This window comes from Lynx rufus, unplaced genomic scaffold (genome assembly GCF_022079265.1).
Source record: "Lynx rufus isolate CCGP_SWC_20201006 ecotype Redwood Valley unplaced genomic scaffold, mLynRuf1.p SCAF_2, whole genome shotgun sequence".
Classification (NCBI taxonomy): Eukaryota; Metazoa; Chordata; class Mammalia; order Carnivora; family Felidae; genus Lynx; species Lynx rufus.
In genome coordinates this window covers 26926612-27070790 of record NW_025814834.1, presented here as the reverse complement: position 1 = coordinate 27070790, position 144179 = coordinate 26926612, and the positions used below count along the sequence as shown (strand labels likewise).

The 144179-nt window shown below is 36.8% G+C and overlaps 1 protein-coding gene across 23 annotated transcripts; it reads left to right on the top strand.

The window, feature by feature from the left end:
• Positions 1–59543: 59543 nt before the first annotated feature.
• On the top strand, positions 59544–133220 carry MAP2 (microtubule associated protein 2). 23 transcript variants are annotated; one of them, XM_047084374.1, is made up of 14 exons: positions 59544–59805; positions 83097–83210; positions 85489–85566; positions 97134–100892; positions 101091–101297; positions 101472–101606; positions 104457–104518; positions 108414–108584; positions 109603–109750; positions 114660–115000; positions 126387–126479; positions 128454–128535; positions 132666–132778; positions 133005–133220. In XM_047084374.1, the coding sequence occupies exons 1-14, from the start codon at positions 59544–59546 to the stop codon at positions 133218–133220; spliced, it is 5781 nt and encodes a 1926-aa protein (XP_046940330.1). The 23 variants fall into 23 exon arrangements, with proteins under 23 accessions (XP_046940330.1, XP_046940333.1, XP_046940332.1 ...); XM_047084377.1 differs by lacking the exons at positions 108414–108584; positions 126387–126479 and adding an exon at positions 95108–95350 and having other exon boundaries at positions 97146–100892; positions 101475–101606; XM_047084376.1 differs by lacking the exons at positions 108414–108584; positions 126387–126479 and adding an exon at positions 95105–95350 and having other exon boundaries at positions 97146–100892.
• Positions 133221–144179: the final 10959 nt, after the last annotated feature.

The window sequence follows — 144179 nt, the reverse complement described above, 5'->3', positions numbered from 1 at the left end:
GAAAAAGGAGGGGAGAAAAGTCATGAAAAGCTGCTTGAAACAAGAGGCTGTCTTTCATTTCTGTTGCATCCTAGTCTCTAGCAGACTGTGTAGTATGTAGTATACAGGCAATAAATATTGACTGAATGAGAGAGGGGATAAAAAGAGAAGGAGCAGGTTTAGGCCACGACGGGCTGGATATGCAGGTAGACTGATCTGGTAGTTTGCAGATCACGTAGGGCCAACACTGAGAACAGGAACTGGGGAGACAGGACATGGGTGACATTATCAGGAGAGGAGAGAAGAGGACCCGAGAGAACATTCTTGATAGCACCGACATTTAGGTGGTAGAGTAAGTAACAGGAATTGACAAAGTTAAAGGAAGAAATATTTAAAAAAAAAAAAAAAAAAGGACAGGTGAAGTAATAGAAAACAAGGCTAACACTCAAATTATGCCAAAAAGTTGAAGAATGACAATAGGTAAAAGTCTGTTGCATATATTATTTATTTCAGTAATGTTTTCTGTTATAAAAACAATAAACCCATGTTTTATAAAACTTGTAAAATTTGGAAGAGTGTAAAGGAAGGAAGTAATAGCCATCCATAATTACACTATCCAGAGCCTGTGGTTAATATTCTGTTTAACTTTCTTCCTTTCATCTATTGTGTTTAAATTTATGTAACTGGGATCAGAACAATACAACTTGAATTCTGCCTCTTTTTTTTTTTTTTTTTTTTTTTTTTTTTGCTCAGAGTACTTAAGCATCTCTTACAATATTTTGCCACCTGTGTAATATTCTATCATGAAGACATTGGATATGTTTATTCCCCCGTGTTTCCCAACCTTTCACTACCATCCTAATGCTGCAATGGAATTGTATTTTACTCTCACATGGTATTTCAAATTATTTCCAAGGGATGTTTCTATAACAAAAGCATCAATGTATTTTGTGTTGTGAAACTTCTGGTCAAATATTATTTGATGGCTCAAAACTAGCCTCACTTTTGTTCCAACAACGGGAATCTAGGATGACATTAGCGCCTGCCATGTGCCAGCCTCTGTGACAGGCACTTTAATCATCACAGTGACTTTAGATTCTGTTCTGTCCACGTAAATGGAGGAGCAGAGACTGTGACAGTTGCACAAGTGTCAGGACTAGTTGTGAATCTCGGTATGACTCCAGACCAGTCAAATTGTTCTTGAGGAGTGAATGAGTACATAAGGATATGAAAGTAATAAGAAAACATGTTCAAGAGGTCCAGAACTCAAAGGCAAGAGAAGAGAAAATATATAAGGCAAGGAGGACAGTGACTGCAGTGTGACTTTACTCTTAGTAACCTGGTAAGTCCTAAGCCAAAGGGAGGGCACATAGAGAGAGGGAGGGTGTATATGTAAGCAGAAGAAGGACAAAATTATAGAAAAGGTCCTCAGATAAAGGAGATAAAAAGCACAGACAAGGATTTAGGCTTGGTAAACAAAATTCATGTTCCCTAATAAAAGCAAGAGAAAAGAGAGTGGGACTTTTCTAGTGGTAAAGAAAAGATATTGGGGGCCCTACATATCCCCTAGAATTCACTTCAGACTAGAGGAAGATCCACTTTTAATCATTCATTGAATATTTATTGAACACCAATACCATGCCCTTTTCCTTCCCTAATGGAACTTTATTTCTAGAGGGGGGAAATAATCAGTGGATGTACAAGTAAAATTAAAAGATTTATTCACGCAGTTATGCAGAGAATGGATGATAAGGTGGTAAGAGTAGACCCAGGGAGATCAGCTCCTCAAACTTTAAAGCAGAGAGGAATCCCATTAAAATGCAGATTTGGAATCATTAGGTCTGAGGAGGGACCTGAGAGCCTACGTTTTAACAAGCTCCTGGGTAATGTTGATGCTGCTGGACTGTGTACCATGCGTGGATTGACAAGAGGTTAGGAGGTGAATGTCCAGGCAAGAAAAGTTAGAAATAACTGGAGCAGTTGTTATGAACAAGTCAAATGTGAGCCCTTCTTTTAGTGTGGCAGCACTGCATACTTCCCCACCTCTTTGGTGGTAAGAGAGAATTGTCTCTCTTGGTTTCTGACTCTTTCAATTCCAGCCAGTTGTTTTATGAAAGATCCATTAAACAAACCACAATGAGCTACTGGCATTTCAATCTTTCTGCCCTATGCTCAGTGTTTCTTGTGCCATATAATGAATTCTTATGGCTCAGGTTCAAGGATGTGTTTCCATATAACACTGTGCCAGTTTCTTAACTCCAGTTCTGTTTCCCTATTTCATGATTTCTTTGAACTTCTCACCTCCTCTCTGCCTGGATGTTCACCACAGCACCAGCCCGATAAATTGTCTGGTCCCCTAGCACTTGACATACCTCATGCCCCTCTGTGCTTAGTGGCAAAGCTCCTGGATGTCCACATCTCATCTTCTTGCCAACCACATCCCAATACAAACCTTGTGGGACTCTACTTAAAGCCACAGGGGACTACAGGGTATGGAGAATAGTCTCTGATTTAAGGAATGCATTTTTTCCAACAAAATCATTTATCTTTGGTGGAATGTTTTGGTTGGTGGCAGCAACCTGCATTCCTCTGGAGAAAGGATGTGTTTTTTTGCAGATGATTAGAGTGTTCAAAGAGGCTAAGTGTTCACAAGAAGCCTTGACAGACTCTTGAGGGATGTTATCTTTCTGCCTCCACCATGAGTCTCTTAGTCCTCCTCTATAGCTTCAGGAACTTGTGAACATTTGCCTGTTTGGTTCCTTCCACACTACCCTTTGCAGCAATAAATTATCTAAGAAAACAAGAAATCACATAGAAACACCTTAAGTGCATATTAAACATTTGTGATGTCCTCACACTTATTAGCATTTATCCTTTGTTTAAATGGTTGCTCCCATCTCTAGGCCATATGTGACCAGATCTGTGGTCTTTGTCACTGTAATTTTGACATTTGGTGTTTACTTTAACAAGCAAGTAGATGTGAGCAGTGCCATTAGAAACTTTGAATTAAAAATTTCAGTGAAATGCTAGTTTTCATATGAAGAGAAGTCAACTTAAATTGATATCTCTTCAAGGAAAACATTTAGGAGAGGTATCTAAGGAGCAAAGCCATGTCATGGACATTTTTGCATTCATTATGTTGTCTGCTCAGAAACGTCCTTGATGCATAAGTCAAGATGAAGCTACGAAAATGAGTGTTGGGCATGAGTGTATGTGCGTGCATGTGTGTGTGTGTGTGTGTGTGTGTGTGTGTGTGTGTGTGTGTGTGTAACTAGTCTTCCTATAGTGGACATCACTGGTCTTTGAATAGACAAACTGGAATTGGTAAAATACCCAGAATTTGAATACCATGCCTCTGCCTTTTTGCAATTTTATTCAACAGTTAAGAGTCTCAGAGTAGCACAGGATAATCTCTGGTCTTCCTGAAAAATTCTCCTTTTCTCTCTCAAAAAAAAAAAAAATTGAATCAATCCTCTTTTTTTGTGGATTCCATTTGGGTCTGCCACAGATGGTTTGAATTAACCTTTCTTCAGATTCTCTCTTGGTGTTAATGACTTTGGATTATGACTATTTAAGGCACCAGATGTATATGGGTCCACATCTGGTAATTGTTAAAACAAAGCTACTCTATTTAACACTTACAACCAAAATATATTTCTTTACAATGAATAGGAACTTAAAAGATGATGTTTCTTTTCAGAAAGATCTTATGTTTTATTTCCAATGTGAATAATGTTGCTACTTTCTTTTCCCTAAAAGTATTTTCTTGCTTACTGTAGGATTTTCTCGTGGTAAGATTTCATGGTTATATATACAGAATAAGATACATGTAGGCATTAAGGATTCTCTCAGTGCCTAAGAGCAGCTAATTAGCATGATTTTGAGCATAGCTGCAGGTAAATTTGTGATATTCTAGAATCTTTTTTTTTTTTTAATTTTTTTTTCAACCTTTTTTTTAATTTATTTTCGGGACAGAGAGAGACAGAGCCTGAACGGGCGAGGGGCAGAGAGAGAGGGAGACACAGAATTGGAAACAGGCTCCAGGCTCCAAGCCAACAGCCCAGAGCCTGACGCGGGACTCGAACTCACGGACCGCGAGATCGTGACCTGGTTGAAGTCGGACGCTTAACCGACTGCGCCACCCAGGCGCCCCTGTGATATTCTAGAATCTTAAAAAAGAATAATTAGCCTGCTTTAAGTAGTGGGGACAGAAATCCCTAAAATGATTGACTTTTAAGATTATGTTGGTAGTTGAGGAAATATGACATGTAACATTGAAAAGATTTTAAAATGATACATGAACTCATAGTCCTGAGTAAGTCACATAACTGGTCAGACTTTTCCTCTACAAGATGGGTGGATAGTCCAATAGGTCAAAGGGCAATAATAAATGTAATATATAGTTTAATGTGTACACGCATTTTTAGTTGTTTCTTATGATATGCTCACAAAAAGGTCCAAGACATAGACTTTGGTTTATAAAATTATTGAAATAATACAACCAGTGAGGAAGTAGCATTTAGACTTTGAGAAAGAACTTATTTCTGTACCACTTTTTAAGTGCTAGAAAGCATGTGACCTCCCAAAGCTCACAACAGTCTCTGGAATAGGAATGGCAGATCTTGTTATATTTATTACAGATAGAATATCTGAAGTTTGGAGAGTGCAAATGACCTACCCAAGTCCCTCCACTAGAAAACAGTAGATCTTTGGCCCATAACCTTGCTCTAACTCTAAAGCTTTTACTTTCTACTAAGATGTAGCCAAAGCAGATAAATGAGTATATCATCCCAAATGTGGAATATTTTAATAATGCACTGACTTGACTGCTAAAATAAAGAACACATTTCCAAGGTAGCCCTGGCCTGCATTATTGCTCTGCTCTCCCAAAAGACTCCTGCCCTTTAGAGTACTGGATTAATATGGCATGGAGCTCAGTAAATACTAGTAAAAATAGCAGTTATTACTGAAATGGCTTTATACTTTTCAGTATGAAAAAGAGATCAGACTAAATATATCACAGAAAATGTAATCTTAATGATTTAAAAAGCATTTGCCAGAGGGATGGATTAATAAGAATCCATTGTTTAGTTTCAAGTTTCACAGAATTTTAAGCAAGTGGTAAGTAACTCAGCAAGAATCCCAGATCACAAAGAAAATGATTAAAGCCTCAGAAAATCAGATCTATGGAGAAAGATTTGTAAAAGCAGGCATTTTGATTTGCCTATTTTTAGGACAGTTATGAGAGCTAAGAAAGAAGAAACTGGAAGCAACGATCCCAATTCTGATCTCAGATGTAGAAAGAGGAGGGTAGCATATATAAAGAAAATTATAACCTCAGAGGTCATTGAGTAGGGCTAGGGCTGAGGTTAGGTGTGTTGAGGCAGACAGCAACAGGTACGGGTCCACTGAGGACATTGTCATTGTGGAGACCTAGCTCTCCCCCAAATTCTCCTTTCCACCATCTTCATCCTGGTTCTCATAGCTGTCAGGGTTGCTGAAATGCTTTTATCTTGTCTTCCTGCCCCGAACGCCATCACCCCATTAATCGCCTAAACAAACTGTTAACACAAACTTTTCTTTGGCTCTTGTTTGTTTTCTTGAGTTGTGCTAGCCAATAAGTATGGTGGCAGCTAGCTACTTGCAACTATTTAAATCTAAATTAATTAAAATGAAAATAATTAAAATTTCACTTCCTTAGTCATACTAACCACATTTCAAGTGCTCCATAGCCACATTATTTTTATAGAACATTATCTTCGATAGTACACTTCCCTAATGAGATAACTTTCACTGGAGAGGGCTGATCGGAAGCATAACCCACGCCCCTCACCGAAGCATCCAAAGCCTACATTGACCTCTCCTTATCCCTCACTACCCTTGGCACATACCCTGCACTCCACACATTTTTCTCCTCCTCTTCCTGATCATCATTACTACAATGATAATCAAAATATTAATAGTCCTTATTTATTTAATCTATATTATGTGCTAAGTACATACAGTTCAGAAGACGAAAAGGGGAAGAGGGAGGAGGAGGAAGAGAAGAGGAGGAAGAAGAAAAAGAAGAACCCTGCAGATAGGATTTTTAAATCCCCAATTCACAGAAGAGGTTTAATGAAGTATATTCACCAAAGATAAATTGCTAATGGTTAGTGGAGCTCGAAGGAAACCCAGGTCTGTCTGTTCTCATAGCCAAGTGTTTTACTCTGTACCAATGATTCTTAACCAGAGACAATTTGCCCATGCTGCCGGAGGTCTTTTGGAAATGACCTATTTAAATTAGATCTTTTTAACTCAGAGAAACTTTCCTCTGGCTTCCTTTCTTTTGCTATCCCTGCCTCTGTCCTATATTTAGGAGATTCCTATTGACAAATGTTGGACTTACTGGATTGATCTGTCTTAATTGCCTTTTTTCTTTACATATTTTTAAAATCCCTTTTTCTATATTCGAGACTTTTTTTTTCTTATCAGCTGAATTATTATTTGCCTTTAGCCCTGCCAATTCTATTTTTAATTAATTCATGAACTACTTATTTGGGAAATCACATATTAATTTCCAGAAACTTTTTTCTTACCCTCTATCTGATACTTTTCTAAAATTCATTTTTGGAAGGAAGTTCATTTTTAAAGTGTGCAATATTCTTTCAAATCTCTCTGAGAAAGACAATTGTAAGTTCTCTTGTTTCCTGAATCATCTCTATTTCCTCAGGAGTCATTTCTAAAAATATTTTTCTTGTTCATGCTGCTGGTGTTTCTCAAAGGTCTTGATTTGGAGGACTTTTGTTTGTTTGTTTTTATGTATGAAGAACTAGGCTGAAGATGATAGGTAACTGCTGTAAGTTTCCTCTGCAGTTGTGCAGATATGTACGTCCGCTCACCATGAAAGCTGATTGCAAATGCTGGGTAAATGGGCAGAGTTTGTCAGGAAGCAGGTATCCCAGGAGAAGCACAGAAATGTAACCAGCACATTAGCAGGTTACAATCCCTACAATTGTTCCAGTTCTGCATAGATTTATCTGTATTAGACCTGGTTCTAAAACTGATCACTTGCTTTTATTAAAGGCTAGTTCTTGCTTTCACCATTGGGGGCAAAAGCTTCTCCTATCAGCTAAAAATGTAATAGCAAGGGGAAGAAGAATAAATAGAAAGGGTCCCTATTGTTCTGAATACATTTCTTAATGAAGAGCCATGATTTTAGTCTCACAGCTTCCTAGGACCCTGTATTTGAAGACTCTAAGCTTGGGGTTTCTCCAGGTTCTTCTGTTAACGCAGGGGCTCCTGGAAGCAATTTTTCTCTTTCTTTCTTTATCTTCATTCTAGGGTATCTTCAGAACGGTTTTGCTAGGGCTACATTATTTTCAACATTTTTATTATTTTAATAACAACTAGAGAAAGGAGAAGGGTGTGATAACTCCTCCATTACCGATCATGTTTAATCTTCTTTACCATGTACTTTCATAGCACCAGTCTAAGTTTGTACTCTTTTGCACTTATTATTCCAGTGTTCTATCTTTACTGTTTACTAGCCAGTTGGAAAAAAAATATTTCCCTTTCTTGGGCCTTTCTCTTTCTGTAAAATAAAGATAACATCTTATTTTCTGGGTTGAAATGGAACATATGAATGCATGTTAAAAACTATAATGTAGAATACACATATAAGCTGTCTTTACATAAAAGATTTTGTCATAGGTCCTGAGTAACAAATAATGCAAACTTGAATGGCCATTGTTACAAGAAAACACTTTCCCTATGCAATAGGAATTGCAAGGCGATGCCAGTTTGACACTAGAACTATGCAGTGCAGAAGAAGCAGAAGTTATGCATCGATAGAAATAATTAAATAAGCAGTTGTTTATTGATATATTTTACACCTAAGGGAAAAGCAAAGATAAAAGCAGACCAAGAATGTGGTTGATATACTATAGCTCATTTAAAACAAATTTGAATTTTTGGTTTGGCAAAGAACATATGACTTAATGTTGTGTGATCCCTTTTGATTGGCAAAATTAAGAATGTGAATATTTATGATAATAATGAGTATAATTTAGTGCTGTTAATTAGCTGCCACAAAAATATTACTGACTTAATATGGCTTCAGTTAATTGAGGGTTTCTGCTCTGTCAGTCAAGTTGAGACATGAAGCACCAGTAAAAGGAAAATGAAGAAAATGAGAATAACAGTAAAGTGGCTTACTCGGAAAAGTTGCGGAAATGTTAACAGAAAATTAAATGTAGAAAGAAAGTTAAGAGTCCCAGCAGCCTTTGATTTCAACCTACTGAGAACCATTTGTGGAAAATTGATGAAAGGAGTTTTTTCCTTAAATTATTAAATCCAGCATCTTATTGATAGCTTTTATTCTTAGAAACAAAATGAAAACACATCAAACAGACAAAACAAAATAAATCAATGTGAATGTACGCTGAGTGATGCGTGTATGATTCACTATCTGACAGCTATTTATTCTCATTTTCTGCATGTAGTTATTACATTCTGTAGCTGAATGTCTGTAGAGGATAAGTCACCAGCCATAGTTAAATGTTAATAGATCCAGTGACATAATTTAAATTCAAGGCCTCATCCAAAGGAATGTGAATAAAATGCATTTGTTTGGCTTTTTATGACCACTATTAAAAGTAAAGGAAATGAAACCGTAAACAACTATGCTCAAATATTGGCCTAGCTGAGGCTGTTTTGTAGCAGTATAAAGCCATATTTATTGATGGGGAAGCTCTGTTTAACTTACCTAGTCTATCTAGATTATAATTGAGGTTAAAAAATGTATGTAGCGACGTAGACAAAATGTGGAATACTAATTCAAAATGAGTTCATTCTGATGTGTTTTAATTTTCTGTTGTTGTAAAGGGCAGGTACCATTTGTAAGTGTTATTTGTTCCTACTCCATCTCTAAGGCCTTAGCCCGTAGTTAATGTGATGCAGATTACTTTTGCCCCCAATATTGATTATCTCTTCCTTCCTCAGTAATAATAGGACCCCTGCTATTTGGAGGGTTCGTGGTCACATGGACAGTCAGAATAAGATCCAGAATTCCAGCCTCCCTGACAACAGGTGTAACCATATGACTCAGTTCCAGCCAATAAGATATGAATTCCAATTGTGTGTGAAACTTACATTAAAAGGAAGGAGTGTGCTCTTCATCACTCTTTCTTCCATTCTTATGGTAGGAATTCAGAGGTGATGCCTAGAATTTCTGTAAACATTTTGAATATGAGATAACTTTGTAACGAATTTTTATTGTTTAAGCCACTGTTATTTGGACTTCCTCCATGACTTACCATCATTTGTATGACAATTTTACAACTTAAAGTTACTTTCAAAGGCTCTGAAATGTCATTTTATCAAGTGCCATTGTTATTTATATAAAAACATTTATATTAAAATTGTTAGTTAAAGGGATGCCTAGCTGACTTGTAAGGCATGCCTCTCTTGATTTTGGGTTCGTAAGCTCAAGCCCCACTTTAGATGTAGAGCTTGCTTAAAAAAAAAAATTGTCACCTAAAACATGGTCCAATCTGTTACCAAGTCCTGTCAATTCTACTTCGTAAACATTTTCCAAATCTATCCATTTCATCCATATCCCCAAGGACTACATTAGTTTCCCATTACCCCTGATCTTGACAACGGCGATAGCTGCCTGCATCAATTCTTCCTCCAATAAGCCATTATACATATAGTAACTGGTGCAATCTTTTAAAAATGCAATCTAATCATGATATTCCTGTGTTTAAAGCCGTAAGTATTCATCATAAAGTCAGGAGTCAATAAACTGTGCTATAAGCCTATCCATGATCTGGCTTCTGTCTGACTCTCCAGGACCATCCTGGGTTTATTTCCTTGGGGCTATTGCACATATTTCTATTCTCTTTGCCTGGAACACTCTTCCTATGCTCCTCCTCTCCTGCTTTACTCTCACTTCGTCTACCCCTCTACTTAGATAAGTCCTGTTCACTGGTTAGGTCTGGGATTTCCCAGGTAAGCCTTCTTGCATCCTCTGGCCTAACAGGTCTGCTCATTACATTCTCTATGGCGCTCTGCTTTTCTCTCACTTGTATTCATCCGTTGAATGTATGTCCTCCCCACAAGACTGGAACCTCCATGACTGTATGTCTCATTCCTAACTAGAATCCCAGAATCTGCTGAGAGGACTGATACAGAGTAGGTGTTCAAACAGCAATGCTGACTGACAGAATGATCCTTTATTCTCTTCACTTACCTTGAAAAGTATACCTAATATCTCATCCAAAGTTCCACTTATCAAAATCCCATCCATCTTCTGGATTATTAAAACCATTTATGTGCTCTCTCCTTCTAATTAGATATTTACTTTATTTCCACCCCTTTGCTATGACTTTATATTTTAGAAGCATTTTAAATTTGCAATAAAATTGAAAGTACAGAGGTTTCCCATAAACCCACTTCCCCCACACATGGCCATCCACCCCTATTATCAACATCCCTCACCAGAATGATACATTGTCCACCGACGATGAACATTGGCAGATCATAATTCACCGAAAGTCCATAGCTTACCTTAGGTTTCATTCTTGGTGTTTGACAAAAGTATAATGACATATATCTATGATTATACTATCATACTGTCACTGCCTTAAAACTACTCTGTGCTCAGAGCGCTTGAGTGGCTCAGTCAGTTAAGCGTATGACTCTTGATTTTGGCTCAGGTCATGATCTCGCGGTTTGTGGGATCGAGCCCCACGTTGGGCTCCATGCTGACAGCTCAGAGCCTACTTGGGATTCTTTCTCTCTCTTTCTCTCTCTCTGCCCTGTCCCCTCAGTGCTCTTGCTCTCTCTAAATAAATAAACTTAAAAGGAAAGTCCTCTGTAGTCCATGTCATCATCCTCCCCCTTTCTACCAATATTTACTTTTCTTGTGATCATATGCTAGACTTTAATTACAGGTATTTGTTTACAGAATTCTAAATTTGGGGGGAAACACATTCTAGAAAAATGAAGTCTTTTAGAAAAGTTTTTTTAAAAAAATATTAACAGCCTCAATGTAAAAAGCCCTTTAACAGTGCCTTCATCCCAACAGAACAGGAATTTCTAGAGGCTATGGCTATTAACTGCCTTGCAAGCAGAATGTCTGGCACATTAAAGGCATTTAACAAATGCTGGGTTATAAGGTAGTGAAATAAGTACAGACTTTGAAATTAGATACCCTTGGCTTCAAATCCGGGTTGTGCCCCTCATCAGCTATGAGAAATTGGGAATTTATCAAACCTCAGATGTATAAAACAGGAGTGACAAAAACAACCTTATTACAATATTGCAGGAGTTAATGAAGGTAATTCGCATAGCGGAAGCCCTGTAATTGTTAGTGATTATTATGACTTTCTAAGTTTTTATTTCTCCACCCTCTTCTTAACAGACAAGGTAGATGCTTGGTTCTTCCTTTATGTTGTTTTAAAGCTGAAGGGTAGAAGCTTGATAAAGACAAGGCCCAACATTAAATAAAAGATAAGACCTGTAAAAGAAGTGTTGAGGGTACTTCACAGTTTTGTTTATTGTCGCCCGCTTCTCCCTTCTGCCTGCTCTACTACATAAACCAACCAGCCAACCAACCAACCAACAAACAGGTGAAAAGCAGCAAGGGAAAAGATAAAATTATGTTAAATCACCCAATGTCTCCAGAACGGCCTGGAAATTATATACATTCCAAATTACAACACCTGAGGCCACTCTGCTCTCTGGAGAGAAGCTGGCTTGGGGAGATGTTAAGAGTTCAGCTGTCTCCCATGAGGTTTATCTGCAATGCAGATTTTTCTAAGCCTTTCCTCACTATTTTCAGCCTCCAGACCAACCAGCTGCTCTCAGCTCTCTAGGCTCTGTCTTCTCTACAGCTGGCTTTCAGGATTGTCCACCACCAGAACATGTTCCAGATAAACATTTTCCCCTTAACTGACATCACAATCCCTACCGATCCCCAACGTCACAAGCCTCCATTATTGCTCGACTTCAAGAAAGGTACACTATTGAGAAATTATTTTGCACACTCTGCCTCTTGCTTCACAGATGTTATCTTTTGCAGGAGCTGTCAGTCCCTGTTGCAGAATAAAGAGTGGTATACCTCCTTGTAGGGCTTGTGGAGCCAGGACACTGGCCATGATCTTGGAGGCAGCTGCCTGGAATTTGCAGGCTCCCCTCCCCAGGTGTTAGTGCTTTTCAGCTATCTGATTTCACATGGGCTGCTGTTCCTTCTCTGCAGGACTCAACAAATCAGTTGAGCCAGGATTTTGACCGTACAACCTTTCCTGTAGGCTAAGGTTATGCTTTCTTTACGTGCACAGATTCATTGCTCATGGTTTTATGACTGAGCAAGCATATTGTTGACAGGCTAATAGCGGAGATCAGTGTAGCTTTGGGTTTCTCTGTGTGCTCTGGTCAGTTACTCTGTAGGGAGAGGTTTCTTACCCGTAAGTGTCAATAGTCCTTACTTCGAAATTGTGATAAACAAATATCACATGGATTATGAAGTGCTTAGCAAGATTGTGAAGTACTTAATAAATCTTCATTTTTAAAGACTTACATTTTGTATCTACAAATAAAAATTAGATTGTAAAACAGACTCTACTTAACATTTCTATTGCAATTGGGCACTTAGCAGTGGTGAATCATAGTAGTTGGTATTCAATTATTTTTATTTATATTTAGTGACAAGCACAAGTTATAGGTAGTCAATTAATTTTTTTTCAGTTTATCCTTGTTTTTCTCTTTAGTCATAATGTAGGGTTTAATTTTCAGAACATTTTCATGACGAGGTGTCTCATTCATTTCTACATCTTACATGAAAAAAATAATTTTCCTTTAGGCTTAACTTTAGCCATGTTTTACTTTTATGGAAAATGAATTTTTTTTTGTATCTAGAGGGAAAAATACTTATTTTCATAAGGTATTTAATAATCTTTGCTATTTAAAACATTGCTTTAAAAAAAGGTGAATAGCTGTTCCTTATTTATAAAGAAAACTCATGAATTATGTCTGAAATGCAATGAGCTTGGAAGTCAATATGCTATTAAGGTAATGCTCCTGGGAGTTTTTATTTCTTTAATGTTTGCTCCCCTTGTGTCACTAATGACTTACCAAGTGTGTAAATGAGAAGACCACTGTTTGATTCTGGTTTCATCAATAATGATTCTTGCATCTGCTACAAATCAATTCTAGGAAGGTCAAACTACATTTGGCTGGCAATGTAGTTTTCTGCTATAGAGGACCTACAGATAAGAAAGAATAAACAGTATTCAGCATCTTAGTCTTCTTTGAAGGAGTACTAATATTTTATAAAATAAATCTTAATCTATAAAGATGTACACATTGCATCTACAAAACTGAAAGTAAATTGTAAAACTGACTGACAACATTTGGGAAAGGAGGTTGTTTACTTGTGTGATGTGCATTAATTCTCCTAAACTTTAGGGTTCAACTTCATAAATTCCTTTCTTCACAGACATGTGGTGTGACAAATCTCCCAAACGAACGTATACAACATCTGACTCAAAGGCATATAATGTGGTGGTTGTTTTTCTAAACTAGTTGTTCATCTTTTGAATTTTATCTGGTTAAAAAAAGGAAATTGACCAATATGCCTTACCTTCAGTTCAGCTCAAACAAGGCTCAACTATTTATTTGCCTTCTGTTTTCCCTTAACATGAAACAAATCCAGTCTCAGTTAAAAAGAAAAAAGTTGGTAGATTTTGCTTACCGTTGGGGTTAAAAATGTAATTGACTTTTATTTTTTATTTATTTATTTATTTTAAATGTTTTTATTTATTTTTGAGACACAGAGAGACAGAACATGAGCAGGGGAGCGGCAGACAGAGAGGGAGACACAGAATCGGAAGCAGGCGCCAGGCTCTGAGCTGTCAGCACAGAGCCCGACGCGGGGCTTGAACTCACGGAGTGTGAGATCATGACCTGAGCTGAAGTCGGACGCTTAACCAACTGAGCCACCCAGGCACCCCTGTAATTGACTTTTAAAGCAAATGTAAAAACTATTAGGAATATTTTTTTCCCTCAAATACATTTAGGTAGAATTAGCAAAGGATACAGAGAGGCAGTCAGTTACCCGTTCAGTGACGAACTAAGTGTGGCTGAGCTCTCTGCATGCTCTTCTTCAGCCAGACGCAGAGCCATCATGGCATCCCCTTTGCTGTCAGAAGGATTGAGCTTTCAGTAAGCTCACTGGATCAGAATCCCAGCACTTTGAAGAGTTAGTGTAAATAGGAAGATGAATACAGAAATAAACTCTATCTTTACTCAGATTGATAATTAATACCCTCTCCCAATAAAAGTGCACATTTGCCCTGGGAATCTCTTTTAATCAGCTCATTGAATAAGAAACAGCTCTCCTGATAACTGAAAGAGACAAAGAAGACTCAGGTTCTTGTAAAAACCTTAGTGTGAGGGGCGCCTGGGTGGCGCAGTCGGTTAAGCGTCCGACTTCAGCCAGGTCACGATCTCGCGGTCCGTGAGTTCGAGCCCCGCGTCGGGCTCTGGGCTGACGGCTCAGAGCCTGGAGCCTGTTTCCGATTCTGTGTCTCCCTCTCTCTCTGCCCCTCCCCCGTTCATGCTCTGTCTCTCTCTGTCCCCAAAATAAATAAACGTGGAAAAAAAAAAATTAAAAAAAAAAAACCTTAGTGTGGATTTTGAGCACACCAAAACGGGACTAATTCTCCAACAGGATCTTTGTAAACGTGAAGTGCTTCCTACGGGACTTGGTGCCACTTTTCTGAAAATCAATATTACACGTTGGAAATTCTCTACCAGATTTTAAAATGGCTTCATGACTTGCCTTGTTTTCTGGAAATAGGAATCAGACTGGCAAGAGATATTCTGGCGACCGACCCCACTCTCTGACAGCCCTAGGAGGGAGGCTAATGACTCAGGCAGAGACATCTTAAGTTCAAAAATCAAGGGCTTGAACTGAGCCCATTTACAACAGAAACTGTTTAACCTTAAATATCAAAGAAAGATAAAATATCCTTAAGAAAGAGGATCACGGGCTGCGCATAGCCACTCTTCATTCAACTCCAGGCAGGAGTCAAACTGGCTTCCAACGTGGGCATGATAGTTGGTTGAATAGGATTGGCTGTCCAAATAGACCTGAGGCCAAGAAATGTCTGGGAAAAAGAAACCCTTTACTCTATTTAAGGTCAAAGTACAATGTGGAAACTATAATATGGCATGGGTATTATTTTTTTTTTCTACCTAGGATGTTGCCCATGACTGATGCCTAGGAAGACCATAATACTAATAAATAATCAATAGAGAGAGCTTTATCATCTCCAATGTGCCTTCATAGTTATTGTCTCATTTGATGTAGAAACTTGAAAGTGGGGCTTAACCTACTAGTACATGAACAGTACCTTCCCGAATGATGTTCTGTTGACCTTTGATATGTAGACACAGAGAAAACATTTAAGGGTAAGTTTTCAAAGCTTTTCTGCTTGATGGTGGGAAGTTCCTTTTGCTCACTGTTAATAGCTAAGTGGGGAGAGGGGTCACTCACACTCTGTCATCCATGTTTAACCTTTGCTCATTTCTTTGTGTCCTCCATTTTTGGCTAAATAACACGATAGCTATTGTTTTGCCCATTTATGGCAGAATCTCAATTTTCTGAATAAATGTAATGCTATATAGGAGGACCCTTCTTTTCAGTACTGTTCTGATCTTTTCATCAGTGGGACAACGCACAAGCACTGTTACTGGCTTCAAAGTTGATCTAACAGTCTACAGGATGTGTGTGCTCAGGTGGCAAAATCAGATTTGGAGAAGTTTATATAATGCCAAGGTAAAGCCACAGATGTCCTGCTTTTGCTGGACATAGGAATGTGCAATTGCCTTGGGGGAACATGTTACACATTCCAGTGAGCTAAGGGTTCTGCCTTGCTGAGTGGTGGCAGGTCCCGTGGTCTGTTGGAGGATTTCATTTTGCATAGTGTGTGCATTCACTAGTTTGCATTAATCTACCTCTGAGATTCACTGGGTCTCTCCAGCATTAAGGAGAGGTACCAAAAAGAAAGCCGTAGATTAGGGTAGGGACCAAGAAAGACGAACAGACTTTTACTCTTAGAATGATTACATTTGTTTAATCATAGCTTCAATTTAGCATTCCCAGTAGATACCAAGGTACTCATTAAGTCTGTGACCAGTGCCCTTGAAACAAGAATGCTGTACAAATCCTATCTTAATCTGCCCTAATCCAGATGAGCTAATTTGGTAGTTTGGCCTTTGCATTAAGTAAAATGACTGTCACATAGGGAGTTCAATGCCCTTTCTGCATAATCATAAATTGTAGCAAAAAGGATTTTGCTCCTGGTCTTAAGAATCTTACCAACATCATTTTAGTGATACATTTGTTGTCTGGTATGAATATCAGTATTTTAATTAAAATATAATTAAACTAAATATAAAACTAAAACATAAAGGAGATCTTCTTAATGTGACTCTCTTGCTTTCTCTTGGAAGATTTTTGTGAAGGATTTCTATAAAATTATCATTGGCATTTTTGCTGGAGTAACTGAAAATGGCAGTCTGTTTTATGGAGAGCAATTGGGATTTTTCCATATTATGTAGACTGGCAGGCCAATAACCCTGTGCATTTGAGTCTTGTTTGTGGGGAGAACACTGTTCAGTTTTTTTTTATTGCTTAAGTAAAAATAACAAATAATTATCCTTCTGTAAAAGAAAACACTGATAATTATAATTTGTCAGGCATGTTGCATAAGGGGACAGGAAATACAAAGTGTTAGTGTCGGCAAATCCCAAAACAATGCCCTGCAGACTGAAATAAACTCCCACGCCTAACAGCCTCCCCACAGAAATCCTAAAAACTTCAAGGGCTGAACAAGAGTATATAGTTATGATATATTATGCATAATCAGAGAGACAGGGATTTTAAACATAGTCCAGAATTTCCCACTTTATTTTAGTTGGTGTGGCAGAAATATACTGAGAGAAAGTGATTGAGAGAGAGAATGCAGAAGTGAGTAAATAGCCCTGAAAGGAAAATATTTAGATAGAAGCTGCTGGACTATTGTAAGAAACAATTTTAAAAATTCAGATTCTTCTGGCTCTATTCATCAGTAGTTTCCACTAAAATATTTTGGTTAGACTCAAGTCCATATCTTAAGAAGTTTTGTATGGCTTTTAGACAGCAAATCTATGAAAATAGATTTATTCAAAATGAGATCTTTTGCATTGAACATGTACAAGATAGCTTCATTATCTGACAATAATTGGCATCAGAAAAAGACATTTAACATGAATCTTCCTCAAACACCAATCAAATTCCATTAAAACATAGTGGAAAAAAGTGTGAGGCAAGCTTTAGTTTAAAAAAGTACAATTAGACATTATGAAATAAATTTATTAATACTGTACATAGACATTTTTACATTATAATTGCACCTATATGCTAATTCTAAGAAACAGCTAGTGTTAACCAAAGGATAGATGGATGTGCAGATTGATGCTCAGTTTGTCAGTGATCTGTATTCACATTATGCTGAGAGGACCCCATAGAAAAGAAATTTTCCAAATTTGCAGAATGGTCTCCCTCACTTAAAATCATATATCAAGGTTTCTCTTTAAGAACTAACTCATTTACAGGGTGCCTGGGTGGCTCTGTAGGTTGAACATCTGACTCTTGATTTCAGCTCAGGTCATGATCCCAGAGATAGAGCCCCGCATCAGGCTCCATGCTGAGCATGAAGCCTGCTTGAGAGTCTCTCCCTCTCTCTCCCACTCTGTCTCTGTCTCTGTCTCTGTCTCTCTCTCTCTCTCCCCTTCTGCCCCTCTCCCCTGCTTATGCTCTCTCTCTGTCAAATAAATAAATAAATAAATAAATAAATAAATAAATAAATAAAATTACCCATTTACTTGACATGACCACAGAGAGCTATTATCGATAAGTTGTTTAGTCATTTTGATTTCTGGCTCTTTCAGAAAATAACTTGAAGTCTATTTCTAAATATATGTCCATGGGTAAAAAATATATAAGAAATGCAGAGTTGCCAGGGATGACTACACATGTTTTGTTTTCAGGCAGAGTAAAGGAGCAGGTTGTGTTTCTGGATATTAACATGTGAAAAAGAAATGAGGACATTGGTGTTAAAGTTACAGGAGATTCACTTTGCGGATCCAATTTAATCAGAAACCAGTTAATTAGCATCGATTTCTATTAAGTTGGGCATATAAGCTTTGGAAAAATCTGTACAAATCCCTCCCTTTGTTTTGATGATATCGTTTTGAATGTAATAAATAATTATGACATTTGATAGTTGAGATCATGTCTGTGAGTCATTTGCTTTTCATCTATCTGTGAGGCTGTCTTTCCTTTCTGGAGCTGAGTAATTGCATAATTAAATTGTCATTTAAAGAAACAATAACAATCACAGAATGTCACATGCTAACTCCAGTGACACATGATAAAGAAGATCTCATATTCATATTTGAAGAGGACTCCACAGTTACCTTATAGCATTAATGATATTAAATATATTATTTGCTATTGTGTTCCTATTAAACTCCATCAGAAATATTAATTAACCTTAAATGTATTTTTCAGTGACTTTATTTTTAATGATTAGAAAAACTAATAGCATCTGCAGTGGTATAATAAAATAATAGCAAATTCATTCAATCACCAATACTATATATATTACACGATATATATTCAAGGTACATTTCCAAGTAGGAGGTATTCTACTTTCAAATAGAGCTGGGAACAATATAAATATTGGATACAATTTATCATTTGAAACATTTTCAAAAGTTGAGGGATGCTCTGAGTATTTAATTTTTTTTTCCCTTCTACTAAATTAAGAGGTATATACTTAAATACTGGGAGAAACAACTATTCTGTTGACTAAGATGAATTAGTGAAGAAATCGCATAAAATTTGATCCAGGGTCAGTCCATACCAAACACATTTTGAGATATAATAAATTATTCTCCCACCCCCTTTCAGGAGCCTTCAGTGTAATATCATGTGACTGCCTTACCCCTGTTGACTCTGGTCCATTGCTAGATCCTGACAAGTCTGGTAACTTTTTACAACAGAATCCTCATTGTGAAAATCCCAGGCTAAAAGCTTATTGCTTACATGATTTCCAGCTACCATCTTCTTATTCCCCTTGTTCTGCAAACTCCTCTAACATATCTACTCCTCTTACTGTCTCATTTCCCATTTGTCCTATTGTCTTAGCATTTTGCTAGATGTTTTCTTTCACTCTACTACTTACTGAAAACATTTTTGAGAGATCTCCTGTGTTGATCGTATTTTAAAAATTGAATGGTTGCCTCCCAGCCTTTAGACTGAATGCCCTCTCTTGCCACAGCAATAATGCAGTGGAAAGAAAACTGAAAACCTGATTTCAGTCGACTTTGCCTCCTACCACTGACTCTGAGACCTCAGACAAATTATAAACTATCCAAAGACTGTCCAGGATTAAATATGGCGCACATGCATAAAATATATTATTAGTAGCCACCCATTTCTCTTTGAGATCTCTTTTTCATTAGGTTTTGCAGTACTGACTTGTCTTGTTTCTTCATTATTGTCTTTGCTAGCTTTTCCTCATCCTGCCACCCTATTGATGATCTATCCCATGACTATTGGTCTATGCCAAAACACTTGTTCTACATATAATTGATCAGCTCGTCCAAGTCCAGTCAATTCAAGATTAATCTTCCTAAAAGTCAACTGATTCATAAAATCTAAACTATCTAAAACCTCCAAGGAATCCGTTACTATAGAATAAATATCCATTCTCCCAATTAAGATTCTAAGCTCTCTCTCATATGACCCCAACCTACATTTCCAATTCCCCCAAAATTCCCTGTGTACCAGTTACTTGTAATTTTCATTGCCTGCTTCTCTTCTTTTGCTTCTACTATTTTCTCAATTTCTTCTCTTCTTTTTTTAATTTTTTTTAATGTTTATTCATTTTTGAGAGATGGAAAGAGACAGAGGATGAGTCAGGGAGTGGCAGAGAGAGACAGGGAGACACAGAATCCAAAGCAGGATCCAGGCTCTGAGTTGTCAGCACAGAGCGCCACACGGGGCTTGAATTCACGAACCATGAGATCATGACCTGAGCCATCAATTTCTTCTCTTCTATCCCTCTTCCTTCCTTGTCCAAATCATATGTAACTATAAAGTTTGTCTTAAATACCATGCTGTCCTGAATAATTGAAATTCAACATAATCTCTCCTTGGGCTCCAGGTAGGCCCTGATTTGTACAGTTTCATCTGTATTCTCACCCTGTGCTTTGTGTTGTAGATAATTACCATCTCAGGTATGATTGTATAAGCTCCTTGCAATCAGGGAGGGTGTTTCATGCATTTTTAAAAACAGTCTAAGTAGGTATAACTTAGTGTTTAATGTATAGTAACCAGTGAAGTACTCTGAATGAATATTCTGAATATTTTGTTCCACTATGGGAAGATTTCCTACTCCTTGGGCTTAAACTTCTTGGAAACTTTAACTTCTAAAAAGATGAATGTTTATTGAATTATTTAGATTAGACATATTATGAATTAACATAGGCAATGAGTCATTGATTTTTTTGGTAATAACTATATTGAGATATAATTCACAAGCAAAAATTCAGCCTTTTAAATTGTACAATTCAGTGATTTTTAGTATATTCAGAGTTATGTAGCTGTCTTCACTACCTAATTTTAGTACATTTCCATCCCCTCCCTAAAAGAATACCCATAATTATTAGCAGTCCCTCCCCATTTCCACCTCATTTATACTCTAGGCAACTGCTAATCTAGTTTCTGTCTCTGTGGATTTTCCTTTTCTTCTGAACATTTCCTGTAAGTGAAGTAATACAACATGTGGTCTTTTGAGAGAGGATTCTTTCACTCAGCGTAATATTTCAAGGATTCATTCATGTTGTGGCAAGAATCAGTACTTCATTGTTTTTTTATGCCTAAATAATGTTCCACCAATGAATATGCCACATTTTTTAATCCATTTATCAATTGATGGACATTTGAGTTGTGGAGTCACTGACTTTTAAAACTGAAAACGAACCCAGTGATTATTTACTCAAAAGCCCTCATTTTGTGCATGAGAAACTGAAGTCCAAAGAGGTATTCCTAGACTTTTAGCTGGTTATTGGGTTTTGTATTATTTTAGATGCTAGGTAGGTAACAATATGATGAAAGCATTTTTTTTTATTCATTATCGACCACCAAGTCTTTATGGTCTGGGTAGCAAAAAACAGCTGTGGTCTTCGTCCCTGTGAAGCTTAAAGTCTAGTGGGGAAAAAGCTTTAGGTCAAATAATTACATCAATAAGGGATAAATTAGAACTATAAAAAGTGCTATGAAGGAGAGATTCATGAATTGACCTTGTCAGGGAGGATAATTTAGTAATGATCTATGAATACCTAATACTTAACTAGGCAAAGAAGGTAGAAAAGAGCATTTTAGATAGACCAAAAGCACATGCAAGAGCCTTGTGACTACAGAAGCATGGCATATAAGGGGGAATGCCAGGAGGCTGGTATAATAGGAGACCAGGGAGTTGGGGGCGGGGGGGGGAGGGCAAAGCATAGAATGAGGCGGGAGAGATAAATAAGTCCAAGTGAGGCAAGTTATTCCAGAACAAGGTAATGTTTTAGTCTTTTTCCCAAGAGCATTGGGCCATTGAAGCATTTTCGTCTTAGAACAATGTAAGCAAAAAGGAAATGTACATTGCCTTACATCTCTCTCCCAGGACTTAGATGCAATAAGAAAGGTAAAACTTGCTGGGCAATACATATCTGTTTTACAAAAACTTGTGGTAGAATCTGTGGCATTTAAAGTTTGTTTTTACTGAATTCCTTGTTATCCAAAGTAGAAACTTGTGTTATTTTAACAGAATAAACAGCCTCCTTCTTAGAATTCTCCAATTCAATTTTGTAAAGAGCTATTCTTTCCAAACCTCCTACAGAATAAGCAATCAAAGCTACTTGAGAATAAATAGATATATAAAGGTCACATTTTTTCCACTGCACAATAATCATGTTTTAGACCTGTGATATCTAAAGAGTACAGAAATAAACTGCAAATGGTTAATACCTAATTCTTTAGTCCAACTGCTTTTAACGTGAGGTTTGTTAGATCCCAGCTAGTATATGAATGGGACCCAGGAAGCTTTTGTACAAATAAAGGTCATGCCACACGGGTGTTGATCCAAAGCTTCCACTGAATTTTATAAAGAGTCTATCACACACAAAAAGCTAAACTCAGATTTTTTTGAGAAGATAAATAACCCATAAATTACTAGGAAAAATATTTGGGATTATTTTAGATCGCTTATAGAAGGCTAAGCCTATACAATTAAAAATAATAAAAATTAACAGCTATTGCTAAGCTAGTATCTTGAGAACAATATCCTCCTTTTCTTAATTGATATAGTCACAGTAAAAAACTCATGATTATTTTAATAGTATTAGTTATATATTATATACCAGTTATTTCTCAAATTGGGATCCCCAGATCACCCTCTTAGAGATCGTATTAAGTAGCTGTGAGAGATATAGATTCCTATACCCACTCCAGACCTCTGGGATCAGAATCCCTGAAATGAAATTCAGGACTCTGAATTTTTAAGCAGGATCCCAGGAGATTGTGATGTCTGGCCATGTTGAAAGTTCTAAAATGCATGATAAATAGCAACACTTTTTCTTTTCACTGTTTTGACAAATAGTCCTACCCAATTCATTGAGTTGTGTCATAACACCAGTACCACGTATTGGTGAATATACGTCAGACCCTATACAAAAAGCTTTCCCTAGCCTGTTCCTAGTCCTTAGAATCTTTCTACAGGAGAGTAGATATTACTATTTACAATTTATAGATGAAGAAATTATGGCCAGATGAAATTGAGTAACTTGCTACATAGAGGTCTGGCTGGCTCTAAAGCTTCTCTTTCCACTCTATTAAGTAGACTCTTGCTGTAACCATTATGCCAGTGACCCACTGCAGGAAGTATCCAGGAAAAAGAAAGTGAATGGAGTTATGTGTGAGTCTAACAGCTCTGGTCAGCATCCACTGAAATCCACAGTCATCAACAAAATTACAGATTATAATGAACAAAGTATAACACATGAGCCCCTCTTGCTAAGCACAACTGTCTGACACATTTCTAAAATAGGTTCCAGAGATAACACTTTATAGGCAGGAATAGTGTGAATATGAGAAAATTGCTTCCAGTTTTTACAATTTAACAAGGAGAAAATATAAAGGAAAATCAAATATTCTATCATGCAAAGTGACTCTAAAATCACTACCAAAAAAGAAAAGGAAAAAAGCTCTGTGTAACTCGATAAAGGAACTGGAAGACAGTCTGTTGGGCCTCTTTAAAATATGAGCTTTTATAATATTCCTGCCTAAGAGAGATGGCTCTGTGATATGTGTGTGCTATATCACTTAATTATGCCTTATCTCACTCAACGCCTTTTTTGGGCACTAATTATTCACTTTAAAAAACTGACAACCATCTCTATTTTATAGGCATTTACTTGAAAAGAGTTCAAACTTCTTTGCCAAAATTATAGATATAATATAATCGATTCTTGCAATTTTGAGAATGACAAAAAACAAATTACTCTAGTTATCGTTTAAAACTATGCTCGCATTGGGACGCCTGGGTGGCTCAGTTGGTTGAGTGTCCAACTTCAGCTCACATTTCATGAGTTCGAGCCCCGCGTCGGGCTCTGCTCTCTCTCTCAAAAATAAATAAACATTAAAAAAATATGTTTGCATTTTAGTTATGAAGTCATCATATGAAGAATTTTAATTTGATTTGTATGGAAACTTTATTACAGTAACAATGATTTCTTTTAAAATATCTTCACAGATAATTTCTTTTCAAGGAAAAAGATTTTAATTGTTTAATTAATTATTTGGGAGCAACGGCTGTTGGTTTGTAACATACTCAAAACCAATTCTCTGGTAAACTGGAAACCCAAAATTTCCCCTGGGTCTGTTGTGACTGGGTTATGTCACCTGCCATAAAAGGCTATTATTCCTTGTGGTTCCTGCTAGAAACTGATGGTGCTATTCAGCAGCTGTAGCGAGTAATTTGTTAAATGAATGGGAAAACTATTAAATAAACCTTTTTTTTTTTTACACTGAAACTTCAGAGGCTGTTAGATGATGCCACATGCTAATACAATATGCAAGAACATGGTGAGAAATGAATGGTAGATGACTTTTGTGATAGTGCATGGACCCCTTTAACACACAATTTCGTATTAGAACACATTGCAAAGGGAATCTTATTCAAGGACAGACAAGCTTATAACATTCTTCTGACACAGAAAGGTCTTTATATTTTGGTCAAGGAGTGGAATTAGATAGAACATGTTTTCTTACAAACAATTTAGTAGAAATCTGAGTTTCAGATTTTATTGCTATTTTGTTTATTTATTTTTAATAATTTTTTTAACATTTATTTTATTTTTGAGAGAGAGAGACAGAGCGTGAGCATGGGAGGGGCAGAGAGAGAGGGAGAGAATCAGAAGCAGGCTCCAGGCTCCGAGCTGTCAGCAGAGAGCCCAATACGGGGCTTGAACTCGTAATCAGTGAGATCATGACCTGAGCCGAAGTTGGACGCTCAACTGACTGAGCCACCCAAGTGCCCCAATTTTATTGTTATTTTAAAATTATGTCAGTATCTAATGTGTCCTCACCCTTTCATGTCTATGCTCTACTGTAATGGCTTTCAGGGAATTTCTGGAAGCAATTGATTAGATTACCTTCTATTAAACCAGGGTCTATTCCCCTCTGTGGTCACCAGATCTCCAAAGAAACTGAGAGAGCAGTGGAGGAGGTTGTGCATAGATAAAACATTTCAGTCCATGCTCACTAGATAGAGCCACCAAAAACATGAGGCAAAAAGGAAGTAAGGAATGGCTTGCAGCCTTAGTTTTAACTGTTTTCTCCCTTTTCTTTAGCTGCGTGAGTTTTCTTTGAGCTGAATGACTTCCAGGGTGCAGGGGGACTCACAGAGCAGGTGGCTGGCCCTCACAGTGCAGAGAAGATCCTGGAGAGATGGGGGCAGTCAGTGGGAGTCGGGCAGGGTCCTGCACGTGCAGTTAGAAGACTCTGAGACTTTCCTGATGTAACAGTTGGGAACCACAGTTGTTAAATATTATAATACAGTTTTAAAGTCTCAATAATTTTGTTTAAAGACTGTTGGTTCTTCTTTGGCTCTAGCGTAGCTCTAAAAGCCATTCTCAGATTGAGAGCATGGAACCTTACCTCTGAAGCAAACTTTGGTGCCTGCAGATACCAAAAGGGGCTGATGGAGTCCCAGAAGAACCCAGGAGAACCCTAGCTAGGCATCAGCAGCCTTCACATTTCCTTTGAAACAACAGTAATTAGAGCAGCTGGAATATTTGCAACCTCATTGGTTCGCTTGCTGGGTTTTTTTAAAGCTTAGACTTTAATCTTATTTTCATATGTTTTTATATAAATCAGACCCATGTTGCTTGATTATAGATGTTAAGTGGCCACTGGGAGCTGTAGATAAAAGCGTTTCTGGAGAAGGCAGGGCTTGAGGTTCTCTGATATCTGGTTACAGTCCCTGTCTCTCTGTGCCCCTCCTCCTGTGTTAATTTCCTAATGCCTCCTTCCTCCATTCCAACTGCCCTTCTTCTCAGTGGTGTCTATTTACTTAAATCTAAGCCAATTAAATAAAGCATAATAATAGAACACCCTTCTGAAAAGAGCACAAAGGAGAGGAATTGCATGGCCACTGACAGAATAATAGAGGAGGGGAAAAACATTTTAAAAAGCTCCCCAGCAGACGATCTGCCTCCTCCTTTGCCTCCTATTTATAGTGAGGCAAACACTTTTGTTACCAGCATCTCTGTGTCAAGCCCTCCCCTTTTGTTTGGTGAAATCTTAATGATATATCCTTATGTGTTTTAATATTTCTAAGTTTACTGATGGGAGAATTGTTGTATCATGCATGCCTTAATATTGTTATTGAATTTCAAAAGCACCTGGGAGTGCTAATGTAGTTCATTCAGGTATATTTTAAGGGAAACTTTTATTTTGATGTATTTTCTCAACCAGTAAGTAATATTCTCACTCAATTAAGAAATCTTCACTTTTTAAAATGGGTCATTACTGAAAATTTCTTTAGTAATAAAATGTTGGTTGCCACTGTTAATAACTTAGGGGGGAGAGAAGTTATTTCAAATTAGCATTACAGAAGGGGAGGGGTAGGTGCCTACTTCATCCCCACTGTGCTGATTAAGTTATCACACATTGCCTCTTAAACAGTATGCAGCAGGAGATGAAGGGCCTGAATCAGCTGGAGATCACCCTTAATTGTAAATGCTTCTCCAAGACTTCAGTGAGTTGGTGAAATCCCTCAGCTTCTAGAGCTTTTAGGTCTTTGGGCTAGAAGTAGAGTTACCAGAATTTCATCTTTCCCATCAGATGACTACAGCACAGCAAGTATTTTCCTCTCTTTGGTGGAGCCCCCTTTCCTAAATACATGACTTTTCAAATTCTCCAGCAGTCAGGACGTCGCCCTCAGAGAGTGCAGGACCTCTGGCAAAGAACATCATCACTCAGCTGAAATCTGACTTTTTTAGACTACAGCTGGAATTTGCATGCTCACAGTGGCCTCAGAAATAGCCTGGTGCCTTGTCACTGGGGTTCAACCAGATGCCTCCTCTGCTTCCCCAGTGAAATCTCTCTTCGCTCCTGCAGGTTGACAGATGGCTCCCAGCAGGTGACCTTGGGCTATTAGTAAATGAGTTGCTTTCTTTCTCTGGCACAATCCTTCTCAAAGACACTCTCTGTCCTAAGAATTTACAAAAGGCATTTGGCTGCTAAGCAAAACTAAAGAGAAGAGGTAAAGCTAGAAACCATGTATTTGCATGAATTTTGCTCAAGTTAATGCATCCTCTCTTCATAAGGGATATAGTAGTGCTAAATGGTGAAGATATATCATCTGAGACCTTACCATTTTCCACAATTGTCAAACCACTTTTCTACAAATGATTTTCTTTAATTCTTGTATCAACTCTATAAGGGAAATCTCATTAATAATCTCCATTTTATTGATAAAACTAAGGTTCCAAAAACTTAGAAGATGTGCCCAGTCTTATGCAGCCAGTAGGTGATAGGCCAGTGTTCCAACACCCATATCCAAAGTTTGTGTTATTTTTTATTTTAAAAGTCTAACTTAATCAAATCCTAGTCAGAATAGTTAGAAAAATAAACTGTTATCATTCTTATAATTATTCACTCATTCAGCTTTTGCCAATCACCCACTGTCAAATCAGGGAAGCAGTAAGCCAGTTAGATAAGGAGATATTGGTTAGAACAGACAAGTTCACATATACAGAATTAAAGCATCAACACACCTTTCTATCTTTTTTACAGTACATGACTCAATTTTAATTCATTTGTTAAATAGTTATTGAGCAAGTACTTGCTACCAGACAGGGAAGGGTCATAGTAAATATGAAAAAAATGGCCCCTGCCCTCTAGAGCTTGCAGATTCCTTGGAGTGGGATGGGGTGGGGTAGAGCAGATATTAAACAAATAAATAACACACAGTGCTGCTAATGGTGTAGGGAAATAGACGGTGGTAGAGGTGTAAATTGCTAATACTTCTTGAGACAATTTAATAATATGGTACCCTTATTTGAAGTGCATTGTATACTCTTATGTGTCTTCATATTTTTTTGTTCTTCATTTGTATTCATTTTGGATTCAGAATACTATGAGAAAAAGGAATTCATATATTTGATAGAAACCAATAGCTTCTAGTATTGAAATAAGCAGAAAAAGGATGGGGCTGTGAATTTGTTTCAATTTCAATAAGTTTCATTCACAGCATTCATATGAATGTCAAGTAGGTGATAAAAACAAGCAACATGCACCTGGAAGTCGTTGGGGAGACCTCACAGAGAACAGGGCTCCCATTCAAGGAGGAGTTGACAGACATGGAGGAGGGAGGAGACAGGGAGAGAGGAAGAGAAGAAAAAGAGAAAGAAGATGACTTTGTAGAGGGAAAGAAGAAAAATGCAAAACTGGAAAGAAGAGGGCAATTAATAGGCTGATAAAGGAGCTAGAGTGAGACAATATGAATCTTTGTGATGGTAGAAAGTTGGGGATGAAATTGAACAAGTTGAGCATAGGCACGGTGTAGAACCTTTTGAGACCAGTTCTAGAAATTTGGTTTTTATCATGTTGACAGAAGAGTTTTTAACATGATAGTGAAATCACTAAGAGGCATCCTCATCAGATAATGTTATGGCAGCCTGCTGTTTCCTTTGTGTCTCTCCTCAGTTCTTTCTTCTTGTACCGCATGAACCTGCAAATCTGCACTAACTTATTCTACCATTTTAAAAATGGTTAGTGTTTGTATGAAAATGAGAAACAAATGAACAGATGGCTTTCTGTCAAGCAAAGAAGTGTTAGTTCTTCAGATATATTCTGACTCTGAGCAGAAAACAGCAATGTAACATATAAATACGTGAAAACACTGACACGTGCCCCGTTGCTGTCCAAGGTTCTCTATATTGCAATGCCTCTTGTATTTTATCTATAAAATAAGATATTTATTTATATCCAGTCAGAGTCAGCATATGTTAACAATTTAGCAAAATAAGTTTTTCACTGATACCACCGACCATTTCTTTTCAACCCTTTCCAACCAAGAAGGAATCTAAACCTGACCCTAAAGTAGCTACTGGACATCTCATCATGCTTCCTTCACTCTTGCAATGGAGACATTTACTACTCGCCAGATCTCCATGTATTTATTTATTTTTTAAAATAATCTCTATGCCCAACATCGAGCTTGAATTCAAACCCCAAGATCAAGAGTCACATGCTCCACTAAATGTGAGGCAGCGACGTTCCCCCAGAGTTCCATTTATCCTCCATGTTTCTCAACCCCTTAAGTAGGCAGAGCCATAGTGGTTAGTTCAGTCCATTGAGTGGTAAGAGGAGGTAATAATGTGTGTCACTTCTGTGTTAAAGCATTTAAAAGCTGTGGGCAACCCTCTCATAACTTCTTCCCTGCTACTGTAATCTTGGAGGCCATGAGTTGAGCCACAAAAAGGTGTACTCTGATCATGAGAGAGAGCTGTCCTGGAGCATTACCTTACCCACATCAGGATTTGTATGAGCAGGATATAAACCTTTATTGTGCAAAGTCTCTGAGACTTAAGCTTGACTTTTCTGACTAATCCAATCCTTTATCCTTCACCTGCTTGTATCCTATTTTTATGGCCTTGAATTAGGTTGAGGTGCTTTGGACAAGACTAGCTAATTTCTACTCAACTGGATTAACCTAGTCTGCTACTCCTTAGCAATAGCCTGGAGTATATCAGGTTTGGGAATCAAAGTGGAAAATTCTTACCGTCTACCTTACCTAGATATGGAGACCATATGTTTTGAGTAGGGCTTTTGTTAACTCTCCTTAATTCATATATTTCGAGGTATGTTTCCTTTGCAAGAAACATAATGTTCTCCAAAAAAGAACTTTGGCAAAAGCCCCAAGAAAGGAAGATCTCTCTCTGATCTGTTTAACTATCAGTGACTTTGGTTCACCATGACTTTTGGCTACTTACAAATAAGTAGTGATAATGAACTGCTTCTAAACCTATTAGGGAATAGAAATGGTTTAATAGCCTATCAGACTAAATGATTTTATGTTGGCAGCTTCTCTCCTGTTTAAAGACTGCTTGGATAGTGGATCCTTTCCCAATAGTACTGGCAATTTTGAACGTCCTCAGTAGTTGAAATCTTGTTATCCTTCACAAGTGATCTGAATTACATGAACTGTTCAAAATCGCATAGAGCATATTCATAGAGGAGGCAGAGAACAATGTTACTATTGTTTATTTGAGAGCTAACTGAATAAGCTAATGATAGCCAGTGAGTTTAAGGTTAGCCTTCTGAAATGCTGTTTAGGATTTCAACTTCAAGCATCTCACGGTTTCACTTATCTGACAAAGTCTATCAAAACAGGAAAAATAATCAAATGGTATTTATACTAGAATGTGTTTCAAAGGTTAATGAAAAGTGTATCCTGGCCTAATAATCTAAGGAAGATTTTATCTTGACTTTGTTGCTTAATGAAACATTGGTTCTTATATCACTTGAGAAAACCACATGTTGGTATTAATTTCTTCCTGAGATTTTAAGTCTGCATGAATTCATCATTCTAACTTCAGTGCTAGGGGTACAACACAACTTGCATATAAATATGTCAACAGCCAGACATGTATTATATGCAGACTAAGTGCATTGTATGTACATCCTATTTATCTGGGTAATAAACTGGTAAAAGCTGTTTTTGTCTATAGCTGAACATTTGTCTATCTTGGCTTTCTCAATAGGTAATCTACTCAGCTTATTTTGTGATGCCAATGTACACTCTATTCTCTATTATATATAGGCCCCTGAATATAGTGGTTAAGTAAATTAACTTTGTCAGGTGTTGCCAGCCATGATTCTCAGGATTTCACACCCAACTCTAATAGATTCTGGAACGTGGCTTAACCAAACCTGATAGAAATAATGGAGTAGAGAACAGAGGCAAAACTGCAGTTGAGTACATTTCAATTTGGTAAAAAAGCTGAATATACTGAATAAAATATATGTTTAGTAGGTGTTTCTAGTAAATTGAAGGTTGCCATTGGTGAAATACCACTTCTCAAGGGCCCACAAAAGCCTTTGTGCTTGAAATTGTCTTTCCCCAGAGTTGGAAACCTTAACACCAATTCTCAGGGTCCATAAGGAGTTGGTGTACGGTTGAAAAGTCTTGTCCACCTCCTAGCTATGTGATGCTGGGAAGGGCACTTAAAGTCTGTTGGCCTCAGTTTTCTCATCTTTAAGTAGAGATAACAATAGTTACCTGTCATAGAGAGTAATCGTGAGGACTAAGTGAATTAATATATATGAAGTACTTGGAACATTGTGTGGCACAAAATAAATGCTGCATAAATGTTTGCTAATATTATTTTATGGATTTGTAGCCAGTATGTGTAAGATATCAAATACTGAGACTGTGTCAAATAATATTCTTAACAAAAACTGTTAAAGTATTTTAATCTTTTGATATGGAATAAAATGATCACTTCTAGCTGCACTGTGTTACTTTAAAATGACTATTCAATTTTATGTGCCTAGTGGAACAGGCCACAAGTTGCTTTTAAAAAACAAATCCCAGATGGCATTTATCTCTTTTTCATAAAATAAAGTCTAGAAAGAAGCACAGCCATTTTAATTTTATAACAAACAAAAAAACCACAAAAGTCAGGATGATGGGTAAATGGGACATTATTTTTATGACTAAAATTGTTATGACTGAGTAACCTCAATTTTCTAGTAATGATCTCATCTTTTGGCCAATAATTTCCCAATTCTGTTGGAATTAAATTAGTTTTTAAGTGTTTAGGGCTGTAATTTCACTTTCATTCATATATAACTATTGAGTTAATATTTGGGAAGACTATAAAAGACAGGATATTAGTTTCTTAATATTGCTTTTGGTATTCCTCAAATGATGAACATGTTCTTTGATAACAGGTGTGAGCAAATGTTTTTGGTAAAGAGACAGATAGTAAACATTTGGGTCATGTATAAATACATGAAAGGCCATACAGTTTCTGTCACAGCTTCTCGACTGTGGCATTGAAGCATGAAAGCAGTCATAGACAGCAAAGAAATGAATGAACATGGCTGGATGCCAATAACACTGTATTTGGAAAAACAGGCAACAGGACAGATGCAGTCCATGGACCACAGTTTGCTGATCCTTGTTCTATGGAATTCTTTCTTGCTTTTAAAAAGGTTCACTAGGGTCCAAGAGACATGCATACATATATAATATGTACTTGCACATTATACACACACATGGACATGTACTTCAAAATCATGAAGATGTAGTGTAAAACATATGCACATGAAGGAATTTAAGGAAAATAGGGAATTTAAAGAGGAAACAAAGCATGATATTTTATTCAGCATTCATTAATTAAATACATGAGGACCCTTTCTCTCTGAACAAGGTCCAGAGCTCCTCTACCATTCTCTTTTTGCTCTAAAATCAACCTACAACATTTGATATGCTTTTAATCAAAGTTACTCTTAAAAATTTTTAAGTAGTCTTAAGTTATTGTGTATAGAACTCTGTATAATAATGTTATATATATATATATATATATATTCCAAATTTGAAAAACACTGAGCTGAAATAGAGGGGGAAAAAACTGTTCAGACGTGTGGGCAGTGAAAACTTTTTTTCTCCTAAGATAACTGCCAAGTTATTTGAGAGATGGGAGAATTCTATTGTGTTTCTTCTTGCCTGCAGAATTTTATTTTTTTTAATGTTAAGACTTTCTAACTTTAATATGCAGTAATAGACTTATTTGCTGCTGCATATGGAACATGGCCCAGTCATTGTTTGTTACTTTTGAATCAAACCCTGTCTGCTCATATCTCTATACGCATTGTTCTCTGAAGGGTGATAGAGAAGAAATGAGCCACCACTTCTTATCTTTCCAAGTTCATTTCCATTTCCTACTGGGTCTCAAAGAAGAGTTAATAGCTATCACACTTTGAGTCTTAGGGCCCTTTACTTATAGAATGGCATCTTCCTTGAGGGTATATAATGGGATCCATCCACTCTACCAGGTGTGAAATCACACAGGGCCTGGTGATAACACATAGAGATGGATAGATTTAGATACCTGTTGTAAAACAGCAAGATTTCAAAGTGATTTCTGCCCTTGTTGTAAGTAAACACAAATCACTTATGTGTTGAGAATGGCTTAATGAGGTACAAAACCTAGTGCCTTCTAGTAATTGGGTTTATTTTCACATACCACTCCAGTAAGAAGTGTCCTGTATTGTTCTAGTGAAATTTCTAAGCAGAATTACTAATCCAGTATGACTTTTAGGATTATGAATGTCAAAGTAAGTTTCATACTGTATAGGGAAAATTTAATTAGTTGTTAAAAAATTCCTCTCCATCCTGTGTTGGAGGGAATCAGTGCAGCTGGGCTAGAGGCCCAGTCCTTTAAAGATATAATTAACAATTTACTAGGATGAATATATTCTCTTGTGAGAGAATACAGTTGCCTGCTATTTATTAGCTGAAAACATTCAAACAATTAAAAATTTTATTTTTCCTTGGATATAATACTTAGGAAACTTCACTAGAGTGAAGCTAAAAAGTGAGGAAAAAGTGTGCATCTGTTAACATTTTCATTTCTCTGTTCCAAACAAATGAAAGGGCACTTAGCTGGTTGTAAATGCTCAGTGTATGACCGTAGAAGAAACCATCATTAAATCCATCTTGCAGCCTCCTAGTTACCCAACAGAGCAAGAGAAAGCCACAAGTTGATCTACACGATGTAATAGATTTTTATATGGATCATAGATTATATTAATAATTTCCTAAATTCTTTTTTTTTACAGAAAGAAGCCAGAACATATTATTAACCCTTTGAGAATACAACATAACGAATTTTACCATTTTACTACTTCCTTGAGTAGGTAAGACCCTATCCTCTCTACAATAAAAGACTTATCCACGGTTTTGAAAAATAACTTGTTGTCAACCACATTTTTAAATGTTTATTTTTGAGAGAGAGAGAGAGAGAGAGAGAGAGAGAGAGAGAGCAAGTGGGGGAGGGGCAGAGAGAGAGACACACACACACACACACACAGAATCCGAAGCAGGCTCTAAGTTGTCAGCACAGAGCCTGACACGGGACTCGAACTCATGAAGAGTGAGATCATGACCTGAGCCAAAGTCGGAGGCTTAACCAACTGAGCCATCTAGGTGCCCATGTCAGCCACATTAAAAAAAAAAAAAAAAAAAAAAAAAACTTTACTAAATAAATATCAATTTGTTTTGATAAGGGAGAAATACACATGAATTCTACAGCTAATAGATTTAGGTTTATTAAATTAGCACTTCAAAATGTTTTGAATGATTTAATAGTAAAAGAGTTGAAAAGATCTTTTTCTAAAATGAGGACCGAACTAAGCCTGTTTCTCCTGCTATGGGTAAAAACACCAGTGGTATTTTCTCAACACTTATTATGTGCCAGATGTGACCTGTATGACTTACTTCATATAACTAACCCCTGTGTTCCTTACAACAACTCTGTGAGTAGATGCAGGGATCATCCCCATTATACAGACTCAGGGTTTGACGCAGAGGGAGAGGAGGCAAGTAGATGTAAGGACTTCACTCAGGTTTTATATATATGTCTGGGAAGAGCAGGCACTGGGAGAACGCCAGCCCCAGCTAGTATTGTGAGAATAATTTCATGTTGTGGTGTAAATGCCTAGCCATCAGATTCTCCTATGTTTTGAATTGGTTCTATCCAAATTTCAAGAAGAAAAAAAAATGTGTTTACCAAAAGAGTCATGGCAGGCAACATTTACTTTATATTTGCACTTGTTAGTTTATAATAGTTGCATGAGTAAAAAAAAAAGAATATATAAACTTTAGCTCAGTTTACAAGCAGAAAGAATTTTTCTTTTGTTTTACACCTTTCTTTAAACTCAAAATTCCTATGTTAAAGCAGAATAATATGATAGAAAGAATACAAATGAATGACTTTTTATTCTAGGAAATGGAGAATGTATTTTACTGTAACTAGTTACCCAATTTTAAATTGGGCACAACAATGTATGCTTTACTGTTTTCATGAATTCTTCATCACTTTATTTTTAATCAAGAAACTTTACAAAATTTTCAAATCAAAATACAGAAAACATATAACAATTACCTAAGTATCAGCCACATGGATTAAACAAGTGCTAATATTCAACTTTGTTCAGATCTTTTCTGATGAAATAAATCGTTACAGAGAGAACAAATGCTAACCCTGCTCCTTTTCCTTTTTTTCTGTAAGGTGTCATAATCCCAAAGATGATATATCCTTCCTATATGTGTTCTAAAACTTGAATGGTGTGTGTGAAACAATATGCCATATAATTATTTACATTTTAAAAGTTTACATAAATGGCATCATACTGTAGACTTCTTTTGCCTTCACCCAACATTATATTTAGAGATTCAGCCATATTGAAACATGAAGATCTGGTTGACTCATTTTGTCATAAAGTTGACTTGTTGTAATGTTTCAATCTTATGGTATTTAGTATTATAAATTACTGCTTCCAAATAACTTTTAACATTTTGAAGATTTAATGCCAAGATGGTTTAAGCATGGCTTTCAAGGTATCTTTGGCATTTGTATATAAGAATCCAAAGTTCTTAATATGTGATACTATGCTAATTCTATTTATATTTTAGTTTTTTTTTCCTAGTAGAAAATCATCCCTTTTACTGACTGTAAGAATCTTGCTAATTAATAGACTCATGTTTTGGTTGTTTTATAATGTTTTTGCCATAATATAATAATTGAAATGTTTTATTTACCCATGGATGAAACACCGACTATTCCCAAATACAATGTAAATATTGCCTCCAAAATTTAAAAGATATTTAAAAACTCTCTCAATTGGCCTACATTAATTGCTTATATTTCCTTCAAAAATCATGAGGGAAACTAAAAAAAAAAGGGACTTTTTCTCTAATTTTCTCTAACATTAAAGTTAATTCTAGCATTTGTTTAAGGTAAAAGAGATATCAATATGCATTAGTAAGATTTATAGACATAGAAGCTTTCATAACTTAATTTCTGGAGGGAGTAGATGAGTACCCTGGCTGTGTTGGGGAAGAAAGTAGAAATGAACTTACCTTTTCTGGGCGTATATGAGTAAATGCAAGACTGTGTATGCACCCAGATCAGAAGTGCAATGCAAATCTGCAGATGGGGAAATTGAAGTCCATATATGTCAGGCAACTTAATCAAGATCATACAGTGATTGCAGAGCTAGATTCAAATTAATTTTTCTCAGACTCTAAAACTATACTGTCTACCAGAAAAAGAAAACCTACCTAACCTATTTGACACAGAAATAGCAGTTTCCTTTATTTCACTAATATTTATTGGGATCTTTTTATATGACTTGAAGACACTGATGTTAGAAAGGCAAGAAAGCCACAAGATCTACCCAGAGAGACAAAACAGGCTATTTAGGAGTGGCAAAGTTTCCTTCGGTAAGACCATAAAAGTGACTATTTCATTAGATATCTCTATTTTGCTATGCTATGTTAACATCGTTTACCAGGTAAATTACCTTCCTGGTCACCTAACCATGCCAATTAGATTAAATTGAATGAGATAACAAGAGTAAAAATGCTTTGTAAATGACATAATCTTTATAATCAATTGCCATTATTACTAAATATAAATTTAGAATAAAGTATTTCAAACATAATACATGTAATTCAGACATAATACATGTAATTCAGATTCAGATTCAGAATACATAATACATGTAATTCAGATACCATGTAGAGCTTGGTATCTGTCTCTGAAGTTTAATAAGGGTCTTACTACTTCATGTAATAGCATCTCTTTGACACAAAAGCCCCATGTAAAGATTACAGTGTAATAAACAACCCTGACGATTGGTTTATTTTCAGCCTTTACTACCTATTAGAAGCATCTTGTTTAACTCCCTTAAGCTTCACAGCAGATAATAACGGTACCAAGCTGGTGTCCATCCAGAATGTGATCATTTCTCATTCTCTCTTCTTGTACCATTGGAATCCACTCTCTCTCATCTTGACCACTGCAGTAGCCTCCTGTGCTCAGTCTTGCTCTCCTATAGTCTGTTCTTCACATAATGTGATCTTTTATAAATCTTAATTGATATGACTTTTTTGTTCAAAATCCACCAGTGGCTGCCCCAAATCCACCAATAGTCAGAATAAAGCCCACGCTCCTCCTGTGGCCAGCAAAGTGCTATACGAACTGGCATCTTCTACCTCTATGGCATCATCTCAACCTCCTTTTCCCCCACCAAGGGGACTGTGTGACATTCTGAGCTGTGTCTAGAACAGTGTCTCTATCTTGGTGGATTCTCACTTGCTAAGGGGACTGAATAGGTATGTAAAGGGTACTGTGGAATACACACTATGTCTTTAATACACACATCAGTGATGGTTGTTGCCCTTTTCAGGATTCTTTCAGTTTGTTTTAATTGAGGCAATTGCTTCTGGGATGCTGGGGAGCTTTTGTGCACGATTTGACGCACAACTTTATAACATTATGATAAAACTTTACTGATAAATAATCTTGAATCTTAATTTACAGTCCTAAAACCACAGAGAGAAATTAAACACAAATCAGCTGGGTAGATATGACAAATCCATTTTAAGAGCAGAAAATATTTATTTTATAATTACATGCCATCCTTTAAATAAAAATATTAAGACTTGGTACAACATGACATTGCTTAGATTTTGCTTTATCTTTAGAATAGATGGGTATCTTTTCATCACTCATAGATGGGTGAATTTTAGCCCTTAAGACAATTTTCTGTAAAACAGGCTGACTTTTTTTCTTTTACTTTTACAATATTCCTTAGGAACAGCACTTGATGCGTATTTACATTGCTGAGAACATCTGGCAAGAGAAAGACAAACAATAGGACCGCAATGTCCCCAACAGTTAGGGAAAAGAGAAGGAAAACCTGGTATTTTCACTATCCTCTCTGAAAATAAGTACCTTGTCTTACACTGGTTACTATCTTATCAGCACTCAGCTTTGACCCATGGCTCTCTATGTGAATAATTTTAAAGGCAGATTAAACATCCTAAAAATAAACTCAATTGGTAAATTAGGATATCAGATATCTCCTTTATGAAAGCCTCTTCTAATCTGTACTATCAGCTTGCAGTTATACACAGACCCCAAATTGTTCTGGCTCTTACTGAGCAAGAACCTATTCCAGGGGTGAGGTTTTGAAGAAAGATGTCTTATGGTTAACTAGAGACAGAAAAAGGGAGAATTGCCCACATACTCTGGCAGGAGTTAAAATAACAATAACAGTCCTCCTACTTAACAGGCTGAGTCATAAGCACATTCTACTGATTTCTCAGCAATTCCGAGCAGATTGTTTGGGCTGCAATTCTGTAGGCAGAGGTGGGCACCACCTGCTGCAAAAGGCTCGGGTTCTTGTCAGGGCGATGCTGTCAGCAAGTCTTGCCTTTTAACAGTTTGGCCAAATGGAGGTAGGAAAACACAACAATTTGGTGCCGATGAGCACTTTTTCTAATGCATAGAGTATACGAATGATTATTATGCATTGAGTTCTTTTGCTCGCCATGAGTATAACTGACTTAAAGAAGGAGGCTTGGGGCGCCTGTTGGTTGGCTCAGTCGGTTAAGCGTCCAACTTTGGCTCGGGTCATGATCTCGCGGTCCGTGGGTTTGAGCCTCACATCGGGCTCTGTGCTGACAGCTCAGAGCCTGGATTCTGCTTTGGATTCTGTGTCTCCTCTCTCTCTGCACCTCCCCCGCTCGCACTCTGTCTCTCTCTCTCAAAAATAAATAAACATTATTATTATTTTTTTTTTAAAGAAGGAGGCTTACTGTGGGAGGTCTTAAAAATCAACTCTTGTTGGATGTTTGCCTTCAGAAAATTCTTGACCAGTTGCAGGGCCCTTGTCTCAGTCAATTCGGGAAAGGAATGAAAGCCAATGGAAATCTACATTTTTGCTTAAAGAAAGTGGGAAAATTATGTGGTTACTGAGGTACTTCATAATCCAAGGACTGGATACTCTTGCTCCCTCAGTTCAGCCTCCAGTACCTTTACCTGAACCTTTCAGTGACCTTCAGAGTTGCCCTTTTCCTGACTCTTTTACAACCCGACTCTCCTGCATGCAGGCACCACATGATTTTTTTTCTTGTGCATCAGATCATTTCTTTTTCCTACTTAAAATTTGCCAATAATATAAAGTATCAAACTCAGTAAACACCCTTCAAAACTGGGCTCCCAGGGGCCATTTCTGGACAACCTCTAATCCGTCTGTCTACTCAGCTGCCTTTCCTTCATTCCAACCATGGCAGACAACTTGTTGCTTCTTCTTCAACTTAATTAATTCTCTTTGTAAGCCATGTTTTTCTCTCACGTTACACTTGTCTTTGTTATTTCCGCAACTCCTGCCTAAATACCTAGATTCCCCTTGTCTGCCTTAGAAAAGCTATGTGTTTTCAATCCATATGTCATAGCATTAGGAGGGCTAATTGCACACACAAATAGATCCAGAAATGTATTATCACATTATTTCTTGCTCACTTAACAGTCCTGCATGAGTGTTTGGATTGGGAGCTTATCTGTCTTTTTTACAGATTTGTGGGATTCCTTTTAGACAAAGGGATCTTTCCATTCATGGCTTTACTTTGTCATTGTCTCCATCCAGCTGCTAGAGGGGCAAAGACCAGGGAGGAGTACATAGGCGTTGTATATGAGCCAAACTTCCATTGGCTAGAGCTGAATTATATGACTACACCTAACTATAAGGATGGTTAGGAAATACATTCCTGCTATGTGCTCCAGAAAAAGAAGAAAGAGATTCTGATAAACTGTTAGCTGACTCTGTGATACCAAAGGAAAAATCTGTCTCCAGTATAAATATATTTGAACATTTGGATCAAAAACTCAAACCCTGGTGAAAAGAGATGCCAATCATACCATGGGAACAAAACTATGAATCATTATTTCAGTAACATGTTAAAACAGTAAATGTATTTAATATATCAGCTTATCGATGCTGATTTTTAAAATAGTACACAAATAAGATATTTTTTAAAACCTTCTTTATAGAAATAAGCATTGTGTCCAAGAAGATAATGGCTAAGAATAGCATAGTGCCTAATACCTTTAGTTTTTTAATAACTTCTTGCTAAGTGAATCAATTGATTAATTAATAGATGAAGAAAGCTTAATTGAGGGGCAAAATGAATATTTGTACTTTGACAAATTTCTAAAATTCATTATAAAAAGACATGACTGAAGTGGTCAAAACCCATTTTGAACTGAAGAAGGATGTGTCCTTTTAAAATTTTTTTTTTTCAACGTTTATTTATTTTTGGGACAGAGAGAGACAGAGCATGAACGGGGGAGGGGCAGAGAGAGAGAGGGAGACACAGAATTGGAAACAGGCTCCAGGCTCCGAGCCATCAGCCCAGAGCCCGACGCGGGGCTCGAACTCACGGACCGCGAGATCGTGACCTGGCTGAAGTCGGACGCTTAACCGACTGCGCCACCCAGGCGCCCCGGATGTGTCCTTTTAAAGAAAAATAACGAGTAAAGATAAAATATTGAGGGGAAAAACCCGGTTTGTACTTTTGCAAAAAATTTTTCAAGAACTTTTATGTTTTGATGAACTCACAAATAATCATAACAGACTTCACAGTATATTTTGTGTTTGTTCCATGTATTTATTTGGAGTAAATATTGCTATTTGTATGAAGGGTAGCAGTCCATCTATTTTTATGAATGGAATATCATGTCACAGTGTTGCAGAAAAGCCATTCCGTCAGCTAAATATTCCATAAAATCAACTTATCTGCTAAATAATTCTGTCATGGAGTTTCAGTTTCCTGTGACTGTGGAATACTTGGGTGAGTGACTATATTGCATTACAGAAATGTATGATCACTGGTTTTTCCTGGAAGGTTAATATTCCTTTACCCTTTGAGAATAGGTAGCAATTTAATAAAGTTCTCATGGCATCGGAGAAAAACTGCCTTTTCTACAAGCACAGAAGGAAGGGAAGTCTGATGCTTTAGCCTGTGCGGGAAGAATGGGAGGTGATGAACAAAAATCCAACATGGCTGATCCTGGAATCCTGGAGGCTGATTCCTTCCATATCTCTGTCAGATCCTTCTTCCTGAGAAGTAGAATGATTTACTTAAACCTTCTAATTTCTTGTGATTAATTTTTTTTTTTTACTCTCCACCCCTGCACTTTTTTTTTTTTAAATGAATGTCAAGGACTCCAGTTGTACGATGTGCTCAGTAATTACTACAGGAAGCAGTTTGATTGTGACACAGTTGTAGTCTCTGTGAGAGAAATTTAGAATTCACTAAAGCAATACTTTAGTGAGGGGGTGCCAAAGCTTGAATCATTTAAAACCACTGTGATCAGAACTCTAGGAAAAATACGGTAGTAATCAATGCCAAATAAAGAGCAAAGGACCAAAACAATCAAATAGACCTTTTTCTAAGGCAGACTGCTGTGGTTGGGAAGCAGTGTGCACACCTTTTTGTTTTTAGTTTTCATTTTCTAGCATATGTTTCTTTTCAAAGTTGGTCTTGTTTTTGAAACCTAAGAAATCTAAAGGAAACTTTGTTTTAAAAAAGGTGTTTAAGGACCACCCGCCACAGTATTTGTGTTTCCTCTGAGTTCATCTCATCAGAGATGCTTCTCTGACTATCCTATCGGAAAAAAAAAATGACTTCTTGCCTTGCTATCTTCTTCTCATTTTTGATTTTATATTAAATATATTAAATGATAAATTTAGTAATTTAATATTAAAAGGAAGTTCATATTCTCATATGAAATATTACAGTTTACATTTTAATTAGGGTGTTGGTTACTGTATGATCACCTCATTAAAATGTCACTTTCATTAGGATAGGAAGTTTGTACGACCTGGGGCATTTTGAGAGACCTCCCTGTGTCTCAGTCTAAATGTCTTATATCTTCCCCCATCTCCAGTCCCACTGCTATCTTCATTCAAACTCAATGTTGCTCTCTCATTGATTATTACATTATTGGCCCTCTATCTACTTTTCCTGTTTCTGATCATAACCTGCAACTCTTTCTCTGGCTCATCTCATCAGCATATATTCAAAGTTTCTCAGTGATAGGCTGTTAAAGATGATACAAGTTATACTTCACAGCCTGACAAGCAGAGTGCTTTATCATCTAGATGCTTGCCTCTCTTGGCAGCATCTTCTGCTACACTGGTTCCTGGCATTCCAAAACATCCCTTGACGTTTTCTAGCACATTTCCAGTTCTCTCTCTGCATGTCTTTGTATTGCCGTTTTTGTGTATAGAATTGTGCCCCTGTCCACCATGAATACCCTTCAACACTGAAAGCAAGTGTGTCATTCTGAAGTCTCCCATGGCTTTCTGATTTCTTGGGAACTTCCATTGACTCATTTAATACCTCTCTTAAAGCATTTGTCATATTGTTACTTAAATATGTGTTAAAGTGTTAGTTTCTCTCAGTAGCTCCTGAAGGCCAAAAGTGAGTCTTGACAGTATTTTCATAACCTCAGCATCTAGAACCATGCCTGTGACAGAATAGGTATTTAATAAATATTGTTAAATTTCACCATCAGAGGAGAAAATTTTCTGATCTCATATTTCTCTCTTTTACTGCCTATGCTTAATGCACCTGCCTCACTTTTTATTTTCTTGTAGATAAGGATGAGTGAGGTAGTCTCTGTCTTATATGTAAATTATTCCTGAAAAGACTTTTATACTTTCTAAGAAATGTTGGTTTCCTTTATGTTTCAGGTCTATGGTTTCTCAAAGGAGATGTGACTATGTATTGTAATTTATATTATCCTGAGCTTACCAAGAAAATATTTATGTTTACTGAAATGTTTGTTTCCTTTTGTCTCAATGATTAAAATTCCAGACATGGAATATAGTTTTAGTTAAAATATTTAATTCTAATTTATTTTTTAAGTTAAAGAGAGAAAAAGGTGGAAAAGATGAAATTAAATCTCGATGCTTAGAAATTCTCAACCAAAGTTTCCCCTGGAAATATGGATCCCAGGTCAAGGTAAAGAACAGTTGTTTATAGCCATTTTCTTGGGAAAAACAAAACAAAACAAAACAAAACAAAACAAAACAGTTATCTAGAGCATTCTTATATCACTGAGTTTCTTGATTCCATCTTGAGTTCACATTTTTTACATAGCTTAACTCTGAAATTCCTAACTTAACTTTGGAGAGTTTTCTCTCCTCTATTTACCTCCTATTTTAGCTATTAATAAAATATTTTGAAAAAGTCAAAGAAGCAAAGTCTTTTGATCCCACACTTTGTTGGGTAAAGATACTGCTTTTTCCATCTATTTCAGTCAAACCCTTTTCAATAGGACCAGTTCTCCTAAGTGTAGACGAGGAGTCTATTAGTACTTGGTTTGGCCAAATGGAGATCTATGAGCCATGTTCTGAAAGTCCCATACCCATGTCCTCTAATCTGATGCTATATCCTGACATCTCTCTTTTTTAATAGTACATCACTTTTTTTTTTAGATGTTCATTTATTTATTTTGGAGAGAGAGACAGAGAGCACGAGCGAGGGAAGGGCAGAGAGAGAGAGAGAGGGAGAGAGAATCGGAAGCAGGCTCATACTGAAAGAGCAGAGCCTGATGCAAGGCTCGAACTGAACAAACATGAGATCATGACCTGAGCCGAAGTCGGAAGCTAACCAACTGAGCCACCCAGGTACCCCAGTACATCACTTCTTTATAGGCTTTCAGAAATAGTAAGAAAAACATTTTTCATTTTAATTATCAATGTTAAGGATTTTGAGGAACCTCAGGTCAATTTGTGATTTTTTTTCCTTTGTTTTGAAAGCCTTTCTTTGAAAGGCTCTATCTATAGCCTTTAAAAAGAACACCATGTGGAAATACTATGCTCTCCCATTGTTGAGAAGCCATTTCTTAGTCTATATATTTATTTCTGGTGCCCAAGTTCTTCAGTGTGGAATTGAAAAGAATTTCAAAAAAATGTTTTAGAGATTCACAGTAGAGACAGGAAGATTTTCCAGACTGTTCTATTCATTGCTTTGAAAAAAATATTAAGGTGGATTCTTGGATTTTTTAGGTTAAAAATCCAAAAATCACAAAGTGCCAAACAAAAGCTCAGACAGTATCTACCTAAATGATGCAGATTTACAGTGGTCATGCTTTTCTGGTTTCAGTTCATCTGGAAACCAAGGAAGGTGAGGAGCAGTCCACAGTGACCCTGTCTTTTTCAGAGATGTTACCACCAGTAACACCTCTAACCTGTGCAGAGACTTCTCAGCAGCCCTATCTGACCCCTTTTCTGCCCTTCTCCTGTTGCCATTAAAAAAGCATAAAGTTCCTATCCTTTATTAATTCAGTGGCTATGATGAAGTGTTAAAAATGTATTGGGTTTAAATTAAAAGTAAGCACTTCACAATGAATATATTTAAAAAATTAATATGCTTCCTCAATTTTTTTGTGACTTTCCTATACATGTATTTCATTTTAAAATTAATTTAACATTTCTTACATTCCAAATCATGTTTTTATTTGCTCTTGGCCACTGTTAAGTCTGTTATTTGCCTGACTTGACCATGGTAAGTCTACTCTTATATCAAAATATTTTACCTATGAACCTACCATCTAATATTGCCACATCTGTGCCTACACTAAGACTTTCACACATAAGACTGGAATATATTATAGAAAAATTTACCATTGTGGCTATTTGTTTACTTGAATATTTTTTCCAGTCCAGTTTTTTACCTTCTCATAAACATAGACAAATTACATACATTTCAGTCCTGGAGGATTTAGCAAATTTATGTCCTATCATATCACTCCAGAAGTCTGGCAGAATACAAATAACAAGCCATGAAAATTGACTTGATTTCTCGAATTCACTCCAGGGCACACGAAGATATGTCTGCTCAGAGAGATACGTCAAGCAGTATATGAAGACAATTGAATCAGACCTGAGTTATGAGGGAAATCCAAATGATAAGGCCCAACTCAGCTGATGGAGTGAGCAAGGCTACTTTCTACTTAGAATTCCCCTGAGTCACCATTACAGCCAGCTGTACCACAGCACAACGTAGCACACAGACTGCCCTAAATCCAAAGAAAAAAAAAGAAAGAAAGGAGAAATTGATCTACTGTATATGACTCATACTTTACTCTTATATGACTCATATTTTACTTTTCTCTAGAAGACAATTAGAACTAGATTTGGGGTTCTCCGTGGATGTAAAATTTTGGTGTATTTAAAAATGCATGTAATGCAAACATTTTGCATTCTTCCTTTTTTCTTTTTAAATACGTATGACTCAGAAGGCTTATATTCATTTAGCACCTGCTTTGTCCTCTTTCATTGCATTTACTGTGATATATTGTACCCTACATTTTTCAAACGTATCTGCTTTCCTCTATATAGTGTGAGCTGTTTATGGTCAGAATCTGTATCTTAACCACATCATAAGATGTGATCATCCATTTTCATTCTTCCTAGAAAAACTCCCCTCCTTTCTTTGGCTAGTTCCTACTTGTTCTTTAAACTCAGGTCAGGGGTTACTTCCTCCTGGGAGTACTGGTTGACTGACTTCCCAGTGTGGTAGGAGCTGTTCATGTGCCTCTACAACTTCCTGACTGCGTGTACCATGCTGTATTTTTGTTATTGGGTTGTCTGTGAGACCCTTTAGCAAAAGGGCTACACATTTTTCTTATATCCCCAACGTATCTTTTCCCTATTGCCTGATACATGAAGCCTTTCCATTAATGTTTTAGAGACAGTTTTCAAACAATTATTTGTTTAATGAATTAAGATTTGTAATCTTAGAATTGGAAGGCATTTTGGCAGTCATATAAGCCATTGCTCCATCAGTCAAAACCACAATTGATTCTATAACATTCATCACAGGGTGGACATTTGGCTTTTGCTTAAATACATCCACTGTCAAGGAGTGCATTAAGTTCAAAGAAATACATATAACAAATGCTATGACATTGTATGGTAAGTCCATGTACTTACTGTATTTGGAAAAAGATTTTAAAACATGTTAGAGACAGCATCACATGGCTTGCAACTGTGGAAGGAGAATTGTTCACCAAAAGATAAAGTTACTGAGGAGATCAGATAAAGTACGAGGAAACAGAATAAATGGAATCTTGCTTATCATTCCCCAGGTCTTCACTCTTCCTTCTGTCTTAAATAGCTAATAGCAGGTTCCTTTCATGGAAAACCATAAGTCATTAATTTTTGAATATATGGTTCTACACATCCTTCACTTCCAATTCTCCATTCTTCTTTTATTTTCTTTTCATGACTGTCATTTCCTTCTCCAGCTTTTTGGCTTTTGTTTGGTTGGTTTTTGTTTTTAATTCTAGTATCTTATTTTGTGGTATATGACACAGCCTTCAAGTTTACCCAAGTCATGGCTCTATTCCCATCTCCTATAAAGAAATCTCTGAAGCATCTTTTCCTCAAGTAATGATTGTTGTTTTTAGATCATAACCACTTGAACATCCAGCCAGTGCCTTTCCTATTATGGATCTTAGGTGTCCAGAACTAAAGGATCTTCACTTGGTGGTGGTGCAAGTAAATACTTGTGACCTTGTGACCTAATTTTTCCTTGGGGATGTCTGCTATTCCATAGAATATTCTTTAAATTGATACCCAAAAGAGATTTACAATGTTTTGTTATATGACACTGGACGAAGTCTGATACATCTAAAATCAGATTTCAACTGGAAAAAGTTTAAAACAAAATCATTAATTGTCCCAAATCCAAATTACAATTTCCCTGATGCTCAAATTTATGCTTATTTAAAGAAAACGTTAGTGCAATTATTATGATTGAATTTCTCCTTGTTTGGAAAAGAAAAATATTGATGTAAGGGTCAAAATGTATTTGTTGAATGCTTCAGTAGTTTGTTTCATGTTTATGAAATTAATACTCAGGTTTAGTGTCATATGTAAGTTTACAAACCTAGTAAGTGAGAGAGCCAGGATTCAGGCCTAATTTTCTGGTTGTAAATCTATTATTTATTCTACCGTATCTTAGTACCTAAGTGCTGGTCCTTAATAAATATCATGAGTAGAAGCTAAAGCTTTAGAGCATTTTATAATATTTATTTCTGAAATGTATATAAGGTATTTATTAGTCGTCTTAGTGGGAAAGAGGAATCAGAAATAATGTAGAGCTGGGAAGTATAGCTTGTACACTAGTCACATAAAGTGTCTTACCCAGCTCAGTATGGTAGGTTGTTATCAACGGAGCAGTCTTGTGAAGTTAGTGTTATCTGGATTGGCCTTTCTAGTTCCAACCCCATTCCACTATCTCACTATTTGGTGAAAGAGCAAACAATGATATGGATATTAGTAGATTTGGCTCCTCATTCTAGATTTTACTAGAAGTGTCTAATTTGGTGAAACAATTTACTCTCTCTGGCCTCAGTTTTTTAATTTGGGATAAACCATGTATGGATGCTATTGCTAAAAATGTTCAAAAGGCATAAGTAATAACAAATAATAGGTAGGGTTTATTGAGCACTTCCAACTTGCATGGGATTATGCTTTATTTCTAATAGCTTATATAATTCCTCACACTGGGTTTGGTACTTTGTACCAATAACCTCACACTGGGTTTTGTACTTTGAGTTCATCATCATCAGAAATAATTATGCACCCATCAACTCTCTTCATACAAATTGTTTATTAGTCATGGTGTGTAATGAAGAATGAATCATCCTTATAGGTATTTTACAGTCATCCTGAAAAAGAACAGAGAAGGCATGAAACAAATATCTGGATTCTCAACTTAAGTTTCTCATGTCAGCATGAACTTTTCCCTCAGTTTTGCATAGAAGACAAAGAGAAGGAATAGAGGGTTATAGTCATTTCATCAACAACTGTTTAAGCTTTGAACTCAGCATTTATAAGCAAAGATGTGCGTTCTACATAAATTTCTAATACTCTTAGGGACCAAAACAAAAGTTTCTGTTTTGTAGTACTGGTATGGATAGTAATAGTATAAAGCATAATTGAGCCTACATGGAAAAGGGAAACAGCATTCATTAATTGCATTATATAACTGGTTGTTTTATTCTTTTGTTCATTCTTGGATATGCAGCAGTACAAAATTACAATCCCAGTGTTTTTATTGAATTGGTACATTACATGATGACAGGGCAGAACATATCATAGAAAACATTCTAGAACTGTCCATGCCAAGAGCATTATAAAAATGGAGTCCTGCCTATCTGGCACACAGTGTATTTTTCCTTTAGATTTTCCAAGCTCTCATTGTTTCTCTTTTTGCCATTTTTTGAGAGTATTTAATGTTGCCTGGTAATAACTATAATCAGTGACTATTTCTGTGCTTTGTGATCTTTCTAATACTGTAATCCGAAGAAAAACAGTGAGGTTTGTGGTTATATGGGAATCCTGAGAGAAAAAGTTATACTCTACTAAATGATATTTTCAGCATGCATCTAAATTATCAAGATAGTAAAACATTCAGTTACTACTTTGAGAGCTTTGCTAGTTCAGATTATCACATATTCACACCATGTTTATTACCCTACATCCATTTCTAAAATGATCTAATGGATAAAGAGAATTATAACTGGATTTGAGATATTTTAAGCAAATGCACTTTTGTCCTTAACCATTAATGAATGTCAGGGAGTATCTAGAATAAATATTCTAAAGACAATTTGAAGATGTGGATAGACTGACTAAGGACAAGTTACTGCTCTCAAAATGTGAAGTAGATTTTACCACAAACAATGGGTAATTCTAAACATTCTTCTGAAACATTTCTACCTCCTTCAAGTAGGATTAGACACAGCAGCAAACTGGCATGCTCCCAGGAATCTGACTAAAAGAAGCTGGTCCTGTGATTGGACTAGGTTGCTTCATCATAAATGTACTAGACTGAGGAAGTAAAAGCTTCAGCCTATATTTGTGAGAATGATCATGTGACCTATCAAGATTATTGTCTTAACCTTTTACTCCACTTATTCTACAAGGTGTTTGTGTGTGTGTGTGTTTCTATCTTCCCTGTTCTTTTCTGAAGTCCTATGTAGCAGGCTTTCCTGAAAGCATGAGTCTTCCAATTTTCGTATATCAGAATCACCTGTTGGTCTTGTTAAACTACCAATCAATTTCCAAGCCCCATGCCCAGAAATTCTAATTTATCAGATCAATACTGGAGGTAATTGGTTGAAAACACTTTTAAGGTACATTGGAATGGATGAATGCCAAAGAATGTGTCAGTTTCATGATTTTAGTACCTTTTCTGAAACGAGATAAAAGAGTTTATCTTAAAGGTATTTCTTTTTTTTTTTTTTTTTAATTTTTTTTTCAATGTTTTTATTTATTTTTGGGACAGAGAGAGACAGAGCATGAACGGGGGAGGGGCAGAGAGAGAGGGAGACACAGAATCGGAAACAGGCTCCAGGCTCTGAGCCATCAGCCCAGAGCCTGATGCGGGGCTCGAACTCACGGACCGCGAGATCGTGACCTGGCTGAAGTCGGACGCTTAACCGACTGCGCCACCCAGGCGCCCCTATCTTAAAGGTATTTCTAAACCGACATTCACATGGTCTCTGTTATGTATACTAGGTCTTACCCAGGTGTAGTTACTCTTTGCACTTGGTGTCATTTTTTACATGTTCTCCAATGGACTTAGAACTTGAGAGAATGCCAAATCCTAACCATTAGACCACCAGGGAGCATCTGGAGTTAGGACTTGAGTCCAAATCTACTGTGCCTGAAAAATTAGGTTCAAAAAGATTCTCTTCTCACCCAGTGAGCTAGTGTTGGCCAAACATCCCATAGCTGACAGAACCTTTTTCTATGTGTTTATCTTGAGGTTGGGGATTGATGAATAATTCATTCAACATTTAACAAATATTTGAAACCCAACTGAAGACTAAATGGCATTTTGGACAGTTTGTATATTACCATCATGTTTTCTTTGTGTGCATCTTACTTTTGCATGACCCCTTTCAGACTTTGAAAGAAAAATATGAAAACCTCCCTAGGTAGGCAGAAAATTAAAAAATGGTTTCTTTTCAGTGCAATGTGTCTCTGATTTGCATCTTTAGCCCTGAGAAAAGAAATTCACTTGGTACTTCAGGAAGACAATAGAGCTGTAAGGGACATTTTATTCTTGGCGTTTCTACTTAGTTTTTATTTCTTCCCTTGAAATAGTGGAGAAAATGTGACAGTCGTATCTTATTTTCTTGTATCTTCAATTTTTTTTTTTTCAACGTTTTTTATTTATTTTGGGACAGAGAGAGACAGAGCATGAACGGGGGAGGGGCAGAGAGAGAGGGAGACACAGAATCGGAAACAGGCTCCAGGCTCCGAGCCATCAGCCCAGAGCCTGACGCGGGGCTCGAACTCACGGACCGCGAGATCGTGACCTGGCTGAAGTCGGACGCTTAACCGACTGCGCCACCCAGGCGCCCCTCTTGTATCTTCAAGTGTTCAGGGCATATGTTCCTAGAAACTTTTGTTTGGTGCACTTAAATAAATGTATCTATTTGCTCCTTGTTGTAAAGAACAGGAAGTATAGGAACTATCAGAGCTTATCAAACTATTTTTTTGCTAGTACAGGATTCAGGTAGTCCAATGATAGATGGAGGTCTAAATGAAAATGCTTCTCTTTTCAAACTGGGCTTAAAATGCATTAAGTTTTAATGTGCATATATTAAACCTTTAGGGAGAACCAACAAAAATGTGTTTTTTGGACATCATCAATATAAGTCACTTCTCATTTTAAAGTTATCATTCACTTACTACCAACATTTGCTAGAATAGTAATTAAAAGAGTACTCTACGGAAGATAGCTAAAAGAGAAATACTGGTTTTAGAAAACTAAGTAATGTTAGGGGCGTCTGAGTGACTCGATCAGTTAAGCGTCCGACTCTTGATTTCAGATCAGGTCATGACCTCAGGGTTCTTGAGCTGGAACCCTGAGTCAGGCTCTGTGCTGCTACCATAAAGCCTGGTTGGGATTCTCTCTCTCTTCCTCTCTCTGCCCCTCCCCCACTCATGTGTGTGTGAGTGTGCTCTCTCTCACTCTAAAAAAAATAATAAAACAAAAATAAACAAAAAAACTAAGTAATGTTAGTTTTTGCAAGAACTCATATTTGTCATGTGACTTTGTTAACCTATAACCTATCTGAAAGATCTAGAACATTAAGGCCTTATAAATGTTCTCTGTGGAAAAAATTTAAGTCTTTTTGTATTTTATTCATTTTATATACATGAGGGATAATATGAGAGCTACTGTGTGCTAAATAATATTATATAATTAAAAAAAATTTTTTTTTAACATTTATTTTTGAGACAGAGAGAGACAGAGCATGAACAGGGGAGGGGCAGAGAGAGAGGGAGACACAGAATCTGAAACAGGCTCCAGGCTCTGAGCTGTCAGCACAGATCCCGACACGGGGCTCGAACTCACGGAGTGTGAGATCATGACCTGAGCCAAAGTCGGACGCTTAACCGACCGAGGAACCGAGGCACCCCTATATAATTTTCTCAAAAGAGTGATACCTTAAAGTAAATTGTTAGAAGGCGATAGGCATGGTCATTATTTATTTATAATATATAGTTTGCCTGATTTTAGAAAAGATTTGACAAGTTTTACAATTAAAAACAGAACATAGTACCACAGTCTTAGGCTGGGAAATACTGTAGTGAAGCATTAAAGTTCCTAGTAATTAAAGAAAGATATCAAAAGTGATACATTACTTGATTGTCTAGGAAATGTCAAAAATCAGCAAAATAAATATATTTGAAATTCCAATATAAATTACTTTATTGTGTATATTCTTGTGCAAGGGACAATCATATCACAAAAGGCAATGTTTTCAAGAATGGCTTTATACAATTAGAAGCGGACTTTCAGGTTGCCTGTAGGCCAGTGCAAATTTTTTTCACACACACAAAAAGCAGTGCCCATAGATATATATGAATTCATGTAAGTATCTAGATAGATACTCAGATAAAATCCGGAGTTTTGAAACATAGACCATTACAGTCTTAGACCTCGGCAATTTGAAAAGCAGATGTATTTAAATATAGTAGAATCTTAATATAGGAGAAATATAATTATTGATATTATAATAAATATTCCAGTAATCTGATAAATAATAGTGGTGCTGACTGGTACACCTATCCATAGGCTACAAAATGTATCTCCAGGAACCTAAATTAGTTATAATATTGATATATTTATTTATTTATTTATTAAGTAATTAAAAATTGGAATTTATCTGTCCCAAGCTATCGATTGAATTTTGCCATACAGACATGTTTTATGTTAAGTTAGGCATTTAATTTTGTTGTTGTTGTTGTTGTTCCTTGTGTATCTTACTTGTATAGCTCTTCTCTTTATTGGGATTTCTTAACTACAATTATCTAGATTTGACTACTTATAAGGCTCCTGATTCATGGTACTAAAACCTTCTACCCAATATGTGAAAAAGTACTTATTTTACTTAGCAGCATTAAACATATATGCATCAACTGTATCTAAAAACAAAATTGAATGATTTTACATAAACAAATAGACAAGGAATTAATCCATATGCCATTTCAACTTGGAATTTAATCTGTAGAAAAACTGTATTCATTCTGGTTTTAATATACGGTGGTATACATTGAATCTTTAAGAGGTTGGAAATCTGATCAATGCCAAGTCATATCATTTGGCCCATATCCCTAGAATCAAAAGTTAATGACAGATTGCCACATGGTAATGAATCTTACATTTTTTAAGTAATTAGTCATCAAAGAAATGACTTAGAGTGTAGCAGTGATCAAGGATTCAACAGCTGAGATAAGAGCATGCATTGTTGAGGGGGAAAAGCTACAATTTTTTTTTCTGAAGTTAGTTAATATACTGTGTAGTCTCGGCTTCAGGAGTAGAATCCGGTGATTCATCACTTACATATAACACCCAGTGCTCGTCCCAACAAGTGCCCTCCTTAATGCCCATCACCCATTTTCCCCACCCCCATAACCCTCAGTTTGTTGTTCTCTGTATTTAAGAGTCTCTTATGGTTTGCCTCCCTCTCTGTTTGTATCTAATTTTTCCCTCTCTTCCCCTATGTTAATCTGTTATGTTTCTTAAATTCCACATATGAGTGAAATCATATATCTATCTTTCTCTGACGGATTTATTTTGCTTACCATAATACCCTCCAGTTCCATCCACATTGTTGCGAATGGCAAGATTTCATTTTTGTTGTTGTTGTTACCTAGTAGTATTCCATTGTATATACATACACCACATCTTTTTTTTTTTTAATTTTTTTTTTCAACGTTTATTTATTTTTGGGACAGAGAGAGACAGAGCATGAACGGGGGAGGGGCAGAGAGAGAGGGAGACACAGAATCGGAAACAGGTCCAGGCTCCGAGCCATCAGCCCAGAGCCTGATGCGGGGCTCGAACTCACGGACCGTGAGATCGTGACCTGGCTGAAGTCGGACGCTTAACCGACTGCGCCACCCAGGCTCCCACATACACCACATCTTAACCCATTCATCAGTTTATGGACATTTGGGCTCTTTCCATACTTTGGCTATTGTCGATAGTGCTGCTGTAAACATTGGGGTGCATGTGTCCCTTCGAATCTGCACTCCTGTGTCCTTTGGATAAATTCCTAGTAGTGCTATTGCTGGGTGATAGGGTAATTCTATTTTTAATTTTTTTGAGGAACCTCCATACTGTTTTCCAGAGTGGCTGTACCAGTTTGCATTCCTACCCAACAGAGGGTTGCCCTTTCTCCACATCCTCACCAACATCTGTTGTTTCCTGAGTTGTTAATTTTAGCTACTCTGACTGGTGTGAGGTGGTATCTCATTGTGGTTTTGATTTGTATTTCCCTGATGATGAGTGACGTTGAGCATCTTTTCATGTGGCTGTTAGCCATCTGGATGCCTTCTTTGGAGAAGTGCCTATTTATGTCTTCTGCCCATTTCTTCACTGGAATACTTGTTTTTTGGGTGTGGAGTGTGGTAAGTTATTTATAGATGTTCTATACTAACCCTTTATCTGATATGTCATTTGTAAGTATCTACTCCCATTCTGCTGGTTATCTTTTCATTTTGTTGATTGTTTCCTTTGGCAGAAGCAAAAAGCTAGAATTTTAAGAACTGGAATTTTAAAGGCTAGAATTTTGATGAAAGAAGAAAGAACTCTGTTCTTAGAGAAGTCTCAAATATCAGCAGGAAATTGTTAAATGAAAAAAATGGTAGCAAAGATTGAAACTTATCACTCAAGTCCATGACTGACATTTTTGGTGGCACAAGATCTTCTCTCAGCTTTCTTTCCAACTGTGTATCTTAATTGAGATGAATACTGGGGCCTGCAATATGCAGCATAATAGCAATGTAATGATAAAGTCAAGTGAAATATCTCATTCTGATATAAAGAGAAATTTGAACCCTTAAGATCTCCTTTTAAAAAATCCATTTTACAGGGTGCCAGGGTGGCTCAGTCGGTTGAGCGTCCAACTCTTGATCATAGCTTAGGTCTTAATCTCAGGGTCATGAGTTCAAGTCCTGCATTGGGCTCTGTGCTGAGCATGGAGCCTACTTAAAAATAATAATAAAAATTAAAAAAATAAAAATCCATATTACAAGTAGCTGTATCCTCACTGATATTGGCACCTGTGTTTAGCCCTAGCAGGTAAGATTCCCATTGCAAATTTGTTGTACATTGGAAGTCAATGTCTCGGACTTAGTACAGTTCTTTTTAACTTAATAATTTCCTTGCCCACATTATCAAGCTAGGCTTTTGGAAGAGAGGGATGAGGGGAAGAATTCAGGTAGCTTTTCAGTTTAATTCTCAAGTAAGATGATTGTGTGGCAGATTCCCAGCTGCTCAGTTGTTCAGAGCAGTTAGGATCTGTGATCTTTTGCGATATGGAAAATAGAGTCTTTCTCATTACACAGTAGGAATGGATGTTACAATTTCTAGTACCTCACAAGTTTCCTTCTATATTTTGGAGGGGATTGGAGTTTATCTCAGCTTTCTTATCTTTTTTAATACTACATTCACGGTTTTCAGAGAGATTCAGGTAAAGGAAGACTATACATCAGGAAGAAGAAATGAAAGGAAGCTGTGGTCACTTTTAACTATATTGTAAAACCATTTTGAGGAGTGGAAATAATCTACGACCCTAAAACACTGATTAGGAATTTAAGTGAAGTTTACCATGAATGTGTGGGATTTTCATAATACCATGTTGTGATTATAAGTTAGTATGGCCAAATAGTGTGTCCTTTGATTCCAGCAACTTTTCAGTACAGCAGAAGAAAATCTTTCCAAATCATATTTCCTGTCAAAGTAGTTTTGTCAGAGCAATGCTGATTGTAGCTTGAAATCTCCTGAAATGATTTTCACTTAATAGATGGTTAGACTATGTACATTTCAAATACCTAACAAATTAGAAAGTGGCATCTGATTCGTCTGCAAGTGTTTTAAAGTGTATTATCTGAATAGTCTTATCAGGAAGTCAAATAATGCATTTTAGGTAACTAATTCCCTGTATTTATGCCTCTGATATTAATTGGAGCAGCATGACCAGACAGCTCTTTCTTTTTCCAAAATTAGCTTTTATTGATTAATTGAAAAAAAAAAAAAAAAAAAAGAATCCAAAGCTCTAAAGCTTTGAACATTAAGGAGTTTGTTTACTTTGTAAATGCCTGGTTTCTTTAAAACAAAGTATCTTAACATTTTAAGGTAATTAATTTTAAGATAATTAATTGATACTGTCCCCAATAAGGCATTGGTTTTTTAGGTTCAAGATGAAGATTTTTGGTCACTGACAAATCTTCCTCAGAGAGCCTTGGGGAAAAAACTGCCAGTTTTAGCTAGGAGTTTGGGTTCTTATATTGTTTTATTTACTTGGACTATCTGTGGCTAGGACTCTTGGTGTTAAACAAGGGCTAAAATGCAAACCTAAGAATTTCCCAAATCCTTTTGGACATGTTAATAAACATGGCATCAAAAAAAGTTTTCTATGCTGAACTGGTTGGAATGCTTTGGACATCATGCCCATCCCTAAGATTCACAAGTCCAGTAGCTTATCAAAAACTCTTAAAAACCTCAAGTTATATACATGCCTCTGTAGCTCAGCATTTCTCAAGCTTATTTGAGCACTTTACCACTGTCTTCTTCCCCAAAACACATAACCCAAGACTAATCATGAAAAAAATCAGACAAATTTCAATAGAGGAATTATCTATACCTGACCAGTATTTTTCAAAGTCATCAAAAGCAAGGAAAGTCTGAGAAATTCTAACAGCCAAGAGGAACCTGAAGAGACATGGCAATGAAATGTAATGTATCCTGGATGGAATTTTAGAACAACAACAACAAAAGGACATTAGCTAAAACTAAGATAATCTAAATGAACTATGGACTTTAGTTAATAATAATATATTAATATTTTATAATTAATTATAACAAATATACCATACTAAGGTAAGATGTTAGTGATAGAAAATTGTGTACAGGGGTGCATGGGAACTTCTTGTACAATCTGGTTAATATTTCTATAAATCTAAAACTGTTCTAAAATTATAAAGCCTATTAATTTTTTTAAAGTGGCATTAACAAGGCATGTACTTGTTTTGGGGGAAACTTGCTACTTACAAGTATTTACTCAGCATGCAAACTAGATTGGATAATGTAGGAATATGGAAATTTAAATTAAACTATTTTAGTAAAGAAAAGTAAAGAAATCAAGGCATATAAAGAAAGGATGCTGAGCCAAGGGTCTCAAATTCAAAGGTGACAATTTGAATCCACATAATTTCTTCAGCCCATTGGACATAGAAGATGCTGCAACAACTGAGAAAAAATATAATCTGTATATACCTAAATGAGGTCCTTTGATTTTTGACTGGAAGACAATGACAGAATGGATTCTAGAACAGTGCAGAATCATCTTTATAAAAGATGTAGGGAAGATTTCAGATGTGTACCTGGAGTGCTTAATTCTGACGGTGCACCCCTTCTATCAGGTTTCCATGTCTCAGACATTTCCCATGTCTGCCTTGGAACATTCTTTCAGTCCCATATAATATCCAGAGACAGATTTGCAAGTAACTCTTGTTATTGTACCAAGTTTTCAGACTCTTGTTCCTGTGGCAATAATTCCAGAAAACTACTTAAAATATTTTATATATAAGGACTTGTAGTATAATGGCTAGTAGTATAATTCTAACAACAATAACAGAGATTGTAACTGTTAATTATTGGACATGACTGGGACTGTGCTGAGCCCTGTATATTTTTCTTTTTTTCTTTTAATTTTTTTCAAGGTTTATTCATTTTTCAGAGACAGAGAGACAGAGCGTGAGCGGGGGAGGGGCAGAGAGAGAGGGAGACACAGAATCTGAGCTGTCAGCACAGAGCCTGACGCGGGGCCCGAACTCACGGACAGTGAGATCATGACCTGAGCTGAAGTTGGACACCCAGCCGACTGAGCCACCCAAGGCACCCTGCCCTGTATATTTTTCTGTTCAAACTTTACAATAATAAACTAGGCATCATTGTCCTCGCTTTACAGATGAAGAGACACTTCTGGGGATAAAGTTCTTTACACATTGTCGGTGATATAGGGATATTCCTTGGTTTATTCACAAGCCCTTCAATCAATGCTTTGAAAGCTAAATTCATATCACATTTTAAATATGTTCTTAAGGACAATAAATAGAACCCTTATGGGAAGCAGTTTGGGGGTAGGTTTGGTATTGTAGTCAAATTAGTTTAAATGAGTTAACTCATCTAGCTCTTCCAGCTATGAATAGAAAACTAGAATGAGAACCTGAAGAACACATTGAAATTTGGGGGGGAAAAAAAGACAAATGCTTGTTAGGAATTTGGTGGGAAAGCTTACTTTCTTTACAACTTAGTTTACTTGTGATGTCTCTAAACAGAGCTTAGTAACAGGAAGATTTGTTTTAATACAATTTTGTTTGCTTGTTTGGATGTTTTTACTTGAGTTACTGTTTTGAAAACAGGAAAGTAAAAAAAAAAAAAAGGAAAGAAAAAGAAAATGGGAAAGTGTTCTTAGTTTCCATCAGAGACAGTCATGGCCTATGTCTCTATCCTCAGTCTGGGAACAGTAGGCCATGAATAAGACTACATTGCTGGCAACAGCTTTCTAGAAGTGAGTAATGAATCATCTGTTATCAACTACATGTCTAAACCTAGTGACATCAGTGTGTAAGTGAAGGCCATGCAATGTCTGTCACTGACTTAATGTGTACAAAACACCTACTCCATGACTTTTTCAAACTTTATTACAATTCACAGTTACTGATACATGTCAGTAATTTAACTTTTCCAGATCTGATTTGACTTAGTTGTGAAATAACATTATAAGGTAGGATGTAGGTCTAATATAGTATTTTTTTATCTTTTCTCTATGTAAGATATACTAAGACAAAATCTTAATATATCTATATATACTCTTAATCCATAGATAGGGTTTAGGAAAATTTGCTGAGAAACTAAGCCAAAACTCTCTTTTAATATACAGTATCCAAGAAAACATATCCATCTCTGGTTTGAATTGAACACCTTTGAAATGGAAAAAGCTAATGTGGGGGCACCTGCGTGGCTCAGTTGGTTAAGCATCTCACTTCAGCTCAGGTCATGATCTCACTGTCATGGGTTCAAGCCCTCATCAGGCTCTATGCTGATAGCTCAGAGCCTGGAGCCGGCTTCACATTCTGTGTCTCCCTCTCTCTCTTCCCCTCCCCAACTTGTGCTCGCTCTCTCTCTCGCTCTCTCTCTGTCTCTCTCTCTCAAAAATAAATAAACATTAAAAAAAATTTTTTAGGGGCGCCTGGGTGGCGCAGTCGGTTAAGCGTCCGACTTCAGCCAGGTCACGATCTCGCGGTCCGTGAGTTCGAGCCCCGCGTCGGGCTCTGGGCTGATGGCTCAGAGCCTGGAGCCTGTTTCCGATTCTGTGTCTCCCTCTCTCTGCCCCTCCCTCGTTCATGCTCTGTCTCTCTCTGTCCCAAAAATAAATAAACGTTGAAAAAAAAAATTAAAAAAAAAATTTTTTTTAAAAGACTAATGTGTTAGCCGTTGTCTTTTCTAGGGTTCAGGGAGAATTGTGTTTTTAAATATTTTTTAAAATTTTTTAAAATGTTTATTTTCGAGAGAGAGAGACAGAACATGAGTGGGGGGAGGGGCAGAGAGAGAGGGTGACACAAAATCTGAAACAGGCTCCGGGCTCTGAGCTGTCAGTGCAGAGGCCGACTTGGGGCTCCAACTCACAAACCGTGAGATCATGACCTGAGCCAAAGTTGGATGCTTAACCAACTGAGGCACCCAGGCATCCCTAAGAATTGCTTTTAAAAGAGTACTTCGAGTAGTTTCCCCCAATTCATAATTTCCCCCTCAGCCATTTGTTTTCTCACATACTTCTACCCAATTTTCTCATACTACAAATTTTCCCTATCCTGAAGGATTCCTTGACTCTACTGTATAGTCAATATCATGTATCAATGAAAGTTAGATATCTCCTTAAATGCCAAATACTAGTGTAAAAAATATATATGTAAATTAATGGTGATCCTGTATTAAAAGAACTGATACGCCAGAAGAGATCTGTAAAAACGAAGGTATTAACAACAGCTGTTTTCTTGATATTAACAGTCGATTATTGAGCATGTTTTTTGACCATAGCTAACTATTGAGTTTGCTATAAGTGTGCCCTATCTTAGTAATATTAGATCGTAGTTCCCCACAGTGATGGCCGCTATTGTTTTTATTCCAATCCCAGAAGAGGTCACAAGGTGTAGAAGAATGGCAGATGATCGGAAAGATGAAGCAAAGGCGCCTCACTGGACCTCAGCTCAACTAACAGAAGCATCTGCACACTCACATCCACCTGAGATTAAGGACCAAGGCGGGGCAGGGGAAGGACTTGTCAGAAGCGCCAATGGATTCCCATACAGGGAGGATGAAGAGGGCGCCTTTGGAGAACATGGGTCACAGAGCACCTATTCAGATACCAAAGAGAATGGCATCAATGGAGAGCTGACCTCAGCTGACAGAGAAACAGCAGGTAACCAAGGGCTCCTCTGTCACCAGTGCTGGCTTTGTGCTTTGAAGTCTGTTTAGTCTGAAACTGAATTAATTTACCATGATGACCTTCTTTCACCAGCACAAGGTCTAAAATTCCAGTCCGTCAGGGAAAATAGACACCAAGAAAAAAGAAAAATCTGGAGGAGGAGCCTAACATTCCCCCAAATTAGTTGTATTCTTAATCTCATCTCCCTATTTAGTTTTACCACTTTAACTTTAATGGACAGATGGCTCAGTGTGTGTGTGCTTTTGCTGGTTAACTCTCAGCCTTTGTAACTCATTGAAAGAAAACTTCACAAATGCTTTGAATGTTGTTGGACCTAAATCTGATTGACTGATTAGAAGTATATGTACATTTTAGGTCAGAAAGCCGTATAGAGCCTATCTCCCAGCCTTTTAAAAAAGAGACAGAGAGATTGGGGCGCCTGGCTTGCTCAGTTGGTGGAACGTGCGATTCTTGATCTTGGGGTTGTGAGTTCAAGGCCCAAGTTGAGTATAGATATTACTTTAAAAAAATAAAATCTTAAAATAAAAAGAGAGAGAGAGAGAGAATAGGGAAGGGAGGGGAGGGAAGGGAAGGAAACACATACATGGGAACCATTTCATACTTCCTCAGAGAGCTTTTTAAGAACTAATATTACAGATGCTTGAAAGAGAACTTAATTTGGCTTACTCCTAAGTACTTCCTTTCAAAGTGCAATTTCTACCAATAGTCCTCTTTACTCTCATTTATAATAGCTTCCTTGATGGCGTAGTCATTATAAAGCATTAACAGCATAGAGAAACACTTGCTTTCACTATATTCTTCACCATTACTTTCCGATTTTTCTGTCATAAGAATTTAATGTGTTTGTACACAATAACTTGCTGGCATGCTACTCCAAAAAGAGTAGGTAAACTATAAGTAATAAGAAAGGTAATGCCTCCTTCAGAGTCATCCCTTGCTTATTCAAAGACCGATTTTCTGCATTCTGTCAGTCAGCAGCACTTATCAACTGTACGCTTTGTTCAAAAAAATACTTAAAATTAATGGGGGTAATATTAAAGGCTTCTCAAATAACTGAAGAGAAATTACATAAGGACATGCTGTAATTTTTTTAATCCACTCATTTGATAAACTACTGTTGAGCATTTTCTATATGCAAGGTATATTAGCTTCTGTGCCAGGGCACTTGCAAGGAGTGGTCTCTGAACTTCACAGAGCAGAGGATGCAGTAGCAGACATGAGGCCTGTGCACACAATTCAAATGCAAAACACAATGTATTGTGTGCCAAATGAGCCGTATAGAAAGGCAAAGTTGAAGAGAGATCATTATTACTTGGGACCAAAGTTCCCAAATTGCGTACAGAAGCATCTTGATGAGTCGCAGCAAACTCAGGGGTGTGGCAGAATATTTTAAATGCTCAAAGGAAACACAGAGATACTCAACATCTGTTAAGCACTACATGACCTCAAGATAGTCCACAGTTGCAACATTCGATTACAGTATAAAATATAAATATAAATATAAAATCCTTTTCAAGATTTATCTTTATGAAGTCAGGTTTTCAGCTGTGATAAGAAGCAAGTACCCTGCAGAAAGTCATGTGGAACAGGAGAAGAGAGTGGCAGTGTCCAATCTAATTTAAGTATTTGAGCAGCTGCACAGTGCTCAACAGACACATATGCCCCATTAGTAAGGAATTGTGGATACAAGAGAAGTAAAAATGTTATTTTTGCCTTTCGTGGCCACAATGAGGATTAAATGAGATAGTAAAGTGTACAAAGTCAATGAATCAAGAAATAGTATCTATTAATTGCCATTAGTATTATTGGTGGTGGTAGTAGTGGTGTAAATATGGACGATAGGGCACTCTTGATCAAGGAATATTTTTCTAAAGTTGAGTATAATACAACTTGAACAGGGCAGGACCTGAGTGTCAGGAGCACTAACTAGGAACATTTTGAAGAAACTGAAGCATGAAGAGACGAGGACATGAGGAGCAAAATTGTTGTGGGGAAAGCAAGAGATCATGTGATAGACCAACATTTTTCTCATCGTCATATCTTGCAACACCTGACATTACACTTCAAGGACTCACTAAATGTGTGTTGAATGAGTGAGTGAATGAATGCAAAAGAAGAAAGAAAGTCCTACTTAAATTAATGGTGAATGAAAACTCTTGAAAGTCTTGCTTTGTCTCTTGGGCTCTCACCAGCTGAATCTTACTGATGATGATAGAGGCTTGAAATATACTAAGGAAAAAAATCCCTGTAGCGTGTTTGGTCAAGGAAGAACCAATATCACTTACTATTTCATTTTTTCAGTGGTCTTAATTAAATATTTAAGAGCATCAGAAAAATCTCTTTGCCAGGTCAGTATGTCCTTGCCAGCTTCTTTGAGAAAATAATATAAATTAAAAAGAGATTAACAGATGTTTCTTTTAATTTATGGGTTCAGGACCATCCAGAGTTAATTTTGAATTCAACTCAACATATATCACACGAATCTTGTGCTGCCTTTGAGAAACTGATTCTGAAAGTTCTATATGTGTGTTCATAGTGAAAAAAAGTTGTAAACAGCCGGTTGTGGGTCACCAGAGTGAAGTGTGCAATCCAAACTATGATGTTTCTTAAGTTAAACTTCCTCCAGAAATAACAGGCCATTTTTAAGTCCATAAAATATCCATATGTAGAAAGCTGTGGGAAAGGAAAAATGTGAGATATTGTCTCATATCTACAGAAGATGTTCTAGTGATAATTCAATGTGCAGTTAGATTTTTCTCCAAACTTTTGCTTAATAAAATAATGCATTTTATTATTGATGGTTTATATATAACTGTTTCACAAAGATCATTCCCAATAAAAAGAAGTGTCCTTAAATCTCAAAGATAGTCTTTAGAAATGCTAACCATTGATAATAGGCATCACTAATGTGAGCTGGGCTTGTATTTCAAGGTGATTAAAGAGGACCAGAGGAGCTATATTCTGGCCTCCTCTTTTATCATTTACATGTAATCTATCACTATATTGCATTTTTTCCCTTACAAAAGATACTTCTCCGGGCACTTTTAACATGACACATTTCCTAGGAACATCAGGTCTTCAGCTACATGTTGTGGTGTCCAAGCCACTACTGGTTGAATCCAGAGATCTTTCTTCTTTCCTTCTTTGCTATAGTCCTCTCTTAATTTTTAGAAACAAATTTTTCCTCAAGGTTGTTTATTTTTATTCATCTCTAAAAACAAGATCCCATAATAAATGAAACCATCACTGCATCACTTTCTTCCTTCCTTTTGTCATCAGGTGGGCTTACTTGAACCAGAGATCTTACCTCATTCTCTCTTACCTATGCTTTTCAATGTTCACCTTCATTTCTGGGCCATAATAACTCTTAATTTTTAGATGTGCAAACCCATAGTCAGCTTATCTTTGATCTTATGTGCTGAGGCTGGGAAAGGGGGAGAAGGGAATTCTAGAAGGCAATAATATTTTAAATTATATATATTTTTTTTACAGATTATTCTTCTAGATCTTGGCTCTTTTCTTACAATTGAAAGCTAATCCATAGAAAAGTAGATAGATTTACTTGCTTATTGTATCATAACTTTTAATTACTTTAAGGATTATTCCTGTATTCACTAAAGTAACCTTTTTAGAAGCCATGACATAAAAGTCCCCCCCACCCCCCACCCCACAAAAGGAGAAACCATTGAGAATCTAGTCATTTAGGAAAGCTGCTATTATAATGAAACTAAAACCATCATTTTTTTAAATTTATTTTTTTATTGAAATATAGTTGACACATAAAGTTACTTTAGTTTCAGGTATACAACATAGTGATTCAACTTCTCTACACATTATGATACACTCCCCACAAATATAGCTGCCATCTGTCACCATACAACACTATTACAGTACCACTGACTGTATTCCCTATGCTGTACCTTTTAGCCCCATGACCTACTCATTCCATAACTGGAAGCCTGTACCTTCCTCTCCACGCTCATCTTGCCCTGCCCCCTCACCCCATTCCTTCTGGCAACTATCGGTTAATTCTCTTTATTTAGGAGTCTCTTTCTGCTTTTTGTTTGTTTTAAAACAGTCATTTTAAATCATCTTCCAAAGCATGAATCATAAAAGGCTTGTAATAAACCTTTCCTCTCTTTTCTGTCTCATCTTTATTGAAGAAAGCAAGAGGACTGCATTTGGTACCCCTAGAGTTCCAATCCTGACTGAAAATTAGTAGCCGCATCTTTTTTTATTTAGAAAAAAAATTTTTTTGTTAAGTTTATTTATTTATTTATTTATTTATTTATTTATTTATTTATTGAGAGAGAGAGAGAGAGAGAGAGAGAGCAAGCAAGCGAGTATGAGCAGGGGAGGGGCAGAGAGAGAGAGGGAGAGAGAGAGAACCTCAGGCAGGCTCCACACCATCAATACAGAGCCCAATGTGGGGCTTGAACCCACAAACCATGAGATCATGACCTGAGCCGAAACCAAAAGTCAGATGCTTAACTGACTGAGCCACTCAGGCGCCCCTAAGAGCCGTATCTTTAAGTTTCTTATCTCTCTTATCATATTAGCATTCATATCAAGATCACTGGAAGAGACAGGTAAGACCACCTTTCAGTCCTCCTCTTTACTGGTGTAGTCACCCATCTGAGATCCCATGACCACAGCCAGACTGCAGGTCTCCAGCTGCATAGACCTGTGCGCTTCCCACACCCCACTCTGCCAGATTCAGAGCAGCACGGCCAGCTGCAGCTGTTACCAATTATAGCCTTCTTCTATTACAGAACGGCCACATCCCTGTACCTTTCAGCATGACAGAAAATCCTAACTTTAGTCTTGATTTTAGCATGAATGGAGCAAGAAAGGGGGCAATTCTCAGAAGTTTATAGATGCCACAACATTGAAGTATTTAAAATCATGCTTTTGTGGAGCACCTGGGTAGTTCAGTCTGTTAAGCATCCGACTCTTGATTTTAGCTCAGGTCATGAACTCATCGTTTGTGAGTTCGAGCCCTGCATGGGGCTTTGCTCTGGCAGTGCAGAGCCCGCTTGGGATTCTCTCTCTCTCAAAACAAATAAATAAACGTAAAAAAAAAAAAATCATGCTTTCATGATTTTGACTCTCCTAAGGTGCAATGCTTTCAACACAAGTAAGAAAGACCAGTCAGGGGGTAAAGGCCTTTGTGATCATCAAAAGTCGGTATCAGCCATCTCTTGGAGTAAATTTAAAGATTAAAGGACATTTCTCCAGTTACCCCCATTCCAGTTCTCCAGAGCTGCTTTGTTTTCCCAACATCCTGGGGATCCTATTCAGGTCTCCTTCCTGCTGCAGCCGTGAGATCTGTAAAAGCTGTTCCAGGTGACACACTATTGCTTTTTCAGAGCTTACCAATGGAGCTGTGCCTTTGAAAGCCTTGACCTGCACTTTAACCTCCCCAAAGCTTAGACAGCCAGGTGATCAACAGACTGAGATACGCAAGTTTATTGTTGCTGGAATTAGAAGCTGAGGCTTAAAAATACATAAAGGAGGAAAAGTTTGTCATCATTCACATGCAAAAAGTTGAATATACCTTTAAGCTTCTCTTTCCCTTTTTCATCTTAGGAAATGTGAACCTGCCTTTTTCTTACCTCTCTCATTTTTCCTGCCTCCATTCCTAGATTTGAGACTTACTGGCAGGAGTCACCATCCCATTTAAAATATGGCATATTGTATATGATATTTTATTAATGTACGCAGGGCCAAAAAAAGTACAGAACCATGTCTCTCGTGAGACGACTAAAGCCATCTGCACCACCCCACAAGGCAAGTAAACACGCTGGCCTAACAATACAAGAGGTTGCAGATTTTCCTTGTTGCCACGGCAACCACTCATTGCTCTAGCTGCCATTTCCCTGAGCTGCGCAGAGAGAGGAGTGTGCAGAGCACAGTTATTTAGCATTCAAGGCTGGATCTGCAGAAAAGCACCAGGGCCTCACTGCGAAGCGTCTGGGCCTGGAGGCACCGATAGATGAGTACACAAAATGGGGATCTCGTCCGTGGTTTCCTTTGAATGGTTAGGCATCTGGGGCTGGAAAGAGTAAGAAAGACAGGATTGATTGAAAAAAAAAAGAAAGGCAATTCCACAAGGTTTGTATTTGTCATGTTTGCTTTGTCCTTATGTGGTCTCTATACCATTTGAGGCAGATTTGGGCATTAACTTCAATCATAAAATGTGGCTTGTCTTGTTGGTAAATAGAAGGGTCTGAACCTGATGGAGAGCTTGCTTACATGGACGTTGTAACAATGAACTGTATCTCCTACTCTTGGTAAGATATGAGCTTGTATATAGATATGAGCTTGTATATAGATATTGATAGCTAGAGCTTAAAATGTTTGCACAAAGTGGAGGAAAAGACAGGCACCAGATAACGTTGTTTACTTAAATGCGCAGTTAGGGGTGGTTCTTCCTGTAAAAATTGACTTCACATCTCTCTTTGCTCTTCAGCGGAAGTCTTAAAGTAGAATGAGATTGTCTTAAGTCAGTAATTCTGAATCAAAATATAAGGAAACATGATTTCTCTAGACTTATTTTAATTAAACCCAGTGATGTAACAAATTAAAATATGATTTTGTTCCTTGGAATTTTAATTGCCTACAAACATTTCCAGTTGTGAGGAGCAAGGCTCTAACACAATATAATAAGATATTTGAAAACTAATATTAATTTGCATACACATTTACTCCCATGTATATTCTTCCACAAAATGCCTCCCATGCACTTGGTGAAAATTAGTCCCATTTCTTTACATCTTGTTTTATACTAAATGTCAGAACCACAATCCCAATCACTAAAAAAAAATATTGTTTATCATTCTCTTTGGGCACTGACACTGAAAAATTATTTTGTTGAATTTGAATCTTAATGACTGCAACAGATTTGAGCTAAGAAAAATTAAGACCTACTTGTAAAATTATTCTGTCTGGCTTTTTTTTTTAATGTAAATATAATTTAATTATCACTGTGTTTTCTTACTTGACCCTCTCCCCTGATCCTGTATTTTCCAAGACATTATCACATTTCCTCCTCTCTAATTTGCTATCATGTTTTGTCATCATATTTTTTAAGGTATTTTTGAGGTTTTTAAAATCTCCACTTAGGGAAGAATTCTACATGCCCCATAAAATCCATTTGCAGTGAGCAGATGAAAATAATCAGTCATGGAAGCAAGTCTTCCTGGATTTGTTTTTGGACAATGTAAGCCTTTGTTTTTTGATTAGCCTTATGCATAGCCTTTATCTGTCTCTTGTTCCATTTCTTTTTTTTTTTTTAAGTTTATTTATTTACTTTGATGGGGGAGGGGCAGAGAGAGGGAGAGATAAAGAATCCCAAGCAGGCTGCATGCTGTTAGTGCAAAGCCTGATGCAGGGTTTGAACTCATGGACCATAAGATAATGACCTAAGCTGAAATCAAGAGTCAGATGCTCAACTGACTGTCTCTTGTTCTATTACTAAGAATTCTGTCCTCACAGGGGGCGCCTGAGTGGCTCAGTTGGTTAAACACCCAACTTCGCCTCAGGTCATTATCTCACAGTTTGTGGGTTCGAGCCCCGCTTCAGGCTCTGTGCTACAGCTCAGAGCGTGGAGCCTGCTTCACATTCTGTGTCTCCCTCTCTCTCTGCTCCTCCCCCACTTGTGTTCTCTCTCTCTCTCTCAAAAATAAATAAACATTAAAAAAAAAAAAAGAATTCTCTCCTCACAAAAAAAAAGAGAACAACTTTAATAGTAATTTGCAACAAATAAATTCCTCTGATATCTTGAGAATATATTAATCATTGATCAACAATGTATTTTTTAAGTGTAACATATATAAATTAACTATATTGCTTGTATGTGCCTGAGAAAAATATCTGTCCCTATTACCAAATACCACCTCAAGGGCTGGCTCTGGTTTTGATGTTACTGTTGCTAAGCGGTTAGTAGACCAGGGAGTATCTCACGGTCATCGGTCATCGCTCCTCCTGTCCTTCCTCCCCTTGCGACTCTTTCTGCTTCAGGGTACCAAGCCTTTTCCTCTCATTCCCTCACACTTCACTGCTCCTTAGCACATTACATAAAGCACGTGCTTTGACTGTCAGGGGAGTCTGGAAATTCATTTCAGGAGCAGATGAACAGAACAACTGGTGCTGCCTTGCAGATCTGATAGTGAAAGCATGATCTGACTTGGCATCGTGAGTCCTGAGGGGAAAAGGACACTGAGCCGCTTGCTGCCTGCTCACGGTGCGGCTCATCTCACAGAATGAGTCACCATTCGGCAACACTCATAGAAAATACAATTCAAAACCCAGCCAAACTGATGACATATGTCTTAGGCTCTCATTGCAACTTTTAATAAATATGCAAATGCTAGGTGGTTATTAGAACACAGAAATGAGAACAAAATGTCTGTTTGTACAACTTATTTCGAAAGTTCAAACCTTAAGACGTTAGGCAAAATGACTAATAACAGAGGAATCAAGATTCAGAGAAAAATCATCTTTAATAGTATGATTCAGCTTCAGCAGCCTGAAAGCTAGATTCAAGATTTTCTGTCCAAATTTTTTATTTGGAAAGACAGATCGAGACAGTGTTGGGATATGAGCATCTCTGATTCTTCCATAAGTGACTCCAGCATGAAGGGTCAACTCCCCTAAGTGAACTAACAACCTTCTCTTTTGCAAAACAAGTTACATTTGCCCAACTAATCGGTGGTTTTATTCGTGTTCTGCATTGAACCAGTGATGGCAAAATGTTTTGAAAAGGTGCATATCCCACAGGAGAGGTTTTCAGAGTCCACGGTCCAAGATCCAGAACTGATGTTGATTTTATTCTTTCCAAGGAATCTCTTCTTCTGAACACCTGCATGTAACATGTTCGTATCTTGCTAATAGCACTCATCATATGGATCATGTTACTGGGCTTCTTACCTGTTTTAATATGCAGCCCTAGGTTGTTAGTGTTTCGAGGTAGAAGCTGTGCTTCATTCATCATTTCACGTCCCTTTCGGTACGTGATGCAATGATTGTTTCCTATAGTAAGTACTAATAAATATTTTTGAATTGATATAAAGAAGAGAAAGAGTTCATATCCATGCTAGGTTTTGAGATCAGGAATCTCATAAGCAAAACAGGGCTCCAAAAATCATTTCACGGTATGAGCAACGCACTTGAGAGAATGATTGTATTGAGAGAAATGCTGGATATAAAGAAGCAAAAGGAGAAACTGAGAGAGGAAGCTAGAATCAAAGTGAGGACTATCGAACTGTTGGCTGGAACAGAAAGGAATTAAGTAGGAACTCAGAAATACTGTAGTGAAAAGAAAGTCAAGAAAGGATATAGCGGAAGATGGCATGGTCTAAAAATGAGAGTGTAAGTTTGGAGTAAAGAAAATATACCTTTGACTTAATTAAGGTAGCAGTATGACACCTGATTAGAAATATTTTCTTGATTGTAAAAATTAATGAACTGGAAAGAGTATGGAAACTCAGGGTAAATGACCTAAGAGACATCTATAGCAGCTAAGAAACACATGGACAGTGAATAAATTCTCATGCTCATTCCTGCAAAATTGAGCCCGATATAACAGTTGGCTCCACTTGAAAGGCACTGAAATATCCTGCAAACAGCTTTACAGTTCTTATCCCTGTTGATCCTCTGGTGTAATGTGTAAGGATCGCCTCACTGTTCTAGGTCAGGAGCTCATATTAGTTTCATTTCTGACAAATGGACAATCTGAATCTTAAAGCAAATGAATATTCTAAGTCATAGATTTAATTATCCTTCTTTAAAGGAATATACCAGTTTTGTCTTGGAGAGATGAATCTTATTTTTGAAGGTCAGCCTGAATAAAAGTATCACCAATGTCCTTTTTCTCTCTACCTCATCTTTGAGTCTGTAAAATGATTTGCAAAGATAAGTTCTTCGGTAATAAACAGCATTTCTCTACTGAATAACAGGGATATTTATTTGTTAACTTTAGGAAAAATGTTTGATTTCAATTGGATATGCTTCTCTAGTTTCATTATTTTAAAAAATGATAAGAGTTTTTTGTAACCCATTTTTTTTCCTTTTTGGTATATTAAAATGAAAGATGCTCCCATTTGTGTTTTCTGATTCTAATCATTAAGTATTTTAGTATTTATAAGACTGTTTTTCTTCTCCATAAGAGAAAATCATCATCATCATTTACTATTGCTTTTATAAGCAGTTTTAAAAATGAAATTTTTAGATACTTTTTGCATTTTGCATGTTGCTATCCTTTATCTTAAAGCCTATGTACATTTTCTTTCTTAAAAAATTGTTTATTGTTTTTCCTCATCAGCTTAGAAACTAGAGATTTGTGCCTAAAGCATTGGAAAGATTGGAATAAATCTGCTTTACTCAAAGTTTTACCAGAACAAAAATGCTAACCTAGGGAAAACTGCTTTTTTTCCCAAAAAAAAAAAAAAAAAAAAAAAAAAAAAGCTTGACCTAGGTGACAAAGCATGGAAGATATTCCTCCAGATCAGTTCTCACCCAGTTCTTAAAAGTCTTGATTTCAATCAGAAAACAAAGAACTGAGTTTGAAGCATATACAGATTGTACTCTCCTAAAAAGTCACATTTTAGGAGGGGAAGTTCATGTATTTGGGGTAATAATGATCCCTGTGATCCCTGTCCTCATGACATATCTGCCATCCAGCCTATGAAAATTATAGTGCTTGAAATGCCCTGTGGACCACACCGAACTTAACACATGATCTGAATGAAGCATTAAAAATACTGCTCAAGATGGGGTGCCTGGGTGGCTCAGTCGGTTAAGCATCTGACTTCAACTCATGTTATGATCTCATGGTTCATGGGTTCGAGCCCCACGTAGGGCTCTGTACTGACATCTCGGAGCCTGGAGCCCGCTTCAGAATCTGTGTTTCCCTGTTTCTCTGCCTCTCCCCCACTCACGTTCTCTCTCTCTCTCTCTTTCTCTCTCTCTCTCTCTTTCTCTCTCTCTCTCTCTTTCTCTCTCTCTTTCTCTCTCTCAAAAATAAATAAACATTAAAATAAATTTTTTTAAATACTCTCAAGAACTTGGATGTTTTGGTGACACAGATTTCCTTTCTAGTTGGATTTCATTGTTTAAGGTGGAGTAAATTGAAGCTACCCTCACTGATAATTTAATATCTTAGGACTGGATTCACCAGATGAGATTGAATTTGTTTTTTGGGTTTTTTTTTTTTTTAGTGTGAAAAATTATAAACTTCCCAAATTATGTTTAACTTTTTAAAGTAAATTTTTAAAGTGATGAGCATTTCTTCAATTCTAATTGGAAATGCTTGAGTCTCCTGTGCCCCAAATAATGCTGAGTTTCACCTCTGCCTTATGCTCTGTGATGCAATTGGATATGAAAAAACTATATAAATACAAAGTATTTTTCTTCACCTGGTCTGTAGAGAAGTGAAAATTACCACATATGCTTTTTAGAAAATATTTTGGAAAATCTGTTTGATTAAAATATTGAGGTGGTTCTTTTATTTTGTCCTATAAAATTTTAAGTATGATGCTTTAATTCATATGGTTGCATTAAGACCATACTTCTCTTCCTATAGCTTTTGATTACCTTTTTCCTATCAGACCACGTTATTCATGCCTCTGCATTTCATGTTGCATGTCAGAATTAGCCAAAAAACAAAAAAAAAGAGCAGAAATAACAAAGTTCCCTGATTTCATGAAAGTTTTTCCTTTTATAGCAAACTTTTCTTCAGGAAAACAAAACCCCAAAATAAGCCCAAATAAAACATTATTGAGGGGTAGAGGATATCTCTAAAAGTTGGGAAGAAAGTCTTGGTAAACTTTCAAGGGAAATAGAAATGAACCAGAAATATTTTCAGGCTTCTTCTTAGAACCAGGAATTGGGCAACTTGTTTGTGATCTACCGTGTACAAAATAACAAAATTATAATTTAATTTTGAAAAAATAAAAGCTACAAGTCCAGATATACAAATTTTTCTTACATCTCAGGAAGAAAATAATATACCTTTTCATGTTTTTTATAGTAAATTGGATTTTACTGCCATGAAATGAAATGAAGGTTTATGAAATCTGATTTACCTTAGCATGAAGTAACCCCATCTATCCCTTCCATGGGATTGTGGTTTTCATGCCAAATGAAACTCTCTGTTTTTAAACATAGTACAGCTTATAGTTACGGTAGCATCTGCCTACCTGGGGCCTGCCCTAAGCAAAATTATGAAGAAAATAAAACTTACCTTGAACACCTTTGGCTTTGGTTCCTGAATCTCCATTTCTTCGTTTTCTTCAGATTGTCTGTATGCATCTGAAGCTACCTCATGTGGTCAGGATCCCCCCCTCAACCCCATGCAAATCCCTTGCTTGATGTCAGCCTACCCACCTAGATAACATCTGGTCCTTACTTTTTTTTTTTTTTTTCAATTCTGCCACTCCATCAAAATCAATCTATTTTTCTCTTTCTGCTGGGCTTCTACAATAGAACAACCAGAACTGTTACCATAATCAGTTACAGCTTTATGCTTTCTAGATGTTGTTTACGTTCTGATATAAAGCTTCAATGTCTTTGGCTGATTGAAGCATGATATAGATGGCACCCACAATTTGCAAGTATTTCTAGAAGTATACTTTGTAACAATGATACCAATACACAGAGAAGAGATAGAGATTGACATGGTAAATAACACTGAAGCAAAATCATCAATGTAAAATTTTATTTCAACAGATCTCTAAGAGGTATTTTCTAAAGTAGAATGTGTATGTTATTTGCAAATTTCTGAAGAAAACTTTGAAGTTACTATTGTTCTTGTTTGTTATACATAATGAAACTTTTGAATCTGTGGATGGAGAGAAATTCATTTAATAACATTTTTTTTTTAATTTTTTTTAACGTTTATTTATTTTTGAGACAGAGAGAGACAGAGCATGAACGGGGGAGGGTCACAGAGAGAGGGAGACACAGAATCTGAAACAGGCTCTAGGCTCTGAGCGGTCAGCACAGAGCCCGACGTGGGGCTCGAACCCACCGACCGTGAGATCATGACCTGAGCCGAAGTCGGACGCTTAACCGACCAAGCCACCCAGGCGCCCCCATTTAATAACATTTTCTATGGGATGCATTAATCAATCCAGAATACAAAAGTAGTCATCTTTATTCTAGAATAATTCTTGTCATGAAGAAATTAAAAATTCTATTGAAGTCTTTCCTCTTTCCTATCATAATGTGACCAAATTACAAATATAACTTTGGACTTGACACTTATTTTCTTACTTAAAGGATCTTGCAAAGTCTCTTGATTTTGTTACTTAGAGGTCCTAGAAAAAAGTCTTTAGGGGCGCCTGGGTGGCTCAGTTGGTTAAGTGTCCGACTTCAGCTCAGGTCACGATCTCACGGACCGTGAGTTCCAGCCCCGAGTCGGGCTCTGGGCTGATGGCTTAGAGCCTGGAGCCTACTTCCGGTTCTGTGTCTCCCCCTCTCTCTGCCCCTCCCCCATTCATGCTCTGTCCCTCTCTGTCTCAAAAATAAATAAACGTTAAAAAAAATTAAAAAAAGAAAAAAGTCTTTAACTATTATTAATTTTACTTGTTTGGAACTTTTCCAGAGAATGTGCCACACTTATCTTGTGTTGTGGCTGAGCTTTTATTTAACAAAAATTATTAATGAATAATAGAGGGATAGCTCAAAACTCTATCTTCTTATTTTTCTTTTTGTTTTATTTTCATGGCATTTTAGTTTTCAGAATTTCATAATGTAATTAATTCTATTGTACCTTTGCCCACAGATTATTGAATTACGGTTCTCTGGTATATGTATATTCATTTATAATTTGAAATTTATAAAGAATTACCGTATACACTTATTAGTGACTTGAAATCTGCCAAGTGGTTTTAGGGCTTGTGTAAAGAGAATATTTGTGGATGATATTTTATATAGCTATAATGGCAAAAATAAAACAGGCAGTTATAGAAGATGGAGAATCACTTAAAACATTCATAGTTCATGAGAGACTTGATAAGAAGAAAGCACATAAGGTTGATGTATATGCTGCTATTTGCACATTCATTCTTAGAAACATGGTGGGACTGGAGGCTTAAGCAAACTATAATTACATAAAAACCATGTTGGTCTCTCTATGTGCTGATTGTACCCTACGATGTGTTGTGAACAAAGTGATTTTCCTATCACACAGTTCCTAAATTCCATATGCTTCTAGGTCACAAGGCCTCCGAAGGCCTTACATACAAAGCATGTAAGTTATACTATGATGGGGATGAGATAGAAGCAGTGAACAAAAGGTGATTTCTGCCATTTTATCATAACAAACACTTTCTCCTAGAAGAAATAACTAAGTTTATAGAAGTAACTAGTAAAAACTATTCCTGGTATATAGACAACTTACATTTCGAAAGTTTACTCCAATGACTTTTTTTGGAACCTGGAATACTTTTCCATTTTTCCATCATATCCTCTGTCTGAAGCATTCCTAAGTTTTGAAACTATAGGAACATAGGGGTACCTGGGTGCTCAGTCGGTTGAGCGTCTGACTTTGGCTCAGGTCATGATCTCACGGTTTGTGACTTCGAGCCCCATGTCGGTCTCTGTGCTGACAGCTCAGAGCCTGGAGCCTGCTTCAGATTCTGTGTCTCCCTCTCTCTCTATGTGCCTTCCCCACTCACACTCTGTCTCTCGCGCACGCACTCTCAAAAATAAACATTTAAAAAAATTTTTTGAAACTTTAGGAACATTGATTCACCCAAATCCTAGCCTCACTCTAGGTGGTCAAAGTCTTTGAGGTACCCAAGTACAAGTGGAACTTTAAAAACATGGAGATACTTTTATGTATATGAGTGCTGGCGCACGCGCGCGCACACACACACACACACACACACACACACACACTACTGCATTTCTACACAAACGTTTAAATTTTGTTTATCCCACAGTTACTCTAAGTGTGAATTTATTTAAGGGCTCTTAGTTTTATTGATATTTCATCTTCCCATTAATGTTATTAATGATGTCTCATTGGACTTAATGCAGAAATGTTATTAATGTTATTAATAATGTCTCAAGACTTAATTTACCTCAAATGCATTTCTCCCCCATAAACTAAATTGATCTTTGTTTTAATCAGTAAGTCTTTAGAAGAAACCTTTCGAAGAAAGGTATGCAAAGACCTACAGCTGCAACATTGGCAAGGGTGACCCTTTAAGATCAGAGTCTGACTAAGGAAGGATATGCCAGTGCTGGCCTCTTTAATTAATGCTGAGGTGCCAAGGAAACAAACAAACAAAAACCAACAATCTGCTCTTTTAATTTCCTTCTTCACCAGTTGATTGCAGGAAATAGTTTCAGAGGAACCATTTGCTCTCCAAATTAAGCAAGGAACTTTTCTTCTTTCCCTGTTTTTATGAATTTATCAAGGGTATTTGTCTAGCACAGTGCTTCCAACTACACAGTGCTTTCCTTGTTGACTAGCTTCCATCAGCAGCAGCAATTAGCACCCGTTTCCTAGGCAACCATTCTGTACCCTACTGAGAAAAACCTTTCCTTGTCAGGAGCATTCTGTCTAAAATTGTTTTGTTTTCCTTCTTTCACAAGTGTACGGTAGGCTTACTTGTCATTTCTTTTAACACGGCATTATTATGTCCATTATTCTTAAAAGCAGAAACATTTACTGGCTTTTATATTCCATATGGTTGAGTTTATTGTTAGTGTCTCTTACTTCTCCCTTAACAACCTGAAAGAAATCAACAAAAATATGTTCTCAAGCATATGCCAACTTGTTTTGGATTTTTTGTCCACAGTCTAATTGGTGAGCCTTTGCATGTTCAAGTAATCACAGCTGGTCCTGATGAAAACTCAAAGAGTACACGTTCAAAATCAAACTTCTGTGTCTACCAACAATGTCGTGTTGCTCAGAGGCAAGTTGAAGTTTCCGGGACCACTGAGAAAGTTTTAACTCCATTGCTTTTGTTATGAATCAGCCAAGCAATATCAATAGATTAACATAACAAAATAACTAAACTAGAAATATGTGCCAAAAAACAGGGCCTTGGGACTGTGTTAAAAATTTGACGTGATAAAATACCAGAGGAACATAGCAACGGTATAGCATGAATCAGCACTTGGAATAAGCCAGAAGGTTATAACAGCTATACATGCTGAATAGTATTGCATACTACTGAATGATACTATAGGTAGAGTAAAATTTAGTTTATCATTTTAGTTTAATGGCAGGCACCTGACATATTGTGTGTTAGGCAGTGGTTCAGCATTTAGGCAAGGAGGTGCTCATGGGGGAAAATGACAGAATTATCTCTGTATGTGGCAAAAACTTTCGTATCTTTATATATTGTCAAATGATGATTATAGACTTCTATGACCGCAAGACAGCAAGAGTGATTAAACCAGTGATACAGAATTTAAATGAGCAACTGATATATATATCATTGCATTTAATTGCCACAACACACCAAAAGGTGAACACCAGTTTAATTCCCACTTTACAGATGGGGAATCTGAAGGTTAGAGAGATTGTCACTCACTTGCAGCTAGTAAGAGATACAGGCAGAATTTTCTGACACCACAATCTACTACTCTAAAATATTTGAACTACACCAATATAATTCAAAGTGTTGTCTAAATGGGACCGTAAGTTACCTTTATCCATTATTTTGCCAGTTTTCCCATCGAGAAAATGTATTATTGTGTGGATTCAATATGTTGATGAGAAATAAAAGTGCCTGGGGTAGCAACTTATAAATTTGTATCACAATATGATGTTTATTCATTATTTAGGTGAAATATAAGTAGCTTAGCATGATATCTTTTGAGGATTATCAGGTAGGTTTCTGTAGACGCAAGCATGTCTTAATTAGTGTCTTATCCCTATTTGCCTCCTATATGTATTTCTACCAGTTTATTTCCCCAATACCAACAAAAAATATTCTTTCTTTCCAGAATTCATTTTATCTACCAAGGGCTTCCTTGATAGTGTTTTTTGAATACTGGCCCCATCTCCATTGCCCAGAATAAGTTTTTAGGACAGACTTCACTTTTTACTTAAAGGTGTTTATCTATATAGTGATGATCTGTTATCACCCATGGCTCTGTCACCTGGGTTGTATCTTTAAATCTCTTATTTTGTATCAGCCTATCATTTTAATAGACAAATGTGTTTTAAATAAGTTGATTTTAATGTTTTCCTTCAAACTGATTTAGGGTCGCATTACTTACCAAATTAGATCCCAGTTGTCATTCATTTTATTTAGATATGATATGACTTAGAACCATGTCATGAAATATTTTTGTAGGGGCGCCTGGGTGGCGCAGTCGGTTAAGCGTCCGACTTCAGCCAGGTCACGATCTCGCGGCCCGTGAGTTCGAGCCCCGCATCGGGCTCTGGGCTGATGGCTCAGAGCCTGGAGCCTGTTTCTGATTCTGTGTCTCCCTCTCTCTCTGCCCCTCCCCCGTTCATGCTCTGTCTCTCTCTGTCCCAAAAATAAATAAACGTTGAAAAAAAAAAATTTAAAAAAAAAAGAAATATTTTTGTAATACTTACAGAAACTGTCTCACTAACTGTAATGACACTATTAAAAAATCATAATATTCAAATACTGGTTCTCACTTCAATGCAAAAACTACCATTAGTTATTTACATTGAGAACATGACATTAACAAGAGTGAAAATAAAATACAAATTATATACACTCCTTAACTAAGGCAATTTTTAACATAAACTAAAAAATATCCACTACCAGAAAACTTTAGATGTTCAAAAGAAAGATAACTGAGTCCCTAATAATTTCTGCTTATGCTAAGAAGTATAACGTTTTCAGCTGTGAAGATCAATGTTACCTTTCAGTTATGTATAATAATTTCCCAGTTTATGTGTAATCTAGATTCATCTTTAATCTTATGAACAACTAAGTCCTATTTATAGTTTTATACATATAATGTGTCAAAGAAAAAATAACCAAAAAATAGAGTATAAAGTAGGATAGGGAATAAAGAAGTAGAAAAAATAAACAATGAAAAATTAAAATGTAGCTCTTACCTGAAAAAAGATTTTTTCATGTTGCTAATAGTTCTCAGGAGAAGACAGGGGTTATCAGGCCTCTTGGAGTGCTGTCCAGAAGATGGTCCTAAATTGGGACGCTAGCAGAAATCTAGAGCAGGTCATAGCCCAGGACCTCTGCAGCCAGGAAAATGGCTATAAAGCCAGAAAATAAATAACAAAGAAAGTTTTTACTTCCCTCTAGCTTTGTCTAGGAAAGTCAAAGCAAAACCAAAAAACACTGTCCCTGAAATTAACATGTATGATTGCAGATTAACTCTATTATCTGATGTTCATAATAGTAATAGGCTAGTTGGTCTGGACCTTTAGTTGCTCTTCCTTTGAAGCAGAAATACCATAAGACCCAGAAGAATGTATGACTGGGGGAAATAAAGACAACTTGGTGAAGAACTCCTTGGAAGTCTCAAGTTCCTTGATGTTCCAGGCCTGTTCTATAATTATGCAATTGAGTCTGCACAGCAACTTGTGAGACAAGTGCTATTAGTATTTCCATTTCATGGATGAGGGATTGAAACCCAATTAGTCCGAGTAAATTTCATATTTTTTAAATTTTTTTATTGTGTTTCTCTTTTTTTTAAGAGAGAGAGAAAATGTGAGGTGGGTAGGGGCAGAGAGAGACAGAGACACAGAATCTGAAGCAGACTCCAGGCTCCAAGCTGTCAGCACAGAGCCTGACGTGGGGCTCGATCTAATGAACCACAAGATCATGACCTGAGCTGAAGTTGGACACTTAACCGACTGACCCACCCAGGCACTCCATTCCAAGTAAATTTCTTAGTATGAAATAACTAGAAAGTAGCAATGTTAGGGTTTGTGCCCACATTTCTCAGAATTAAAGTCCATGTGACTTCCTTTAATCTACAATATAAAAGGGAATGATCTCCCAGATAGAAAGATTTGTTGGATAGATGGATGGTTTGATGGATGGATAAGTGGATAGAGTCATTTAATAGATATTTGTAGAATGAATGAGTAAATTATATATAGATACAGATTATAGATATAGATAGATATATAGATACATCATACACACATCATAACTCTTATATTTTTATCTTTGTAGGTCTGATTTTGTGACTCTCTTCTTTGTCTTCTGTGTTTGTTTGGCATGTTTACCGTTAATTTTCTCTGAACTTTCCTCAAACCTTGAGTGAATTTTCTTCTGTCCCAGGAGCCAGGCTTTAAGGGTAAAACTCACCCGGAGATCTGCTGATTAGGTTTCTGTTGGGAAAAGGCCATCTGTCCTTGGGGGGAGGAAGCTACCTCCCTGCACTGACAGCAGCCCTTGCTTAGAGGAAGATTTTAAAGTGACTGGACCAATTGAAACCCTCAGGATAATCCTATGCTCATGTTTTATTGCACTGGGAAAATAATATGAGACAATGTGATATTTCCTGTTTGAAAAGTTTTAGCAATATTACGCTTTCAAAAAAAATGAAGATAATATGTCATTATATTGGCTCCCACACAGCCTGTTTGCTTATTCTAAAATAGCATTTCTTAAAGTCAGTTAAGTTCTTTTAAGGAAAAATAGATAATTAATTCTCCCACGACTGAGTTAAATTATTTTCTTACACATTTTGCTTAAATATATACAAATGTAAAATTACCTTATTCATAAGCTCTTATTCAACTGTGAAACTCAAACACATTTATAAGTCAATTTTATCTGAAACAACAAAGCCAACAAAATTCAAATGTTCCACTACTTATTATGTAAAATAAACTATTGCTTTACTGAAACTAAACTATTGCTCACAAGAAATGGGGTAATGGGTGATAACAGTGCATTTTTATTTAGGTTGGGCATGTCCACACTAACTGGAGAAAAGTAATGATCCTATTTTTCCTTTCCTTGTCTCTAGAATATTTTGAAAGTCTGTTGTATAGTGTACCATGATGTTATTTGGCCTACATCTTCTGTGAATGCATTTTTTATTGTAGAGTGTTCACGCACCCCTGTTCTCTTCTCATTAGCCCACAACAGGTAAACTAATTGTCTATGGTGTCACAATTATTCTAAATGCAATTCCAAACAAAAAAGACAAATAATGTGGCATTGCTCAGTTATAATTTGTTCACACAAACCAATAGATACTTTTTATTATTTTTATTGGATTATTTTTCCAAATTAAGAAATTTTATTCATGTTAAGTGTTTGCAGACTCTGGAAAATTCATCAGTAGTTATACAAGAATCTGGAATGCTCATTTAAGAAATACTGTTTCGAAATACATCAAAACTTAAACAAGGACTCAGTAAATAATTAATTTGGGGAGGTTTAAGTTAGTAAATATAATAACGAGCATGGATTATTACTAAGCTTGTGTAAATAGCATGAACAAAACCTTTCATGTTAACTTTTCATACTTTCAAAAAACTTTGTTAGGCATCCAGTCTGAGTAAACATCAATGAGAGGAGCTTCAAGGACTGCAACAGTGATAAAGAGAAAGTCCTTGACTTGGGAAACTCTACAAAGCGAGGGAGATAAGGCATGTGTACCAGCACAATTCTATGCAAGATGTACTAAGTGCCATAGGAGATACTATACTGGTGTAAATGCCACCAGGGTATGCAGGAATGATCCATAAGATACATGGGTTTCATATATGTCCCAGTTTCCTCTGTGTTTGCCCCACCTCTCCATTACACTGAATTTCCTATGAAACACTGAGGTTCTAGAAGTACTGAAAATCATTTTATTGATTTTAAATGTCTGAATTTTATTGAAAATGATTATATGGAAGTGAGGTAAGTTATCTATTACACTATTCAACTTTATCTACAAGAGATATAGGTAGGCAGGTAGATGGCTAATAGAGAGGACAGATAGATGGATACATACGTGCATACATACATAGATGTGCAGATACATAGTTATTGCTCAGTTGTGGTCAATTACTTGTTTCATAGTCTCAGAATACATTCAGGAATAGCAGTTTTGTACTTTAGGTAGAGGAGCAGGTCTGAGAGTGAATGTTACCTTAGTTCATACCTTTAGAAGAATTTATGTATTTCCACTGGGCATTCTCACATGACTGTTAGGGAAGTTTATGGTTATTTTCTCATTATTCCTTCTGCTGTTTTTCTGCTTGAGACAAAGAACAGCATAATAGTCAGGGAATCTGGGTTCTAATTTCAGTTTGCCTCCATTGACTGTGTGAACTTGAGCAAATCTCATAACCATGCCTAGCCTATATTTCCTCATCTACAAAATGAGAGAATATAGATACAATCTACTCTTCAAGCCCTTTTAGCTCTACAGCTGTGGTGCTGTGAATTAAATTGCATAGGATAAAACCACCTTACAAGAATGAGCTGTATCTTATTAGTTTGAAATCATAATTATTCTTTACATTTTTTGCAATATTAAGAGAAGATCCTTCTTAGTTTAAGCTAAATTGAGAGTATAAAATGTGTCGTGTAAAAAAAATGTTTTATGAAAAGTACTGAGTACATAAATATATGAGACAAATTTGCTGGAGCCTTGTTTAGAAATTAAAACTTTTTCAGAAATAATTTTAAGTAGTCTGTCAGTACTTGCTCTTTGAAAACTTAAAGTTTGAATGAGGTCTCCAGCTTCCTAAAATTGTATTTCAAGCATAAAAGAAATATTACATCACATTTAGTTTAGTTATAGTACCTGAGGCATTTTACAAGATCCCAATTATTTGAAAGTGGGTTTTCTAAGTATGATATTTATAGTGAGAATGTCTAATTCTCTGGCCTGTTAGTCGTCTGTTTCCTCATCTGAAACATAGAAGTAACAATAGTAAATCATTCATTGAAATAATGAGGGCAAACACTTTAGCAGAGTGCTTGGCACATAGCACCGTATTTTTAAAAAGCTGCTTCTATTCCTGTGACTGCTACCCGGTCTAGATAAGGGTGTTTCTACAGTGCATCAAGACTGTATGTAGGCTATAGTGTCAAGTGGCTATTTAAAAATCAGGAAGTTAGATATGTGATGGCAAATATACTCAATAAGGTGATCTAGCTTTTAAAATTCAGATAAATCCTATGCAAGTGGATTGCTCACCCCAAAAGCTGGGTTTCAAGCACTATACTCTGTCATCCTGGGTGGGGTAAGGAAGGCTTTCCAGAGAAGGCTAAATCTAAATGAACCAGGAAAAAATAGGATTCCCACTGCCCTCTATCAACCTGCTTGTAAATGTGCAAATTCTGATCATAGAAAAGTCAAAGTAAGGATTTATTCTGAAAGCTAACATAACCAGAACAAATCCCACTGCCCCACCCTCCTTGTGTAGTACAACTTGTTTCTGTAAGGGCGGTACATGGGATTATTTGCTACTTCTTTCATTTTTAGTTGATGATATACAGAACGTTGTTTCTTGAATATTTATCTGACTTGGTTATATAAAATTAGCACTGGGATATGCTCCAGAAGGTCCCACTTGAGCCCAAAACCTAGCTATCTGGCATTTTACAAACCGGTTATTTTAATGATGAACCCCCCCTTAACCCCATCTTGTTGAGTGAAACTATTGTCCTGACGAGGTGAGTATATATCATATGGCCTTAAAAATCTTTAAAACTTCTGCTGTCTCAAAAAGTAGTAGCTCTTTAGAAAGAGACCATCTGATATATCGTTTCCATGTGTTTCATTCAAATTTTATCTTCCCAGGATTTTCTTAATCAGCATTGTTTATACTTATCCTGAATAATGCTGTTTGATCACAAATTCACATTTTGAGGCCTCATTTTTAGGTTTTAAATCATGGTATTTCTGCAAATCAGCATAGAAACTATTGCAAAGAAAGTTTTCTGGAAAACCACAAAACATTTTATATTAAGCCCAAGATGAATCTTCTCTTCTCTGAATTTGTGTTACTTGGTACAAAAACTTTGTTTCTGTTTGCATGAACAGCTTTTAAAAACAAATTGCCATCCAAATTAATTATTTTTTTTTATTCTGTGTTCATTTTGCATAGCTCCCAGAATGCCAAACCCTTTTTTTCTCTTTATTCTTTTTTCTTTTTTTGATTACAATATATGTATTTGTGTTTTATCTACAATTTAATAAATTCTATCGTACTTATTTTGGGGGGGGATAGAAAATAAAATCTTAATCAACCATATTGTTTCCTTACTTTTCCCCTTTGCTGCCTGTTTTGGACGTCTCATTACTTTCTTTTCTTTCGTTACTGTGTATTACAGAGGAGGTGTCTGCAAGGATCGTTCAAGTAGTCACGGCTGAGGCTGTAGCAGTCCTGAAAGGTGAACAAGAGAAAGAAGCTGAACATAAAGTCCAGCCTGCAGCTCTGCCTTTAGGTAAATGGGAAAGAACCCTCGGTCAGGGGCTATGCCTGCTGTGCCCTGATCACAGGACCAAGTCTTCATGTTCAAAGGAAGGCCCTACTTCATACTTCATCCTTACATATAACATTCATCAAACACCTCTGTTAGGAGGCGCTGGCACCTGTTTTCACTTTCTCCCCAGGCTCATTTGTGGTATTTGGACAGTCTTTAGGGTAATAAGCTTATAGTTAGACTTTGCCCCTAAATCGTTTTTAAGTTTTCATTTCTAGACCACTGGAGATACTTACTATAAAAATAAAGCCAATGCATATTGATGTCACGACACCCACTTGTATAGAAAATGTGTTAAAACTTTAATTAGAAATGATTATTTCCCTTTATGGATTTTGGCAAATGATTGTCTAGTCTTATTTCAGTCTCCCTGAACCAGCTATAGAAAACCTACAGTCAGGGCTTTGTTAGAATCATGAGTGACTTTGTATCCCAGTATGGTCTTCACTTGGGTCATCTAAGGGCACTAGATAGCATTGCTCTCTCCCTTGGTCACAAGTCAGATGCCCTCCAGAGCCAAACAAGTAATGTAATGGTGTTTGCCAAAGAAAACACTCTCAGCCAAAGGCTTGCTGACTCTTCTCTAAATAGATGGCAGATAGATAGATAGATAGATAGATAGATAGATAGATAGATAGATACAAGAGAGATAGATAAATGATAGATACATGGTAGGTAGGTAGGTAGATAGATAGATAGATGTAGGTGTATATACACACAAAGACACAAAAAAGAAAACTCTTAGGTTCAACATATGTCTATTTCACAGGTACATATAACTAATCCACAGAAAGGTATAATTTTAAAGCCTAAAAAATAGTACATATCCAACGCATGTCTCATGTACCCTTAATATTTGATTTTCTGGTCAGTACCCCTTTAAGCAATTTGAGCAACTCAAAAAATTAAGCAATTAAAATTCTGCTCTCCCAGAATAATCAATACTCATTATTTGTAGTAGAATGTTCTTTGATTATAAAGGTTTATTTTTCTCTTAAAACAGGAGGGAAAGTATATTACTCAAAGCATTGACCTTCTGCTTGTGGTTCACTTCTATTCCTTAAAGAGAAGACCCCCACCCATTTTTTTAAAATTTGAAACTTGAGGGGAGCCTGGGTGGCTGAGTCGGTTAAGTGTCCAACTTCAGCTCAGGTCATGATCTCACGGTTCATGAGTTCGAGCCCTGCGTCAGGCTCTGTGCTGACAGCTTAGAGCCTGGAGCCTGCTTCAGATTCTGTGTCTCCCTGTCTCTTGGCCCCTCCCCTACTTGCGCTCTGTCTCAAACAAACATTTAAAAATTAATTAATTAATTAATTAATTAAAATAAAAATCGAAACCAGAAAATGTGTTATATAGAAACCTATGGGTCAAGGGGTTAAGAAGTTGCCTGTGACCCCAAAGCTCCAACTAGTAACTGATTTAGGAGAGGGGAAAACAGATGCTCTTTAAGATAGATTTTCCTGCTGGCCTTGATGATAAACATTTCCTTTTGCAATTTCTCACCTTCATAGGAGTAGTCATAAAGAAGGCAAGAGTCTTGAAAAGAAGTAGAGTTAACTGTGGTGTTAACATCTTTCAGAACCTTTCTGTTTGGCTCTCTATGTATAATGCCCAGGCCAGAAGATTACTCAGCTCCCACTAGTGCATGGTTTCCGTCTGAAGGTTGCCTCAGGCTCTGATAGCTTCATTTTTTCTTTTCTGAGAATACATAACAGAAGATGCATTTTGACATTAGACTCAGTGGACAAAATGTTGTTTAAAAAAATACATCACCTATAATACTGTGAATGACGAAGGTTACATATGTTTCCAGATCAAAAATTTAAACAATATAGAGTTCTAATTTTTTTTCAGTCAGCCAAACTAAATCCAAACTACAGTGCTTGCCTGTGCGTTTGAATACAGTAGATTAGGGCCAGAATAAAATATTATATTAATCAAACAAGCAGACACAAATTAATGGGATTAATGATAGAACTTTAGCAGGCATCAGTAATCCATTCTTTAGAGGGAAGACAAAATGAATTTTTTTAAATATTAAATGCTTTTCTTTCTTTTTAGGTTCTTTAAAATATGTGAATCAGGTAATGGGACAAAAAATAAGTCAAGCGCAACTTACTATTGAATCTTTTCCTAAATTTCGTGGAGTGGCCTTTTTAGAGATGGCAGAGCTGTTACCCATCTACTGACCTAGCAGGATTAATTGCTGTATCTCGTTTTTCCACTGTTTGCTCTTTAGCAGCTGAAGAGACACCTAATCTGCCTCCTTCTCCACCTCCGTCACCAGCCTCAGAACAGACTGTCACAGTGGAGGAAGGTAAGGCCTGTTGGACTTTTTGAGGTTTGTCTTCTGGTAAAGTGTAAATGGGCATCAATCCATAAGCAGTGGACTTCAGTATAGGTTAGTACATGACCCAGCTGAGAGCTGTCTGTTTCAAACAGTCAAGAAGAAACAGAGACTCTACATAAATGTATAATCATTTATCTATACAAAATCAGAAGTAGAGGAATATGGTAAATAAGAAAAGGAAAAATCACCTTGATCCAGGAGAAGGTAACTGTTTAAATTGCTCAAATAGCTACAGAGAACCAGTTCATTTAATTAATGTAAAATGTTTTGACAGAGAAGATACAATCCTATCTTATAAGTGACTGAACAAAAATAAATTTATTGGTGAAATTATAAGGAAGTGTTGTCTGAAATTGTCTCTGTTTTGCTCACTATTGTGCTGCCAAGGACTTCCCTAGGGCCTGGCCCATAGCAAACTCTCAATAAATATTAATGAATAAATGAAGAAGTCAATGAATGAATTTGATATTGAGAGCAGTGAACTGGAAGCTGAGATCATGACTTCTTTCCTGCTGAGACCTGTTATTGTCTATGAATATATTTATGCTTTTATTCAACATAAAATGCTATGTCAGCTTTTCAGTTCCAATAAAACAGAGGGATGCCTTTGAAGAATATTCATTCAAAATCTGAGCTGAGAGGCACTACTGAAAAGCAAACTATTACTGGTTTTCTGACTTAGATCAGTTAACTTTTGTGTATTGTTTGAGTTACAGGCAAAGACAGAGAAGAGCGATAGCTAAAGTTTTGTTTCAATATAATTTAGTTTTCAGATAGCAAAATCAGAATTTTAAAGCTATTCCATTTTATTCACTTACTGTTTTATTTATTTTCGTTTTGTTGTCCCTTTTAGCAATTATTTTACTGGGTTAAAAATTGAACAATGTCACAAAAGAGTCATTTTTTTTATAATTTATAATTAGGTTCATTTAAAATATTCTTTGAGTTCCTCAATACAGATTTTCCAAGTTACAGAACTGTAAACTATCAATAAACATAATTTATTTATCATCACAGATTTATAAACCTAAACTTCTTTTAATGAGGTTTTTCTTTCTTAAATTGAGGCCTTTTTCTAATTTACTGCCTGAAATAGCATTAACTGAGCTAAATTATTCTAAAGAATAAAAGAAAATTTGGGGACTATAATTAGTGGATATAATCGGGATTATTAGTCAATTTCCTGAAAATGTGATTTGATCTTTTCCTTTATAGATTTGAAAGATTTTTTTTGTCCTTATTTTCATCCATTCATTGACACATATTTGCGGAGCACCTACAGTGTTCCCAGCACTCTTTAAATTCTAAGTATACACTAGTGGGCAAAACAGACGTGATCCCTGCTTGTAAGGAGCACAGAGTCTGGTGGAGAACAGCAATCCAATAAATAAGCTTACAAATAATTTCAAGTTGGATTAGCACTAGGAAGGAAAAGAATAGAGCTTTAAGATAGAACAAGGGAAATCTTGTTTTACTGGATGGTGAGAAGACAGTTAAGGAGCTGAGCTCAAAAGCATGAGGAAGAGTTGGTCAAGCAAAGATGCAGGGAAAAGGACATTTGGGGTGGAGAGACCAGGACATGCAGCGGAACTCAGGTGGACAAGAACATGAAGTGTTCTAGCAACTAAAGACTTCGCATGGCTGCTGGGTAGTGAGAAAGGGGTTGAGTACTGAAGGAGTTGAAGAGTCAGCAGTAGCCAACTTGGTTCATGAGCCTGGATTTCACTGGGGATGCGCTGGAGAACTTTCCATGACAGCTGTACTTCCCTCAGGCCATTGAAAATGTTTCTGAGCCTCTACTTAAAGCCTTTCAAGTATCAGAGAATCTTCTTAACTCAAGATGGTCACTTGGGTATGATGTTCACTCCAAAATCGGCTGGAAAGCTAGTAATTTACTCTTCTTACTCTTATATGGGAGTTGGAGCGGAAAGGGTAGTAGGATCCGTCTATCCGCCTGGGAATTCACCCAATCTGCTTTCTGATTGGTGCTATCGTGCATATAATGAAAATATAAATAAGTCATAAGTCATAGAATCGTTTTCATATTTTGATACACTTTCCAGAGTAACTATTTCCTTATATTTCGAGATTGCTTTCCCCAAGTTGTTTTGAGTATATTTGGGGAAATTTTCAATTTACTTCCTATTGAAGATGATCCAAGATATTTTATCCTTAACATTTTTCAAACCAAACTTGTATTTTTATTGAATTATTACTTTTTATTTTTTCAAAAGAAAGCATTAAACTCTATGAAGGCCTAATGATTTGCTTTTCAAAGGATAACCATTTTTTACTTCTATGAAAAAAATATATGTCCTTTATAAACTCTACCTCATTAATTTAAAAGATCAAGTAATATTCTTATATATGTGAAAGGTATGGGTCTAGGTAATTCTACTTGCCATGTCTGATTTTAGGCCACCCTGAAAGCATGTATGATTTTTTTTTAGGTTTTGTTTATCAGAAAATAAATAGTGAAAAGTTACAAGACAGGATTCAACTCTTCAGTTTTTCAAACCAATTGGTTTGCAAAGACCTGGGAAAAATTCTATTAATGTATAGCTCATAGCAGGTTGGGTGGAAAAGGAGTATGTGGGTTTTTCATCTGCAAGATTTTTTTTTTACCTACCTCAACACACCCTCAAGGAAACTTTAATCTAAAGGCATGTGACTGCCAATTCATTTATACAAATGTAAGAGAGCTCTTAGATTAAATTGAGTAATTCAATGTTTTTGAGGATGTGATTATTTTTATGTTATCAAAGGTTTTTAAGTCTGTTCTTTCCCAAAGGGGAAGCCTGAACGCTTCCACCAAAAATAATTTAAGATGTTAATTACTGTAAGTTATGAATATTCATTTATTATAATTGATGTAATAATAATTCTCAGAATGTGTGCTTATTTGGGGAAACAAAGGGATTTTGATGGCAAAAATAAATCAGTAGCACACTTAAAAGGAAACTCAGGTACAGTGAATCAATTAATACTGCACTAGTTGTCATGTTTTCAGATTAATCTCCTTTTTCTTTTTGGCCTAACCATAATAGTTGTCATTTGGACTGAACTGTTAGAATTTGGAAGCCTGTGCAAGAACAATGGAATCATCTGAAAATAGAACCAGGAAACTTTCTGCCCTCTTAGGTTTGCTCCAGAATCCTAGGGTGGTGTTTTCCTGTGTCAGTGATGTCGTAAAGTTATCATTGCTAATCTGAAAGTATTTTTCCTTCCAACTCACTCTGGGCAGCAAAAGCTTGCAGAATGGAAAGGGCTTAGAGATAGTGGAGAACAATGTAAGTAGAGCCAATTGCCCCAGGTGGTGGGACAGAAGCCGCGATGCCAGGTCAGGCAAAATCACGAAGTCACTGATACCCCAAGAGACTCCGTGTCTATTGCAAAGTGACTTCTCACTTGTACCAAAGGGTACAGACAGACCAAGGCTGGGTTTTATGTGGCAAATCTTACTTTAACTCAATATAGAGTTTCCAATGCTTTAAAAAAAAAAATTGTACGAAAACAAATCAGGGAGATGTACTCCTCCACTGAAATCAGGTAAGCTTCATTTCTGAATATTATCATTATGCAACAGAACTATGTAAAAGTCCGAGATTCATCAGGTAACCATATCCTTTGAAATATCACATTATCAAATGAAATAGAATATTTCATGGTGAAAGCAGAGTCCCTCTCCCAAAACAGGTGTACTTTTAGTAAAAGGAAACATTCAATCCTGACCATAAACGACAAAACTAACTTATGAGATGAATTTACTTTTTATAAATCTCTCAAGTCTGGCCTTGGTGTATCGAATGAATGGAAAGCACAGGTACATGACAAGTTGAGTATATCGAAGACAAAGATGCTAACATACATGGAGTCCAGCATCACACTTGGCATTTTCTCAGACATCTCCTCATTTAATCCTCCCAGCAGCCCACAGAGATAGATATATTCACTTCCACTTTTTGCCCCTGGATGTCATGGCTAGTAATTCAGGATTGCAATCCAAATCTCAGTCCCTGCAGTCATAGCCCACTGTGTCCCTAAAACCATTCTTGGTTCTTAATGTAGGGCTAAGAAATGGACGTGATCTTCCAATGAGGGTTTTTTTTGTTTAAGCTCCTGGACCAATTTCCTTTTTTTTTTTTTTTTGAAACCATACCAAAATAAATAATTCATTTACTTATAATTAGTATGTATCCCACCTCCACTGGGTGTGAACCAAGAACACCTGCCATTCACGATTCCATAGCAAATAAGATCTATTTCTTTTATCATTATTGTTGGAACCAAGCACACTGGTTGGTCTTAGCTAGCCATGGTCCTCTTAGTATAACTTCCCTAGCACATCTCTGCAACTTGTAGATGGCCTTGAGGCTCATAGGTCCGAAACAGAGACTTGGAGCACCTACAGCTAATAGTACCAAGACTGGACTTTGCCAGACACTCATTCTTTTTGGAGTTGCCTGGCCATACAAATACTACAGAGAAGCTCCTTTTCACTGCAGTCCTTAAAGTTTTTTGCTGTTTTTGTTGTTATCTGTTTCGAGTCAAAGTTTTCAGAATAGAAAATACTGTTTCTTTGAAATGTTACAGATCTGAAGCAAGACTCTGTACTGTTTTCACATTTTGGCACTTTCGAAAACAAGCAATGGCAACAAGAAAGAGGAGATCAAAATCTTCAAAAGGCTAATGCATTCAAGGAGTATTGCCTTTAAACTACCAGCTCTCAGCTTTAAATTCTTTCATTTTACATTATAGTTAACCCCTACTCCCCAGAAAACGTTGAAAAGCAGAGAGACAAATATGCCATTTTCACTTATTGATAGTCCATGCAATCTATTGAGCATATTGGAAGTTTTAGAAGTAACTTGCGTACATGAGGTGTTTAGAGCCTTAAGGAGTCCTGGAGGAAATATGAATGGCTAGGACATGTGACAAGCCCGGGGCTTATGATTCAGCCAGTGTTGTAGGCCAATTATCTCAGTCAATTATCTGCTCAGCTGAGAAATCGTGCCGAGTTGAACTAAGAATATCAAATGTAATTTTAGTCTTCTGCTACCCCCTGATATAATAAGCATCATGGCTGAGAAAGTTCTGAGCACCCAGCCCCAAAAAATGTAACATGGAACAATCAGTAAATAATGTGCTCAAAAGATTAAAAGCATTCCCTCTATAAAATGTTATTTTAGTATCCTTATGATTTCAGATTTATTTCCAGTTGGCAGGACTTTGTTGCTGAAAATTAGTTACTGCCCTAAAAATACAGTGCATTTTCAAATAAATGCTCTAATCCATCTGCTTAAGTTTTGATAGAAATAAAAATTATACAGATAGATACACAGACTTTCAGTAAATCTTAATCATTCTTATTATTGAAAGTTATGAAATTTAAAACTTATTTCTCTCTATAAGTAAACAAATAGTGATTAGCAAGTTCAGTAACCTGTCATGTAGGCCTGAGATGTAGTGTGCATACCACATCAGAAGCTGAATATTGTTTGCTGTCATCATCCTTAAAGCTCACGAAATATACCAGAATCCAAGTGCGAGCAGACTAACCTACACTTGTGTTTTTAAGGACATATATTTAAATAAGGCTGATTTCTAAGCCAAGACACTGGAAAGGATAGAAGTGAGAGCAGTTCTTTTAGCATTTCAATGAGAAATATGCACTGAGGGTTTAAAATATAAAGACAGCCAAGAGCCAGAGGTGCAAATGAAATCACATAGAATAAAGTCTTGGTGAATCTGAATCCAGCTCTGTGGAACTTCTCAGCTAATTATATCACTTTTATGCTTTCAGAAGAAAAAGAAAAGGAAATGATTTATATTATTAGGGACTTTCTTAAAACCGTCTACCTTCACAGTCATGCAAATGAGAAGCAGTGTTAGAAGGAACACCGCTAGGATTTGGCACCCAAAGAAAGATCTAAGGAGCTATGCCACTGTGCTCTCCTTAGCAAGACAGGAAAGAATAATACACTATAGATTTTTCTCAACTGGATTGGAATTAAAAATGGCTTTCTGGTGAAAGTCATTAACAAAAAATTAAATTAACCAAAGTGCTAACTATGTGAGCATCCTAGATAATTAAGGCTGTGCTTCAAACAGGACTGTTTTCCTCTGTAATTGTATAGCATCAGGTCCTAACACTTTTCTTCTTTTTTAACTCATAAAAATATTGACAGAAGCATGAAAAGAACCTGCTTGAAAACATTTCTTCCAAATACTGCTTTTGTATTGTAATGCTTTGTTTCTATTCCAGTGTTTTTGTGGTTATTCTGACTTGTTTGAGGGGAATGTATAGACCATTTCTATTATGTATACAGTAAAGGGTGTTAGCGCATTTGATTTATTAAATCAATGGCAAGGTTACCTAAGGCATAGTGTAAATTCAGTGGCTGCTGAAGCATGAAACATTCACTCTCTCCCATCCTCCATCAGCTTGGTCTTGCTAATTCCCCTCCATCCCGCTCTGCTGGTTCTGTAGCCCATTGTGTCCTTGTGCAGGTGTTTGTCTCGTTCGTCTGATCTTGTGTCTGTCTTGTCCAGTTCTCCCTGCAGTTTCTTCCTGTGTGTCTGTTTGTAGATGAAGGGGCTGAGGATCAAGTGGGTCCTCTACACAGGTTCCCCAGCCATGAACCTGCCACCAGCGGGGAGAGGCGTAGGCTCCTAGCCCCCTCCATCTCGGTATCTGTGCCTGATGATGACCCTTGCAATTCCGATGAGGAGTACTATGAGCATCCTTTGTTCAGCTCACAATGGACTACCTCTAGTGTGCTCCCCAGTGTCCCAGCGCAGAGTGCAGAGGCCCACTTAGGCCAGGAGAAAGGTGAACCAAGCATGGTCCCTTTTTGCTCCTCCTCCCCAGCCTGCAGCTTTGACCACATGCATCATACTAAGTGTACCTTTGTATGTGGGGTGGGAGGGGAAAGAGCCTGTTTTTTCCACATGAAAGTGAAGTCCCTATATAGTTTGTATGTCTAGCGAAATACCTCATGTACAAGAAGCCTTATTTGAGGCATGTGAGTGTTTTCTTTTTCTGTACCATTGCTTCTGAGAAGAAGGCAAAAAAGATGGGGGAGTGAAACGGAGGGAGCAAAAGGAGTTCAATTAAAGTTTGACTCCTTTCTGCTCCCTGTAAATAAATCAGTGGGGGAAGAATATATCCTCTTACTCAAACTGAAGAAGAGGATCCTGTATATAATTTTTCCTCTTTGGATACATAATATTACTAGGACCAGACTTAAATAGAATTAGCCTTCTTTTTAGTGCCATGTTAATACAATAGCTCTTTAGAAGGGAAAGATTGTGAATCTGTTTGGAACAGAATTAATGTTACAAAATGAATGTATTTCTCCAAAACACTTAATCCTCTACAGAAAGTAGAGAGGCTCCCCCGGGTGACTGAATATTGGCTAACATCAGCAGACCTGGGCTAAAGTGAAGGAACTGATCCACAGCCTTTGTCATCATCCCACCCTCATAAAGCTAGAAGACCCTAGTGTATACCTGGCTGTGATGAGAGTAAAAAAGGTGGGCGGTGGGCTGCAATTTATCTCATTCTAATTAGGTAGTTTTGTAAAGGAAAACAAAATTAGAGCTAAAAACATTTTTTGCATAGGTGAAGAGGTTATTCTCAAATAGGGAGAAATGACTTGTTTGCATGAAGAGTTTATTTTCATATGAGACAGCATTTAATGTAAGGGCCGATAGTTCCAAGGCAACAGGGAATAAATGCATAGCTTACCAGCTACATTCATGATAATAAACTTCTTCAAGGGTGCTTTGGAAAACAAAGAGCCCCAATGGCTCGGACACTCTGACAGAGAAATCTAACCCATACTAAGTTCTTCCAATAGCGTGAACTTACCACAATTAAGAGAAATATGTGAAATTTTGAATAAAGGACAAGTGCAGTGGAAATAAACATGATTTATAGGAAATAAGGAAAGGGAAAGCTAAAAGGTTATGTAGATTTGGAAAACATGTCGATTAAATTGATTAGACTTTATACAACAAGGTGACTTTAAAAGTCTCATCATCTGTAATCAAAATCTCTAATTCTATGCATTGTAAAAATGGCCTTAATAATAATTTGGAGTCTGAAATTTTAAAATGTTACTTACATAATTAAATGATAAAAATGAAAGTGGTTGGGTGCTAAATGGGAGGAAATAGATGAAGTATTTCTCTCCCCTCCCCCACCCAAGAATTTTAATATTTCTCAAAAAAAAAAAAAAGAAAAGAAAAGAAAAGAAAATTCCTTTCCTTTCCATCTGTCGTCTTTCTCACCGGGCCATTTAAATAACGTATAATTGTTTCATGAGAATTTCATAAGAATCTTTCATATGGAGAACTATAAAACAGCTTATATATCTCCCTCTGATTTCTTAAGGAATAAAATGGGATTTATTTTATTGGTATTTGAAGTGCAAATGAGAAGCAAATAAACACGACAATTCATGGCCTTCATAAGTGTGCTGTCTACATTTTAATTGTTAACATTTTTCCATGTGGTATACATCTTTTGGGAGGATATTTTGGCAGCTTAGTTGCCATTCAGTTATCTTGGTGGTTTTGTTTTGAATTGCAGAAATAAGACTTTATAGGTAATATGCACATTTTCTTATTCAGGACCAAAGAGAAGTATACATGAACTACATTATTGGTATTTTAAGGGTTTCAGCAATAGGGTAACAGTTGTGTCCCAGAGGTAGACTTTTCTAAGTGGGAAGATTACATTTTACCTGGACCTTGTTTTTCACAATATTTTGCTTACCCATTCTCTGATACCACGTGATGCAAGGAAGGTAAAATAAACTGAATCAGGAAGTCATTTGCCTTAAAAATATTAAACAGATTAAAGTACAGTCTGAAGCTTTAAATAGTATATACTTCTGCTTTTAAGTACTAAATAAAATAGTTTTGATGGATTCCATGATAAAGCTGTTAAGGTAGTTGGTGGCTATCATTTTGAGACCAGGTGTTTTTTTAATTCCCAAAGATTCTTTACTGAAGTTTGCATGGTTTAAGTAAAGTAATAAGAAATTCATATGTAGGGGCTTACTGCATTGGAGAAAACAGCAGGTGTCTAACAAATGTAAAGGTATTTTTCAGTACATCTATGCATCTATCTTTTCATGATCATCCATCGTCCAGCAGCATCATCTCTTATTTCCAGCGAGCTTTCTATACGTGTGCCACTTCCTGCCATTTCCACCAAGGGTAATAGAGCAATAAAACCCTTTCAGCTCTCAAGTTTTAAAAAAAACAGTCTTTTATCAAGAGTGTAAAAGGCATCATTATTAGCAGATTATATATAATAATTTCCCAAGCAATACATAATGCACGTTGCATTAGAATATTAATTTGCTCATCCAAATGGGAAAAGAGGTTCTGGTGAGGTCAACATAATGGAGCTGAAAGTGTTCCTTGAGTGATATTTCTGCCATTTTGTGTATTGTTCTGTGGTCATGATGTCAACATCTTTTTCATCCCTAAGAAGAAGAAACGCTAGAGGGAACAATGGCTGAGGAAGAGAAACCTGCCACTCTTCCTGGGAAAGAGTGCGGGGCTGCCAAGGCCTCAGACCAACCCAAGGGCCTCAGTGAGGGCCAAGTGGAGTCTAGTGCGGAGGCCCAAATAGTTCCTGAAGAGAGTGCCCCAGCAGGGGCCCCACAGGAGAAAAGTGTAAAAGAGGTCTCGGAGGTGTCTCCAGAAGTAAAAATCCCTTCCTCTGCTGGGGAAGGTGTGTCTTTCCTAGGATTTGCATGTGTTTTGTTGCAAATGATCTCTCCGGCAGCTTACCAACCTGATGCCTTTCCAATGCTATTCCATTGCTTGGTCTTCTCATGGTCCCAAGACCACTGTTTTAGGTTTAACGGGCAGAGTGTGGCTTGCACAGGTGCTGTGTGGCAGCTAGGTTTTCCACCGCTGCAGCTGATTCTTGGTTTTACTTTGCCATGATACGATACGCTTTGCGGCCAGGCTGACGATGCTGTGTGAGCTTTTTGTCCGCCCCCTCATCTCAAGTGTTTGCCAGTCACATTGCTAATACATGTATATTTTTATTTTTATTTTTGAGACAGCGATTCATATGCTTTTCTTTCAAATCGTAGAGTTGGATTTTGGCACATAGAGGCTTAAATGGTAGAATTGTTTTTGTTTGCAACCGCAGTGTGCTATATTTTTTATGCTTCGATGAATACTGGTTTGGTTTCCTTAAAAGCTCCTGCTGATGCTTCTCATATCATTTCCTCTCCGTGGCAGCCAACCTCTTTGACCATCACCATATCTCTTGAGTTTTCATTCATCTAACCTTTATTAGAAGTTCATAAAGTATTTCTTTTCTATTGTTACAACAGGACACACAAGTATATAAGGTAATGATGATCCATACACTTGCTCTTCGAGAGATGACTGAATTTTCTTATTTGCCCCAAATCTTTTCCAGATAATTACATTTAGCCCTAAAGATCACAGTGAAATACCTGTGACAAAAGTGAGACTCTAAAACCTTTCGGGTTAGTGAACAAACCGAAATTGAAAAAAGAGTTGTTTAATTTCTGGGAAGCATCTTTAAAGCCAATACTACTTAGTGTCTCATCATTAGTCATGTTCCACAGAATGAGGTCATGACCAGGGAGAGAAAGATGTTATAATAACTGACTCTTTCTGAAATGTGTATTCACATGACATCCCAGTATTAACAATATAATTTAGATTTTCTTATATCTGTCATGTAGATTAACTAAAATGATTAGGAATTAAGGATTTTGAATTTGTGGTACAAATTGATTTGTCGACTTTTAGGTCATATCATATAAAGTTAATAGCAAATATTTATTTACATTATAAATATTTATATAAAATATATTTATAGATAAATATCATAAATATTTATTTATATTCCTGAAATTTAATCTCAGATGATCTCTAAAAAATTATGTCAGTAACCTTTCAGTGTTCAAAAAATTGGCCCTGGCATGTGTAAATCAAGGTAATTGAAACTATTGATACTTATTATAAATTAATTGGCACTCTGCCCATGGCCTGCCAGTTCATTTTTAAACGAGAACAAAAATGAAAAGTTCAGTAGACATTCATCCTTTTTCATAGTTAGTTCTTAATGTATTTTTATACGGTAATGTTACTGACTTATTCAATATTCTTTAATTTATGATTTTTGTCTGTAGAAGGCACATGAAATTTTTTTCCACTACAATATACATGACATACTATTTAGGAAAGACCAAATAAAGGAGAAAGGAGTATTCAAACTACACACTTAACTACAATTCCTGTATGCATAGATTCTCAACAGGAGTCCATTTTAGCAGTACAAATATATCTCAGTCCTGACATTTTCATATTGATTTTTAAATGGGTAGCATGCTTGCATGTTCCATAGTTTCATTTTGTTTTGTTTTGTTTACCCTACCATTCATTTGTCATTTCAAAATATAATTTTAAGCTTACTGCCTGAAAGCACTTGCCTATTATTTGTTTAAAAATCAACCCAATTACTTCAGGTTTACTTCCAGCCTCGAAGATGGAGTTCCATGATCAGCAGGAATTGACTCCCTCCCCAGCTGAGCCATTGGACAAGAAGGAAAAGGAGTCAGAGGAACAAAGTAAGCCTGGTGAAGACCTTAAACATGCTGCCTTAGCTTCTCAGCCTGAGACGACTAAAACTTCCCCTGATAAAAAGGACACGCAAGGCACAGAAGAAGAAAAAGCACCCACCGCCCTGTTTGGGCATGCTCTTGGTGCCGGGCTGGAAGACATGAAACAGAAGACAGAACCCAGCCTGGTGGTGCCTGGTATTGACCTCTCTGCAGAGCCCCCAGCTCCAAAAGAGCAAAAGGACTGGTTCATCGAAATGCCAGTAGAAGCAAAAAAAGATGAGTGGGGTTTAGCTGCTCCCATATCACCTGGCCCCCTAACACCCATGAAGGGAAAGGATGTGTTTGAGGATATCCCCAAATGGGAAGGGAAACAATTTGATTCTCCCATGCCAAGTCCCTTTCAGGCTGGAAGCTTCACTCTTCCTTTAGATGTCATAAAGAATGAAATAGTTGCAGAAGCATCACCCTTTGCCCCTGCCCTATTGCAGCCAGATGACAAGAAATCTCTGGAAGAAACCAGTGGCCCAGTGACTGCCAAAGATAGTTCTAAAGCTGAAGAGCCTCATAAGGATAAACCTGACAAAATGGCAGAAGCACCAGCCTCAGAAGCAATCACCTTACCCAAAGATGCCCACATTCCAACTGTGGAAGAATATGTCCCAGAGAAAGTATTAGGAGAAGGAAAAGGGGCGATAAAGCAAGAGAGTGTGCAGAAAACAGAGATCTCAACCCTCAGTGGACAGGAAGCTACACTTACTGAAAAGGAGTCTCAGCTAAAGCTTGAAGAAAAAACGACCATCTCTGACAAAGAAGCCATGCCAAAAGAGAGTGAGCCCCCCAAACTGACAGATGAAGAAACAGGCATAATTCAGCCCTCCGTGGAGCACACCCTCTCGAAAGAAGAACAGAAAGGCCAAGACACTACCACAGATACACTAAAACAGGACTCATTCCCTGTAAGTTTGGAGCAAACAGTTACAGATTCAGCCATGACCTCCAAGACACTGGAGAAAGTCATGACCGAACCAGCTGCAGTAAGTGAACAGAGTGCAACCCAGGACCTTTTTCAAGAAAAAGTTGCTGATAAAGATCATAAGGTTGAAGGGGTTGGGGCTGAAACGTCAGCTGAGCTTGACATGCCATTTTATGAAGATAAGTCAGGAATGTCCAAGTATTTTGAAACATCTGCCTTGAAAGAAGAAGTGACAAAAAGCATCCAGCCAGGCAGTGATTACTATGAACTAAGTGACACAAGAGAAAGTGCCCAAGAGCCTTTTGATACCGTATCTCCTGCATATAAAAACGGTGACAAGGGACTTCAGGCAGGTAAAGAACCCCAGCCCAGTGCTCCAGCACAAGAAGCAGGGTATAGCACTCTTGCACAGAGTTATCCATCTGAGGTGCCTGAAGAGCCCAGTTCTCCTCAAGAAAGAATGTTTACTATTGATCCAAAAGTGTATGGGGAGAAAAGGGATCTCCACAGTAAGAATAAGGACGACTTGACATTAAGCAGGAGTTTAGGACTTGGTGGAAGGTCTGCAATAGAACAAAGAAGCATGTCAATCAATTTGCCCATGTCTTGCCTGGATTCCATAGCCCTTGGATTTAACTTTGGTCGGGGACATGATCTTTCTCCTCTGGCTTCTGATATTCTAACGAACACTAGCGGAAGTATGGACGAAGGGGATGATTACCTTCCAGCCACAACCCCTGCACTTGAGAAAGCCCCATGTTTCCCAGTAGAAAGCAAAGAGGAAGAAGAACAGATAGAGGGAGAAAAAGCTACCGGAGAGGAAAATGCTCAAGTTGAGACATCGTGTGAGTCACCTTTCCTAGCCAAAGATTATTACAAAAACGGCACTGTCATGGCCCCCGACCTGCCTGAAATGCTAGACCTGGCAGGCACAAGGTCAAGATTAGCCTCTGTGAGTGCAGATGCTGAGGTTGCCAGGAGGAAATCAGTCCCATCAGAGACTGTGGTTGAGGAGAGTAGCGCCGGCTTGCCCCCTGTCACTGATGAAAACCATGTCGTTGTTAAAACAGACAGTCAGCTGGAAGACCTGGGTTACTGTGTGTTCAATAAATACACTGTCCCACTGCCATCACCTGTTCAAGACAGTGAGAATCTGTCAGGGGAGAGTGGTTCCTTTTACGAAGGCACTGATGATAAAATGCGAAGAGATCTAGCCACAGACCTTTCGCTGATTGAAGTAAAATTGGCAGCTGCCGGCAGAGTCAAAGATGAGTTTGGTGCTGAGAAAGAAGTATCCCCACATATCCCTGGTGACAAATCAGTACTGGGTAGGGAGTTTGATCAGGAGAGGAAAGCTAATGATAAGCTGGATACTGTACTAGAAAAGAGCGAAGAACATGCTGATGCAAAAGAACATGCCAAGGCAACGGAAGAGGCCAGTGATAAAGTCGAAACATTTGGATTAGGAGTAACCTACGAGCACCCTTCGACCAAAGAACTGCCCGTATCAAAAGACACATCACCTCCTGCGGCTGAGAAAGCTGAGACAGGTCTTAGTTCAGTCCCAGAGATAGCTGAGGTGGAACCATCCAAAAAAGCTGAACCAGAACTGGATGTCATTGCACAGAAAGCTGACCAGGGTCAATTAGATGTTAAAATCAGTGACTTTGGACAGATGGCTGCAGGACTGACCATAGATGCTGGAAAAGCAATAGAACTTCAACTCGAAGCTACACAAGATCTCACCCCCTCATCTGCAGTACCTCAGGAGGGAGATATGTTTCTGAGTGTTGATCCTGGCCACATGAAAGAAGGCACTAAAACCAGTGAGACAGAAATCAAGGAGAAGGTGGCCAAGCCTGACTTGGTGCACCAGGAGGCTGTGGACAAAGAAGAGTCCTACGAGTCCAGTGGTGAGCATGAGAGCCTCACCATGGAGTCTTTGAAAGCTGATGAGGGCAAGAAGGAAACATCCCCAGAATCCTCTCTAATTCAAGATGAGATTGCCATCAAATTGTCAGTGGAAATACCTTGTGCACCTGCTGTTTCAGAGGCTGATTTAGCCCCAGATGAGAGAGCTGATGTCCAGATGGAATTTATTCAGCAGCCAAAAGAAGAAAGCAAAGAGGCCCCAGATATATCTGTCACTCCCTCCGATGTCACTGAGCCATTACCTAAAGCCATCGGGGCTGAACCAGCAGAGGCTCAGAGTGAAGAAGAAGAGATAGAAGCCCGGGGAGAATATGATAAACTGCTCTTCCGCTCAGACACCCTTCAGATTACCGACCTGGGAATCGCAGGTGTCCGGGAGGAATTTGTGGAGACCTGCGCCGGTGAGCACAAAGGAGTCATCGAGTCCGTGGTAACCATCGAGGATGATTTTATCACTGTAGTGCAAACCACAACTGAAGAAGGGGAGTCAGGTTCCCACAGTGTGCGTTTTGCAGCCCTAGAGCAGCCTGAGGTGGAGAGGAGACCGTCCCCCCACGCCGAAGAAGAGCTCGAAGTAGAAGAGGCAGCCGAAGCCCAGGCAGAACCCAAGGATGGCTCCCCGGAGGCTCCAGCTTCCCCTGAGAGAGAAGAGGTTGCCCTCTCAGAATATAAGACGGAAACCTATGACGATTACAAAGACGAAACCACCATTGATGATTCCATCATGGATGCTGACAGCCTCTGGGTGGACACTCAAGGTGTGCATTTTTTTTTTAAATTTTCTACTTCCAAATAAAATCCCATAACCTAATGGATTTTTTCGATTTTAAACATTTTTTAAAATGTCCCTTTATCTCGATTTTGCATTTTGTTAAATATATGAAGGATTTTGTACATTTGTTACTAATGTTTTCATTGTTGTTGTTGTTGTTGTCATGGTTTGCTTTGATCCACAGATGATGATAGGAGCATCATGACAGAACAGTTAGAAACTATTCCTAAAGAGGAGAAAGCTGAAAAGGAAGCTCGGAGACCATCTCTTGAGAAACATAGAAAAGAAAAGCCTTTTAAAACCGGGAGAGGCAGAATTTCCACTCCTGAAAGAAAAATAGCTAAAAAGGAACCTAGCACAGTCTCCAGAGATGAAGTGAGAAGGAAAAAAGGTTCATTTAACAATCCCTTCTTTCAAAATGTTTTTGAATTTGTTATTACTCTTATGTAAAAGAAACTTCCTTACAGTGGTAACTAATTATTTATGAAATTTCGTTCGGTTTTGCTCCAAGTGTTTATTTTCTCCTGATGGTATGCTTTTTGTGTGTGTTTTTTTTTATTCATAGCAGTTTATAAGAAGGCTGAACTTGCTAAAAAAACAGAAGTTCAGGCCCACTCTCCCTCCAGGAAATTCATTTTAAAACCTGCTATCAAATATACTAGACCAACTCATCTCTCCTGTGTTAAGCGGAAAACGACAGGTGACTGTTCAATTGTGCAATGTGGCTGGCAAACATAGATGTGTATTTTTTTTATCTCATTACCGTAGCAGCTTCTTCATTTTGTTTTTCTTCCAAGAATCTTAGCAGTCATGAACAGTTTTGCTATTAAGTGTCTTGTATCATTATTCTTTTTTTTTTTCTCCTCCCTGCAGAAGAGGTCATGACCATCTGTTTCTTTGTTATGCTCAGACTTAGCAGTGATTTTATCTTGGCATTGTGCTCTAGTGTCACGTTCTGGGGATTCCTATTTTCATTCTGTGTGTTTGGTTAGAGGATGACGATGAATAGGACTGTGGTATGCATTCTCATTATTTTGCTTATTTCTCTCTCTCATGCTTAAACCCATACTATATTTGTTCTATTTTCTACATGGTTACTGCCAAATCTGTTACTGATGTTGATGAATTTACCAAGAATGTACAGTGATTTCAAGATTGGAAATGAAAAGCAAATCTGGGGTAAAATTGTGATTTCAAAATTACTTTGCTTCAGATGAAAGAAAAAGAAAAGGAAAGGAAATGGTCTGGTCATCCCATCAGATTTTATTTTTCGTATCCAAAATTAGCAAGGCTTTCAGTTCACTGTACTCCATCTCTTCACTGACTTTTTGTCATTGGGATTTTCTTAAACGTGTTGGATGCAAACTGCTAATTTTCTGATATAATTTAGTATTCAGAATTCCCAGATAAAACTCCTTCCCCCTGAATCTCTTAGAACTTAGGTGCATTTATATTTCACTACCTCATTTTTCTGTCTTCTCCAAATACACTTGTTTTTAACTCCCCTTGGAAAAGTAGTGAAATGAAGGAGCAAAACGTATTACAAATCACAAATAAAAGCGCATACAAATATCTATAATGCGAACTCTATTCCTAAATTTCAGTACCAAGTATTTACTTTAAGTGTGTGATTACCCTCGGATAATCTTAATTTATAATACATTTTATTTTAGCATTTATTAAGTAGCACACTTGTAGTCTAGAAAATAAGATATCAGATTGCTAAATCAGAAAGGAATATTTACCTTTACAGTGTATATTGGAAGTGCCTTTATATAAACCTTTGGATGGCTTTAAAAGTTAAGAGCAGCATTAACCTTTGTAAGAAAAAGAAGATCAAGGTAATTGATGGTTTTATGATAGTCAGTAAAATTACAAGTTTTTTGTATTTGTGTTCCTCATATGGTAATCATCTCATGAGCTTTCCTTCAAGAAGCAGTCTTTCAGGAAGTATTTGAAAGTGGAAGGCTCAGAATTATAAAGAAACCTTGATGATAGAAGTTCAGGATGAGGAGCTTTTCTAAATTAGACATTAACATGCTATTTCTAACTCTTATATCACATCTTAATTCATTTGCATTAAACTCGGAATTTTTCTTCTAATTAGACAAATGCTTGACAGACTCTCTTGGTTTGGGCATCAAAATCAGATATCATACGTAAAAGGATGAAAGAGTGTATCAGGATTATGAAATTTTAGAGGAAATGTCAAATGGTTTGGTGAAGTGTCTACATGTCATTGGTATTCGATTTACCACATTGAGAGTAAACACCTTTTTAACTCATTCATTAAGGGAAATTTAAGATGTTTGGACTAATTAGAATCTTAGTCTGTTCAGATATTAAGATACTAAAGCAGAAAGAATATACCAAACACTAGATGTCATTGGCTTGAAGCAAGCTCTATGTCGCAGAAATTTAAGAAATGCTACAGATACATTAGGGAAGCATCATTTGCACTGCTTCTTAAAAAAAAAAAAAAATCATTCCAGAATCTGAATCTTACTAGCCAGTCCTAAATAGCATATAGCATCTTGTAGACAGTTGTTTTTTTGTGTGTGAGAGCTGCATGTGACATAAGAAACCTTTTTGAAACTCATTTGGAGTGCTTATAAGCTTTAGATTTTTCCGCCCTGACGTTTTCCCTTATGAAAGAAGATTAAGGAAGAAATAACTACACAAGCTTGTGCCTTTCATTTTCTAAGCACAATTTTTAAATCGAGATCGTTTTTCCAAAACACAAAGGGTTGTTTTCAATCATGACAGATATTTGAGTCAAGTCAGGTAAGTCATCAACAGAAAATGTGCTGGAGATAGTAGAGTTTAAAATTGGAACCAGAGGTATTAAACAGCAGCAAGAGAAACAACAGTAACAGATGTGGTAATAATTTCATACAGGAAGTGCATGTGTAGAACATGTTCTATATTACTGAATTTGAAATTCCTCTCATGTTTTCTTTCCTTGACAAGCTGTTTTTCTTCTCATGTGGTGCGTTTCACGTCAAACAAGTGTGTCACTCATGTTGTGAAATGAAGGGGTACAGAGGAAAAGGGGTTGGCTGACCATGACAGTTTGAATATAAAATGTAGAAATATCTGTAGGTATGCCACTGGCCATAAAAAGAGGGCTTGGGAATCTCCATGAATGCTCTTTTACATCATGCCAACCCTAGAAACCAATCACTCCCCCTTTTCTTAAATTTGACAGTATTTGGATGGTGTTCTGTGACTTCCGTTCTAAAGGATCTATGCTTATGTAGTAATAAGATTTAAAGGTACCTTGGTAACCAATAGGAAGTTATTTGGTGTGCTTACCTGTGCTTTGGTAAACACTGGGTTGTATTAATTAGCACACATTGTAGTGGGAGCCACATGTTATAATGTTGGTATTCAGATTTCTTCAGTTACTGAATTTGAATCTCAAAATAAGCAAAATTTTGCTTTGCGTTAGTCTGTTGACACAACTGAATAACCAAAAGAGATTAAAAAATGCATTGTGTGGTTTTTAGCCACTAAGTTCGGGGTTGTTTGTATCTTCTTTTTTCGACAGCAACAGGTGGTGAAACAACTCAGGCTTCCAGTGTATTTAAACAGGCAAAGGACAAAGTCTCTGTGAGTAAAATGGTTTTTTCCTTGTTCTTCACTTGAAGCTTCCTTTGGTATTGGTGGCAATGTTTTAGTAACTTTAGTTGTAAGTTACACTTCAGATGTTTACTCTTAAATGTCATTTTATTTATTTATTTACTTACTTACTTATTTATTTACTTACTTATTTATTTTTATTTATTTATTTTTAATCATTCATTCACCCAGAATGATTCTCCATGGCATTTGGGCATATCTCAGTGTCTTCTAGAATGACATCTGATAGTACTTGGTGAGGGCAGAGCTGGGATTTAGGCTGTCTCTCTTTTAGTAAGATAAAAACAAACAGCACAATGATCTGGCAAAAATAGGGAAGCTCAGTTTATTTACTTTTCATGGAATCGAGATAAATCACTATAATCCACACTAAAGTGTACGTTATAAGACATTTTCATTATTGTTATTACAAAATAAGAATATGAGAAAATTAAACAATGTAGATGAGCAAATATAAGTAAAAATATATTATAGTCCCCTTATCTAAAGAAAACTATAGTTACCATTTTGATATAAAATCTTTATTTTTTCCTACATATTGATAGGTTTAATGACAAAAATGGAAGCACTGTGTATCAGTTTTTAACTAAAACAATGAATAGATTTGTTTATTAGATTTTAAATTTGTAATAGATTTTAAAACAATAAATCAATAAACACATCTCCCTCTCATGAACCAGTCTTGTACATCACTTTAATGACTACATTGCATTGTGTTTTATTTATTTATGGTGATATACATTATCAGTTCCCTGTTACTTGACTTTTAAACTATTTTTATTGTCGTTTTAACAATATTACTCTAGAAATCTTTTTGGCTTAATCTGTGAATGCATCCATATGCTTTTCCTTAGGATAATTTCCTAGTAGTGAAATTATTGTTTCAAGCAGAAAGTCCATATTTAAAGTTTTTTCCTAACATTATCAAAATTGTCCTCTAGAAGTGTTCTACTGACTTATATGTTCTCCAGCTGTATATAAGAGTGCCCATGTTCATTATTATTACTGGATATTCTTGTACTTTTTCTATATTTACCAAGTTATGGGGATAAAATATTGTTTTAATTTAGTTGCATTAATGATGTTTAACTTCTTCATATGTTTGTCTTTCATATTTCTTTTTTATTGTACTTTTTATGTTATTAACCATCATTTTTTAAACTCCCAAAAGACCAAAGCAAACATGAAGTATTTTACTCCTTTCTGATTGAAAGAAAAAAAAAAATAAAAGACTACTAAAGAGGGGCACCTGGCTGACTCAGTTGGTAGAGTATGCTACTCAATCTCAGAGTTGTGAGTTTGAGCCCCACTTGGGTGTAGAGATTACTTAAAAATAAAATCTTAAAAGAAAGACTATTAAAGAAATCCTAAAATTACAAAACTTTGTACAAATAAAAATATAAATACTTTGAATGATGTTAACCAGTAGTACATCACAATGTTCTAGGTTTTAGATGTCACATGTAAATCACAACTCTTTGTTTAGCATTCTAAAAACTAGTCAGATTTTAGACTTCCACTTTTTATTTATTATGAAAAATAGAAATACATTTCCAATGAGAGCCAAACTGTTTATATCATTTTGAACCTAAAGGACTTTATGTTGATTTAAAAAAATTGATTTTTATGTTTCCAGGCATATTCCTGAACATATGGCAAGCAATAGACTCCATTTACTGCTTTGATAAATATTGGGCTTTATTTTGAAAACACTGTAACTTCAAGATTTCTCTTTACCTTTTGTTTCTGATGGGCAACTAGTGAATTGTGGCTAAGAGCAGGGCTGTGAAGCACACCAGGTCTAGGTCTTGAACATTTATTAGCTATAATAAATAGCTCCCTATGTCTTAATTTTCCAAAAATAAAGGGAGGGTTAAAATTCCTATATCCTACTTTGTGAAAAATAAATACAGTAAATTATAAAATAGTACACTGTATTGTGCTTAGAACATAGTATTTATTCAATAAACAGTGATCGTTGTTGTTATTGTTGTTGTTGTTGTTGTTATTTGAAAAGTAGAAGTCTTTAGGAGCAGATAGAGAAAGTAAGTCAGCTTTCCCCTATTAAAAAAAAGCATTTTTAAGTGGACATTGTTTGGAAAATCTTTTTTTTTTTTGGCTTTTAATTCCAGTTGGTTAACATACAGTGTAATATTAGCTTCAGGTGTACAACATAGTGATTCAACACTTCCCTACAGCACTCGGTGCTCTCATCACAGGTGCCCTCCTTAATCCTCACCTATTTCACCCATCCCTCTACTCCCCTCCCCTCTGGTAACCATCAGTTTGTTCTGTATAGTTCAGAGTCTGTTTCTTGAGTCTCTCTCTTTCTCTCTTTCCCTTGGATCATTTGTTATGTTTGTTTGAAAAATATTTAGGAAATTTTCAAGTCCCTTGGTATTCAAGTAACTCATTGGGAATTCGCACTAAATGCTTGTACTTAGGAAAGAAACCATATACATCTTCTCCACAGAACTAATTTTTTTCCTTTATAAATGCCCATCTCCCCTTTCTGAAGAACAGAGATAGGCCACCATTCTTTCTAACTTTTTCTCATTTAACATTTTTTCCCCTCATAACCTCACCCTCTTCCTATAAATTTCCTTTATAACCCCAAGACTAACCTGTTTTTATCTGTGACTTTCAGTACATTCCTCAGAACAGTTCTGATTTTTCAATTGATCTTTATTGTGAGCCTGACCTATAATCCTTCATTTGTTGCGTATTTGTTTTGTTTTTGTTTTCGTTTTAAGCACAGGATTAGTAGTTGTCTTTCATAATTTGAGGCAATCCAATTATTCCATTTTTTTCTCTCCTGTATCACTTTTGTAATTCACTATTTTGTGGGTAGCATCAATCAAAAAGAATGACTTGTGCCGAGCCAGGTGCATGTCCCGCTCAAGGCGCTGGGTCTGGAAAACGAGAAGTGATTTGTGCAATCTGTTAATTGGTCTGCCCTGTTAAAGTGCCTGTGGAGGTTAAAACTCAAAATAAAGATGTCGATTTCAACTGCTATTTTTGTAACAGCAAAATCATATTAATTAATGAAATAAAATCTCCTTGGCTTCTTTATACTTTTCTGCATTTTTAACAAAGTGCCCTGTGAAATATGCAACATGTCAGCATAGCTTTCTCTAGAAGCCATATGTCCGACCCCCTGATGATTCCCACTTGAGAAATATCTCTCCAGAGACTAGCAACACCCGTAATTTAAGTCCTGTGATTTTTTATGGGCAATGTCTTTAGTGCTCACTTTCATTTTTAGAATTTATAAGACACCGTAGAAACTGATCTATGCATAAAAATGTTATCAATTCTATGGTAAAACTTGGCCCCCAGTATGCATTTTACTCATAAAATGTATTAATTTTATATAAACTCTGTAATTTTTTTGACGAAATCAATGTAGACATCTGAAAGAACAAAATGTATTTTCCATTATGAGACCTTAAATATACCTTGTTCTAAAGTTCTTGAAATGTGATCAAGATTTTTATTATAAATACACCTTAAGGGTTGTATTTATTAAAGGAACAATTCCAACAGACTCTCAAGATATTTTTCAAATATGGTATCATTGAAAGACCTATGGATTAATCAGATTTTCTGCATAGAATTCATGAAGAGTATTGTAATCTGTATTCTCATATATGAGCATTCTTAAGTTAGTTGCAGTTAACATCTGTTCAATGAAAATCTCTTGTTCTCACATAATATGCATTTCTGTCATTGATTATAACCATTTATCATGTGGTCTTTTTAGATGTCAGTATTTAATTTCTTATATGTTTATACATTTTTTATTTTCCTTTTACTTCATAGTTTTGTTTATTTTGTGCTTTTGTTTGTTTTCTTTCATGGCTAGAATTCTACTTTGTCAAAGATTCCTGCCTTTCAGGGTAGCTCAAAATCCCCAAGATGCAGCTCAGCCTGCCTTAGTACGTCTAAAAGGGCTACACTTTCTGACAGTTTTTCAATAAAGCCCACCTCAGCAGGCTCCACAGACCGTTTGCCATTCTCAGAATCAGGGAACAAGGTAAGGCAGCAGGTCAACTGAAGTTTCAGAAAAGAATATAATTTCAGAGGTTGTAAGACACAGTTCAGTAAATATATAAAAACAGAGACTAAACTCTAAAGTGTTTGACATATAAACAATAGACTCTCTTATAAACAAATAAAAGTTTCAATAGTTATTAATAGTCTAATCAGTAAAAAAAAAAAAAGCCTCTAGGTATACTGTCCCTTATTAATTTATTATTTGTTTATTTGGTATCTTGTAAAATTTCAGATACAAACCAAAAAAATAAAATATATATGCTATCATACATAATATATAACATGTAGCATATACATATATATAGCATATAATGTATAATATGTAATATTGTATAATAATGATGAATTATATATAATATGATAGACCATTTGGACTCAGACACATCAGGATTTAATACTGCCTCTGCTACCTATTAATTCAGTGATTTTGAAAAAATTACATACATTGATTCAACCTGTTTCCTTGGCTATAAAATGCATATAGTATTTTGTGGCAAGAATTAAATCATAAATGGATGTAAAGTGCTTAGAATTCCTGTCACATAAATGCACAACATACAGTAGTGTTCATTGTTAAATGTCATCATGCAATGCCCACTGCCAGTCCTTTCTGATTAATGAGTTTTCATGCTTATCAAGAGGTTTTAGTAAAATTTTTCATTTGCTGGAGATTACTTAGGTAAATTACTATTTTCCCATGTTATTTAGAATTTGAATTTCATGATTAATTATTAGCACGAACTCCAGAATAATAGATTTTTATAGCACCTCTAGGCAAATAGGAACCCTTTCTAAGTTTCAAAGTGGAAATGCTTATAAGTATATGAAATTCAGTAGTGCTAAGTTTCAAAGTGGAAATGCTTATTAGTATATGAAATTCAGTAGTGTGTATTAAAAGAAACGTATCTATCAGCACAGGAAGAAATTAGCCAGGCTAACATAATCACTTTGTATACCTGAAGATTCACGAGAACCCAATGTGTTTTTTTCCCAATCAGGATGGAGTAACCAAGAGCCCAGAAAAGCGCTCTTCCCTGCCCAGGCCCTCCTCTATCCTCCCTCCTCGCCGTGGTGTATCAGGAGACAGAGAGGAGAATTCCTTCTCTCTCAACAGTTCCATCTCCTCTTCAGCAAGGCGGACCACCAGTAGGTTTATTTTGATTTGGCTTCCTTTTTAATCCCTTAAGTGGAGTAGAGCTTATTCTAGGTCTATATTTTACATCGTTCAAGCAAAACATACATTGAAAACAAATTATATTTCTTCTAAGAATCAGAAAAGCCAGGGGCACCTGGGTGGCTCAGTCGGTTGAGCATCTGACTTCGGCTCAGGTCATGATCTCACAGTTTGTGGGTTCCAGCCCCTCGTCAGGCTCTGTGCTAACAGCTCAGAGCCTGGAGCCTGCTTCGGATTCTGTGTCTCCTTCTCTCTCTGCCCCTCCCCCGCTCACGCTCTGTCTCACTCTGTTTCTCAAAAATAAATAAATGTAAAAAAAAAATTTTTTTTAAAGAATCAGAAAAGCCAGACTATTGATGGATCCAAAACAGCTGCTTGATTCAAAATGATTGTTTTGGAAAATGAGTACCTACAAGGAAGTAATTAATAGAGAAGACCAATAGTCAGGAATTTTTTTTTAATATGTATCTATATAAGCTTAACTTCCTTAGAATTCCAAATCCTAAAGTCTAACTGGGAAGTCAGTAATCAAAACCTAGGATCCTGCTCAATTTGGTAGGAATTTACATTCCAGGGGCACCTGGGTGGTTCAGTCAGTTGAGCGTCTTGATTTCTGCTCAGCTCATAATCTCACAGTTTTGTAGTTTGAGCCCCGCATTGACCTCACACTGACAGTGCGGAGCCTGCTTGGGATTCTCTCTCACCCTTTCTCTCTGCCTCTCTCTCTCTCTCAAAATAAATTAAAAAAAAAAAGAATTCGCATTCCAATGTGGGTGTAAACATAACATGTTCCGTGCAATAGTTTAAATTTCTTTTGGTTGATGGCCCATAATGAACTAGTTGGTGTCATCACAGTTTAAGGAAAGAATATAACAATGTTCCAATCATTACCCACTCGTGTGGTGTTACTACCAAGATTATCTGGTTGAAGGACAGATGCAAATTATTTTCACAAATAGGTTTCTATTACAACAAAAATAGCTACGATTTATTTAGTACCTGAAGATGCTAAGATCCTAAGACACGTTTTTCACTCCATTTAAGTTAATAATGCTGATGGTTAGGTAAAAATAGCCTCGTTAAATCTACTCATGAGGAAACTGACCTTTTAAAGAGGGTAACTTGTCCGATGCTACTAAGCTAGAAAGTGGTTGAATTGGTTTTTCAGCCCACTGATAACTTCATTCACCTGCCCTTTTAATGTCTTTTTTATATTTATTTATGTGGAAGAAGTAGTACTAGAAAACTATGTAGAATCACTTGGAGAATAATATCTCTGTCATTTAAAAACCATTAAAAATGGTGGAAATTGCTCCTCCCATCACATTATAGTTGATTTTGTTACTTACTCTTAAAATATTTAATAAAAATTGGCCCACTTCAAATATTACCATTCTGTATGACACTTAAAGCATATTTTTGCCTAGAATTAAAGTGTTTATTATATTTAGAGCAGTTGTGCCCTACACCATTTAGTTTTATGAAGCATTCACATTCTTTGAAGTATATGCCAGGAACCCTTTAAGATCACAAAACTATTTCTTCGCAAAAATAAAGTATTCAAACAAACTAGCAAAGAAGGCATTGAAAAGATAGTGATCCCCAGAGAAAAGACTTCAATTCCAAATATCCGGAGTTGGAATTGGGCATCAGCAATATGGAAGCTGTTCAGACAAGACAAAGGCACCAAGTGCTTCCCAAAGGTATACCTTGAATTATGCTTCTATCTGTGGTTATGGGAGCAAAATGGTACTTTATTCATAACTTCACATCTTCAAACTACTGTGCTCTGCCCTCTAAAATGCATCCATATATAAATTGTCCTTTATGATCTGAGCCAATTCTATTTTGACTTTCTAACTTTATTTACATTCATAAGCATGATGCATTTTATTATTTGCTAAGAAACATAACTGATACCCTGATAATCTCAGGACATTCAGTTTATTTTGTTTCCCTATAGCAATAGCTAAAAAGCCTAAGGACAACTAAAAGAACAAGTACTGTGCTTCCTCCCATTCACCCGTCATCTCCGTAACTACACACAGACACATTCTGGCATTTTGTACCACCACTGAAAAGATTTGAAGGAAACAAAGCTATGCCCTTAGCACAAACAGAGAGAAAGGCATTGTCATTGAGGAGTTGACAAGATTAATAAGAACACAGTTTCATAAAGTAATTTGTAAATATATATTTTCTCATAGATATATTTCACATTGTTTTAGTATTTCAGATTTAATTAACTCTTTCAGTTTCAGAACAAATAGGAAACACTCAAAGTTGCCATTTGATGACTAGAATATAATTTATTATACTTGAATCAATCCTATCTATTCAACAGTGGTGGTAGGGCTTAATGCTTTTGGTTTTTCCTCATTCTCCAGATGTAACACAAAACTTTCATTCCTTAGTTTTCTGAAGCTTAAAGCCATTTTCTATGGGTATAGAAAGGACTCTTTAAAAACTGTTATTTCTTTTAGTGAAACTTGTTATGCACATGCAGAATATTGCTTCAGCTCAGTCTCCCTCGAGTAAAACACACCTCAACACACTGATTAATTTTGAATCCAATTTGTACTGATAAAAAAGAAAGTATGTTGAGCTCCTACTGTATACAGATCTCATGGAAGGCACCAGTACAGTGACAAATAACAGAGAGAAGTTTCCGCTCCCCAAAAGACCTGAGCTATTCAAAGGTAATGAAGGCATAGAGAAAACATTTAAGGAGGAAATGAAGTTTCTGAAGAGATTTTTCTGAAGGACAGAATGACTGACTCAAACATCAAAAACTTGGTCCAAAAACAAACTTTGTAGCAAAGAAGCCTCAAAAGGCCAAGTTAGCTGTGGCTGTATCATCGTGGTCTTGAAATGTCATTTTTGCGAAAAGCAATAAAAATCATAGAACGCACACTCATCTGTCATGTTAGTCTTCTTATATCCCATTTCCTATTGTCAGTTAAACAGTCTGCCCATGGTTGGCCCTTACACGTTAAAAAACCAGAAGGACACAGGGCAGCTTTCACTTATATGTAAAAACTGTTCACTGAAAGAAGTGAAATGCTCCTGTTTCTCCAGGAGACTGAACCCAGGCCAGTAGGTAAATAGATGTTGTCTGTAGATTATAATTATCTAAGAAACTCTCTTGAGCTCATTCCCTGTAATTATTCCAGCAATGATTAATTATCCCCTTTCTTAGGCAGAACTTCCCACACTGATGACCAATTGTACGAGATGACTCAAAGATCCCTTTCACTTCATTGATTTAAAAACTAATGACTTGTACCTTTGTCCTCGACAAAATTTCTAGATTTATTGATTTTACAAAGTATATATACTCAGTAATAAAAAATAAAATTCATGCCCTTCCCATAAAACACCAAAAAAAAAGTGAAGGTATTTGAATAATAAATGTAAACAATGTAAATAAGTGTTGTATTATTAGACTGAATGTGTTATTTTAAGAGAAAAGATTTTTAGAGCTCAGAGGCTAAATATCATATCTGGCTTTGAATTTAGTATCATCTGGGTAAACAAGCCTCAGTATCCTCATTCTTGAATTTAGGAATAATAAGAGCTGCCTCTAACTACTGTGTTTGTTTGCTCATCACGTTTGGTATTCACAAAAGTGCTTTGAAATCTATAAGGTGCTGTAGTCTCACGTATCTCTTTTTTTTTTTTTTTTTCAAAAAAGGATTTGAAATGGCATTCAAACACTCAGTTAAAAAGTTAATGTGAAAGAAACATAGTACAGGAAAATGGGCGGAAGGAGCTAAATAGTAAAATGATGCCCAAGTCGGGTTGAGGCAAAGAAATGCCTCCCACAATGTCATATTTAATTGACAATGGGGGATTATTGGTTTGACTCCAAACTGCAAACTAGCAATGAAAGTATAGGAGAAAACAATCAGGTACAAGATGCACAGTGGATATATTGTTAAAATACCCTATTTTTCTAAGAAGAAAAATAGATTTTTTTGTGTGTGGTATTAAGAGCTGAGACGAGGGACGCCCAGGTGGCTCAGTCGGTTAAGTGACCGACTTTGGCTCAGGTCATGATCTCCAATTTGTGAGTTCAAGCCCCGTATCAGGCTCTATGCTGACAGCTCAGAGCCCGGAGCCTGCTTCGGATTCTGTCTCCCTCTCCTCTTTGTGTTCTGTCTCTCTCTCTCTCTCTCTCAAAAATAAATAAACATTAAAAAAAAACTAAAAAAAAAAAAAAAGACCTGAGACGAATTTCCATACAAAGGAAAATGTAATACTGTAGAACAATGTCTAACATGACTGAATAGCCCTCAGTACACACATTTGCAATTCACAGTGTTCCTCAATATAAATGGAAGGAGTACCACTGAAATGCAATTCAATAAATAATTTGTACACAGCTCAAAATTACTGATAGAAACACACAGTTGTATGTTGTATGTCTACCTGAATCTTGGAATGAACTTACTGCACAAAAGAGCAAATGGTCCACATAGCATTCAAGGAATCTTTAGTAAATATGAGCCCACACAAAAAATACAGTGCAGACACTTCTTCCAACTAAAGGCAGATTCATATGCCTTAATGATCACACAAGTATAAAAAACTTTTGACACATTCAAAGTTAGAAGGAAGAATAAATCAAGAAAACCCAAGTTCTTTCTTTGCATTGATAGCAATGCATTTTCACAAATGTTACCAGGTTATAAGCCTTTGAAAAAAAGGAGACTTTCACCTTTTGGAGCATTGTTGTTATCCATAAATATTCTCAACTCCTTAAAAATTAACGTATTGTGAGTTCTAACAACCCGTGGGAAGACAATGTCTTGAGGAGAATTTTCTGATGCTGTGGTTTCAGTTTTGTTTCGTTTTGTTTTGTTTTGTTTGTGAATATAGGATCAGAGCCAATTCGCAGAGCAGGAAAAAGTGGCACTTCCACACCCACCACCCCTGGATCAACTGCGATCACTCCTGGCACCCCACCAAGCTATTCTTCACGCACACCAGGCACTCCTGGAACCCCTAGCTATCCCAGAACCCCTCACACACCAGGAACCCCCAAATCTGCCATCTTGGTGCCCAGTGAGAAGAAAGTTGCCATCATACGTACTCCTCCAAAATCTCCTGCTACTCCCAAGCAGCTTCGGCTTATTAACCAACCACTGCCAGACCTGAAGAATGTCAAATCCAAAATCGGATCAACAGACAACATCAAATACCAGCCTAAAGGGGGGCAGGTAAGAATCATATGAACCCATATTTGCTGCTGGAAGTAAATTGCCACTAATTATTAGAATGCCTTCCTCATATTATATGCTAACAGTTCTTACAATAAAAGGGAGGTGGAGGTGTTAAAAAAATTAATGGTTATGGTTCATTGCCAAGAGTTTAGACCTTATCTGAGAAATCTAGCTTATCAAATATAATGAAAATGACATGAGATATACATTCCTTCTGGTTATTATCAGGTAAAAATGGATTTGACCATGCAGGAGAATTTTTCCATTAATTGCTAGCAGATCTTTTCTGAATGTATGTCTATTGCCTTGTGGACTTTGGTTTAAGAGATTAAAATTACATTTCTGATATGAATTTGAGTGTTCTAGTTTAGATCCTGTGACCTCATTTGACTATCTTTTAAGAATTCCACTTTTATCTCCTTTCTCCTTCGATGATTTTCTATGACATCTTCTACCATTTCCCCATCTCTACACCAACACCAAAACGGTTCGCCAAATTTCTTTTCTGGCTGTTCATGTTTACAAATTGCAAGGGTAGACATTCGTGTTGATGATAAACAGGCAGCTTTGTATAGTTCTGATGCATGAAATTATTATAGCAGAACTCTTTAAGATTAATTATATTGGATAGAATTATTAGTAAAGCTCTACCTATTAAGTCTTAACTTCAGCTCCAGTACAAACGTTCACATTTTTACCAACCAAGGGTGTTTGAATTCTGCCTTGACCTGAACCTTGCTTACATACTGTTTGTTTAGATGAAACAATTAGCCTGGAAGGAGATAATACAAATATCATTTCTTGTTTTCGTTGTGATATTGATCTGCCTATGGGATAGTTTGACTTTTCTTGTCAGTAAACAGATAAAACACCCATCCTTGAGAGAAAGAAGAAAGAAAGTATCATTTCCTTTGTGCATCACCAAACTTGTAATGCCCTCTCAGCATCTCCAAAAGCCTTTCTTTTAACTTCAGTATTCTTTTCTGCCTCTCTTTATTTTGTGTCTTATATTTTCTGCCGCTGATTTTTGGTATCCTTCTTCCATGCCAAAGAAAATATATTTTCAGGCAGGTTTAGAAAAAAGATCTTGCCAAAATGTGAAGCTATCAAGGATTCCTACTCACTGCTGAAACAAAAACTCGGTATTGCCCCTTCCTTTAGCACCAAACTTGATTGCTGTCTCACTGTGATTCCGTTCCACAAAGCCCAAGGAGGTATGAAAAATCAACCAAAGAGTTGGAAGAAGTGGAGGGCAGGGGTGGTGCTCAGTATGCCCTCTGCAGAATGACTGTAACATTCTCTAGTAATAAAGTCATCGACAAATGCTTTTTCATACAAGATGTTCTTAAAATATGAGCTGCAAGAAATCTCTTTTAAACAATACAAAACAAAAAACTAATTCTACCAAATTTGATCCTGTAATTCCATAAATCTCATAGTATTCTTGGATTCCTCAGAGTTTTACACACTCCAGAGAATGAAATATTTTGAGTCTTTAGGAAATACCCAAATGCTGTATTACACACCATTTGTAATATTTATGTTTTATATTTATATATAAATATTAGTTGACTAAAATAAATTTAGTACAAATTTTAAAGTATCATTTTAGTTTTTGTTGAGATACCTATTAAAATACAATAGCCAGTAAGTATATTTAGAATCAAATCTCTTTCTATAAATATCCTTTTGGTTTGTATTTTCCTGATCTAAATGTGGGGTTTATTTGCTTATATTCTAGAAAATACTGATACTTAACATGTTTCTTCTTAGAATCACAAGGGAATATAACTCATCTCCAAAATATTTTCCTGAAAGTAAAAAGAAAATGTAATCAATATGGAATAATTATTGATATAATTTGACATGGAAATTCTACATGTGACTCCTCAAGGTAGAGAGGCATAAAGAATGGTTTTAGCCTCCGCTTTGCCAGAGTCACTAAGGTTAAACCAGTCCAAAAAATATGAATACTTCATCCTTCTGCTTCTTTACCATATCTGATTGTGAATATTTTTATGTCTAATTAATTGACTTCTACTATACTTGGTAATTCATAAAAGTGACATAAAGATGTCTCATTCTCTTGAATTCAACTAAAATGGCCTCAGAGATTGTCGTAATTAAGGGCTAGTAAAGACATATGACACAAAAATTACAGAATAAAAATAGCCTCAAACTCATGCTGTCCTTTGAAGAAAATCTCTTCTTTCATAAGGCAAGTGATAATCTGCTGCAAAATTATCCTATCTCAGCTGCAGATGACTTGGAAAAATGTCCACAACAGTGGAGTTATGAAGCGACTCTTGTTGGAGAAGCAGGAGATATTTCCTAACCAAGATAAACAGATGGAAGGAAGATACTTGCCTTCTATTTGGTGATAGATGGTACAATGTGTTTAGGTTGGAAGAGGAAATAAATTGGGAAATTGAGGTGCTCTGTAGTTGAACTGTCTTGGTAGGAAAAATACATCACTTAACACTTTAACAGTGTTAATATAAGCTGCAAGAAATCTTTTTCTTTGAGGCTTAAAAGCCTCAAACACAAGGAGTAAGGAGAGATTCTTTTTCTGTACATGTTAAACTGGAGGTTTTGACTGGATGATTCAAGATTCCACTTTACAGAATGACTAGGAAACATTTTTATGTTAAAACATGTTAGAAATTATCAGGATGATATACTAAAGACCCTTGTTATCTGATTGAGGATCCATAAATGCACTCTACTGGGGAGACCGTAGCCAATGGCATGTTGTTCCCAATTATAAATTGATAATCCTAAGATATTTGAATGGATGGTGTTCAACTCAGAATCATTGAAGAGGACAGGATAATAGCAATACTTTCCGTAGAAGGCAAGTTCTGTAATAGCGATATGTAGTCTATAGATATTAGGAAAAATAGTCACACAATTCTTATTAATAAATAAAGGAGGAAAATTATAGATGTAACCTTAATTCTTCTACACAGGCTCTGTTGTTAAATCTGAAGTGGTTAGACTGTATGCCAATGATTTCATTTTAAAAGCTATATTATTGCTGTTTTAAAGTTTGTATAATCATTAAGAAATGGGAGGGGAAATATGTAATAAAAAATATATATGTCTTGGGAACCCAACAACTTTCAAGTTGGGAAGCTTTATTATTTGCCTGAATCTGAGCATTTATTGCCCTTCCGTATGTATAGGTTGTGTGCTTACATTTATTATCGCTTCTGTTAAAAGTCCAATTTTATATTGGAAGAGAGGCTTAGCTCTGTGGCTCAGTTCAGTGAAGCAAATCAATGCATAATGGAATAGATAAACTAGCTGAAGATGTGAGGAGCTTTACAGAAAGCAATAATATTAATCTTTTCAGCTAAAACACAAATTCATTCTGCTGGAAAGAACATACCCAATCCTAGATTCACTGTACATTGTGACCTTGGTTAATTTAACTCGAGGCTCAGGTAAGACTATCTTAGTGTATTAACTTGAAACTATTTCAATGTAGTTAGCTCCCTATTCTACATGAAATCTAAATCTAGATTTTACAATCAATAGTGTTAGCTTTTTAAGAACACAGCTGCTTGATTTAAACAGAAGTAGGAAAATAAACAGTTTCTCTAAATGCATGGCATAAAAAATTTAGGCAAGAATGCAGTGAATGGTACTTTTTACCCTTCCTATCAATGGATCAGCTTTTTTATAGGTACTTTGATTTACGTGGAATACTTTTACATGCTTTAACAAGTTTCTCGTTTTTTTCTCCAAAAGCTTTATGAAGATCACTATACAAAGAACAATTTTTGTACCCTTGTCATAGTTGAAAGTTACTGATGGGGTGACTTCACAAAAACTATTTTATTTTATAGCTTTTTGGATATGATGGTTAGCTAGATCATGATCTCTGCAAGGACATGTCTATGGATTTGACTGATTACCTTGTGGATTACATACTTCTCCTTCGTTCATGGAACAGTCAGTCATTTTCAGGTCAGCTGCGCTAAAGATGGTGGCATCTTCGAGCAAGTCACACCTGTTAAAAAAAAGAACAGTACTTCTCTTTTATATACAGAATCTTGTAGAATGTGTCAATCTATTACCTTCCCAGTCAGTGTTGCCCTAGCATCTTTTTAAAAAAACTTATTTAGAGGAGCACCTGGGTGCCTCAGTTGGTTAAACATCCAACTCTTGATTTCGGCTCAGGTCATGATCTCACGGTTCATGAGACTTGAACCCCGCGTGAGGCTCGGCCCAGAGCCTGCTTGGGATTCTCTCTCTCCCTCTTTCTCTGCCCCCTCCCCCAGTCACACACTCTCTCCCTCTCAAAATCAATAAGTGAACTTTTTTAAAAAGACAATAGAAACAACAAAATATACTTCTTTTTGTAGTGCCATTAATGTATTTGTACCATCTTAATGTCATACCATTTCATTTAAGCAGATGGTGAGGTCACTTTAAACTCTCAAATTCATGGTTCTACTTAAGAGATTGATAGTATTTTTGCATTACAACTCATTAAGAATATTCACTTAGCTATTCTAACAAATTCCTTAAGTATGTGCCACAAAGGGCAAGCTGAACTTGAGTAAAGCAATCAGTGCTTCTGAAATGTAATTGGGAGAGAGGGAGGAAGGAGGGAATGGATGAGGGAAATGTGGACAGGAACCTTTTTTAGATTTTCTTATAAAGTTTTAGGAATTAGAAAACTTTTTGGGCCTTTCACGTGTAATTTGAATAAGTTACTTTTAGTTTCATACTCAAGGAGAAAATGGAATTAATGCTGGAGGCAAGTAATAAATTATACTGAAAGAGGGTTTTTTTCTCATTCTGTCAAATTATGATGGCCACCATTGTGAAAGGTCTACTGAGTGCTATTAACATATAAGTAAATTAATAAAATTATAAGGTTTATAAATTAAAAGAGAATTAAAATTTATTTAGATTTATTACTCATTCTCATTGGGTATTATTTCATCAAACATTTATTAAGACCCTGATGGGTACTCTATGACAAATGGAAAGAGACATGGTCTCTACAATCTAGGCAGAAAAGAAGTGGCTTTTTTTTTTCATTTCCTATCTTCCCCTAGCTGTCTTGCCCTTATGTAATAATTTAAAGTTCTTTCCAAGCCATTTCTTTCCATCTCATTGGGCTATAAATAAGTGCTAAATAAGAAAAGCAATAAAATACCCCATAAGCTTTAAAATACTGTCAATCCAGCATGAAGAAAAACTATTCACTGAATATGCATTATATTATACTGACAAGGGTGTGTGTGTGTGTGTGTGTGTGTGTATGTGTTTGAAAGTCAACATTTTCTCAAAGCAAAAGCTCCTTAATATCATGGACCCTGTCTTTATGCAAGAGAAATTTTATAACTATAATTCAAGTGTCTTTTGTAGGTTAATGAAAAATTTTGGAGCTATGCTTCATAAATATTAATAATTTAAAAACTATGATAAAAATCATTACAAGTTGAGGCCTATAGAGTCCTTTTTATGTTTGCTATTTATTTACATGCCAAGCAAGGACATAGGAACAACCTTGAATCTCATATTATTTTCAAACAACTGAACTAAATTAAAATTTTTTTAATGTTTATTCATTTTTTGAGAGAGAGACAGAGTGTGAGTGGGGGAGGGGCAGAGAGAGAGGGAAACAAAGAATCTAAGCAGGCTCCAGGCTCTGAGATGTCAGCACAGAGCCTGATGTGGGGCTCAAACTCACAAACTGCAAGACCATGACTTGAGCTGAAGTTGGATGCTTAACTTACTGAGCTACCCAGGCACCCCCTAAATAAACCCTTTAAAACTTCCTGCCTTGGGGTGCCTGGGTGGCTCAGTGGAAATGACAGCTTCCAATTCTGTCTCTCCCTCTCTCTCTCTCTACCCCTTCCCCGCTTGTAGTCTGCCTCTCTCTCTCGAAAATAAATAAACATTAAAAAGATTAAAAAAAAAAAACTTACTGCCTTTACACTTGGTCCACTATTCCTTAAATTTCTTACAAATTTAAACTGAACAAAAAAAATGTAGTGCCAGTGTTCAACCATGAGGTTAATGCCTAAACTCAGTGTCTGTTCCACCAACCATTTCTTTACAAATTTTTCAGCATTATTTGCTTATTCAGGGTTTTTGATGTGGTTCTGTTTTTTGCTGTGTGGCATAGCCTGCATAGAAAAATTGGGCTGGCATCTTGATGGGCCCCTCCAATGTATCCTTTTCCTTTAGAGCTCTGTGGAGTTGTAGGTTTTGATATAAACTGTTATTTCTATTTACATGTGCACTCTATTTATTGCTTATAATTGATACATCAAATTCTGAAGAAGTTATAGGTCAGTATAGGCAGAGTTAAAGTTTGAAATAGAGGGGCGTCTGGGTGGCTCAGTGGGTTGAATAAACGGCTCTGGATTTCTGCTCAGGTCATGATCCCAGAGTCGTGGGATCAAGCCCCAAGTCGGGTTCCGTGCTGAGCATGGAGCCTACTTAAGATTCTCTTCTTTCTCTCCCTCTGCTCCTCTCTCCTGCTTGCACTCTGTCTCTCTCTCTGTGTAAATTAAAAAGAAAAGAGACCTTGCAATTCAATAAATAAAAAAAATTTTGAAATAGACTATAAAGTCTATATGCATTTTAATCTGAGTACATGGTTGTTAACAAAAGAGTCTTTGTAAAACATCATCTGTTCCAGAGAACTTTTATTCTTCAGAGATACCTGAGGTTGTCATTTTTTTAAGTGTTTATTTCTTTATTTTGAGAGGCGGGAGAGGCAGAGAGAGAGGAAGAGAGAGAGAGAGTCACAGCAGGCTCCATGGTCAGCACAGAGCTCCACATGAGGCTCAAACTCATGACCATGAGATCATGACCTGAGCCAAAACTGAGTCCGATGCTTAACTGACTGAGTCACCCAGGAGCCCCTTTTGTTTTAATACATGATACTGCAGGACCCTAAATAGGCTCGATAAATAGTTTTCATTAAAATTGAATGCTATAAAATGGGAAATACTTTTGAGAGAGAAAGAGGGAGAGAAAGTGTTTTTCTAATGCAAGGCCAAGGAAAGGCTTTATTTTTAAGCACTCCTGAGAAATCATGTAAAGCCAAGGGAAAAGCTTAATCTCCTGGAAAGTTGAAGGGAAATCAGTTGAGTGTCACTGGCCACTACCTGTTCAAAAGAAAAAAAAAAAGTATTCTTTCTAAGACAACGTTAGATGGAGGAATAAAGAAGTGATACAGCAATTAAGGATCATACCTAGCTAGAGGTTGTCTGTAGGGTCTAGCACTATCATGTAGGAGAGCCAAGAAGAGAATCCAAACTTTTGAACTCCCAGTTAATCTCCATATCTTGCTATCTTGAGCTGCATGTGGATCTTTTGATAAAGAAACCAGCATCAGGGGCGCCTGGGTGGCGCAGTCGGTTGAGCGTCCGACTTCAGCCAGGTCACGATCTCGCCGTCTGTGAGTTCGAGCCCCGCGTCGGGCTCTGGGCTGATGGCTCAGAGCCTGGAGCCTGTTTCCGATTCTGTGTCTCCCTCTCTCTCTGCCCCTCCCCCGTTCATGCTCTGTCTCTCTCTGTCCCAGAAATAAATAAACGTTGAAGAAAAAAAAAAAAAAGAAACCAGCATCAGAGTGTGTCAAATTTAAAAAAAAAGATCAAAACACCATTGCTTAAGAAATTCAAGTTGACATGGTGATTAATGCCTCTGGTTTATAAATCGTTTTACTAAAAACCATAAACCAGGATTATATTTTCTTTCATTTTACACGTTTCATATTTCCAATGAAGCTCTGGTAAAAAGAAATTTGTTCTTGCCTTCAGACATATCCTACGTTTTGTCTTCTGGTCCTTCTTAAAGCAACCTCATTTGGGGAGAAAAAGAAGTGTATTTCTCTAAAGGAGCATTCAAACTTCCATGCAGAGAGAGTACAGTGGCATATCATTTCAACTGAACCATCATTATAAAATCCAACTAGAGTCGCACCAGGAATATCCAGAAAGTCACTACACTGTTCTTCCCTAATGTGGTGGAGGAAGATAGAATTAGTAAAAAGTAAAATAAAATAATTCTGATTAATTATTCAATTACATTAGTCTATTCTTTTTAACTCTTTCTTATATGACTCTTATGTAAATGAAAAGTCAACAGTGAATGCAAGCAAGTCTCCAACCTTTGTTCCTGAGACTGAAATCCTTTTTTGCCAGCCTCCCTTGAGAGGGACTGATGGACTGATCCCATGAGAGGGACTGATGGGCTGATCCTTGAAGAATGACGAGTTCCAGACTCAACTTGGAATGAGGCATTCTAGCGAGAGATAACATAAAGAAAGCATGGGAATAAACTTCAAAACGTAAACAAGGGCCTTAAAGTATGGAATGCAACACTGTCTGGCCAAAATGTAAAATTTTGAGAAGCAGGCTCAAAAATCAGAATTTGGAGAACCTGATGGCCTACCTAAGAATTTTTGATGCATCTAATAGAAAATAGACTTTGGGAGAATTTTGAGTAAGGCAGAGCTTTAGGAAGATGATTCAGTTCATTGAAATAATACGTTTCCCTTCCACTATAAAGTACACAGAAGGAAAGATTGCTACTCTTTCAAATGACTCCATTTTGCATTAATAGTGCAGGTAAAAATTTTGACTGAAAGAAATTGACAAAAAAGATAAAATGTGCTTTAGAGTTAACCTTGTATAATGATTATTCAAATATTTTTTCCTCCGTATCATGAATATAGAAAATTAGTTCATCAAATAGAAGTTTGTTATATTTTTTCTAGACCATCTCTGAAATGTCAAAATAATTTTCCCTTGATATATAGGAAAACAAAAGCTCCATGGAAATTCCTTACCCAAAAAAGTCATTTTTATTTAGACCCATCCATAGAGCACAGAGAGTTAAAATTTGAGTCTCTGATTTAGAAAAAGAGCACGAATCTGGAATAAAGCTTTCTCCTTCACAGCAGCTATCTATTTTTCTATTTTGTGGAATGATTTCTGAGGACTGCTGATATTTGTGGAATTAACTCTCTAAGGTGTTAATTATTTGTAAATGATCCCAGAGTTCTTTGCCATGAAGTATTTTGTGATTTTGTTAAAGCATAAATGTGCATCACATGGACTAGGTGGGTGCAAGTTGTCAACCTAGAGCACAACTTTACTGAGCATCAAGCATCTAGTGCCCAAAGTGATTTTGTTTCTGTCTATTCAACCATCAAGCAAAATGGTGAATGTCATATTCTGCCTTATTTGTTTAGCAAAAACAATATACTCTGAAACTATTACAAATAGGGAAATATGTAAAGAACATGCTATTAATGCATGTCAAAGGTCTGCTTCATCTTAAGAATTGAAAAGACATAGGTTGGGAAAGTCAACCGTCAAAAAAGACCCCTGGTTGTTTCACTAGAAAATCTATGATTCTCTAGAAAATCTGAGGAAAATCGACAGAAGTCAGCCTTTAAGTTTTAGGATTTTAAGATTTAAAGTGTCTTTAAATAATGCTAGCAATGTGCCCCCTTTAGGTTTGAATCATTTGTTTTAGAAATCATAAAAATTGCCAGTTGATTAAATGTTAGAGTCAAACAGATTCATGCAACTAAAATTGGAATTTCCATTTTTGCAACAAGTGAATCAGATTTAACATTTGGCTTTGATCACTTGGTAATGAGTCACTTGATTTGTATTCTAATGATCTCTAAATTAAAATTTGCAAATGGAATATGAGACCCTGTACATCCACAAGGATTAGGAAAAATGGCTTAGATGAATTCTGTTTCATTGACAAAATAATTAGATACTCATGGAGGATAATTAAAAGTATTGTTATTTGAAATAATAAAATGATTTGCTTTCTACAAATAATTTATCTGTGAGGCTTGAGGTGTAATGGCCCTTGTTGACAAAGTTATTTGTGTCTCCATTTTATGTGAAATTCCTAGCATACAACTACACTTATTGTTAGGTACAGACTCTGTGATATTACCCCCTTCTTTTTAAATTGGAATTTTTATCATGCCCTAAAGAGTGGCCCAGTCATCATGTTTTCTGAATTCAGATTTTGGCAAGAGGCCCTTTCCTTGGGCAGCCGGTGAGAGCTGTCAATGATATTTCCCTGTAAGGGACAAGCTCTCTTGTCAGTGGTAGGCAGGCACTGCAATTTAAGCTTTGTCTAGTTAAAAATAGTACTCAATGTCAACTTGAATTTTTTACTCTGTTTTGCAAATACCAAGAGATGTGATACCACTCTTGGAGAGGGCTGTATATCTAGGATATATTTATTTAGCTTTTTATAATAAGAGGACAAACTGTCCCCTAAAGCATTGAAAACATAATTTCTCTTTAGCTATTAAAGGGACACCGGCAGAGTAGTAGAAGTAGCCAAAGTAAAAATCAAAAAAACAAACAACAAAAATAAACCTTTCTTTCCCTGCTTACGTTATTCATGTGCCCTCCAAAACATGCAAAATTTAAGACACATGAAAGAAGTCACAAGAGCTATTACTTTACACATTACATTACACTAGAGTAATGTCTGTCCAGATCTAGATTTGCTATTGTCCTTAAGATGAATACTGAACTTTCTGAAAATAGAAATAAAACGCCTAACCTCAAACCTTTTGGACCTAATGAAGGCCTGGACTACCTTTACATGACCTAGTATAAGTCAGCTAACTAATGGTCCTTGGTTTGCTTCCTTCTAAAAATGGAAAGAATGCTTCCACACCAATCATCCAAGGTTTATGGCTGTTTATGAGCAGCTGTCAGAGAGAGGCCTCTCAGAAGACCACTGAACCAAACCTGCAAGGCAGTAGTGAAGCCCTTTCAGCAGAGGAGGCCCTGAGCCTCCTTGTTGACCCCCTTGGGAAAGCAAGGGTACGTCCACTGGATGCATAAGAACCCTCATCTATGGCATTCAGCCCAACCAGTCATGAACCTCACCTGTGCTATGTCAACCAATAAAAAGTCAAATGTACCAGGTAATTTATAATTACGATGGCTGACACTGTAGGATTTAAGGGGGTAGGGCATCTACTACACTGAATTACACTATTGGGCCTTTCATAGAGTAGACCTGAGTCCCAGCATTGTCCACAGTATCAGGAGCCTCCCCATCACAGATGACCCAATTTTTATTTTTCTATTCTTCTCATCATTTCCAGATTACACCTGCCTACAACTTGGATATCTAAAGTTCTTGAGCATTTGGCCCTTGGGGATTCAGGAGAATAGGGGCTCATATTTATATGATAGATCTGTTCTTCAGTTCCAGTGTTAGTTTTTTTTTCTCTTAAATGATTATGTAGGTGGAAGGAAGTTTGGAGCCTCCTTGGCACTGATCCATTCTGGCTCCCTATACCCAGCATACTGAAAGAAAAATGCACGGTGAAGTTACCTCCAATTCCTTTTAGGTTAGGATTTTAAACAAGAAGATCGATTTTAGCAAGGTTCAGTCCAGATGTGGTTCCAAGGATAACATCAAACATTCTGCTGGGGGCGGAAATGTAAGTAGAAGCTTCTATCAGAAAGCTGTCCTGATTGTTTGGAGCCATCTGCACAGCCAGCACACTGTCTCTTTTCCTGCCTTCCTCACAATACACACCCCCCCCTTCTTGTTGCTGCTCCACGTGTGCCCTGGTCGGGGAGCTGGTCACCCTTGCATTTTTGCTGGTGGACTTCCCATCCTTCCCTGTAAGGTCATCAACAAATTTCTTTCTTTGAATTGAGGAATAAAACCTTAATGGACTGCACAGTGGTTTTCAGGGGGATGGCAAACCCACCTCACTTGCCAATTTTGTTTGCTGGCCTTTGGCTTCAAGGTATTTCCTCATGCTGTCTCTACTCCCCAACAGAAGTCAGCTGGGCACACACACATTTATAGTTCCATTTAAATTACTCTTGAAGCAAAGGCTGATACACTTGAAAGTACCTAAAGTGTGTTATGACAGTCTTTTGTCCATCGCTATTCATGAGAGTTAGGATATCATTTGTAATAATGCAAAACTAATGAAACACAGTTCATGTGTCATTCAAAGTCCCAATATAAATTTTGTCTTGACGGGATTATGTTTTCTGTGCCTTGAATTGAGTGGAAATAATGTCCTTTGAGAGGAAGGGAAAGATGAATCCATGTTTCTAAAATGTAGTTGAGGCAGAGGCAAACCCAAGGTATATATAGTCAGCATGATTCTTCACAAAATAAGAATAATAAAAGAGGTGAGCCAGGCTGACTGTCTGTTCTACAGATCCTGTCACCTAAAACTTCAGAACCTGGCCATCTGTGACTTAAGTAATTTACAGTGTAAAGTCCAGATTTCTCACCTGTTTAATAACTCTTGGCTCCTTGCTCCTCAGCTGGGCAGAGATGGAGTCAAGCAGTGAAAGGGGACAAACAACTGCCTTCTACCAGGAACTGTCACCTCTTGCTTGAACTAGTCCCACTGAGCATGAAAATATCACTGTCATAGGAAGTCCATAACAAGGTTTGCTGGGCTCCTTTAAGGGTGCTGAGCTAAGCCTCAGGATCAGTATTTACATTGACACGTTGCCCTCCTTCCTGTGTCCTGACTGTAAGTGCAAACCATGCGATACTTTCACAGAAACAGTCTCGGTCCTGGGAAATAACTGGAGGGTATCAAAGGGTGACCCCTATCCTCTACTGCAGGGCCTGCTGGTCCAAACAGCTAAGTGGCAAAGGATAAATGAGATAACTAACCATCTTAAAGAAATTAGGGGAGCTTCCAACCTCCAAAACAATAGTCTTAAACTTTCCTCTAGAGAAGAATCACTTGTTCAAATATGCAGATTCCATGGCCTCATTTCCACAGTGTCCAATTCAGTAATCCCATGTACATCTAATGCAAATGGACAACAGCCCACATTTGGAAAAGCACTGTTTCTAACACGGGGAGAGGAAATAATTTCAATAAAATACAAGAAAAAATGTTAATACCATCTTATAATTTGGTGTATGAGAAAAATTCCATTAGCCAAGACATGACAATAGTATTTTAGAAAAGCATGGTTACAGCTTTCTTCTTGTATCTTAAAGCAGTGGTGGTCTTCTTATATCTATGAGCAATGGTGGTCACTTTTATGTAAAAATCACTTTTAAAAAAAATAATTCATCTCTTCACTTGGCTTTTTGCTTATGGGAAGGTTTAACACCGTGTGGTTTCATTCTCTGAGTGGAAGCTTGCCCTATTAATCCAGGTGTTGCTATCCTCTTGTGGCATGATCTGTTTTCTACTAATAAAATCTTCTATCCTAGGATTTTCTTTCACTTTAGTCCTTCTCCCCAATCAAACGTGGGAGGATATTGGGAGGTTATGTTTTCCTGTGTGTGTGTATGTACTTCAGTTTGGGTTTCTGTGTTGTTGGGTGTTGTGAGCTTGGATATGTTTGTGGGTTTTGCATATGAGCTTGGGAGCTTGTCTATGTCCCAACCATTTTAAGCATATTTTATGTGGCTCATACAGGTACAGATTGTTACCAAGAAGATAGACCTAAGCCATGTGACATCCAAATGTGGCTCTCTGAAGAACATCCGCCACAGGCCAGGTAAATAAATTCTTCTTAGTAGTTAGAGAAATACTAAATTGTGTTTAAGAAATTGACAAGCAAAATTTTTGTTATGAAATACCTAATTGGAAAAATGTCTCAAAATCCTGAAAATTCATGCTTTTATTAATAGAAACTTAAGCTAGAAACTTCAAGCCATCTTCATTTGGACAGATAAACTTCAATATCACAAAGAGGCCACATATCATAGGACAAGTTCAAAATCAAAAGATATATAAAATGCATTTATCTCTACGTTCTCAACCTGCACACTGGAGTTCTTTTAAAATATATAGTCCAAAAAAAAAAAAAATAAAATAAAATATATAGTCCATAAAATACCGTGGGCCATGTATTCATACATAATTACATGAGCTGAAATTAGCATTTCCAAAGATTTTTCATGAAAACGTTTTTTCTACATTATGTGAAATAGGGTTTGTGCTTAAGCAAAGCTGATGAAATGTGTTTATCTGCTGAATTTCTCAGATCCTATAGTAGGTCAACAAGCATTACGAACCCTCAGCAGAATGCAGTGCTTAATGGATCCATTGCTTGATGCAGTGCTCATCCCAATTCATTTAACCATTGACCTCTCGTTTTTCTAGAATATCCTATGGGACTAGTGGTCTAAAATAGAACTTATATTCATACTTGCTGGGAATTATTTCATCTTTAAAATGTAAATCTAACATATTATGAGTCATTTTTTATTCTGAGTATCATTATCACATATTTTTGTTAAATTCTACCTGCATGCCTATGTAAATAGTGGACAACTGTCAAATTTATAATTTTCTTAAGAATGTTTTGACACAGTATATACCATTGAATTATAGAAGGACACGATGTTAGTATGCCTGATAACTTAATTAAACCAAGTAATAGGTTATTACCGTTCATTATCTCAAATGTTATCAGAAACGAGGGATAAGAACTGCGAGCCCCAGGGCACCTGGGTAGTTCAGTTGGTTAAGCACCGACTCTTGATCTCAGCTCAGATCTTGATCACAGGGTCATGAGTACAAGCCCTGCATTGGGCTCCACGCTGAGCATGAAGCCTATTTAAAAAGAAAAAGAACAACGACAACAACAATTGTCAACAACAACAATTGAGTCCAATAAGATTTGTGACCAAGAGAAGATTATTAGCAATGTACTAATTGAAAATTAGTTGAAAACCAAATGTAGATAGGATAAGTTTCAAGATGAATAAATGCATTGGAAACATGTCTAGGGGTCAGGCTTCACTTTGAGAAGGTGTGTTCATAAAGTAAATCAAGGAGTTAGAAAATACATATATGGAATCTCTGTTGGTTCACGACCCTCTTGGGAGCTTCCCTGGTATAATCTGAAATTGGCCCCTGTACTCAGAAGGCAGGAAGAAACTGAAGAAAGAGGCAGGCCACTCCAGGTTGGCAGTGGCAATTTTAATAAGGAAAGGGAATTTACATATGAGGTTTGTCTTGGGCAGCAGCAAGGTGGATCCCAACACCTACTTGCCAAATCTTAGAAGCTTATAAAGAGGCCTTAACTGGGTTTAGTCATGTTTACAGTGTAGCTCTCAACACCACATCGTTATCACAGAGCTATGTCCTTCGAGCAGCCTCTGGAAGCAGGAAAGGCAAGCAGAACCCACATTCCCAGGACAGGGTAGGGAACGAGAAGTCTCTAAGTGCCCGGGTCCAGCTCTCAGGTCAGTCAGTGGTCATGTCTTTTTGTAGATTATCCCCAATAATGTCCAATACTAATTTCAGAACTGTAACCCTGGAATTAGCTTCTCTTTCATTCCTGAGGCAGCAGGGACATGGTGTCATACTGCATATCATCACAATTCTGTCTGTACCTCAAGCTTACAAACACTTAGTTGACTCTACTGCTGTGTCAACATGACAAGTATTTGGCCATACCACCTATTTTCTTCCAGAATGCAAAATAAAATTTTGAATTCTTTATTTTAGACAGTAAGTATTCCATTAGCCAAATTCAACCAGACTCTTGATGCACAGAAAAATGTTACACAGTTAAGGAAATAGTCTATGTAAGATTTACTGGTCATAAAAGACTATTGTCATAGACTCCCACCTATTTCTAAATCTGGATCTTACTTTTCTAAGAACTGCAGCAGATGACTAAATTCATAAAGAAGTGTTAACACTATGATCCTTGACAACAGCAAGCTTTTCACAAAGTTACTTTGGAATGTGGAATATGTACAGAGAAAATAAAGGCAACAACTCAATACCTGGAAGCTCAACTTTAGGATGTATGAGGCCTGATAAAGATTATAGTCCTTCACAATCACGGCTCCTCGTGGGTGCCAGGATTCTTCAGGACCAAGGGGATAGATCCATGAATTCAAATGGGCTTCTCTAATAGTTATATAAAAGTTTCTAGTAGGATTTTCACAAAAACAGACTTCTTGAGCTTCCTTTCCTGAATATATTTGGGGTCAACCTTACATTTTTTTTTCTGTCGTAAAATAGAATTCAACAAAAAAATTAACACAGTTATGTTGACACAACATAGAATCATAAAAGAGAGCTTGAAAAGGCCACTTCTATTAAAGGCTACCAAAAAATAATAGAAAGGTCCCAAGAAAGTGGATCTCATCTAGAGAATTCAACATCCTCTATGCTCTAATCAAGATAAGTATGTTTTATAAATCACACTAATCCCATCACAACTAACAAGTGAGACCCACATGGCCAGGTGAAATGTTGGAAGAATAAAATTTATTGCAATAATACATATTTTGAGGGAGGGACAACTACATGTCTCCTGTAAGCATGAGCTAAATAACATCATGCACATCCTAAACCTTCAGAAGAACGAATGGATATATCTTCAAAATGTAATCTAATCACACCATTTAATTTCAAGGGGCACTTTCCCAGGTAGTTGGGTGTCATTGTAAATGTCCAGGTATCATATGAGAAAAATACTGCAAGGTCTAAGTCTGGGAAGACTTAACAGACCTTTCTTTGCTGACCTTGAGAGATAAATAAGCATCAAGAGTCCAAAATTGAAAAACCTTTTCCATGTTTCTCCCAAGTCAAAATCCTAAGACAGATGCAATAATAGTAGAGCCAAAACCAAATTACTAATCAAAGTGAAAGCAAATCTTAGGTGGAGAGGTAAAGGAGTCTAATTCAGACTAAAGGACAATGGATACCAACTGGGCTTGAACTCCTTGCATTTGCAAGATGGAAAAGGCATGCAGAGATAGGGGCATCACTCTAAAAGGTGGCATGTTGGCACTCTCATCTATCAGTAGATCCTCAAATTTAAGACTAGCATTTAGGGAAATGGCATGGTCCAAACTGTATCCCCATTATCAGATCAAAATGAGTGTAAGATTGGTCCTATGGCATCTGTGTAAGAATGGGATCTCTTCATGTTCTCCTCCTATTACTCCATCTGCTAATGATAACGGGACACTCTCAAAACTCTCTAGTTATAAACCACTTAGTTTCCAGCTCGAATTTCATCAATCAAGCTCTCAGTGTTGAAATTTTACAAATGAATATATGACCCGTATGTGCACCATTCCTAACCTATAGTTTTTTGGAAAAGTGACCTATTACCATGAAGAACATTAAAGAAGATCTTCATTTCAATTTAATTTGCACCCTTAAGGATAAGAGATTGGATGTTCCATGTTTTAGAAAGGGTGAAAGGAGATATTTTCATTGTGTTATTTTTAGAGTTTTTGTTGTATAGATAAGGAAATGCCCCTCGTATATTTTAGGTTAGACAGAGGTAGATTATTAAGAAGAATTTATTAGTTGAAAAGTAAAGAGCAGAGGGGATAAGTTTCAAAATAGATAAGTGCATTGGAAACTTATCTAGAAATCAGCCTTCACTTTGGCTTAGAGGAAAAAGATATTAATATGTAGAGCAGGCCATATAATGGTACAAAATAAAGATGTCATTACCTTGGGTGGTATGGGAATAATGGTATGGACTGGAATTCTAAAAAAATCCCCATCACATCCGTGGTCAAAAGAATAGTAAATGAAGTTTGTGCTTTGTGATGGTCTATCTACTGAAATCATTTTAGGGAAATAGTCACCACAAATAGAAGATGTCATGGTAGCAAGGCATTTAAAAGCTTTGTCCTCTCACAGGTGGTGGGCGTGTGAAGATTGAGAGTGTAAAACTGGATTTCAAAGAAAAGGCCCAAGCTAAAGTTGGCTCACTCGACAATGCTCACCATGTACCTGGAGGTGGTAATGTCAAGGTAAGAAACAAGGTCGCGAGCCGAGCCTGTCTTATTTTGTTTTGTTTTAATCCTTCTGAAATACTCCTTATCAAAATGGGTCCCAGATGGAAAACCTGGGCATAGAGGAAGTAGAGATGGCAGAGCTGAACAGAAGTGACATTGACATCAGCTCTGAGACACGATGGGAGGTCTGGGGCCATTTAAGATGCTTGAGTTAACAAGGACTGATGTTTGTCTTGAACAGATTGACAGTCAAAAGCTGAACTTCAGAGAGCATGCTAAGGCCCGTGTGGACCACGGAGCTGAGATCATCACGCAGTCCCCAGGCAGATCCAGTGTGGCGTCCCCCCGACGACTCAGCAATGTCTCCTCCTCTGGAAGCATCAACCTGCTCGAATCCCCTCAGCTTGCCACTTTGGCCGAGGATGTCACTGCTGCACTCGCTAAGCAGGGCTTGTGAATATTTCTCATTTAGCGTTGAAGTAATAATATTTAGGCATGAGCTCTTGGCAGGCGTGGGCTCTGAGCAGGTGTTATATTCATTCTTTACAAACCATAAAATAAATAATCTCATTCCCAAACTGTAGTAATTGTTACAATTTTATAAAAAAAACAATGAATAGTATATGCAGAAATTGACTTGATTTCCATTTGCAACAGGAAGACACTGGCTTTACATGAGTACAGTTGGACAATTATTTTTGCTCTGCTCTGTTTTGCATGGAGTATTATTATTTTAAAACTTGCATTTTTACCTTTCATGTGCCTGAAGGCTATCCATACATTCTGAAAGGCCTTGTTGAAATCCAAGCTGCTCATTTCACTATTCTGTTGCTGGGTGAAAAGATAAAAGCTGCCCATTTTAACTTATTACAGGTTAAATTAAATCAAGGAGTCTGATTGCAGGAAGGAAAGAGCATGTAAGAAATAAGTTGTTGTTTTTTTTTTTTTAAGTGTTATTTTGTATAAATGGGAAGAAAGATTCAGTTAAGTTATTAACATTTGGGACCTGGATAATTATATCAGAGTATAAGTCAATCCAATAAATTATTTAACTAATTAAAAATAGTTACGAAGCATTTGATCTGTGGTTGAGGAAGTGGTATAAAAGTGCATCTCTTAGGAATGAAGCACTTTCATTAGGATGGGCTCGTGTCTGATTAGAATGTCAGTTGATCAGCTAGATTTGTGTCCACACTACCAGTTTCACACTCCCTTTCCATCTGTTTGATACAGTATTATAGATATAAATATATATATATTTCTCTGTGGCCATTTGTGATACTTCCTCATATACTTGAATATTATACTTCCTTATTCACAGTATCTGTGTCTCCTGCACCCTTTGGTGTTGCAATTTTAGGTATGTGAAAGTAGATGTTAGCAGGGTTCTTTCCCTACTCAAAAAAAAAAAATACTTTAAAAAAGAACAAAAAGTTTTAGCATGAAGTTGCTTCCTGTAACAACTCAGAGCTGTAACCCTGTTTTAGTGCCAGATACAAGTCTCTCCCGTGATGCTAGGAAAATTTTTTTTTTCTTTGCTTTTACCAACATGGAGTTTGTGGGGGTGGGTCCAGTTATACATTGAAAGGGTTTACAGATTATTGGTTTAAGATTATGGATTTATCTCATTTTGAATTATGGAATAGTTTGGGTTTTATTCCTGTAATCATTCACAAAACAGACTTCTTAGGATTTCTTTCTTTTTTTTTTTTTTTTCCATTTGCTAAAGTTGAAACTCACAGAGGGAGTTTGGGACATGTTGCCCCACTCCTCCAAAAAGTTACTGCTAATTAAATTACCTGATAGAAAACATTTGGCTTTCTTACCCAAAGTAAAGATCCCTTGATCAGAAAGGACAAATACAGTATTTTGAGAAGGTATAGCTACAAAACATTTGAGATACAGATATCTAAATCAGTCTTTTCAGGACTTCCAACATTGCCCTCTGTAAAGGAACACTATATGACTATTACTTATCAAAAGGTAATGCTGGTCTGGCTTAATATTGAATCTAGAAATCACAAATGAATTAATTCCTCTCACAAATCATTCATTTTAGACTTGTGAATAAGCAATTGATAGTCAATGGCCTGAATATGCAATGAGTTACCAGTCTGGGTGGATGCTCTTATGTATTTTATCTCTGTTTTTTCTTGCTCGGGGCTGGTAGGTTGGATATGAACAGTCAAAGGCAAATGGTCTGATAGGTGTTTGATCTCCGTAAGCCAATTCCTGAATGTAAAGGAGGAAATGATGAGCATGGATGTAGCAATGAGGAAGTATAGTAGTATCTAAGAACACAGCCAAGGGATACAAAGACAGAGAGACACAGGTACTGCCATTTTGTGACCACTGGATATTGCAACCAATGTGACTCCCATCAAAAAAACTCTAGGAGCAAAATCATATCATTCGTTCTCAACAAGGAGGCTTTACATAGGCAAACATGTCTGAAAATATAAATCAGTTATTTTATACGACAGTCAAAAAATCAGAAACTGCTCAGTATGACCATGGATATATCTATTTTCTGTCTAGTAAGTGCTGTGATGTGGATTTGACCAACCTGAGCATTTTATTCATCAGCTTCCCTTGAAATGCACCAGAAAATAATGGAAGAAAGAATAGTTATATGGAGACTTATGGTACTTTCTTACATGTTTGATAGTGTTAGATAGTGATTAAAGTTCTCTGGAAAGAAGTTAACAGTTGGTTAGGACAGTCTTAACCCACAAAATAAGCATTTTTTTATCAACCTGGTTTAAATTTTTTGTAAAACTTAAGAATAAGTAATTATGCTTTACATATTAAAATTCCATTTCCTACAAATACTTGCCCCAAATAAAGATTATATAAAGCACTAAATTTAACTTAGATTTGGCATTAAAACAAATGTTTATTTCAAATCACAGCAAAATTATAATGAATAAATGCCCTTCCTTTGTATGGAAATGTGATTCCTTACAATGTTAACAAAAAGAAACTGATAATTTGTACCAATGGAAGAGGGAAACACACAGGCTAAATGTCTTCTTATGGGAAGAGGGGGTGGAACCTATCTTGCCTTCACTCTCAAGATTAACGACACAAATTAAGCTTTTTGAACACCACTCTTGTGGGGATACCCATACGCTGATCTAGAAATTAAAGCTTCATAGTTCCAATTCTAGATCTACTAATGCCAGTTTCTCTCTGGCTTTAGCCTTTGAGAACCTGTTTAAGGATACATAAGTAATCCAGAGCTGTGAAGAGTTAAAAGGCCAGCTTCTCCAATGAACTCACTCTCTTGGGTCACCTGCAACCAATAATTGGGTACTTCATAATGACGCAGGGAAGATCCAAGTTCCTGATGAGTTTCAAAGGCCATGTTCATTTAGGAACCAACTCTCTCTGGATTCTCCTGCTGAGTTCCAGCAGGGTGATAGGCTGAAATCCCACCCACAAGCAAGACACCTGTGTAACACCAACTAGGTTTGGCTAAAGAAGGCTGAAGAGAGAACACTGTTAAATGGAAGAATCTGCTGACGGTAGCTGGTCTTCTCCACACATTCATATAGTAATACAGCAGGAAATAGAATCATCAAAATATAACATCATGTCGATATTGTTAAATCATCTCAATGTGGTTGATTGTGACATTGCTACAATTACACTTTTTCTCCTATTTTTCATGCCACAAAAATGAGGAAAATAAACTATTCATGGTCTAAGTACCCAAAAAACAAAAATACATTCATGACTTGGAAAGACAAACTTTAGGCATTCCTTCCAAGATTGATGTGCTAAAATCAACACTGATGTTTGTGTTTTTACACCTAGGATTTTTAGCCTGGGTGTGTAGGTTGAGGCCAAGTCCCTCTGCAGGAAATAGCTTATTTTTAAACTTAGAAAATGTCAATCATGAAAATCTACTTCAACTTTAGCAAAAAGAAAAAAAAATCAACACAAAGTATACTCTGTATGCTGGGATTCCAAGGTTCCAACATGCCGCTACAAATCTCTGGGGGGTTTCTTTCTTCTGATAATTCTAGAGCCTGTTACCATAGAAAGGCATTTCTTCAATGGCTGGTTGTAGTTAGTTCATGTTTTTCAATCAAAATTTGCAAATGTATTTGTTGCTGTATAGTGATTGTTTTGCAAAATAAAATTGCTTGTCACCTAACTTATAGTTTCAGATTGTTTCTTCTCTGGAAAAAAACATTATACACACATGCACACACAGTGCTCAGTTCAATCAAGGAAAAATTATGCTGAGAAGGCTACAATTATCTCCCTAATTCCTACTGTGTACCAGGCTTCATCTACTACTGTATTTAGCAGGATGCTATCTGTTTTAAGTGACAGAAGCACAGATCAAATTGACTTAAGTGACCAACAATTCAAGCCTCAGGCATGGATGGATCCAGGCATTCAAAAGATGTCATTAGGTATCTGTCTTTCTCTGTATGGCTTATTTCACTTAGCATCACACTCTCCAGTTCCATCCACGTTGCTACAAAAGGCCATATTTCATTTTTTCTCATTGCCACGTAGTATTCCATTGTGGTTTCACTCTTATGTGGATCCTGAGAAACTTAACAGGAACCCATGGGGGAGGGGAAGGAAAAAAAAAAAAAAAAAGGACGTTAGAGTGGGAGAGAGCCAAAGCATAAGAGACTGTTAAAAACTGAGAACAAACTGAGGGTTGATGGGGGGTGGGAGGGAGGGGCGGGTGGGTGATGGGTATTGAGGAGGGCACCTTTTGGGATGAGCACTGGGTGTTGTATGGAAACCAATTTGTCAATAAACTTCATATAAAAAAAAAAAGATGTCATTAGGAATCTTTCTTTTTCTAAATCTTAGCTCTGCTTCTTCTGTGTTGGCTTTATTGACCTTTCATGATGGTCACTGGAAGCTCCAGGTTTTACAACCCACTAAAGAAAGCCTCCTTCCCACTAGCATTAGCCAAGGTCCCAGGTCTGAAAATCATTTAACTTTGGGTCACCTGCTTACTTCTGCTGATTGCCCATGGTTGGGTCACATGATTAACTCTATCCCAGGTGGCTGGGGTAGGAAGAGAGCAAAGGAAGAAGTGGTCTTATCTGGACTACATAAACTAATCGTGAAGAGGAAATATTCCCTTCTAATTAAATGTTCTGTCCTAAGTAAAGTCGGGTTCTACCGCTAGAAAAAAGAGGAATTGATTCTGTGCAGGTCCTAATGTGGACTTCGTGTGGGTCCATATGCCCTTTTCACTATCTTTAGTCAATCCTTTATCTTCTTGCTACTGAAATTGTGCTCAGGCATCACCTGGGACCTGGTTAGACATGCAAATTCACAGGCTCCACCCCCATGCCAACTTCCAGCATTTCCCTAGGTGAACCAGTCTGCATGTTAAAGATGAGAAGCATTCACCTCTTCTAGTCCAAGGGGAAAGAGCTCCCCTGCAGCCCCCTAACAGGTAAGAATTACTCCTAAGACTACATGAGATAATATCACCAAGTCTAATATCAAAGAGTCTAGATAATTCTATCACAAGTGGTAGAAACTTGTGACTGGTGGAAGAAGTGTCGTATTAGAAGTTTTCCAGACTTGCCATTCTAGCTTGGCTAAAACCTACATCTACCAATGGAGTTATCACCTTCCATTCCATCTTTCTTTACTAGTAATGCAGATCTTGTCCAATATAGCCAACATCACTGGACTTTCTCTTTAATAGTGTTTTTTTTTATTATCCTTGTTGTCCTTCAAGTAAGTCTTTACACAGGATTTAGACGTTTATTTGGTAGCACTAATCACAATAAAGTCTTAATTTTCTTTTTTTATTAACAAGGCAAAGATTTTACTTGTCTTGAGAAGAGATAAGTAACTCACATATAATGTAGGGTTACAAAATAACCCTCTAGCTTATATAGAGAAAAACTGTTCCTCTTTTATGATATGGTACTTCTAGAACATTGACTGAAGTAATTCAGGGATAGGATGTTGTCCCTGTCAAAGTACACAGTCCAGCAACCTAAAATTGTTTCAAACCACTGTCCTTTACTAGGTTTTCTTGAGTGTGTCAAAGAAACATCACAGACACGCTCCAAAAAGCCTTATTTTTTTTCTCTCCTGCCTTTTATCACCAATATACCACAGCTGTTCCCACTTCTAATCCTTCAAATTCCATTAAAATCTCCTGCCTCGGGCCTGGTTGAGGTAATAGACCTGTGGCCTCCAGATGTGCTTTGTTTGGCCCGCACAGTGTTTTCAAGCCCAAGGAAGTTCACACGCCACCCCCCAGACCCACACTCTTAGATTTGGATCTTTCAAAAGTTAAAAAATTTGGCAACATTGGGCCTCCATTCATGATATCAATTGGCTGGAGCTGGTTCGTGAATGATGATATGGGTTTGTTCCTTGCACTTGGCCATAATGCCAACCCTAGCCAGTTAGTACTCTCAGACCACTTATTCACATTCACTCATTACCGTAGGTGCTAGACCCTACAGACTTAGTTTGTAACCTCAGGTTTAGACCCACTTATTTTTCTCTCCCTCCTAAGTATTTCCTCATCCTGTGAAGCAAAAACCCAAAAAAATAAACCCCTAATCCTAAAGTGGGAGTGGGAAGGGTCAGGTTGAATAGGTCAGATCAGAATCCACTGGGAGCCTGGGGAACCAATATTTAATCAACTTTTGCCCTATCTCAACAAAGAAGAAAAGAAATCTTTAAGTAGTACATTTATTTAACAGTAACAATTGGTAATTTTCATACCCATGATAAACACATTTAAAATTCTTTTCCCACCTGTATTTATCATTAATATAAAGGAAAAAGAAAAATATAGTGGAGTTTGTTTGCTTGTTTCCCCACCCTATGATAGATAAAAATCTCATTATCAAGTGAGCAATGACAAAAGCTATCCTCTTACTTAGTAGGCCTGAACTTATAGAGTACTTGTCGATAACTTTTGGAAGTAGAAAAAAGACATGGTTGGAAAGATGTTCTAACCTGGGGAAGCAAGTGACATGGTCTTAAACCCGGGGCTGATCTTCAGCCAACAGACCCCTTATTCACTTGAATAAATAATGAGAATATTGAAAGTCTTGCTGCCCAAGCTTCTCCTTACCAATGCCCCTCTTTGGCCCCCCAGGTCTATTCCTCCAGCCTCCACAGATCTCATCCAGTTCTAACACCTGTAAGGTCAATCAGTGCCTTATACAACCAAGAGCCTCCAAGATCTGTCCCAGTCCCCACAAAAGTCCTGCCTTTTAGGGATCACCAGTGGCTCTGATCCCCTCAGCGGGCTCTGGAGGACTGGCCTGTGCATTACCAGGTGTTCCAGGAAGCCCAGATGGTCTATGCTGGCATCTAGCAGCCTGCCAGCCAGCCACAGCCATCACTTGCCCACCCTTGTCCCTGCATTGCCCCTCTCCTCCAAGTCAGAGGAAGACTGGAAGCCCACAGGGGAGACAGTGCCTTTTCTGGCATTGTCAAATAGCAGGTGATCAGTAACCACACTATGGTCATCTGCTACCAGTCTTCATTCCACCCAGAACTTCCCTCATATGGTTGCTTGTAGGAACTATAGTCACCATAGGACTTTAACTCTTAACAGGGTATAGAGAAGCGCAAAAGGCACTGAGGAGGTAATGGGTTTCCTGAAGCCAACAACAGAAGAAGATTATGGGCAATAGATAGGCCCCATGGGGCAATGTGCAGTTAACAATGCCTAAGGAAAAGAAGCCGTTTTATGGTTCCTGTTGAAATTCACCTTTGCCTAAAACCCATGAAAAGCCCAATTGGAGTTGGCATAGATAATGATTTTATAAATATTTAGTGACTGTCTTGAAGACTCCTTTACAAACATGTTAACTCCTATGAGTACTGGTAATCATCAGCGTCCCCATCTCACAGATCAGAAAACTGAGCGTAGGAAGGTTGTTTAAAACTTAATGGGCAGAGCCAGCATTTGAACCCAAGCAGCCCAAGATGTCTCATCTGGTCTAATAGATTAGCTTTGATCTCTTTAAATATTCTAATCAGCAATTTTCATGACAGTCAATAACAAAGATGCCAAATATACATTATGTAAAACTCTGAGCATTATAGGAGCTAGAAAAATGGTCATGTATTTGCTGTTAATTCAGCAAATAAGGAAGGAGGATTACATCTCATAAACAATGTCATTATGTAAACCGCAATTTTTTCTTTTTTTTAAATTGAATTATAGCTTATGTACAATGTTACATTAGTTTTAGGCATACAACATACTGACTTGAGAAGTCTATACATTGTGCTGTACTCACCACAAGTATAGCTATCATTTGTTACCATATAACACTATTACACTACCATTGATTATACATTGATTATACCATGCTCTACCTTTTATCCCCATGACTTGTTCCATAACCGAAAGCCTGTATCTCTCACTTCCCTTCACTCATTTTGCCCATCTCCCCACCCTCTGGCAACCATCAATTTGTTCTCTATACTTATGGGTCTGTTTCTGCTTTCTGTTTATTCATTTGTTTTATAGATTCCAGATATAAGTGAAATCGTATGGGATTTGTTTCTCCCTGTCTGACTTCTTTTACTTAATGCCCTCTTGTTCCGTCCATGTTGTTGCAAATGGAAAGATCTCATCCTTTTTTGTGGCTGAGTAATATTCCATTGTGTGTGTGTGCTGCTTCTTTATCCATTCATCTATCAATGGACTGTGAACACTTGGATTGCTTCCATATCTTCGCCATTGTAAGTAATGCTACAATGTGCATAGATGAGCATATTTCTTTTTGAGTTAGTGTTTTCGGTTTTGGGGGGTAAATACACAGTAGTGGTATTTCTATTTTTCATTTTTTGAAAAATCCCTATACTGTTTTTCATAGTGGAGTCACCAAATTGCATTCCTACCAGCAGTACGTGAGGGTCCCTTTCTCTCTACATCCTCACAACACTTATTCATTCTTTTCTTTTTGAATCTAGTCATTCTGACAGGTGTAAAGTAGTATCTCATTGTGGTTTTAATTTGTATTTTCTTGATGATGAGTGATGTTGAGCACGTTTTCATGTGTCTGTTGGCCATCTCTATGTCTTCTTTGGAAAATGCCCATTTTTCACTGGGTTATTTATTTTTTTGGCATTGAATTGTAAAAGTTCTTTATATATTGGAACATTAACCCCTTATTGGATATACAATTTGCAAATATCTTCTTCCATTCAGTAGACTGCTTTTTTGTTTTGTTGATGGTTTCCTTGTCTGTGCAAGAGGCTTTTATTTTGGTGTAGTCTCAGACGTTTAACTTTGCTTTAGGAGGCATATTCAGAAAAATGTTGTGATAGCCAACTTCAAAGAACTTACCGCCTGTGTTTTCTTCTAGGAATTTTATGGTTTCAGATCTCACATTTAGGTTCTATTCCATTGTCAGTTTACTTTTGTGTAGGCATAAGAAAGTAGTCTAATATCACTCTTTTGCATGTAGCTGCCTATAGTTTTCCCAGCACGATTTGTTAAAGACACTGCCTTTTCCCCATTGTATATTCTTGCATTTTTTGTCATAGATTAATTGACCATATAAGCATGGGTTTATTTTTGAGCTCTCTATTCCGTTCCATTGATCTGTGTCTCTCTTTTTGTGCCAGTACCATACTGTTTTACTACAACTCTACAGTATATCTTGAAATTTTGAATTGTGTTATCTCCAGCTTTGATCTTCTTTTCTCAAGAATGCTTTGGCTATTTAGAGTCTTTTGTGGTTTCCTACCAATAGTAGGATTATTCTAGTTCTGTGAAAAATGCTGCTGGTATTTTAATAGGGATTGCATTGAATCTGTAAATTGCGTTGTGTAGTATGGACATTTTAACATTAATTCTCCCTATCCATGAGAATGGAATACCTTTCCATTTGTTTGTGTCATCTTCAATTTTTTCATCAGTGTTTTATAGTTTTCAGAATACAAGTCTTTCATCTTTTTGGTTAGGTTTATTCCTAGTTATCTTATTGTTTTTGGTGCAATTGTAAATGGAATGTTTTCTTAATTTCATTTTCTGCTACTTTGTTATTAGTGTATAGAAATGCAACTGATTTCTGTGTATTAATTTTGGCTCCTGCAACTTTGCTGAATTCACTTATTATTCTAATAGCTTTTTGGTGGAGTCTTTGAGGTTTTCTATGTATAATATCATATCATCTGCACATAGCAACAGTTTAACTTCGTCCTTACCAATTTGGATGCTTTTTTTTTTTTTTTTTTTTGTCTGCTGTGGCTAGGACTTTTCAATACTCTATTGAATAAAAATGGTAAGAGTTGACATCCTTGACCTTAGAAGAAAAGCTCTGTTTTTCACCATGGAGTGTGATGTTATCTGTGGGGTTTTGCATATGGCCTTTATGATTTTGAACTATGTTCCCTCTAAACCCACTTTGTTGAGAGCTTTTATCATGAATGGATTTTGAATTTTGTCAAATGCTTTCTCTCCATCTATTGAGATGATCATATGATTTGTATTCTTCATTTTGTTGATGTTGTATATCACACTGATTGATTTGAAAATTTTGAACCATTCTTGCATCCTCAGAATAAATTCCACTTGATCACGGTGAATTATCCTTTTAGTGTATAGTTGAAAGCAGTTTGCTAATATTTTGTTGAGGATTTTTGCATCTATATTCATCAGAGATATTAGCCTCTAGTGTTCCTCTTTTGTAGTGTCTTTTATCTGGTTTTGGTGTCAAAGCAATGCTGGCCTCATAGGATATATTTGGAAGCTTTCATTCCTCTTCTGCTTTTGTAATAGTTTGTGGAAAATAGGGACTGACTCTTGTAAATGTATGGTAGAATTCATTTATGAGTCCATTTCGTCCTGGAATTTGTTTGTTGGGAGTTTTTGATTACCAGTTCAATTTTGTTTACTATTAATTGCTCTGTTCAGATTTTCTATTGCTCTTATTTCATTTTTGGAAAATTAGATATTCCTAGGAATTTATCCCTTTCTTCTAGGGTGTTTAATTTGCTGGCATACATTTTTTTGTGTGGTATTCTGTTATAGTCTGTATTTCTGTAGTGTCAGTTGTTACTTCTCTTTCATTTCTGATTTTGTGTCTTTTTTTTTTCTTCATGAATCTTGCTGAAGATTTATCAATTTTTATTCTTTTTTATTCAATTTTTATTGGTTTTATTGATCTTTTCTATTCTTTTAGAATCTATATTATTTATTTCTGCTTCGATATTATTTCCTTCCTTCTACTAACTTTGGTCTTTGTTCTTCTTGTTCCAGTTTCTTTAGGTATAAAGTCAGATTGATTGAGATTTTCCTTGTTTCTTGAGATAAGCCTTTATTACTATAAATTTCCATCTTAGTACTGTTTTTACTACACCCCAGAGCTTTTGGGCCCTTGTGTTTTCTTTTAATTTGTCTCCATGTATTTATTTTCTCTTTGATTTCTTC

Excerpts from the sequence above, each read along its gene's own strand:
- MAP2 (XM_047084374.1), top strand. The coding sequence starts at position 59,544 with ATGGCAGATGATCGGAAAGATGAAGCAAAGGCGCCTCACTGGACCTCA. Across the intron at positions 108,585-109,602 it reads TCTCAGAATCAGGGAACAAG|GATGGAGTAACCAAGAGCCC; the intron begins GTAAGGCAGCAG and ends TTTCCCAATCAG. Across the intron at positions 109,751-114,659 it reads TTCAGCAAGGCGGACCACCA|GATCAGAGCCAATTCGCAGA; the intron begins GTAGGTTTATTT and ends TTGTGAATATAG.